This window comes from Equus caballus, chromosome 7 (assembly GCF_041296265.1).
Source record: "Equus caballus isolate H_3958 breed thoroughbred chromosome 7, TB-T2T, whole genome shotgun sequence".
Classification (NCBI taxonomy): domain Eukaryota; kingdom Metazoa; phylum Chordata; class Mammalia; order Perissodactyla; family Equidae; genus Equus; species Equus caballus.
Window position 1 is genome coordinate 50,741,937 of NC_091690.1, and position 121,541 is coordinate 50,863,477.

The window sequence follows — 121,541 nt, forward strand, 5'->3', positions numbered from 1 at the left end:
AGGACACACCATCCTAAGAATGTGCATTCACCTGGGAAGATGCATGAGCCTGGCTCCAATCTCACACTGTCAGAAACATGGTGCCGAGGAAACTACATTTCATCACTGCCCTCCCCACCATACTTTCATCGCAGTGTGGGAATTGCACAGCTCCAGTAGTGGCCCCATCTGAGCAGAAACTCAGCATGTGCTTCCCGCACTCATGAATTGATAAACTGCTCTGCTTCTCACAGGTAACATTAAGGACAGCCTGGCTCTGTCTTGAGGTCACCTCGTGGTGCTCTCAAAGGTCCTTTACTCACTGTGCTCAGGACAAGACATGTGATATCTGAAGGTTGGGTTTGGTAATTGCACATTCTTCCTGTTAGTCTCCATCGTGGCAAACATGAGGGCAAAATGTACTTAGAGTGTTGCTGCATCCACCTACACTGAGGCAAGCCCATGAGTACTCAAGGATACCCCACAAGGTGGTCTTCTCAGCAAACAAAGAGCTCCAGTGAAGCAGCACAGGGAGTTCTTTGTAGGTATGGAGAAATATTTTCCCCATAACCTTGAAAAATGGGCCCAGTGGAATGAGCTCCCCAAGATTCCAGAAGCTGCTCTGTTGGAGGATGTCACTGAGAGGATGTGACCTCTGGTTGACACTCCAGATGGACTCAGTAAATCGGACGCTTCTTACTCACTCCCCTGTCCTTGGAATACACACTCCTCCCAATGTTCCTGAGACATTTCAATGACGCAGCCTGGAGAGAAGAATGTGCTGTTGAGACCATCTGGACAGTAGACGTTACTGAGCCCCGTCAAAGCCTCTATAGAAACTTTTATGATTCCGGTGGGCAGGTGCAGACATCTACTCATTTTGCCTCGCCTAACACAACCTAATATATATGTTCCCTTGCTTATTCAAACGGCCATCTACCAATGTGGAGTGAGCTGCTTCTCTCTTTGCTCTCTCTTTGCCCCCCATGCATGGGAGCCAGTTTCAGATGTCACCTGGAGAACTCCCGAGGTGGCCATCCAACACGATCTTGGTCCTGAATGACTTGAGAGCACAACTGATTCTCCTTATGCTGGGAATGATGAAGTACCTTTAAATGGCACGACTTCAAGATAGATGTTGGCACTTTGAAAACTATTTTTCTTCATGGTCTGGCTGAAATATTGGCATGGTATTAGAGGTAGCAGTGGGAAGAAGGATTAACCAAATTGTTCTATCTGGTGAGGAAGGCATGAATTACCAAAAACTAATTGTCACAGCATTTATTTAGTGAAGATTTCAAAGTATGGGAAAGTAAGTATCCATAGAAGAAATCAAAATAGTCATCACAGGACTCTGCTCAATGCATCAGTTCTCCGTCATCTCACAGGCCAGTTGCAACCTCACATGTAAAGGAACCATTGAGTCACCTGCAGTGTAAAATGTTAATTCCATGGAGAGAAGCTCTGCTTTCTAAGTCATTATCAAGTTGATGACTACAATGACAGTGAGAATACTAACAGGAATGCTGACACTAATAATAAGGCATGTTGGGGAGGCTTACTGAGTGTGAGGCACGGCACTCAGCACCTTAGGGGGACTGGCTCATTGCTTTTCATCTGCACAGACTTCCAACCGGGAAGCACTAGCATGATCCTATTTGATAAGAGAGGAAACTGAGACTTGGGGGAGCTCAGCGACATATCTGACTTTACACAGGCAGTCAGGAGGGGGCTCGATTCATCACCAGGCTGCCTGACTCAGACCAAGCTTTGCCACGGAGCACAGTTCACCTCTTCTTATGAAATTAGGATAAATGGTTCATTGACTAGGACTCATTCCTCTGTGTGAATCACAAATAACTCTGTTCTTCCCCAGAGGCCTTATTCAAATCTCTCCTATGTTGGCTGTGGGTTTGTCATATATGGCCTTTATTATGTTGAGGTACTTTCGTTCTATACCCATTTTATTGAGGGTTTTTATCACAAATGGGTGTTGGATCTTGTCGAATGCTTTCTCTGCCTCTATTGAGATGATCATGTGGTTTGTGTTTTTCATTTTGTTGATGTAGTGTATCACGTTGATTGACTTGCGGATGCTGAACCATCCCTGTGTCCCTGGTATAAATCCCACTTGATCATGGTGTATAATCTTTTTGGTGTATTGCTGTATTCGGTTTGCCAGAATTTTATTGAGGATTTTTGCATCTATGTTCATCAGTGATATCGGCCTGTAGTTCTCCTTCTTTGTGTTGTCCTTGTCAGGTTTGGGGATCAGAGTGATGCTGGCTTCATAGAATGTGTTAGGGAGTACTCCATCTTCCTCAATTTTCTGGAATAGTTTGAGAAGGATAGGTATTAAGTCTTCTTTGAATGTTTGGTAGAATTCTCCAGAGAAGCCGTCTGGTCCTGGACTCTTATTTTTGGGGAGGTTTTTGATTACCGTTTCTATTTCCTTACTTGTGATTGGCCTATTCAGATTCTCCATTTCTTCCTGATTCAGTTTGGGGAGGTTGTAGGAGTCTAGGGAGTTGTCCATTTCTTCTAGGTTGTTCAATTTGTTGGCATATAGTTTTTCATAGTATTCTCTTATGATCCCTTGTATTTCATTGGTATCTGTTGTGATTTCTCCTCTCTCATTCCTAATTTTATTTATTTGCGATTTCTCTCTTCTTTTCTTGGTAAGTCTGGCTAAAGGTTTGTCGATTTTGTTAATTTTTTTGAAGAACCAACTCTTTGTTTCATTGATCCTTTCTACTGTCTTTTTTGTTTCAATATTGTTTATTTCTGCTCTTATTTTTATTATTTCCTTCCTTCTACTGACTCTGGGCTTTGTTTGTTCTTCTTTTTCTAGTTCTGTTAGGTGTCGTTTGAGGTTGCTTATGTGAGCTTTTTCTTGTTTAGTGAGGTGAGCCTGTATTGTGATGAATTTCCCTCTTAGGACTGCTTTTGCTGCATCCCAAATGATTTGGTATGTCATGTTCTCATTTTCATTTGTCTCCAGATAATATTTGATTTCTTCTTTAATTTCTTCAATAATCCATCGTTTGTTCAGAAGCGTGTTGTTTTTGCTCCTTTCTCTGCTTTTTTTCTTGTAGTTGATTTCTAGTTTCATAGCATTATGATCAGAAAAGATGCTTGATATTATTTCAACTCTCTTGTATTTATTGATGCTTGCTTTGTTTCCCAAAATATGGTCAATCCTTGAGAATGTTCCATGTGCAGTTGAGAAGAATGTGTAACCTGCTGTTTTTGGATGAAGTGTTCTATATATATATCTATTAAGTCCATCTGGTCTAATTTTTCATTTAATTCTATTATTTCCTTGTTGATTTTCTGTCTGGATGTTCTGTCCATTGGTGTTAATGGTGTGTTGAGGTCCCCTACTATTATTGTATTGCTGTTGATGTCTTCTTTTAGTTCTGTTAAGAGTTGCTTTACAAATTTTGGTGCTCCTGTGTTGGGTGCGTATATACTTATAAGTGTTATGTGTTCTTGGTGGAGAGTCCCTTTTATCATTATATACTGTCCCTCTTTGTCTTTCTTTATCTGTTTTGCTTTGAAGTCTATCTTGTCTGATATTAGTATAGTGACACCTGCTTTCTTTTGTTCATTGTTAGCTTGGAGTATTGTTCTCCATCCCTTCACTCTGAGTCTGTGTTTGTCTTTGGGGCTGAGGTGTGTTTCCTGGAGGCAGCATATTGTTGGGTCTTGTTCTTTGATGCATCCTGCCACTCTGTGTCTTTTGATTGGGGAGTTCAATCCATTTACATTTAGAGTGATTCTTGAGATGTGGGGGCCTACCACTGCCATTTTATGTCTGGTTTTCCGGTTTTCTTCAATTTCCTTTGTATCTCGTCCCATGGTTTAATCTGTTCTGATGAAGACCTGCTACTCTCTGTTGTTGTCCTTCTACTTATCTCCTCTGCTCTTGGTTTTGTAGCCCCTTTCCTTTTTTTTGATTTTTCAGGAATGAGGGTTTTCCTGAGGATTTCCTGAAGGGGAGGTTTTGTGGTGCTGACCTCCCTTAATTTTTGTTTATCTGGGAAGGGTTTTATTTCTCCATCGTATTTGAAGGATATTTTCGCTGGGTAGAGAATTCTTGGCTGTAGGTTTTTGTCCTTCAGATTTTTGAATATATCTTCCACTCTCTTCTAGCCTGTAAAGTTTCTGCTTAGAAATCTGCTGATAGCCTGATGGGGGTTCCTTTGTAGGTTAGTTTCTTCTGCCTGTCTGTCCTTAGTATTTTCTCCTTGTGGTTGACTTCTGCTAGCTTCACTACTATATGCTGTGGGGTTGGTCTTCCTGCATTCATAAAGTTTGGAGATCTATTGGCTTCTGTCACCTGAAGATCCATCTCTCTCACCAGATTTGGAAAGTTCTCAGCCATTATTTCTTTGAACAGGCTTTCTGCCCCTTTCTCCTTCTCTTCTCCCTCTGGTATACCTATAATCCTTACGTTGCATCTCCTAATTGTGTCTGATAATTCTCGGAGAGTTTCTTCATTTTTTTTAGTCATACTTCTCTCTCCTCCTCTGCCTGCAGCATTTCTATATTCCCATCTTCCAAATTGCTAATTCTTTCCTCCATATTATCGGCCCTACTGTTCAGTGCATCTAGATTTTTCTTAATCTCCTCTATTGTGTTCTTCATTTCCAGTATTTCTGTTTGGTTCTTCTTTATAGTATCAAACTCTTTTGTGACATAGCTCCTGAACTCGTTGAGTTGTCTATCTGAATTCTCTCTTAACTCATTGAGTATTTTAATGATGGCTGTTTTGAAGTCATCATCATTTAGGTTATATATTTCATTTTCTTTGGGATTGTTTTCTGTGTATTTGCTATTTTCCTTCTGTTCTGGAGATTTAATGTATTTTTTCATATTGCTTGATGTTGTAGAGTTGTGCCTCCACATAGAGATAGAGTTTAGTTGCTCCTTCCACTTGTTTCTGCTGGTGTGGTGGGGGAGCAGCTGTTTATACTGCACCAACCAGGAACCCTATCCACAGTTGCTAACTGGGCCTGGGCCTCTTCTCGTAGTCACAGTGGTCCTGTGGATTGCCTCTTCTACCGTGGGGACCGTCACGGGGGGGCTTCAGGCTGCTGGTGCCTACTGTTGCAGCCCACCTAGACGTGCTCCCTCCTTGGGGTCTGCAACGGTGTTATGGGCTTTTCCAGCAGCCAGGGGTAGGATCACTTATATTTGCCGCTCCGTCACTGTCAGCACCCACAAAATCTCACTTGTCCACTATGGGTTGCAGCAGAGCTATTGGCATCTTCTACAGTCTGTGGTTAGCTCACCAAGCTATGCTACTTTTGTCCCGGGGTCTTCCAGCCTTGTGGCTGCCGGATGGGTGCTCTCTACTAGTGCTGTGCAGAGGCTTTCGCTGAGGCTGCTGTGAGCCTGTAGGGTTTCCCCCTAGGCTACGGAGCTGGGTCGCTGGAACTCCACGCAGCCTCAGTCCTGTTCCCCAGGAACTCGGGGAGCCTTTTGCCCTGTCTGGGGGATAGCTGGAGATCCTGATTTCAGTGGTAGCTGGTCAGCTGCTGCCCTGCCTGATATTCTCCTCTCCAGGACCCTCCCGGTGTTGTGGATGCTGGGAAGAGCCCCCCCGCTAATGGCAGACGGAGAGTTTTGTCTGCTGCCCGGGTGGAACTCTGGAGCTTCCCCGCCGGCCGCAGAGCTGGCCTCTGGAGCTCCACCCAGCCCCAGTCCTCTCTGAGCTCTCCAGCAATCCCTTGCCCCACCGTGCAGGCAGTGGCCGCCGGGGGGCCGCTGCGCCCTCTGTGATTCTCTCTGGGACCTTCGGGGCGCCATGGACACCAGGCGGGATCTCCCCACCAATGGCAGGGCGAGACTCTCCCCGCAGGCTCAGGTGTGTAACTCTGGAGTTTCCCTCTGCGTTTAGGACTAATTGCGGGGGGTTTAGGTAGGGCTCTGGTCACCTGTTTCCACCGTCGCTCCTCTGGTGTGCGCTCGCTCCTGCCCTAGGTGTGTGTTGATCTTCTGGGGGTGTCCATTGGAAGAAAGCCGCTTGCAGGTACTAGGCTGTTCGGTCTGGATCAAAGAGTTTTCACCTATCTCCACCTCCTCCCAGAGGGAAGTCCGTCCGCCTTCCGATGTATAGTCACGTGGGTCGCTCAGACATCCTGAGATGCTATCTGGATATACTTTGTTAAGCGATGAGTGTCCAAATAATTGTAGACTCGAAGGGGGAGAGACAAAGAGGACTACTCATGGTGCCAGCTTGGATCTTCTCTCAAATCTCTACTATGGAACCGATTTCCCTTGCCCTTGCTTGAAATCTGAAGAGGGTGCCACAATATTTCTAGTCACCTTTTGGTGCTAAAATCCCATGGTCACCCCCAGGCATAATGACAACCAGGCCAGCCTAGTACTCATAGAAGATGTTTGGGAGCAGAGCATGGAGAGGAACCGCTGTGTGAGAGGCAGCCCATCGAAAGGAGGAGCCAATCCAAACAAGAACCAAACACGTTTCTTCCCACTCCTAGTGCTTATGATCGCTTTCCTCTGTAACTTCACATCAGAAAACACAGTGATCCATCTCATGAATAAGACGGAAGAAGCAAATACTGTTATTAGAGATGAGAGCACTGTTTATTTGACAAGCTAAAGACAAAATAAGTGGAAAATTACTACAGCTGATGAAGGAGTCAATTTGCTGAACATTGTGTAAATACATTCATAATATATAACAACACAGAGTATTGAATTAACATCACATGTCCTACAACATATATATGAATTGTGGAGGTTTAGGGCCAACGCCATGTGTGAGAGCGATGTGCACACAAGCCTATGTCCTGGTGAGGTGACAGACGCATCCCCTCCATGGAAACATAATCAACTGTGGTGCATGGAGGACTCCTCAAGTCAAAGATGTAGCTCCCTCTACACACATCAACATTTTAAAAGACAGTTCCATTCAAATTTGCATCAGGATCTGTTTTTCTGTCTCAAAATACAGTAATCCTAAAGTATATCTCTGAAAATAAGTCCAAAGGGTATTCAGGAAAATACTGCGAATAACGACTGATGAAGAACAAGTTTCACCAGATGCACCAATTCCAAAAACTAATGAGTTGTCATAATTTAATGGTCTGTTGCCACCATAAGAACTGACCAGTTGGTTGTCAGAGGGCTGATTTTGGCTCTCAGGGAACATTTGGGAACATCTGGAGGCATTTCGGGCTGTCATGACTGTGGCAGGTGGGGAGCGCTGCTACAGACATCTAGGGACTCTATGATTCACCGAACAGTCGCCTCGACAGAGTACTATCTTGTCAACATCGAAGTAGTGTCAACGTTGAGAAACTGTGGACTGGACAGATAAGCCCCTGATGCTCTACCAACAGACACAAGGATGGAACAAAAGAGACCGTGAATCCTGGCAGTCTAGAACTCTCCTGTCTCCTTCACTCAGAACAATTCTATATGGGGTAAAGAGTTAAACAGTAAAAATATAAAATGAAAACACTGAAAGTAAACATGAGAAAGTATTTCTGTATACTTAAGCAGTGGAAGTCATGACATTCCAAGAAAAATGTAGGTGAAATTTGAATAGATTTGGAAGTCTAAAATATGTGAATACATCATTGCTAATAATAAAAGATATAGAGGGGGGCCGGCCCTGTGGCTGAGTGGTTAAGTTCACGAACTCTGCTTCGGTGGCCCAGGGTTTCACTAGTTCAAATCCTGCATGCAGACATGGCAGCACTCATGTAGCCATGCTGAGGCAGCATCCCACATGCCACAACTAGAAGGACCCACAACTAAAAATATGCAACCATGTACTGGGGGGCTTTGGGAGAAAAAGGAAAAATAAAATCTTTAAAAAAAAACCTCATAAATGTTATATGCTAGGAAATTTAAATTTTAAAATACAATCTAAGATCCCTGACCACAATGGAATGAAAATAGGAATCAATATCTTTGGAAAATTTGGGGAAACATGCAAACAGGAGGGAATTAAAGTTAAGACACTCCTAAATAAGCAATGGGTCAAAGAACTCAGTAAGGAAATTAGAAAATATTTTCAACAAATGAAAAAGGACACAATCTAACAAATTTTATGGGCTACATTAAAAATACTACATAGATAAAAATGATACCCACAAAAGCCTAAACTAACAAAGAAAGATGCCAAATCAATGACCAAACCTTTTACCTAACTCAAATTCAAAAGGATCTTACTTCAAAAGGATGAGAAACCAAACCAAATGTACTGAGAAAAGGAAAGAAAAATTCGAGAAGAAATTAAGGAAATAGGAAATAGACAACCCGTAAAGAAAATCAATGAAAACCCAATATAACTGACAATAGAAAACCAGCAGATAATAGCTGGATTGACCTAGAGAAATGAGAGCAGACTCAGATCCCTAGAAGCAGAATGTAAGAGGGGATATCACTACTGAGATTACAGAAATCAAAAGGATTAGAAAGGAATTAACAATTGCATGCAAATTAGATTACATAGATGTAATGCACAAATTCCTACAAATACACAAATTGGCAAAAGTGACTAAAAAGAAAATCTGATTAGAATTATGACAAGTGGTTGAATTAGTAAGCAAAAAACTACCCATAAAGAAAAGCCCAGGTCCAGAGGATGTCACAGCAGAATCCTCCAAAACATCCAATCAAGGCTTAACAGGGACTCTTCACAAAGTCTCCCCCAAAACAGAATCAACACAACACTTGCAACTCATTTTGGGGCCAGTGTTATTGTGATACCAAAATCAGACAAAAGTATCCCACAAAACTACAGACCTATTTCCTTTGTGAATATGGATCAAGAAAAACCTCAAGTAATCCTAGTACCTAATCCAGCAACAACTTAAAAGATTTATACACCATGAACAATTGGGATTCATTCCAGGGATGCAGGGTCTGGTTAACCTCTCAAAATCCATTAAGGTAACACGTCACATTAATAGAGTGAAAAGCAAAAATGGCCTGATAATCTCAATAGACTCAGAGGAAATACTTGACAATATTAAACATCCTTTCACAAGAGAAACACTCAGGAAACCAGAATTTGAACGAAATTTCCTGAGCCTGATGATGAGCAAGTATGGGACACCCACAGGTAATATTTTATATATATATATATATATATATATATATATATATATATATATATATATATATATTTTTTTTTTTTTGGAGGAAGATTAGCACTAAGCTAACTAGCGCCAATCCTCTTCTTTTTGCTGAGGAAGGCTGGCCCTGAGCTAACATCCGTGCCCATCTTCCTCTACTTTATACGTGGGACACCTGCCACAGCATGGCTTGCCAGGCAGAGCCGTGTCCGCACCCAGGATGCGAACTGGTGAACCCCAGGCTGCCAAGTAGGAGAACATGCGCACTTAACCTCTGTGTCACTGGCCGGCCCCAATAATATTATATTTAAAGGGGAAAAGCTGATTATTTTCTCCCCAAAATGAGGAACAAACCAAGAATGTCTGCTCTTCCACTTCTAGTTGACAATGTACTGGCAATTTTAGCCAGAACAGTTTTGCAAGAAAAGGAAATAAAAACCATCCAGACTCAGTAGGAAGATGTCAAACTATCTTCACTTGCATGTCACTTACCTTGTAAATAGAAAACTCTAAGGAACCCACTAAAAAATCTATTAGAACTGATAATGGAGTACAGCAAATTTGTATGAAACGAGATTAGTATATAAAAATAAATTGTATTTTATACACTGCAATGAACAACCTGATAATGAAATTAACAAAAGAAATCTACTTATAGTAGCATCAAAAAGAATAAAATAGGAATACATTTAATAAATTAAGTGGTAAACTAATTCTCTAAAAACTGTAAAACATCAATAGAAAATAATAAAGCTCTACAAGTGTGAAATAACACATGTTGGTGAGGCTGTGAAGGGAACCCTGTGTACTGTCCGTGGGAATGTAAGTGGTGCAGCCACTATGGAAAACAGGATGGAGGTTCCTCAAAAAACTAAAATAGACTCACCATATGATTCATATGATCCTCCACAGCACGGCTACTGACAGACGAGGGGTGACCTTCCACACCCAGGAACCGAACCCCGGTCGCCAAAGCAGACTGTGCCAAACTGCAAGCACTAGGCCATCAGGGCTGGCCCACCACAGTCAATTTTTGAACATTTTTCTCACCTCAAAAAGAAACTCTTCTGCCCTTTAGCTGTCATTCCTAATCTTCTCCTCTTCCTTCCACAATTCCCAGCCCTAGACAACCACTCATCTACTTTCTGTCTCTACAGATGTCCCTATCTCGGTCTTTCCTAGGAATGGAATAATTCAATGTGTGTACTGACATTGACTTTGGCACTGGCTTCAGTAATTTAGCATAACGTTTTCAAGGTACATCCATGTTGGACCACGTATCACTACGTCATTCATTATCATGGCCAAATAATATTCCAGTGGATGGATAAAACTTGTTCATCCACGCATCCATTCATGGATATTTGGACTGTTTCCACCTTTTGGCTACTAGAAATAACATCACTACAAAATTCATGTACAAGTTTGTTTGTTTGTTTTTAATTTTTTTTTAAACATTTTATTTTTCCTTTTTCTCCCCAAAGCCCCCCAGTACATAGTTGTGTATCTTTTAGATGTGGGTCCTTCCAGTTGTGGCATGTTGGATGACGCCTCAGCATGGCTTGATGACCAGTGCCATGTCCGCACCCAGGATTCGAACTGGCAAAACTCTGGGCCGCCGAAGCAGAGCGCACTAACTTAACCACTCGGCCACAGGGCTGGCCACCATGTACATGTTTTGTTCCAACATGTGTTTTCATTTTTCTCGGGCGCATACTTAGGAAAGGAATTGATGCATCGTATGGTGATTCTAAGGTTCAATTTTTGAGGAACTCTCAGACTGTTTTCCAGAGTGGCTGCACCATTTCATATTTGTACCACCCATGTATGAGGGTTGAAATTTCTCTGTTTATATTTGACGAGATCTGATATGATCTCATTTTTTGATTCTAGCCATCCTAGTGATTGTGAAGCGTTATCTCATTGAGGTCTTGATTTGCATTTCCTTGATGACTAATGATGTCCAGTAGTTTTTCAAATGCTCTTGGCCATTTGTCTATCTCTCTTGGAAAAATATGTATGCACAACTTTGTCATTTTTAAATTGAGTTATTTGACTTTTTATTATTAGGTCATAACAGATGCCTATATATTTTTAATACAAGTATGCAAATGTCACAAGGTATGGATACTAGCTGGGGAATTCAAACCCTCTAAAATGGTATCAATGGCATGAATGGTTACAAGTCACCAACACAGGGGCCGGCCCGGGGACACAGTGGTTAAGTGCACATGTTCGGCTTCAGTGTCCCGGAGTTTGCCGGTTCGGATCCCGGGTGCAGACATGGCACCGCTTGGCAAGCCATGCTGTGGTAGGCGTCCCACATATAAAGTAGAGGAAGAGGGGCATGGATGTTAGCTCAGGGCCTGCCTTCCTCAGCCAAAACAGGAGGATTGGCAACAGTTAGCTCAGTGTTAATCTTCCTCAAAAAAGGAAAAACAGGGCCTGGCCCCGTGGCCAAGTGGTTAAGTTCGCGTGCTCCGCTGCAGGCGGCCCAGTGTTTCGTTGGTTCGAATCCTGGGCGTGGACATGGCACTGCTCATCACACAACGCTGAGGCATCGTCCCACATACTACAACTAGAAGGACCCACAACGAAGAATATATAACTATGTACCGGAGGGCTTTGGGGAGAAAAAGGAAAAAATAAAATCTTATTAAAAAAAATAAATTAAAAAAACCCAAAAAAGTCACCACCGCTGTCCAAATGTTCAGCAGTATCCTGAGCTTTGGGCAACGGCCATTACATACTCAACGTCCAGATTTTTGCTGTGAACAGGGTTGTCAGACTCTGAAATTCCCAGGCAGTAACTCAAAATAGTTGTTTTTCTCTTCAAAGTTGACCCCATGACGCCTAGGCATTAGTCTTTAGGGAAAATCATGGGCACTACCTGGACAGTGGGGCTATTAAAAGCCACTGGCAGAATTTGATCCATTCAACTGTTGAAGGACACTTGGGTCACTTCCACTTTTTGGCTATTGTAGATAATGCTTATGTGAACATGAGTGGACATATATGTGTTTGAGTCTCTACTTTCAAGTCTTTTGGGTACTTACCCAGAAATAGAACTGGTTGATCAGATGGTAACTCAATTTGTACTTTTTAGAGGAACTGCCATGTTGTTTTTCATGACGCAAATATGATTTTATATTCCCAGCAACAGTGCGCAAAGGCTTCCAAAGAGTGTTTTCACCGTTTTTTTTTTTTTTTGCTGAGGAAGACTGGCTCTGAGCTAACATCCATGCCCATCTGCCTCTACTTTATATGGGGGATGCCTGCCACAGCATGCCTTGTCAAGCGGTGCCATGTCCGCACCTGGGATCTGAACCCGGGCCGCCGAGAAGTGGAACGTGTGCCCTTAACCGCTGCACGACTGGGCTGGCCCCTAATTCCCTGTTTTTGTTTTTTTTCAGAAATATAGTCAGCCTGCGCTCTAGCATGTATCTTCAGTAAATTTACAAATCTTCTCCTAATTGCCTTTCACCACTTTCTTTTTTTCAAGACTTTACTTTTTTCCTTTTTCTCCCCAAAGCCCCCCAGTACATAGTTGTATATTCTTCGTTGTGGGTCCTTCTAGTTGTGGCATGTGGGACGCTGCCTCAGCATGGTTTGATGAGCAGTGCCATGTCCGCGCCCAGGATTCAAACCAACGAAACCCTGGGCCGCCTGCAGCGGAGCGTGCGAACTTAACCACTCGGCCACGAGGACAGCCCCCCCACTAGAGTTTTTAACTCTCAAGATAATCCATACTACATCTCTAGCAATCCATCTACTACAATTTTTGTGTTCCTGGAAAGTTGCCATCTCCAGTCCTTTCTCCTCCAGGTAAACAGTAATTCTCCATATTCAGTTCTCTCTCATTTTTGGTGCAGTGTTGGCCATATAACCTCAAATCCCTGATAGGTTTAAAGAGGGGTTCCTTTTCAGAGTGATTAGTATTTTTCTTGTTGTGAAGATGAGATAATCACTCAGCACTCAGCTCCCAGGAGTGGCTTCTCTGTGTGCAGCACTGGATGAGAATTTCAGTGCGAGAATGCCTGGGGCAATTCATGTCCATAGGGAGAGGTTTAGAGAGTCTGGATGCAGAATGGGAGGCTGCTAAAGCCTTTATGGGAATGGGGCATGAAGCCAGATGCTAATGCCGGGACAGTTATTTCAAAAGTTTCTAGAGCCCTTAGTTTCCCTATTAAATTCACTCCATTTCTAAGTGTTGTATGAATAAGGAAGGAAGCAGTTCTGATAAATATGGCATGTCCGTGGTCACTGTGGCTGACAGAATGTGCCCATGACGTGGATCTACCACTGCTCCTGCCACCCTCTCAGCTCACAGCCCCCCTGTTGCCTCAAAGAAAACGTACAGTGGGACATGTGTGGATTCCTAAAGATGTTTCCAAGTCAGCAAAGTAGGCTTGAGTCGGGAAATGAAGAGCTGGAAATGGTGTACGGATGGCAGTGAGATCTGATGCTGACGCACATGAATGAGGATGTCCCCAAGCAGATTCTGCTTGGGATGCACATTATGTTTTAGACCACAGTACTTCCAAAGACCTGTCCACGAACCTGAATTCAACTCAAAGACAGAGTCTGGGAGCCCTTTCACTTCACTCACAGTTATGAGTATGAGCTGAGGGCACGTGCAACCCTAGGGGGTGTTTTTTTTAATTGAGACAGGGTTGCAAGAAAGGCCCTTTTGAGGACTGAGTCCTTCTCCTCAGTCCTGCAATCTTCCTAAGAAGGATCCAACAGTGGTGGAAAGATTTGAACACATAAAAACGCGAGTTCAGGAGACCTTGACATTATTCTAGCATATGAAAGCAATTACACTATTCACTTTCTAATAATTACATATATAACACATACATAAAATACTTAAGTGCTCTGATGAGTTTTCAGAAATGTTAGGAATACTGCCATCAAAAGATGAAAAAATCCCATCACCTCAAAAGAACAATCCTGTGGTGTCCATTTGAATGAAACCCCCCAATTCCTAAGTTCACGCTTAAAAAACAAAAAACGAAAACATTCTGTTCCCTTTGCTGTTTTAAACCTTGAAGCTGTTGTTGCTGTTCCCCAATTTTCCACACCATGAGCTGGACGTCTAAGCATATAGAAAGGAAACCTGTCATCAGCTGCCTGGGCTCGGGGGCTTTCTGGATCATTGAAATTTAAGACTTCCAGCCACTCCTGTGATGAAAAGTTGCTGAAAATTTCCCATTTCTCCTCTTACACTCAATTAGGATGTTACTAAAAATTACACCCTCTCTCCCCAGCTCACTCAATTATCCCTGGGATGGCTGCCTCTAAACAGCCAGAGCTCTTTGTGCTGTTTCCACAGGGAGATCACAGTGGACTCACAGAGATGTCACTCTACTCATAGAACTCACTCAGGATGAGCCAGAACAGTGCAGATGAAGGCTACTGTATCTCTAAGTGGGAGGAACTCCATGGTTTGCTGGGGTGTATGTTGCACACTTCAGTCTGTAGAGCAGCAAAATGAAAATGCCAAAGAATATAACATTTTAAATATTTAATGGTAATGTAAAAATCCTGTCAAAGGACATCAAAAACAAAGGACAATACAAATATCTGTGGCTTAGATCAGTAGGAAGTCTCAAGTCCCAGATAACAATAATAGCATCCTCGCTCACTCCTACCCTCATAGAAAAGCTATAAACACAACTCAGCCTCCCTATTAGCTCAATGCTATTCTTTACTTTTCTTCAAAGGCCTTCCTTCTATTCTATAAAACAAAGCTTCACTGTGTCCATCACTTCTGCTTTTCCACAAACATGGGGGCACCAGGACTGCCAGGACTTGTCTGTTTCATGCTCTGTATCCAGATCCTACTGTGTCTCAGCTCTGCTACAGTGTGTTCACTGACTCCACACTGCATGGCTTGTGAGGGACGGTACCAGCAAGAGCACAGTCTCAGAGAAGGAAAGTCTTCAGAGTGGCACAGTGGTCCTATTTCCCCGGCTGGGTTTGCACTGTCTCACAATTTACCTAAACTCAAAGGCCTCAGCTGAGTCTAAAAGAGATACTGAAAATATTACGTAGGATACTAAGAAGAGAATTTATGTATTTAAATGAGGTACTTAATGGTAAACATTGTCCAATTCACCATAGGAAATACATCGGTGTTTTGACTGTAAGTAGGAAAGGCAAAGCTGTTCCAGAGGACCAGGAGCTGGCTGCATCCCCTGCAAGGCCAGTCTTACCCTGCTGAAGAGAAAAGGGTCCGACAGCTTGGTTATTAAAAGTACACAGTTTCCAAGAGAAAACTAAGAGTATTTTGTTACCATAGAGGTAAAAATGATAAAGGATAAAAGTCAAAATCACAAATGAGTCTATTCCTTCTTCTCACTAAAATGACTGATTGCAACTTCTTAAAAATTAACTTTTCTTCACTACATTGTTTTTGCCTTGGAGAAAACAATGATTCGGTTCCCCCCCAAAAAAAGGTTGACAAAAGTTAGAATTAAGTTGACCTCCTCAAATCACTGAAGACAGAAAGTAACCTGCCTCCTTGAATAGCAGTCAAATCCACTAACACAGGCCAGAATCTTGTAAGAAGTCCTTTGAGCACTGTTACCGCTACACCTCAAGGTCCTTTAGGTCTGTGGTCATTCTTACTAGAATTCCTGACACCCCTCTCTGACTGCAGGCGCAATCCTGCAGGTCACTGGAAGAGGGCACTGAAAAAAATCCCTGCTTGTTAACTTTTGGCTTAAAAATGAATGAGGAATTATTTTCATGACAATAATTGTAACTGTCAAAGAATAAGAAATAGCTTGCCTGGGGAAGAAATCCCTGAATTGGTCTGCACACGATAAAATTGACTTAAAATGTATAATGATTAAATGAAGAACATTGTAAAGTATATCTGAAAATCCATGATCAAAAATGGATATTAATACTCTGTAAAAATGAAATCCACACTAATATTTATTAACGTAGGATGGACTGGATCAGTTGATAAAATACATCAATGAAACAACTACAGAAGTGCTCATTTCCCAAACAGATGGACAGTCTTATTGACGTACACTCAAAGGTTGCTGAGAACATATCGACAGAATGCATTCAAGCTACAAGTAACAGGAAACACACAGAGTCTTCCCAACGTGAGAAAGGTGATTGTTCTCACACGGAAGAAATGGGTGAAGGCAGCCGCTGCACAGGAAGCAGAGAAACAAACTCACAGGTTGTTCTTTTTATGTCCCATTGGAGATGCCATGTGAAGCAGGAAAATGTGCTCACTAGCACTATGAACAGCAAAGGTGTTTCCTATACACATCAGACCGTATTCAGATATCATCTAGGGAAAAGGGGAATCAGAGAACACTCCCACCCACAAAGGTCTGAATTACCTTCCTGGTGGACAGAAGAGGCCTTACAGAAAGACCCTAACTCCAATGGATCTTTGATGTGAAACTGGTGGAAAATGCACCTCTAACAAAATGGAAATCAACTATTGCTGGTTTTCAAGATACTCTTGACAAGAAGGGCAAAGAATCCAGAAAAAGGGATGGAAGGTGATGTCCCTGAAGCTCCTATGTAACTGTCTCCCTCCCTGTGTGGTGGCTCGAAAATCTGCCTAAGGCCTTGTGTGCTTCTGCCTTCCAGATCTCACGCAAGTGAGGCCATTGGGGAATTCCAACAAGGAACCAGCAATGGGATGGACTGTTAAAGATCTAGCTCTTCAGATTACCCTCACTGACATAATGCAGTACAGGGGTGATGTGTCCAGCTCTAGATTTTGTTGCCCTGACACAGGCCTCTACTTAATTCAAAGTCTATTCACCAAATACCAGTCAGAAGCAAGGACGAACCACAAAGGCCCAAATAGGAAACTAAGAATTCACAGGAAGTACACTCTTGGATAAACTTGCCAAACGTAAATTTTTTTCCAAGTGTTTAACAGTACAGAAAATAAAAACAGGCTCCTCCACCCACCACCCCCAAAAAGGAGCTTTCTCTAAATCATGTACAATATGTACAACGGATGAGGCATAGCCAGGAACTGTAATACAAGGCCAGTAAGAAAATCACAACAAATACAAACTGTCACTTTTCAATGGCCCCTTAACACAGAACAATTAAAACATGATAAAAACACTAAAGATAAAAATTAACTGATTTAAGGGAAAAGCACTACCTATGAATCTTATTTACTATTTATGAAGGATGACTAGCAGACTCATCTCACCTCAATATTCATTTCTGAAGTAATTAACACAAATCCACAGTCCAGTGTTACACTTTAAGAATGAGGCTTGATAAATACAATCTATTTACTACTTTTATTACAACTCTTTCATGTTGAAAGTTTTCTAGAAGCTCATATACAAATTAATTTCCATGAAGCTTCCTCACATGACTTACATTTACATTTCTCTTTGGTGGGAGTTTCACATAGAAGGATATGGGGCAATTGATGCCTTTCTCATGCTGTTTACATTCAAGACGTTTTATCAAGTGAGTCCTTTCATGCCTTCAGGAAGAACTGGGATGACAAAAGTCTTTCCCAAATGTTTATTTCTACATGGTTTTTCCTCTAGTTTGCATTTGTGCGTATCCTCAAAAGTCTGCATGAGAAGTAAAGCCTTTCTCGTTTTCCTGGCATTCATAGGTTTTCTCTCCTCTGTGACTTCTTTTATGTTTTCCAAGAGAACTGGAAGAAGTAAATGCTTTACTGCATTTTTTACATTCATAGGGTTTCTCTCCATTATGAATTCTTCCATGTATTTGAAGATAACTGGAAGAAGTGAATGCTTTACCACATTTTTTACATTCGTAGGGTTTCGCTCCAGTGTGACTTCTTTCATGTGTTGAAAGAGAACTGGTATACATGAATGCTTTACCACATATTTTACATTCATAGGGTTTCTCTCCAGTATGAGTTCTTTCATGTCTTTGAAGATAAGTGGAAGAAGCGAATGCTTTACTGCATTTTTTACATTCATAGGGTTTCTCTCCAGTATGAAATCTTCCATGTATTTGAAGAGATCTGGAAGAAGCGAATGCTTTACCACACTTACATTCGTAGGGTTTCGCTCCTGTGTGACTTCTTTCATGTGTTGTAAGAGAAGTGATATAACTGAACGCTTTACTACATATTTTACATTCATAGGGTTTCTCTCCAGTGTGACTCCTTTCATGTTTTCGAAGATAACTGGAAGAAATGAATGCTTTACTGCATGTTTTACATTCATAGGGTTTCTCTCCAGTATGAGTTCTTTCATGACGTTGAAGATCACGGGAAGAAGTGAATGCTTTACTGCATTTCTTACATTCATAGGGTTTCTCTCCAGTATGAGTTCTTTCATGTATTCGAAGAGAACCGGAATAAGTGAATGCTTTACTGCATCTTTTACATTCATAGGGTTTCTCTCCAGTGTGTGTTCTTTCATGTATTCGAAGGAAAGTGAGATAAATGAAGGTTTTCCCACATTCTTTACATTTATATGGCTTCTCTCCATATTTTTGATAGTTATATATTTTATGTCCAGTGTGACATCTAATGTGCATCTTAAACGATGAATGATCCGTGAAGACTCTTCCACATGCACTGCATTCCCATGGTTTAGCTCCAAAAGTTTTCTTGTTCACACTGAGATTTGGAATAAGGCTGAAGTTTTCTCCACACTGACCACCCTCTTCATTTTCACACAGTCTCCCTACCATACGCTTCCTGTAACAATGAGAAGAACGTTGTTAATGATTTCCCTATTAATGATTTTATATTTCTTATGTTTATTATGATTTACAGGAAATATTTATGTTTTCTGCCTTGTATGAATTCTCTGAAATTAAATATACTGAATTTTTTGCAAGAGGACTTCCGCCTTTCTAATACCCAAACAGTGATATTCACAGATAGGGTTCACTAATACTATTTCTAAGTGAAATATTTTGCCAAAAGTGAATCTCTACATCACATTTCAGAAAGTATATTTGGTGAAAATTTTGTAAGAATAGCGAAATTTGAACCAAGCACTATTTGTTTCTTCTTTCTTAAAACAATTTCTTAACATACAAGGATTCACGTGAGACACAACTTTGTATTGTGTGACTCACCTTACTTTTCTCCCCTGGTCTTTGTACTGATCTTCAATATCATGATCTCCCCATGTTATTCCTGAAATGCAGACCCAGAAAGTTTATTCAAAATATTAGAAATTATCAAAAAATTCTTAGATTCTAAGTATATGATAATCTACGGCCATTTCTACTTTATTTACTAACAACCTCCCCTTTCCACATTCTACATCTTAGAACACGGACGATGGGCAAGAACCACTTGTTCTCTCATTGATGACGTGAAGGAATGTCCTCATTCTTACCTACTGAGGCCAGGTGTCTGAAGGTTTCCCACATCACATCTCTGTAGAGCTTCTTCTGTGAGGGATCCAGTAAAGCCCACTCCTCTGGGGTGAAGTTCACAGCCACGTCCTCAATGGCCACTGAGTCCTAGAACAGAACGAATGTGTGTAGGGCAGGATGCATGAGACAGACAGCACTAGGGATATATACTCCAATTCTAGGAAGGTTACACGTTATTCTATTATCTCCAAACATTTATTCTATGTAGTGATCATCACAAACTCCCTTTTTTCTGTACACAGTGCACATCAATTTAACAATATCATGAACACATGGAAATATTTACACAGTTTTACTGTGATGACATTACATCTTATTTCTCTCTAAGAACAAGTTCCAGAACGGGTTGGGAAATGACAGAAATGCTAGACAAATGAAACAAATATCATTTGTGGACCAAAGATTCCTCGTAAGAAAAATTCTTTCATCTTCTTCCATATTATCCACTGGTTACAGCACTCCATGAGGCAGGGGATGAAATCTACGGGATGTTTCAGTGAATAAAAACATAGTGAACAACTGGAAGCTTTTTGGTCTGGTCCCATCACCAATCTGAGATTCCAGTAGGACTGTGAGAATCAAACTTTGACCAAGCCTAGCTGCCCACAATGTCCTACACTACTCCAGGCCATTATAAGTAACCAGATCTAGCTGGCTGAATGTAAATATTCCTGTGGTGAAACACTGGTTGTAACTTGTGAAATATTTATCATAGACTCAGTTCTACCTTTCTCACTCTGTATGATTTGATGGGGCTGGAATTACTATGAAGTGAGAGCGCAGGTACAAGGAAGAAGCCATGAAAACTCAGACCAGAAGATCCCTATACTCATGGGCTTCAAAGCTACCTCTCACCAATTGTAGAACACACTCTGAGATAATAATGTGCCATAAGAGATCTTTCTGGACAAACGCTGACGGTGTACCCTGAGCTTTGCTCACCTTGAGGGGTAGGTTAAGAGCTGCCGATTGGGGCTGGACCCGTGGCCGAGAGGTTAAATTTGCGCACTCCATGTTGGCGGCGCAGAGTTTGGCTGGTTCGGATCCTGGGTGCGGACATGGCACCGCTCGTTAGGCCATGTTGAGGCGGCGTCCCAAATAGCACAACCAGATGCACTCACCACTACAGTGTACAACTATGTACTGGGAGGATTGGGGGAGAAAAAGCAGGGAAAAAAAAAAACAACCCACAAGATTGGCAACAGCTGTTAGCTCAGGTGCCAATCTTTAAAAAAGAAAGAAAAAGGGCTGAAGATCGGAAGGGAGCTCCTTGAAGTCCACCATGGTTTCCTGTTAAATTTGCCCATGATTATAAAATACATGAAGGATTTAACAGTGGTTTCTTCCAAAAGAACATAAAATTTCCTTTCTCCAACTTCAAGAGGAAGTGTTTCCTGACCACCCACTCTGGATGATGCCCTGCTGACTTCTGATCCTGCGCCTAAAGAGCTTAGAAGCTGTCATTCTTGATCTCACAAGAAGAAAATGAACAACCCTTCTTAGATCCAGGAGAGCCTTGAGGTCATCGGACAAACCAGAGTCTCCAAACTTGGGAAAGACAAAAAAAAAAGATGGCATTTTGGAATCTGCCCCACATGTTCTGTTCTTAATAAGGCGTGTACTAAAAAAAAAAAAATCTATTTCCCCAGAGGCTAATGCAGGAGCAAAAGTAACAAAAAAGACAGAACCCAATTTCCACGAAGCCTAGGACAACCCTGTTTAAAAGAAGGTTTAAAATCCACATAATGGGAATATGTGAAGGAAAAGACAGGCAGAGAGAAACAGAAGAAAACGTGAAGCAATAATCACCAAAATACCCTAAAGTCAATGACAGCCAGCACACTGTCCATCCAGGAAGCTAATGGAACACTACGATAAAGGACAAGTGCACAACCAAGGGAATCACACTGAAACTAGAGAAACATCACAGACAGACAATGTACTGAAAATTGCCAGAGAAGAAACACACCTTCGCCAGAAAGAAACAAAGATTTGAATTAAATTGGACTTCTTCTCAAAAACCATGCAACAAGAACAGAGGAGAATGAAAGATTTAAAGTGCTGAAAATAAAACCCACTTTCCTAGAATTCGCTCAAGCAAAATTATCCTTCAGTATAAGGAAGAAATAAGGACTTTCTGAGACAAAATTTGACGAAATTTGTCCCGAGTACACATACGTTGAATGAAATTGCTCGAAAGTTTATCAGAAAGAATGTAAATGATAAAGGTGGGGGATTAGAAGAAGAAAAAAGGAGGGGAAACATCTTTTATGTTTCTTATAATTAAGACAACAGATGACACTTTGTTTAAACTACTGTTAGCAACAACGTATTTGGTAAAGAGAAGGTTTTGGATAAGTGAAATACATGACAGCAGTGACAAGACACAGGGAAAGGAAATTGGGGACAGTGCGTTAAGAGGTACTTGCACACAGTGAAGTGGCACAGTGTCATTTGGCAGAGGGAGGGGTTAGTTGTAAAAGTATGCTGAAAACTCGGGCAACCACTAAAATGTGTTTTTTAAAAAATGTGTAACGGATATGCTAAGAGAGGAGAAAAGAAGAATTACAGTAAATGCTCAATTTTAGCCAGAGAAGGTGGCAAAAAGAGAAAAACAAACAAGGATAAAAATGGAGAAAGTAAAAGTTTTTGTAAATATTAATTTAACTGAATCAATAACCACTTTAATCATCAATGGTCTCATTACAACTGAAAGACAGTAACAGATTTCAAAAACACCATTATAGGGGCTGGCCTGGTGGTGCAGCGGATCAGTTTGCATGTTCCGCTTCTCGGCAGCCTGGGTTTCATGGGTACGGATCCCGGGTGCGGACACGGGGCCCCTTGGCACGCCATGCTGTGGTAGGCGTCCCACATATGAAGCAGAGGACGCTGGGCACGGATGTTAGCTCAGGGCCAGGGTTCCTCAGCAAAAGAGGAGGGTTGGCAGATGTTAGCTCAAAGCTAATCTTCCTCAAAAAAAAAAAAAAATTATACGTTGTATACAAGAAACCCACACACTAAGTATAAAGTCACAGACAGATGAAGGGTAAAGGGACAGAGAAAAACAGACCATGCCAACACGAATACAAAGGAAGCTGCAAAAGGAATAGACATTACAGACAATGCAGATTTCAAACCAACGAAAATGCAGAGATAGAGGGGCAGTAGGTACGGATAAAGGGGTCTATTCTCTGAGAAGGCACAGCAACGCTGCATGTGTACCTGCCTAACAACAGAGGGGCAACACACCTCAGGGAGGAACTCATCGAATGCAGGAGAAAGAGACAGATCCAGTAGGACAGCTGTAGAAGTCAACACCCCCTCATGAGGAATTAGAAATTTCAGTAGGCAGGAAGTGAGGAAGGACAGACGTGCAATGAACAGCACTGCGAAACAGCTGGGTTTCATTGTAATCTGCGGAATACTTCACAGAACAGCAGAATATACATTCTTCTCAGGTTCACATGGAACATTCACCAAAACAAACCACACCCTGGGACATAAAGCACACCTTAACAAACTTGAAAGAACAGAAATCATACAAAATAGGCTCTCACACCACATAGGCAGAAGGCAATACCAGCAATAGTTGGAAAACCCCCTCATACGCGGTGATCCAAAAATACACTTCTGAATACCACAGACTATCAAACTAGAAGTCTCAAGAAAAATGAAAACTTATTTTGAACTAAAAAAATGAAAACACAACATAGCAAATGTTCTTGGATGTAGCAAAAGCAGTATCCGGGGGAAATTCATGCCATCAAACAAATACACTGGAAAAATCAAAGATCTCTAATCAGTAATGCAAGCATGCACCTTAGCAAAGAATAAAAAGAAGAGCAAGTTAAACCCACAGCAAGCACAATAGAAGAAATAATAAAACAAGAAAGGAAACGAATGTCATAGTGGGAAATCAAGGAGAAAATGAAAAGAAAAAAGCTGCTTGTTTCTCAAGACCAATAAAATTGATAAATATCTAGTCAAGATAACAGAAGAGGCAAGACAGAAATTGCTAATATCAGAAAGGAAAGGAGGGGAAACTAATATAAAATAAGATTTGATAAAATGCAACATCCATTTATGATAAACTAGTAAGAGAGGGCAACTTCCACCCATGTATGAGGGTTCCACGTTCTCCATGCAGCCTCCATAAGATTTGATATTCTCTCTTATTTGTATTCTAACCATCCCAGTGGTTGGGAAGTGGTATCTCATTGGGACTTTGATTTGCGTTTCCTTGATGACTAATGATGTCCAGCATTTTTTTTACACTCTTAGCCATTTGTCTACCTTTTTCAGAAAAATTCGAGTGCGGATCCTTTGCCACCTTTAAATTGAGTTATTTGACTCCTTATTGTTATGTTATTATAGGTCTTTATATACATGGGCCTTCTCAGATATATTCCCTGTTCTGAAGTCTGCTTTGTGTGAAATGAACAGATACTTCAAATTCAGTCCAGTCTTTCAAAAATCTCTGTCGGACCAGGGTCTTGAGTTGATGACTGCTTTGGCTCTTTAGAATGTGTATTTTTCTTTCCTTTCCACATGCCATCTAACTCTTGATTGAAACCCAGACATGATGTACGAAGAAACAGGATTTCAGGTAAACAGGCCTTTAGTGTGAGGTTTCATGATTTCTTGAATAGGAGTCAGACTACGTTTCGTGTTTGCTGTAGCTGGAGGGGTCAGGGGCTTCATGGTCTGCAGTGTCCTTGCACTTATCTCCCTGGTCTGTTGGGTTTCCCTAGAAACTCAATCTAAGTAGAGTCTGTGTCTTGCAGCTGTTTTCCTCCAGTGTTTGTATCCTGGGCCCTGCCGATATGGTGTCAGGGGTTTGAAAGGGAAACATCCTCTCATGTTATGATGAAACCTGCAATGTTGGATGGTAGAGAATCTGGACTGTGAACTTCAGAACAGATTCTTAGCACTCATATTTCCTCCACTTCTGTCAGAGAGGAACCTGAATTGACTGCAGGTGTCTATGTGTACTTTGCCCAATCAGAGAAGGCCTAGGGGAAAAGAGAGGCCGAGGCTTTAGTTTTCCAAAGTCAAACGTCAAATATGTGGATGCTGGCCACTGTTACAAGAACAAACATGGGTGAGAAAAATAGGCCTTCACACTGGCTTGTTTTTACATAAACAAACACTATCAAGATGGTGAAGAAGTGATCAAAACTGGTCATGGGAGGGAGGCTGGAGCCAGAGCAGAGGAGTCGGGCAGGACTGCAGGCAGGGAGTCAGCTTTAGTCACTTTCCTCTCAGGAAGTCTTTTTTTCATGAGGAAGATTGTCCCTGAGCTAACATCCCTGCCCATCTTTCTTGTATTCTGTATGTGGGATGCCACCACAGCATGGCTTGATGTGTGGTGTGGACGTCCACACCCGGGATCTGAACCTGTGAACCCTGGGCTGCTGAAGCAGAGTCTGTGAACTCAACCACCACAACACCAGGCCAGACCCCGTCTTAGGAAAGTTTTAACCTTCCCATTCATTATTTATTGAAAATAAGGAGAAAAATATTTATACTCCTTATTTTGCTATTGTTCATTCTTTTAAATAAACTTTTGATATTTAAAATTAATTTGATTTTAACTTGTCTACATAGAAACCACTCCAAGATTTAATCCTTTAAACACTAATAACCCTCATACACTGCTGGTGGGGGTGCAGGCTGTGCAGCCACTGTGGAAAGCAGTATGGATTTCCTGTATGGACGTACCAGGTGAGCCAGCTGGTCCACTGCTGGGTGTTTATCCCAGGAACTTGAAAAGACAAATGCATCAAGATACCTGCACCCCTGTGTTCACTACTGCGTTATTCACGGTGGCCGGGACTTGGAGGTGACCTAGATGCCCATCGAGGGACGAACGGATAAGGAAGATGTGCTGTGTGTACGCAGTGGGGTGCTGCTCTGCCATGCGAAATGAAGGGACAACATGGATGGACCTTCAGGGTGGGCATCAGAGGGGCAGGGTCAAGTGCCATATGATCTCACTCATAAGTAGAAGATGAAAACAACAAACACACACACGGCAACAGAGATTGGATTGGTGGTTGCGGGGTGGGGGGGTGAAGGGAGTGACTGGGCACACGTGTGGTGATGGATTATAATTAGTTTTTGTGGGATGAATGTGATGTAATCTACACAGAATGCAAAATATATTACGATGTGCACAGAAAAAAATGGACTGAAACATATATGGAAAAATAAATTTAAAGAAATTTTTAAAACACTAATAAAATCGTAAACATTAAAAAAAATTAGAAAACCTTTTTTTTTGAAAGAGTGCCACCTAAGCTAACAACTGTTGCCAACCTTGTATTTTTTCTGCTTTTTCTCCCCAAGTTCCACCAGTACATAGTCGTATATTTTAGTTGTGGGTCCATCTAGTTGTGGCAGGTGGGACGTGGCCTCAGCATGGCCTGATGAGCAGTGCCATGCCTTCGCCCAGGATTCGAACCTGGAAAACCCTGGGCCACCGAAGTGGAGCACACGAACTCAACCACTCGGACAGGGGGCCGGCCCCACAAAACCCTTTCTAAGTAAAAGGACAAGGGCATTATCGTTTGTCCCTCCACTATATGTCACACTGGGGATATTCTCAGGAACGAGTAGCATATTATAACACATTAGGGTTTACAATTAAGCCTTGTGATAAACTAGGAATTCCACTTACATAAGCTTTGACCTGTCTCCTCCTCTCAATGGAAACAGAAATTCAAGGGCTTTTCCTTCACCTCCATTAAAGTAGGAATTCATCTGCCTGGGTTTACAGAGCTCACGGACCTCCCCGCCTTCCAAGGACACTGGGCCTGGGCCCTACATGAAGGAATGTGTCTGGGCTCGGGGCCAAAGGTGGCCACTTCGGCCCTGACTCTAAGGCACAAGTTACAAAGAATATGTCCTGCGCCATGTTCCTTGTCTGGACTGGCCACCCTGACGGGCACCTGATGGGACTTTAGAAACATCCCATCCATGGGAACAAGAAGAAATGACTCAAAGTATCCAAATGTGTGAAACCGGAGTCGGAACCCAGAGAAACCCTAGGATAAAGGGAGTCCCAGGCACAGAACGATTAGGAGTGTCACTGAGGAAAGGACGCTTTGCCTCAGACGCGGACAATCGGCATCCCGCCCGCCGTACAAACTGTCGGGACTTCCTGGCTGACCGAGGTGTGGATGATGTGAGTACCGCTTTGTTGTTCCCTTGAATCCCCGTTCCTCGTCCTGTTTCCCTTTATCAATAACCTCTGATTGCTTAAACAACCAAGCAGCCTTAGCGGTGCCTGTCATTCCTTGCCCTTTGTGGCTGTGGACAACGCTGAGGAATAGTATACTTTTTTTGTTTTGAGGAAGATAAGCCCTGAGCTAACATCTGCTGCCAATCCTCCTCTTTTTGCTGAGGAAGACTGGCCCTGAGCTAACATCCATGCCCATCTTCCTCTGCTTTATACATGGAACACCTACCACAACATGGCGAGCCAAGCGGTGCCATGTCCACACCCGGGAGCCAAACCTGGGAGCCCTGGGCTGCCGAAGCAGAACATGCGTACTTAAATGCTGTGCGACCGGGTCAGCCATGGAACAGCATAGAGGTTTTTTTTTTTTCCTTTTGAGTTCATAACAGTCTACAACAAGGTGAGATTTCAATTGTACATGATTTCTTGACTGTCACCACATAAGTGCTCCCCTTCACCCTCAGTGTCCCCCCACCTCCCTTCCCCTGGTAACCACTGAACTGTTTTCTTTGTCCCAGTACTTGTTTATATTCCACATGTGAGTGAAATCATCTGGTGGTTGTCTTTCTCAGGCTGGCTTGTTTCACTTAGCACGACTCCCTCCAGGTCCTTCCATGTTCCGGTTGTATACACTTTTAAGTGTCTTCGAGGGACACGGACACACAAAAACTGACCTAAAAGTGGAACAAGCACCTGAAAACTTAAGTAAACCCATCTCGCATCTTGAGGTTCTCCAGCCTCAATGGAACAAAAATTCTATTTGCTTCTATAATTTTCTCACCTGACTCACATCATCTCTATCAAGTGACATTTTAAAACCCCAGGTGTGAACGGAAACTAGAATCAAAGGGCTGCAATCTTCACCTTATACAGGAATCCAAGGACAGAAACAAGAGTAAATGAATCAGCTCACAGGAACTGCCTGTTTGCCAACAGTTCAGAAGGAAAACACACTCAGAAAGTGACTACATCCCAAATTGAGGGTGGAAACACTCGCAGTTGAGATCTAAGCCCTACAGTGCTTTGTACCTGGTGAAGGAGGGTGGGGTCCCCTGAGCAGCCACAGGAGTGAACTCTGGAGCCCCACACACCCTCCCTGTTCTGTGAGCATGGAGGCACTGCCTCCCCCAGGCTCCCACTCTCACAAGTGAGGAAACTCTCAACCGGATTCAGTTCAAGCTTCTGACCCACATGAACTCCAAATTCATGAACCCTTTGTCCACAGGACGGAACACCCGATCTTCACAGACTTCCTCACTGTGCACAGATTACACTCTCAGTGCACCTACAGTGTGGGTGCAAAACTCAAACGATGTCTAAAATGTCCAGGCCTAAGAACCACAACCACAGCCTCAGAAAGGGCATCACTCCCCACCCCATGGGCACGTGCACCCCCAGCTTTCCAGGGCTCTGCAGCTCCTCTCAGGATAAAGGCTCCTTCCATGGGGGTGTGAGCCGTAGGACACAGGCAGGGGGAGGACCCCCAGGAAGAACAACTGGGCCTTCAAGGCCTTCCCCCTGCAGGCCCTGGGGGCCTCAGCTTGGCCCTATCACTGCAGGCCTCAGCATCCCCAGATGCTTTGGAACATCAGGTTTTTTTAAATGAAACAAACCCAGTGTTTGAAGAATCCAGCAAAATCACTTAAGCCCAGCCTTTCCATGGAAAATAGGGCAGAAAATTATAAGGCACTTGGACTACTTCAAGGAAAAACCAAAAATATCTATTCCTTTCAGAAAAAAAAGATGCTAGTGAACTATTTCCATGGCAAGAAATCACACTTGACCACTTGTGGTCTGCAAGTCTGAGCCCTGACATTTCATTCGAAAACACCCAAAAGGAAGGAACAGCCCTCAGAAACTGACTACACATGTTCAGTGGAAGAAAAAGCGAAAGAGATATTCATAACAAAGGGAATCTAACAGGAATATATGATTTCTTTCTGAAATTCACCTCTCTGTTGCCCGTCTGTAACTATCTCATGCTGTCTTCCAAGCTCTATTGATTAAATATATTTACCATTAGTGAACAATGGAGAACTAAATAAGGAATCAATCTTTGCAAGGTCACAAACCAAGGCAGCAGCAATGCCAAAAGGACACAACACCCAGGAAAGCTTCTTAAGTGGAAGCTCCAACTAAACGACTTCCCAAAGGACATCTGTGCCGAGAAACATCCTGGGGGGAGAGGCACAAGGACTGCATACAACGTAGTTCATATGGGTACCTTCTGCCACTGCTGTATTCTAATGTAAGACATCCAAAGAAACTTTTAAAAAGTTTCTTTTCAAAATAATCTTTATAAAAGAACCACCTATGGCTCAAGGGAAAAATGATCCACGGTTAAAATAGGGAGTCTGTTTGAAATACCCCATGGTGTATGAATAGTTGCTAATCAGGCCGTTAACCAGAGACAAGAAGTGGGGTTTGGGAACCTGGGGAGGGGACCAGGAAAGTCAGGGACTTCCTGCCAGTGCTGCGCAGAGCCAGCCTGGGGAACAGGATAGGGGATTTGAGAGGCTGCTCCCCAAACATTTGCAAACGCAGGAGAAAATGGATGCCCCGGGGGAGAAAGGAGGCCCTGCACAGCCCACAGACCGCGGCTCCTCCCACACACGACTCCTGAAGACTGAGTCACAACTGTCCCTAATGGCCCTCCCTGGGGTCACCGCACAATCTGGGGAGACGGAGGCTGCGGGTACAGAAGTGTGCAGAGACAGGCTCTGGGTCTCAAGTCACCACATGCAGTGACAGACCGGATGCCCAGGATCCTGGCTGCCGGCTCAGCCCCGATGTGGCGGGGGGACTGAGGTCGGAGCAGTGTCACCTACAGACTCAGGGCCCCAGACTCCAGAAGTGTCCACAGGGAGGCTGGGTCCTGCTGTGGCCAATGCCAACCAGTCCCTCCTCCCCGTTTCCTCACCCCAGGGCAGCAGACAGGTCATTTCTGAGTCTCCTCCGTCTCCCTGAGTCCTTCTCATGGCTCCCATGGCCAGTGCAGCTCACAGCAGGACAGACAGGGTGGCAGAGGCACCAGGGACCATTCAGGTCATGTGACAATCTACCCCAAGCAGGACAGGAACAAGAAAGGAGCTCCATGTCAGTGCACTGCATCACCCCAACCACCTGCCCCAGGGGCTCCCCTGATTGGACAGTCAGGAAGGCCCCACCCTCTCATGGATGAGTGACAGTGCGGGGGAAGCCACGGGGCTCCAAGGAACCCTCCTAGGCTGCTGGCTGGAACCTGACTCACTGGCACATTTGCATTTACACACAACTTTCTCCTGCCCTGGGGCTGCCTCTACTCTCTTCACTCAGCTCTTTATGAACACATGGGCACAGGTGTGCACAGAGAATTCCTGACTGAGTTTCCAAAGGGAGCAATAAGTCTAAACCATGGGGTGGCCCAGGCAAGGCCACACTGAAACAAGACGGTCTTATGGGCTTTAGGGGTCAAGGGCTTGGGGAAGGCTTCAAGGCCAATCATGGAATTATGACCCTTGTATAGAATCGGAAACATTTAAATAGGGCCTCACTATTTGTCATAAAGAGCCAGGTTCCATTTTAATCGTTGAATCTTCCTAGTGAGGACCCCTCCACCGACGCCTTCCCCATCCCCACTCATGTGGTGCTTAAGATAAGGAATCCCAGAGCACTTGGCTCTGGTGCGAAGTTGGAATCCCACAGCCCTACCCTGGGTACAGGGGCTCTTCAGTCTTGTAACTATGGGCCACCAAGACCAGCATGAAATGACCCATCTCTTATCAACGCAGTGATCAAGAGCTGGTTTTCAGAAAACTACAAAGCATGACGCCAGAGCACGTGCAGAAGAAATCTTGACCTGAAATGACACCAGAACCCACCATCGTCCTCCCCATGGAACTAAAGGAGGGGGACACGACCAGGACTTGAAAGTCACACTCTCATCAGAGGTGAGGGGTCCACCGTGTAGGACGACCTGCTGTTGAAACCCATCCACACCTTGCCCTAACTGCTTAAAACCTCGTCATGTTTCAAACCTACCATAAATGCTAAATGCCTCCAATTCACACCTGCCCCGGCAGCATTTCCACAGGCCAGCTTGTTCCCTCAACCTCTGAAATTTTCCCCAAATCCTGAATCGGCAATGCAGATCTGACAGCATGTGCCTCCTATCTCCTCACAGACTGACGGAGGATAACCTGTTTTCTTTTCCCAAAGGCTGATGCGGGAATAACTGGCTTTTTATGTGCATCGGTTGGGAGAACCACATCTTTGTCTGGTAACAGTCTAACCACAGGGTGTGACACACGTTCATTAAAGTCTCAGGTGTACATTTTACACTAGGAGGAAATTTATTTTGGATCAGGGTTACCCAAGTCCCTAGAGACCTCCCAGATATTAACCACTATGCCTAAGGCAATTGATTCCCATTTTCACTGTCATAAGGAAAACAACATATCCTCATGTAAATGTGCGATGCATCTAGAAACTCTTCCACTGCCCCCAGCTTTACTGAGATATAACTCACTAATAAAATTCTCTATATTTAAAGATAAAACCATGATGATTTGATATACACATATAATTTGTATACCTGAAATTTGCTAAGTCAGTGGCTTAAGTGTTCTCACCACACACAGACACACACACACGTAGGTACCTAGAGTTGGCAATGATGGATCCTACGGTAATTTTAGGTTGTATATTTGAGGAATCCCAGACCTTTTCCCACATTAATTACACCTTTTTGTATTCTCACCACCCATGTATGACAGTTCAAATTTCTAAATATATCCCCAGGAAAACTTGTTATTATCTTCCTTCTTGATTCTGGCTATCCTAGTGGTTGTGAAGCATTATCTAACTGGGTTCTCATTTGCATTTCCTTGATGACTAAGAATGTCCAGCATATTTTCATATGCTCTTGACCACGCGTCCACCTTCTTTGCAAAAGAACATACTGAGATCCTTTGACACATTTAAATAGAGTTATTTGACTTTTTAAAATTAAGTTTGAAGAGGTATTTAAATATTTTCTGTACCAGTTCCTTTTGAGATACATGGTTTGCAACATTTTCTTCCATTCTGTGGGTTTTGTTTTCACTCTGTTGCCTTAAAACTTTTACTTTAAATTGTGGTGATATACAGATATCATGAAACATACATTTCCACCATTTTGGAGGTGTATAGATCAGTTGTAGCACATGTCAGAATCTGCTGGATGGCAGTGCATAACTGGGCAATGCCTCTTACATTATCTAACTGCGCCCCTAACTTTCACAAGGAAGATGTCCCACTGGTTGACGCCCCTGAATTTACATCACTGAGTCAGCAAGGACCTACCAGGAGGCACTGAGGACTTCCGAGTCGCTTCCTTTCACAGGGCCATCCCTCCCTGGTTAGGAGAAAAGGTAAATGAGAATATGATCAGAAAACCTCTCCTCAGCTCTTGAAGACATTGCAAAACCCATTGCTAAGACAAGAGCTGCCCAAAAAAGATCCTTAGACTCTCTGGCCACAGTTGTCCTTGGCACCAGAGCAGGGAGGTGTCTGTGCTGTGGCCACCACCACCAGCTGCTTCTGAATGAACACTCCTGGGGAAGGTGAAACTCAATGATATGGGATCACTGAGCAAGCAAATAGCTTTATTAGAAGGTGACTCCTTCCATGGGGTCTTTCTTTGACTTACTGTTGTGAATGGTTGGGTCTTGGGGACCATGGCCCCAAAGTGCACCCCAGATGTTCAGAGCTCCCCTGCCTACTGGAATCAGCATGGACTCCCCGGTGCACTGTGTTATCTCTGACGCGTCAAGTGCGTGTTTCCAGCTGCTAACCACCGAACAGTGCTCTCCCTGCACTGGAACCTCAGAAAAGAACAGAGATGACTGCCCTACAGGTTGTCAACCTGCAGCCTTTCACAGGGTAAAGGCTGTAAACCTGCGGGGCACAGGGGTTAAGCAAAAACACTATGACCTCTGGCTATGACCCAAGGGAAGAGCAAAACCTGAGAGAATGTCACAGCACTAGCTGAGAGGGACACGAGTGCCTTAAATTTGGTCACATCTCTCAGTTAAGCTGTGAGTCTGATCAACGAGGGGAAATTGTAAAAAGGAAAACCACGAGCCCACGAAGGAGTCATCTTGCTACTCCCACATCACCCAACCAGGGCCAACCCTAACCCAACCAAAGCTTCAGCCTTTCCCAGGGATCTAGTAAGACCCTTCTATCCCCAAAAGGAGGTAACCTGGCCTAAAATATTCCTATTTTATGTTTACAACTTCGTTTTCCTGCCTTTACAAGGTTTCCCTGTTCTCTACCATTTCGAGCTCCTCTCTCTTGCTAAATGGGATGCTGCTCACCCGACGAAATGCGCAATAAAGCCAATGAGACCTTTACAATGTATTCTGTCAATTTCTGTTATTCAAGACTATTACAAATATGGGGCCAGCCCAGCGGTGCAGAGGTTAAGTTCACACGTTCCGCTTCTCGGCGGCCCGGCATTCACCGGTTTGGATCCCAGGTGTCGACATGGCACCGCTTGGCACGCTATACTGTGGTGGGCATCCTGTGTATAAAGTGGAGGAAGATGGGCATGGAAGTTAGCTCAGGTCCAGGCTTCCTCAGCAAAAGAGACGAGGACCGGCAGTAATTAGCTCAGGGCTAATCATCCTCAAAAAAGAAAAACTGAGAAAAAAAGAAACTATGAGAACCTCCCTCAGTAAACTCCCTCAACCTGAAATACAGCATCAATGAAGAACCCACAGCTGACATCATTCTTGATGGTGACAGACTGCGGGCTTTCTCTCTCAGATCAGAGAGAAGACAGATGTCTGCTCTCACCAGCTCTACCCACCATGGTGAGAAAGGTGCTACACATTTCAAAGACATACGCCTGCAGACAGACAGACAATGTCAACAAAGGCTTCCTCACTGGACACACACGTGCACACACCCACACAAGACACACAAAGTCACCAACCCTCAGAGATAATGGCCCAGAGACCCACAGCTCAGGCCCTGAAGAGGGAGTCAGGGCCCACGATGGGTGCAGTGATCACCGTGTTCCAGCCCCTCACGCTGCTGTGATCATTTCCAGAAACATGCCCTTCACCATGTGTCCCTTCCTCACTTTGCTTTCCCAGTGGAAGCTCAGTGCAGACAACAAAGGTCTGTGCATCGTCGCCCAGCTGCCATGCCCTTCACTTCAGTCTCTGTGATCTGGGATCCATCAGTACCTGACGTCTCACCTGTGTGCAGACCTCTTGTGGGTCAATCCCATGAGCCATCCACACCAAGGCCTTTATGACTGCCCCATCCTGGAACATTCCATGATGGAGAAGTGGACACCTCTGGACCTCAGAACCAAGCTCACCCAACCACAGAGACATTACCTGAGGGACCCAGAAAAGTACTGGAAGTTGTTGCAAGAGCATGCGGGTATGTGGCTAGGCTCTTTTCTGCCTCTTCCCTTCAAGAAACTGGGGGAGTGGCCTCTGACAAAGGGCGGATGTCCCCTGCACCTATGCATTCGGAAAAGCAGAAATCCCCACAATTTCCCACCTCTTCTGTTGGCATGTGGCAGTTGCATTCTGGCACCCACATGAAGAGAGGGGACCCATGACTGTGGAAGGTCTGGCTGAGATCGCCATTTCCCACAGTCCTCAGGGCTCCAACTCTGCAGGGTGGGTCCTGATGCAGAAAAAGTAAGCACCGGCCTTGGTGGGTGGGCTCCAAACTCACTCTGGAGGCGGGTTTCGGGTGAGCCGATGGGGTCAGCACATGAGCCACTGAAACTGCAGGGTGGAATGTGCCAGAGGTCTCAGGAGAGTGATTTAGGTACAGCCCGGCAAATGAGGAAGTCCCAGAGCTAGGACAAGGCAAGACAAATCTTTGACAATATTGGTGTCATCAAGACTATTGTGAAACTGTGCTTGTTGGTGCAGAGGTGATGTGTATGTGACAGCGGGGAGTGTTCCAGGGGGCTGTGCCTCATGACATGGGCTCTGGGTTCTGCCATTGCCTCACCTCTCAGTCAACGTAGAATTACAAATGTGAAAATAAATATGGGAAATCTCATTTGCAATGGAGTCAGGAAGGGGCCAGCCTGGTGGTGTAGCGGTTAAGTTCACACACTCCACTTTGGAGGCCCGGGGTTCACCGGTTCAGATCCTGGCTGCAGACCTATGCACCGCTTGGCAAGCCATGCTGTGACAGGCATCCCACATATAAAGTAGAGGAAGATGGGCATGGATGTGAGCTCAGGGACAGCCCTCCTCAGCAAAAAGAGGAAGACTGGAGTGGATGTCAGCTCAGGGCTAATTTGCCTCAAAAAAAATAAATTAAATAAATAAATGGAGTCAGGAGACCTGAAGGGTTAACACCCACCCATTAGTACTCGCCATACATTGCAGACCCCAAAGAAGTGTCCCCCCCATTCCCCAACAGGAAACCCCTTACTTTACAGACCTCAGAAAGAGGGAGGAAGAATTTCTCCCTGCCCAGCAACAGCCCAGCCAATGAGAAGCCACCACACTCAGCCACTGTCAGTACCCTGATCTCTCCTCCTCCTTCAAGGGACTTCTGTTGGGAACAGCCCCTCCCAGCTCCCTCCTGTCCTCTATGAAAGCAAGCTCCTTTGTTCTCTTCTCCCTACCTGCCTATGGCTCACCATAATTTGCAGGTCCTGAATTCTATTTCGTCTGCTAGTACCAAGTAAACACATTTCCCTGGTAAAATAACTGACTTCTTCAATTTTAATGTGACCACAACAGAAAATTTCCACAATGGGACACTTGTTGCATTTAAACACGTTTCCCAGCAAGGAGGCACCAACTGGGCTTCAAATGGGAAACTTAAGAGCTGGAAATGGCCTCAAGACCTGCTCTGGGAAGACAGGATGTCGATGCCCAAGGGTTAGAGGAGCATGCGCTCAGGTAGATCTCATGTGGAGATGTGTCAGGCGCAGCTTTACGTTTCAGGCCACCGCATTCCCAGGGTATGACCCAGGAAACCTGGTGTCAACTCAAAGATGGAGGCCGCGAGAGCTATCACTTTCTCACCAGGTATGTGAATGACACGAGGGCAGGTGTAGCCCTAGAGGGAGTTTTCTAATTCAGACTGGGTACCAGGAACAGTCTATAGTGCCCTATGTCCTTCTTTCCCAGTCCTTCCACGTCTTCCAGAGAAGGAACCCAAGGAGGTGTAAGGAAGTGTTGCACACATAGCAAACTTCAGGAGAGTTTCACATTCTCCTAGCATCTGAACACATTTTTGGTGTTTTCAGTATATTCACATACAAAGAGCAGTGGTGAGTTTTCCTGAATGTACAGTTACACCACCATCAGGACGGTGAACACTCCTTCACGGCAGAGGAACACGCTCATGCTGCCCATTATACTGGACCCTCCCATCCTTCAAAATTGACCTGTTTCAGGTTCCTATGCATTTCCCTTGTCCAGAATGGCACACAAGTGGAACACCATTTTGCCTTGTGAGTCCTGTTTGGAAACTGATGCCATATTTGTAAAATTGCATTAACTATACAAAATTTGTGGTGTTCTGTGAGTTTGAAACTTTGACATTGCCCAGGAGAAGGGCACCCATTATGCCTTGGAACGAAGAGATTCTACTGTTATGAGGTATGTGAATTTGAGTGAGACCACGTGCCTAAGTTCCTTCATTGGCATCATGGGAGGAAAGATGGGGACAGGGAATCAAATGACATACTAATAATTATGAAATAACATAATCTCTACACTGCTAAGTAAACACAAATTAGTAGAAACAAAAGGGAACAAGTTTGCATTTCCATTGTTGTTTGATGGAACAAAAGCTGCCACATTTTACCCCAGCTTCCATATCATCTCCTGGAAATGTAAACATGGCTGAGAGGAGTGGAGGCGGAGGGGGCGGCAAAGATTCCATATCCTCTCTGGACACTCCACCTCCCCAGCACCTGATGTGGTCACCAGCCAGAAACTCTCTGAATTCTGTCTGTAAGGGTTCCGATGGAGGCTGCATTACATGGGCACTATTTATTAAATCACCGGCCGTTGGTGATTAACTCAGTCTCCAGCCCCTCTCCTCTCCACAGATGCTGGGAGCTGGGACTGAAAGTTCCAAGAATCTAATCAAGGTTTGATGTTTCTGGTGTCCAACCCCCAATCTGAAGCCACCTGGGAGCTGGCCAAGAATTGTCTCATTAAAACAATAGACACTCTATCACCCTTCTCACTCAAGAAATCCAAGGGCATCAAGAGGTTTTTACTAGGAACTGAGGACAAACAACAAATATCTCCCTTACAATACCACAGAAGGTCAAGTCCAAGGACACAGGCTCACTAGAGAATGAGCAAATCATCAAACTAGGAATGCTTCCCCTCTGCCCACACCGACCTCTACATCTACTGGACTCTCGTTTAATCATAGTGGACCACACTCAAAGAACTAGATGCTGTCTGGTAACATTAAGAAGACAAGGATGTCCCCTCCCAACACTCCGAGTCAACCTGTACTGGAATTCTGAGTTAAGGCAATTAGACACGAAAAGGAAATAAAAGGGACAAAGATCAGGAAGCAGGAAATAAAGCTGTGCTTGTGGCACAAGATTGTCCCCAGCAAGCAGGAGCCCACAGCGCATGCCGCCCCCAGGCAGCAGAGCAGGGTAGCAAGTCAGAGCCAAAGAAGACAGACCCAGGGTTGGGGTCATGTCTGGACATGAGGCTGAGGGTGCCAACTATAATGGTCACCTGCAGAGGGGTGGTTCCCTTGTTGAGACTGATGCCAGTGTGGCACACACGCACCCGTGCGCGCACACATGCACACACAATACACACACACACACACACACATACACACAGGGTACGCAAAGGCTTAGGACTCACATAACAGAGGTCTGAGGGGAGGGCAGGGCCAGCCTCTCAAGCAGCTCTGACAGGGCTCAGAAAGCAAGGAATGGAGCCTGGCCTGGGGGTTCACTGGGCCTGGGGGTGGGGCCAGGTAAGAGTTCCGCACACAGGCAGGGGCTGGGGTGGTCGGAATCTCCTGCCTGCTCTAGAGGAGAGAGCACCCAGGCTTCCTCCTCAGCTTGTCCAGGTGGGGGCCCAAGGGGAAGAGGGTGGGTGGGGCTTAAGCTGTGAGCAGTCACCCAAAAATGTAGAGTCTGACTGCTCACTACAAGGACAAATTGGGCAAGGAAAATATGCATTCTTGACTGATTTATATAAAGAAACACTAACAGGGGCTCAAAAATGATCAAAACTGTATATTTCGGGTGACTGGAGTAACAGTGCTGGAGGGGACCAGGATAGGGAGTATCTTTGCTATCTTACAGATTTATTTCAAATAAACAAAGAAACTTATATTCTTTAAGTTTAACTCTTGTACACAGGACACCATTCTAAGATTTAATGCCTTTAAAGACTAACTTTTAGAACAGTGTAAACCATAGAAAAGGAAATTCTCAAAACTCTTCCTAACTAAAAGGACATGCAGCATCCTAGTTTGTCCTTCCGCTATAGCTCACACTGGAGCATTTTCAAGAATAATGGCCTAGGGGCTGGCCCTGTGGCCGAGTGGTTAAGTTTTTGTGCTACGCTGCAGGCAGCCCAGTGTTTCGTTGGTTCGAATCCTGGGCATGGACATGGCACTGCTCATCAAACCACGCTGAGGCAGCGTCTCACATGCCACAACTAGAAGGACCCAGAATGAAGAATATACAACTATGTACCGGGGGGCTTTGGGGCGAAAAAGGAAAAAACTAAAATCTTGAAAAAAAGAAGAATGGCCTATAAGGCAATCATGGTTTGAGTTTAAAGACTTAACTGTATTTGATTTTCAAAGATTTACAAAACCTTTCAGAAGTTTTCTTCCTATCTATTAAAACATAATTTCCATTTCTTTAGCCTTTTAAATTTCTATGTTCACTACAGACAGGCACACAGAAAAAACTGCGCTACAGCAGGTAATTTCAAAAGTTCTGCTTATCTGTGGCCCGGGGGTTCACCGGTTCAGATCCTGGGAGCGGACATGACACCGCTTGGCATGCCATGCTGGGGTACGCGTCCCACATATAAAGTAGAGGAAGATGGGCACAGATGTTAGCTCAGGGCCAGGCTTCCTCAGCACAAAGAGGAGGATTGGCAGTAGTTAGCATAGGGCTAATCTTCCTCAAAAAAAAAAAAGAAAAAAGAAAAAAGAAAAAACTGCGCGAAACACGAAAAAACATCTTGCTTTCCTCACATCCCATCTCAAATCAACTTATACTTTCAGCGCGCGAGTGCTAAGAGAAACTAGAGCCAAAGGGCTGCACTAGTCCATCAATAAAGGAATCCAAAGGAAAGAAACACAAACACTGGAATCAGCTCAGATGAGCAGCCTGCTTCCCACAGGACAGAAGGAAAGGCACAGTCAGAAGGTTCCGTGTTCCTGACTCTCCTGGTGGAGACAGAACCCTGGAGGGGGTCAGTCCCTGGAGAAGGAGGGGAGGGCACCTGAGCAGCCACAAGAAGGAGCTCCGGGAGCCCCACACACCCTCCTCTCCCCAGGGAACAGTGCACATGCTCCCTCTCTCAGGCTCCATTCTCACAGTGAGGAAACTCAGCTGGATCCAGTTTAAGGTTCTGACCCAAATGGACCCCAAGATTAATGGGCCCTAATCCAGAACACAGAGCTCCTGACTCTCACAGACTTTCTCAGTGTAAACAAATTACTCTCTGAGTGCACCTGCACTGTGGATGCAAAACTCCAATTACGTCTAGAAACAGGCCCAAGGGAACCACAGTGACAACCTCAGAAAGGGCATCACTCCCCACCCCATGAGCACGTGCACCCCCAGCTGTCCAGGGCTCTGCAGCTCCTCTCAGGATAAAGGCTCCTTCCATCTGGGCACCAGCAGTAGGACAGCTGCAGGGGGAAGCTCCCCAGGAAGGACAACTGGGCCTTCAAGGCCTTCCCTCTGCAGGTCCAAGGGGGCCTCAGCTTAGATCCACTGCCCTCAGGCCTCTGTCTCCACTGGAGTCTTTTTTGACCATCACTGATATTTTAAATACACAAACACAGTGTTTGAACCATCCAGTGAACACACTCAAACCAGTCTCTATGTGGAAATGAGGGAAGAAAATAGTATAGCAATTTGCTAAATCAACAAGAAACCCCACAAGAATGTACTACATTCTGGAAAAACAATGTCATCATGTTATTTCCAAGACAAGAAATATTTATAAACTATGAATCCTACCTGAACACTTCAGGTCTGCAAGTCTAAGCTGTGGAAATCCATTTGAACTCAGCCAAAATAAAAGAACAGACCCCAGGGGCCGGCCCCGTGGCTGAGTGGTTAAGTTCGCCTGCTCCACTGCAGGCGGCCCAGTGTTTCGTTGGTTCGAATCCTGGGCGCGGACATGGCACTGTTCATCAAACCACGCTGAGGCGGCATCCCACATGCCACAAGTAGAAGGACCCACAACGAAGGATATACAACTATGTACCGGGGGGCTTTGGGGAGAAAAAGGAAAAAAATAAAATCTTTAAACAAAAATAAATACCACCCACGATGGGAGAAAAAAAGTGAAACAAGAATTGAGTACAGGACGTGTAAAACTGGAATATTTTACTTTTCCTGAAATTCACCTCTTTCGTGCCTCTTTGGAAATCTTTCACATTGTGTTTCGTGTTGATTAAATAAATTTTAATTCACTGAAAAACAGACTAAAATAAAGTGAATATATCTTTGCAAAGGTGACTGACGCAGGTGGGGACAGTGCTGACAGGACAGATCATCCCGAGTATTTTCTGAAGAGGAACCTGCCCCCAGAGGACTTCCCACAGGATGTCTGCGCCCAGGAAGATACTGGGGAGACGCAGGAGGATTTCATGCAACGTAGTTCCAGGTGCTTAGAGGCTGCTTTTCACTCATGGAAAATATCCACACATACAAAACAAATCTTTTTAACACAGGAATCCACGGACTGTGAGAAAACGATAAGCAATTAAAATAGTCGATCTGTTTCAAATCCAACAAGAAGGACAAATACTTGATGATAATGCTGTGAATCGGAGGCAGGAAGTGGGCATTTGGGAATTCGGCGAGACCCTGGAAATTCAGGCATTTGTTCCCAGCCCCGGGAAGACCTGGAAGCGCGGGACAGGGTCAGGGATTTGAGACTCTGCTCCTCAAATGTACAGAAAATTGAGAAGAAAACGGGTGCCCCCTTGGCAGAAAAGAGGCCCTCGGAACCCCACAGACCGCAGCCCCTCTGGGCGCCGACCCCGGAGACCGAGGCCCGACTGTCCTGCGGACCCTCCCGCGGGCCCCGCACCGTTTGGGACACGCGGGGCTGCGGGCGCACAGCGGCCCAGAGACGCTCCGGCCCAAGTCGCCGCGCGCAGGGACCACAGGACGCCCGGGGCCCGGCTGCCGGCCCCGCCCCCACGCTGCGGCCGGAGGGGCCTGAGGGCCGAGTGGCGCCACCGCGGACTCGGCGCCGCAGACCCCGGAGGGGACCGCGGGAGGCCGGGCCCTCCCAGCCGCTTCCCACCAGCCCCTCCTCCCGTGTCCTCACCCCGGGCAGCACACTCACCATTTCTGTGGCTCCTGGGTCCCCCGAGTCCTTCCTAGGGCACTGCGGTCGCTACAGGTCACAACACGACAGAAGACGCGGCAGAGCCAAACGGAGGCTTTAAGGGCGGGGAGACGCGGTCCCCAGCGCGGCCGGAGCTGCTGCTACTTCCGGGGGTTGTGGCGCTTCGCCCCACCCACCTGCCCTGACGCCGCCTCTGATTGGACAGTTCAAACGACTCGTCCTCTTGTGTCTGAGTGACAGCCGCTGAGTTTAGGTGTCCGAGCCGAATGCCAGACAGAATTCGTCCTCTGCAGGGATATTTGCATTGAAAGGTAGTCCTGGGAGGGGACTTCTGGGACTGTGAGCCTTGTTTACAAACACACACAACTGAAGCTACCCCAACCATATGCAATGATTAGTCTCTCTCCATTTAGATGTTTGTTTACAGCCAGAGTCTGACACAGTTTTGCCAAATAGGTACACAGACAGATACGGTGACCAGGGCACTAGGCCAAGAAAGGGGTACAGAGGATCTGTTAAAAACTAACATTGTCTTGTTGAGTGTCTGCAGATGGAAAGTTACAGGAAGAGCCTAACCACAGAAGCTTCCCACAAGCAAGACAGCTGGAGCCAGATCTAGCTGCCTCAAACCTTTCTTACGTGAACTAAAGTGAAGCGTACCCATTAAAATCTCATTATTATTTTAAATTGTCCTCTTCTGGGAGGGAACAAGCAGCCATTTCTAGATGATGTGATGTATGTAGTAGCATGTGTACATCTACCCATGAGCCTTAAAGAAACATGACTGTTAGGAGATAAACCGTAATCTCTCATCTTTTCCTTAACTGAATACTCATGACCTGTACTATGATCTAACAACTAAAGGATGCCCCCTCCCCCCCTCCCTGCCCCCAAACCCTTATTTGGGGAGACACTGCTTTGGGAGATATGCCTAGCCTTCTCCATTTCTTCTGGAGGTGTCAAACCTTTCTTCACCTACTTCTGCCTTGGTTGTGCTTTGTGGCTCCACAATCACCAAGAAGTAAACTCTCTGAGTTCAGTTATAACACCAGGGATGCAGTAGGTGGGCATCCTTCCAACACTTCAGTCAGATTCAGAATAAGAGCATTGGGAGCAAAGACAAGCCATCATTTCAGAAGAAAGTGACTTCTGAGTATTCAGAATGGCTAACTTTGGAAAATGTTTCTGACACGAAAAAATTTGTATCCCCTGGAAAAATATAAGCAGGGACTCTTTTTTCACTGGTGGTGAAATCACTCTCTGTGGTGATGACCCAAACCTTACTTGTGGTTACACTATTTAATCTGTGTATAATGAGACTTAGAAAACTCTTTCATTTAAATAACCATCACACTCATGGGAGAGTCTAAGATACTACTGAGTCAAGTTCATTCTCACAATGTTGGAATCACTCCATGACAAGCATCCTCTCCACGTAGTCTGCACAGATACAGCTTCTGACAACTTCCTCTCCCACTTCCCTAAGGAAATGCTCACGTTTGCTATCATTTCAGTCAAAATGCCCCACCCAAGTCCACCTGAACTTCAGGATAATTCCACCATGCCCAGGGACAGAACCATCCCTGGAGGCCATCTGACACATGGAAACTGAGGGGCAGAGCCAAAGAACCGGAAGTAATCTCAATGAAGACAGAAAAGGAAAGCCCAGTGCTCATCATACAAGGGGGAACACAGCTGGGCAGTAGCATCATCCATCAGTCACCATCCAATGTAAAAAGAAAAGTTCTGTGGGTATTCAGCATCAAGCATTGAGAGATGCAGAAGATATTTCCATTTCATTATCTGTTTTTCATCTCCCCTTTAAGAACTATCTGGAAAATAATTACTCTGATTTCCTGAGTCAGGAATGCCTGTGGTTTTTGTTTTGTTTTGTTTTTTTATCTCCTAACTCCTCATGACTACTGCAAATAAAGGACACACCATCCTAAGAATGTGCATTCGCCTGGGAAGATGCATGAGTCTGGCTCTGCTCTCACACACTGTCAGAAACACGGTGCTGAGGACACTACATTCCATCACTGACCTCCCCCACCCTACTTTCATTGCACCTGTGGGAATTGGACAGTTCCAGTAGTGGCCCCATCTGGGAAGAAACTGGGGGTGTATTTCCTGCACTGATGAATTGATGAATTGTTCTTTGAGGCATCTTGCAGGTAATGTGAGGGACAGTCTCACTCATTCTTGAGGTCACGTCATGGTGCTCTCAAAGGTCCTTTAATCACTGTGGTCAACATCATAGATGTATCTTAAGGTCGTGTTTAGTAAGAGCACATGCTTCCTGTTTATCTCCATCATGGCAAACACGAGGGCCAGAATACACTTAGAGTGTTGGTGCATCCACCTGCACTGAGGGACACCCATGAGAACTCAACAATATTCTATAAGGTGGTCTTCTAAGCCAAACAAATGCTCCGCTTAAGAAGTGCAGGGAGTTACTTGTAGGAATGGAGAGACATACTTTTCCCATGACTTTGAAAAATGGCCCTAATGCAATGAGTTGCCCAAGATTCAAGAAGCAGCTCTGCTGGAGGAGGTCACTGAGAGGATGTGACCACTGGTTCACCTTCCAGCTAGACAGGCAATTGGTGCCTCCTTACCAGCTCTCCTGTCCTTGGAATAAACATTCTGCCCACTGTTCCCAAACTAAGAGCCATTTCAAGGATGCAGCCCAGAGAGAATAATGTGTTGTTGAGACCATCTGGGCTGTACCCAATAATGAACCCCATTAAAGCATCTATATAAACTTTTAAGATTCTTATTGATGTGTTTGGAGATCTACTCATCTTGCACCACCTAAGACAAGCCTCATATATAAACTCCTTTCCTTATTAAAACTGCCAGCTCCCAATCTGGAGTGATCTGCTTCTTTCTTTAGTCTGTTCTTGCCCTCCCTGTATGGGAGCCAGTTTCAGATGACACCCGGAGAACTCTCAAGGTTGTGAACCAACATGTTCTTAGTTCTGAGTGAAAATGAGAGAGCAACTGATCCTTCTTGTGCTGGCAAGAATGAAGTAACTTTAAATGGTACAACCTCAAGAAATATGTTTAAACTTTAAAATTCATTTTTCTTCATGATCTGGCTGAAATATTGGCATGATATTTATCCATTTATTTATTGGTGGACACTTAGGTTGTTTCCGTAACTTCTTTATCCATTTATTTATTGGTGGACACATAGGTTGTTTCCATATCTTGGGTATTGTAAATAATGGTCTAGTGAACATGGGGTACATATATCTTTTTGAGTTAGCATTTCTGCTTTCTTAGAATAAACCACCAGAAGTGGAATTGCTGAAGCATATGGTAGGTCTATTTTAATTTTTTTATGAGCCTACATACTGTTTCCCATAGTGGCTGCACCAATTTATATTCCCACCAACAGTACACAAAGGTTCTCTTTTCTTCACATCCTCGCCAACATTTGTTACTTCACATTTGTAGATCTTTATTAATATTTCATCTTCGATAAAGGAATTATGGCATAAATGTACAATGGAAATTATTCAGCCATAAAAAAGCATGAAATCTTGCCATTTGTGACAACATGGATGGATTTCACTGGCATTGCACTTAGTGAAATCTATCAGATAGTGAAGGACAATAATTGTATGATCTCTCTTATATGCGGAATCTAAAACAAACAAACAAAAGCACCAAGCTCATTGGTACAGATAAGAGAGTGGTGGTTGCCATGGGCATGGGGTATGCGGTGGCAGAAATTGGTGAAGGGGGTCAAAGGGTAAAATGAAAAAAAAGGGAGCTGTATCAAAAAATGCATACTTGTGATAATCACACAGTGACAGAAAAGTGATTGTACACTTTTACCTATTTTAAATTTACAATCTATGCACCACTGCTATTGGATGGGCATTAGTGAATGTACACACATGGAAAGGATAGCAGTTACAGAGCTTCAAGAATTCTGAGGGTAGGTGGAGAAACATCCTCTTCTAGGCACATTTTCTCTGAAACTAATTTCTAGTAATAATAACAATTAAACTTTTCTTATTGTCAAAAATGTGATTTGCATTTTTGGAAATTAAAAGGAATCAAGTGAGGTTGGGAGGCGATTGGATAATCAGACATTGCAAATCTTCAATCAAATCAGCAAAGACCTTGGAGTAATGCTGTCTTTTTCCTTGTTCTTTATTAGTCCCTAAGAAATAGAGGCAAGAAAAAAAGGGAACCCTAAAAATCAATCAATGAATCAATGAATAAAAGGGAAAATAGCCCATGTTCATGGAGCCTTAGAGTTGACACTGTTGAGATGACAATACTTCCTAGAATGACCTAGATTTTCAACACAATCTCTATTGGGATCTCAGCTGACTTCTTTATAGAAACTGGCAAGCATTTGATAAATTCTATGGAATTGCATGCAAACCAGACTCACTAAACCAATCTTGAAAAAGTAAGACAAAGTAATAAGATTAAAATTTCCTGAGTTAAAAATCTGACTACTCAGTATGGTAATCCAGGTAATGTGATAATGACACAAAGACAGACACAGATCAACGGGTTTCATTGAGATTCCAGATACAAACCGATTTGTCTATGGTCACCTGATATTTGCAAAAGGTCCCAAGAATGAGGAAAAATATTCTTTTCAAAAATTGGTGCTGGACAACTGGATAGGAACATGCAAAAGAATGAAGTTGTACCCTTAAATTATACTACCCACAATAATTTACCAAAATGGATCAAACACCTAAACTAGACGTAAACCAATAATACTCAGAAAAAACTGAGAGGAAAATTTGGATGTGGCAAAGATTATAAAACCAAAGTAAAAACATATAGGTAATTGGAACTTCATCAAAATTAATCACTTTTGTGCTTCAACGGACACCACCAAGAAAATGAAGACACCCATGGGAACCCCTGTGCACCGCTGGTGGGAATGCAAATCATGACACCACTGTGAAAAACAGTATGGCACATTTTTCAAATATTACAGCAAGTGTTACCATATGATCCAGCAATTTCATTTCTGAGTATACACCTAGAAGAATTCAAAACATGGACTCAAAGAGATATATGCACACCTGTGTTCATAGGAGCATTATTCACAGTAGCAAAAAAGTGGAAGTAACCAAAGTGTCCACCAATGGATGAATGGATCAACAAAATGTGATACACACATAGAACAGAATATTGTTCAGCTTTAAAAAGACATGAAGTTCTGACACACGCTACAACATGTGTGAACTTTGTGGACATTATGCTAAGTGGAACAAGGCAGTCAAAAAAGGACAAAAACTGTATGAGTCCACTGATGTGAGGTACCTAGAGGGGTCAAATTCATAGAGATATCAGGAAACTGGTTGTCAGGACCTAGGGGGCAAAGGGCAAGTGGGCATTGTTGTTTAATACACAGAGAGTTGCAGTTTTGCAGGATGACAAGAGTTCTGGAGGTTGGTTTCACAATGTCAATGTACTTCACACTGCTAAACTGTACACTTATGTATGGATAAGATGTACTTTTATGGAATAAATATAGAAGGTGATCAAAAGGTACACACTTTGTGTCATCAAATAAATAAGTCATGGGGATGCAAGGTACAGCATGGTGACTATAGTTAATACTATTGGATTGTATATTTAAAATTTGCTGAGAGAGTAGATTTCAAAAGTTCTCAACACAAGAAAATGTCTATAACTGTGTGTGGCGATGGCTGTTGACTAGACTTACTGTGGTACACCTAAATGAATATCATGCTGTTTGTCAATTATATCTCAATTTAAAAAAATGAATTATTGATACATGCTGATGTGGGGTCGGTGAGCTGAGGAGTCAAAAGAAAGATTTCTTAGACTCTTAAGATCTGGCAGTAGTGCTCTTTTATTTAGAGAATAGTGTAGCATGGGGACAGGACCCATGGGCAGTCAGAGCTTCTGCTGCCGCTGCTTCTGCTGCCCCCCGCTGGCATGGGGACAGGGCCCATGGGCAGGCAGGGCTGCTGCTGCTGCCCCCGCTGGCATGGGGACAGGACCCATGGGCAGGCAGAGCTGGTGCGTGGGGACAGGACCCACAGGCAGTCAGAGCTCCTGCTGCTGCCGCATGGGGACAGGACCCATGGGCAGTCAGAGTTTCTGCTGCTGCTGCCCCCGCTGGCATGGGGACAGGACCCATGGGCAGTCAGAGCTCCTGCTGCTGCTGCTGCTGCAAAGTTGGGTGGAGAGTAAGGCTAAATTTAAGGCATAGGTATGTGAGTTATCTCTTTACAAGACAAAGAATATGTAAAAAAGTTAAAATGGTATCAGTGCCCGTATGGTCTGGCCATTTGGCGGTCCCACAACTTTTAGATAAGAATTAAACCGGATTGAGTAAATGGCAGAAGTCACTCACCACTTGAATTTTATCCTCGGCTAAAGACAAAGGAGGATTTGTTCGGGGCGGGGGGGGGGGGGGGGGGGGGGGGGGGGGGGGGGGGGGGGGGGGGGGGGGGGGGCGGGTCAGTTACATGAGGTTGCCAGACAGTAACCAACTTAAGTTCTTGCCTCTGGCATTGATTAAGAGCTTCTAGACATAAGACGATCCCCCCTTCTTCCTGGCACAGAGAGGGAGGCATCTTCACAGACAGAGGTTTCCCTTAGAAATGTAAATGTTTCCCAACAAAGGGGCAAACAAATTCCACTCCTTGGAGCCTGAATCTCATCTGTAGTTTTAAAACTAACCAGCCTAAAAATCCTCATCACATGCTACAACATGGAATGCCCTGAAAAAATTATACCAAGTGAATTAAGTCAAACACAACGACCACATATTATAGAATTTCATTCATATGAAAGTCGACAAATATGGACATTAATAGACACAGACAATAGATTGGTGCTTGTCTAGGGCTGGCGCTTGGAGCAAGCTAAGTGGGAAGATAGGGCAGTGATAGGTTAAGGATATAGGAGTTTCTTTTCAGGTGATGGAAATATTCTGAAATTGACTGCGGTGATGATTGCACGGTATGTGTGAATCAACTGAAGATCAGTGCGTTGTAGACATTAAAGCCCTCTATTGTATAGTATGCGTATTGTTTCTTGGGGGCGGGGTGAGGGGGAACCACATCTGTTCAAATAAATGGATAAATGGATTAGGGATGTGTAATGCAAATAAGTTAGGCATCCAATCTAAGCATACGAATACTTTCCAGGTACATCCCACATTTACATAACCTTTTCTTGTTTTCTTGTTATATCAGTCCAAATAGGAACTGAATTTCCTTAGGGATATTAAAGACTTACATTTCAAAGTTCTCTCAGGATACATTCAAAAACTGATCTAAAACAAATTTCCCTCCAGCGTAAAACGTACACCTGAGAACTGAATGAACACATCTCATACCTTGTAGTTAGCCTGAGAAGACACCTTGTGCCCAGCTATGGCTCCGGGCTCCAACTTCCCACCAGGGCTAAGGGCTTGGGAGGCCATAGGATTTTGTAAAGTACAATTTGAGGGGAGGTGGGGAAGCGCTGGGTGAAAGATCAAAGTTAAGAATGGAGCCAGACTATTACATATGGGGAGGTGATTTTAAGTGTGTTTGCCAAGAAGGGTCACAGCTTCCGGAGCAGCCTCGCAGCATTGCACCTCAGCAAAAAAGTCCCGGCATAGGACCACTTTCAGCTCTGGGTTGACTCAGATGCGTAAGCTCTATCCCGCTATCATTCAGGACCTTTCGAGCCGTCCAATCAGGATTCGCTGCGGGGAAGGTGGGCGGGCCGACGCTGGGCAACCACAACCGACTTCCTGTCGTGCCACAGTACTTCCGGTCAGGGATCTCCTGCTCTTAAACGTTCCGCGACGCTCTGCTGCCGACTCTGTCCCGCTGTGTCCTGTACCGAGTCATAGGAGGGACGCCGGGGCTCCAGGAACCTGGGCAATGGTGAGAGTTCTGGCCGGGGGTTCGGAGACACGGTTTGGGGTGGAGGGGTTGGTGGGAAGCGGCGGGGCGGGCCCGGCCTCCCGCGGTCCCCTCCGGGCTTTGCGGCCCCGAGTCCGCGGTCGCGCGGCTCGGCCCTCAGGCCCCTCCGGCAGCAGCGTGGGGGCGGGGCCGGCAGCCGGGCCCCGGGCGTCCTGTGGTCCCTGCGCGCGGCGACTTGGGCCGGAGCGTCTCTGGGCCGCTGTGCGCCCGCAGCCCCGCGTGTCCCAGACGGTGCGGGGCCCGCGGGAGGGTTCTCAGGACAGTCGGGCCTCGGGCTCCGGGGTCCGTGCGCGGAGGGGCTGCGGTCTGTGAGGTTCCCAGGGCCTCCTTTCTTCTCGGAGGGGACTCATTTTCTACTGAGTTTCCTAAACGTTTGGGGAGCAGGGTCTCAAATCCACGCCCCTGTCCCCCCAGCTCTTCCCAGGACCGATAATAAATCCCTAAATTTCCAGATCCCTCCCCGCATTCCCAACCACCAACTTCCCGTCTCCGATTCACAGCATCAAAATCAATCACAAAAAGACCCGATATGTTAATTGCTTATTGTTTGTCCACAGTCAATGGCTGGCCCTTTTAAAAGGGTTGATTTCTTGTTGGTGGCGTTTTTTCCTCCAAAGATTGGCACCTGAGCTAACAACTGTTGCCAGTCTCTTTCTTTTTGCTTTTTCTCCCCAAATCACCCCAGTATATAGCTGTACACTTTTTAGTTGTGCGTCCATGTAGTTGTGGCATGTGGGATGCCGCCTCAACAAGGCCTGATGAGTGGTGCTATGTCCGCGCCCAGGATCCGAACTGGTGAAACCCTGGGCCGCCGCAGCGAAGCGCCCGAACTTAACCACTCAGCCACGAGGCCGGCACCTGTTTGTGGATATTTTACGAGAGAAAAAAGTAGTGAAAACCTACCTGGAAAAATACTTTGTATGAAATCTTTAGGCCTTCTCCTCCCAGGGTGTGTCCTGGGCGCAGACATGCAGTTGTCAGTCCTTGGGTTGGAGGTTCCTCTTGGCAAACTTTTCCGGGCGATCTGTCCTGTCAGCACTGACTCTCCCTGGGTTTGTCTCCTTGAAAAGATGTATTCACTTTATTTTACTTTCAGTTTTTCAGTGAATAAAAATTTATTTAATCAATACAGCTTGAAACATAATATAAAATGTTTCCTTAAAGGGAAGAAAGAGGTGATTTTCAGAGAAAATGAAACATTCCAGTAGTTCATTGTATGATTTAAAAATTGTTTTTCTTTTTTCCTCCCTGATCATGTTAGTAACATTCTAAGGTCTGCTGTTTTATTTTGCGTGAGTTCAAATGGATTTCTGAGCCTTAGACTGGCAGACGTTAAGTGCTCAAGAATGATTATAAAACAATTTCCTGTCATGGAAATAATGAATTAACATCTTTTTCCTGGAATGCAGTATATCACTCTGGGGTTTCTTGTTGAGTCAGCAAAATGTCATACAGTTTTCTTCCCTCATTTCCACATAAAGCCTGATTTGAGTGTTTTAGCCTGATGGTTCAAGGACTGGGTTGGTGTATTTAAAGTATCAATCGTGGTCCAGAAAATTTCCAGTGGAGGCACAGGCCTGAGGTCGGTGTCTCTGAGCTAAGGCCCCCTTGAACCTGCAGAGGGAAGGCCTTGCAGGCCCAGTTGTCCTTCCTGGGGGGGCCTCCCCCTGCAGGTGTCCTACTGCTCACACCCCCATGGAAGGAGCCTTTCTCCTGAGAGGAGCTGCAGAGCCCTGGAAAGCTGGGGGTGCATGTGCTCATGGGGTGGGGAGTGTGACGCCCTTTCTGAGGTTGTGGTTGTGGTTCCTTAGGCCTGGACATTTTAAACGTTATGTTTGAGTTTTGCACCCACACTGTAGGTGCACTGAGAGTGTAATCTGTGCACAGTGAGAAAGTCTGTGAAGATCAGGTGTTTGTAGCTGCCCCTGATGCAGGAAGGGTTAATAATCACTGGAAAAAGGTTACCAACAAACTGACCCAGAGGTGAGAAGGCCAGTTAGCCAATGAGGAGTAAGACCTCCAGGGGCAGGCAACCTAAGACAGGCATTGGTCGCCTGGGGGCACAGATGGAGACACGATATCAAGAGCAGGAGGGCCCGTTGCCTAGGAGGCCTTGCATGCTCCCAGATAAAATATACGAGCACAGTAATAACATGATAATATCAAAACAGAGGCCAAGGGAGCGCTCCTTGAGAAATCACTAAGAATTCTTGGTATTTCACTAATTACTTCATCCAGAACACCTGTATATATTTAACAGATGTAAGTTATGTATATATTGAAATGCTGGTTATAATAAACTCAGAGTGGCCATCAGCCCTCTCTGCATCTATCCTGATGTGTACATTGGATTGCAACACTGACAGTGTTCCATCCCAAGGACAAAGGGATTATGAATTTGGAGTTCATGTGGGTCAGAAGCTTAAACTGAACCTGGCTGAGAGGTTCCTCACTTGTGAGAATGGGAGCCTGAGGGAGGCAGTGCTTTCATGCTCACAGGACAGGGAGCATGTGTGGGGCTCCCAGAGTCCATCTCTGTGGCTGCTCTGGGGTCCCCTGCCTCCTTCACCAGGGACAAAGCACTCCAGGGGTGACATCTCAACTGGGAGTGTTTCGACCCTAAATTTGGAATGTAGTCACTTTGCGAGTGTGTTTTCCTTCTGAACTGTAGGCAAACAGGAAGTTCCTGTGGACTGAGAATGTTTAAGGGCCATTCTCTTAGCTAATTTCAATTATACAGTACAGAATAAGTATATCAAATCTTCCCGTTGTAATCTTTAAATGCAGACACTCTTATTAGTCAATTACAGCTCTTTAAAGATGGGGAGAAGGGGCCAGCCCGGTGGCGCAGCGGTTAAGTTCGCACGTTCCGCTTCTCGGCGTCCCGGGGTTCGCTGGTTCGGATCCCGGGTGCGGACATGGCACTGCTTGGCAGCCATGCTGTGGTAGGCGTCTCACGTATAAACTAGAGGAAGATGGGCACGGATGTTAGCTCAGAGCCAGCCTTCCTCAGCAAAAAGAGGAGGACTGGCAGTAGTTGGCTCAGGGCTAATCTTCCTCCAAAAAAAAAATAAAAATAAATAAATAAAGATGGGGAGAAGAGTTTCCCGGTACATCTCATATTTACATAACAATATAGCAGTGAAAATGGGAATCACTTGCCTTTGGAATATTATATTGTTTACATTTCAAAGTTCTCTAGGGACACAGGAAAAAACTGATCCAACGGAAACTTCCTTCCAGTGTAAAACGCACACTTGAGAATTTGGTGAACACGTCTCATTGCCTTTGGTTGGTGCGAAGAGTCCCTGCACCCCGCTAGGGCTGTGGGGTTCCAACTTGCCAGCAGAGCCCAAGGCCCCAGGATTCTTAAGAACCAAATGAGTCGGGGTGGGGCGGGGATGGGTGGAAGGCTGATGGCTGGCAAGGCGGAAAGATCAGAATGGGGCCAGACACTTGATCTTACCTGGTGAGGTCACGTTTAAGTGTCTGCGTTTCTAAACGAGGGTCACAGTTACATGAGTGGCGTCGCTGCCTTACGCCAAGCCCTTGACCCCTAGAGGACATAAGAACCCCTTTTCCAGTCTGTCGTGGGCCACCCTCTTGTCTGTACTTGCTCCTTCTTCAAACTGAATCAGGGATTCCTTGCGCACACCTGCAACAAGCGTCTTGCAGAAGCTGCGGGAAGAGCAAAGTCCGCCCCAGTCGGGGGGGGGGGGGGGTGGGGGAGTTTTGTTTAAATGGAAGTGACCAAGAGACAACAGGTGGCGGCCCACCAGGGGAAGGTGGTTTCCTTGAAGCTAGGTTCCTCCCTCTTTGATGTCACTCATCGGGGAGTGGGCGTGTCCTTGGGAACTGTCCAATCAGGGGCGGGGCTGGGCGTGTGGGTGTGGCCACGCATCCCACCAGCGTGGACGTCCCTGTTTGTTCTGGCCTCCCTCGGGTCGCGCGTGGACTGCCTCACCGGTCTCTGGTGGCTCTGCCTCAGCTTCTGTCAGGCTGTGACCTGCACTGGCTGCGGGGGTCGTAGGAAGGACTCGGGGGACCCGGGAGCCTTAGAAATGGTGAGAGTTCAGCCCAGGGATCAGGACGTGGGAGGAGGGGCTGGTGGGAAGCAGCGGGGCGGGCCCGGCCTCCCGCGGTGGCCTCCTGCGGTCCCCTCCGCGGTCTGCTGCCCCGAGTCCGCGGTGGCGCCGCTCGGCCCTCAGGCCCCTCTGTCCACAGCGTGGTGGCGGGGCCGGCAGCCGGGCCCCGGGCGTCCTGTGGTCCCTGCGCGCGGCGACTTGGGCCGGAGCGTCTCTGGGCCGCTGTGCGCCCGCAGCCCCGCGTGTCCCAGACGGTGCGGGGCCCGCGGGAGGGTCCTCAGGACAGTCGGGCCTCGGGCTCCGGGGTCCGTGCGCGGAGGGGCTGCGGTCTGTGGGGTCCCCAGGGCCTCCTTTCTCCTCAGGGGACACCCGTTTTCCCTGAATTTTCCGTTTACTTGGCGAGCAGGGTCTCAAACCCACAACCCTGTTCCCCCCGCCCGGCTCTCCCAGGAGTGGCAATAAATGAGTAAATTTCCCGTCTCTCCCCGCGTTCCCAAAGCCGTTTCCCCTCTCTAGTTCTAGGGATCATTATCAAGTATTTTTCTTTGTGGTGCACTTCAGCCAGACGCAGTATTTCAGTTTGTCCTTTTCCCTCAGAGCGATGGATAGCTCTTTTATTTTTTTTTTCTTTTTAGAGATTTGCACCTGAGGTAACAACTGTTGGCAATCTTCTCTCTTTTCTTTTTTCTGCTGCTTTTTGTCCCCAACCCCCCCCCCCAGTACACCCCAGTACACCCCAGTACATAGTTGTATACTTTTTAGTTGTGGGTCCTTCTAGTTGTGGCATGTGGGACGCCGCCTCAGCGTGTTCTGCTGAGCGGTGCCATGTCCGCGCCCAGGATCCGAACTGGTGAAACCCTGGGCCGCAGAAGCGCAGCGCTGGAACTTAACCACTCGGCCACGGGGCGGCCCCTGCATTTCCTCTTTTTAGGAAGATAACTTGACTGTCTGTGTGGGTCCATATGGAAAGCAGAGGACTGCCGTATTCTTTCTCCTGTCTAGTTTCAGGAGTCATTTCTGCTTTTGTGAGTTGTATTAGACATTTCACAGAGAAAATCATGCCGTGTGAAACAAATGTTGTAAATGTAGCTTCAGGATTCATAAAGACGTTCTTTCCTTAGAAGTAGAAGTTCCCCTCCGTTACTAGTTTATTATAAATTGATTTTGGATTTTTTTTTTTTAAAGATTTTATTTTTTCCTTTTTCTCCCCAAAGCCCCCCAGTACATAGTTGTATATTTCTTGTTGTGGGTTCTTCTAGTTGTGGTATGTGGGACGCTGCCTCAGCGTGGTCTGACGAGCAGTGCCATGTCCGCGCCCAGGATTCCAACCAACGAAACACTGGGACGCTTGCAGCGGAGCGCGCGAACTTAACCACTCGGCCACGGGGCCAGCCCCTAGATTTTTTTTTTTTAAGGCTTGGCACCTGCGCTAACAACTGTTGCCAATCTTTTTTTTTTGTTTTTTTTCCTGCTTTTATCTCCCCAACCTTCCCCCCACACACAGTTGTATATATATATTTTTTAATTTATCTTTTTTATTAATGTTATGATAGATTACAACCTTGTGAGATTTCAGTTGTACATTATTGTTAGTCATGTTGTGGGTACACCTCTTCCCCCTTTGTGCCCTCCCCCCACCCCCACCTTTTCCCTGGTAACCACCGATGAGATCTCCTTGTCAATATGTTAACTTCCACCTGTGAGTGGAGTCATATAGAGTTCGTCTTTCTCTGTCTGGCTTATTTCGCTTAACATAATACCCTCGAGGTCCATCCACGTTGCTGCGAATGGGCCAATTTTGTCTTTTTTTATGGCTGAGTAGTATTCCATTGTGTATATATACCCTATCTTCTTTATCCAATCATCAGTTTCTGGGCATGTAGGTTGGTTCCATGTCTTGGCTGTTGTAAATAATGCTTCGATGAACATAGGGGTGCAAGGGACTCTTGGGATTTCTGATTTCAGGTTCTTAGGATAGATACCCAGTAATGGGATGGCTGGGTCATAGGGTATTTCTATTTTTAACTTTTTGAGAAATCTCCATACTGTTTTCCATAGTGGCTGCACCAGTTTGCATTCCCACCAACAGTGTATGAGGGTTCCTTTTTCTCCACAACCTCTCCAACATTTGTCGGTCTTGGTTTTGGATGTTTTTGCCAATCTAATGGGTGTAAGGTGATATCTTAGTGTAGTTTTGATTTGCATTTCCCTGATGATTAGCGATGATGAACATCTTTTCATGTGTCTATTGGCCATATTTATATCTTCTTTTGAGAAATGTCTGTTTATGTCCTCTGCCCAGTTTTTGATCGGGTTGTTTGTTTTTTTGTTCTTAAGCCGTGTGAGTTCTTTGTATATTATGGAGATTAACCCTTTGTCGGATAAGTGGCTTGTAAATATTTTTTCCCAATTAGTGAGCTGTTTTTTGTTTCAATCCTGTTTTCCCTTGCCTTGAAGAAGCTCTTTAGTCTGATGAAGTCCCATTTGTTTATTCTTTCTATTGTTTCCCTCAACTGAGGAGTTATAGTGTCCAAAAAGATTCTTTTGAAACTGATGTCAAAGAGTGTACTGCCTATATTCTCTTCTAGAAGACTTATTGTTTCCGGCCTAATCTTTAGGTCTTTGATCCCTTTTGAGTTTCTTTTGGTGTATGGTGAAAAAGAATGGTCAATTTTCAATCTTTTGCATGTGGCTGTCCAGTTTTCCCAGCACCATTTGTTGAAGAGACTTTCTCTTCTCCATTGTAGGCCCTCTGCTCCTTTGTCAAAGATTAGCTGTCCATAGATGTGTGGTTTTATCTCTGGGCTTTCAATTCTGTTCCATTGATCTGTGGACCTGTTTTTGTACCAGTACCATGCTGTTTTGATCACTGTAGCTTTGTAGTATGTTTTGAAATCGGGGATTGTGATTTTGCCGGCTTTGTTTTCCTTGCTCAGGATTGCTTTAGCAATTCGCGGTCTTTTGTTGCCCCATATGAATTTTAGGATTCTTTGTTCAGTTTCTGTGAAGAATGTTCTTGGGATTCTGATTGGGATAGCATTGAATCTGTAGATTGCTTTAGGTAGTATGGACATTTTAACTATGTTTATTCTTCCAATCCATGTGCATGGAATGTCTTTCCATCTCTTTATGTCATCGTCAGTTTCTTTCAAGAAAGTCTTGTAGTTTTCATTGTATAGATCCTTCACTTCCTTGGTTATGTTTATCCCAAGGTATTTTATTCTTTTCTTTGCGATTGCGAATGGGATTGAGTTCTTGAGTTCTTTTTCTCTTAGTTCATTGTTAGTGTATAGAAATGCTACTGATGTATATATGTTGATTTTATACCCTGCTACTTTGCTGTAGTTGTTGATTATTTCTAATAGTTTTTCTATGGATTCTTTGGGGTTTTCTATATATAAGATCATGTCGTCTGTAAACAGAGAGAGTTTTACTTCTTCATTACCTATTTGGATTCTTTTTATTTCTTTTTCCTGCCGAATTGCTCTGGCCAACACCTCCAGTACTATGTTGAATAAGAGTGGTGAAAGTGGGCACCCTTGTCTTGTTCCTGTTCTGAGAGGGATGGATTTCAGTTTTTGTCCATTGAGTATGATGTTGGCTGTGGGTTTGTGATATACAGCCTTTATTATGTTGAGGTACTTTCCTTCTATACCCATTTTATTGAGGGTTTTTATCATAAATGGGTGTTGGATCTTGTCGAATGCTTTCTCTGCATCTATTGAGATGATGATGTGGTTTTTGTTTTTCATTTTGTTGATGTAGTGTATCACGTTGATTGACTTGCGGATGTTGAACCATCCCTGTGTCCCTGGTATAAATCCCACTTGATCATGGTGTATAATCTTTTTGATGTATTGCTGTATTCGGTTTGCCAGAATCTTGTTGAGGATTTTTGCATCTATGTTCATCAGTGATATCGGCCTGTAGTTCTCCTTCTTTGTGTTGTCCTTGTCAGGTTTGGGGATCAGAGTGATGTTGGCTTCATAGAATGTGTTAGGGAGTACTCCATCTTCCTCAATTTTCTGGAATAGTTTGAAAAGGATAGGTATTAAGTCTTCTTTGAATGTTTGGTAGAATTCACCAGAGAAGCCGTCTGGTCCTGGACTCTTATTTTTGGGGAGGTTTTTGAATACTGTTTCTATTTCCTTACTTGTGATTGGCCTATTCAGATTCTCCATTTCTTCCTGATTCAGTTTGGGGAGGTTGTAGGAGTCTAGGAAGTTGTCCATTTCTTCCAGGTTGTTCAATTTGTTGGCATATAGTTTTTCATAGTATTCTCTTATGATCCCTTGTATTTCATTGGTATCTGTTGTGATTTCTTCTCTCTCATTCCTAATTTTATTTATTTGAGATTTCTCTCTTCTTGGTGAGTCTGGCTAAATGTCGATTTTGTTAATTTTTTTGAAGAACCAACTCTTTGTTTCATTGATCCTTTTCAATATCATTTATTTCTGCTCTTATTTTCATTATTTCCCTCCTTCTAATGTCTCTGGGCTTTGTTTGTTCTTTTTCTAGTTCTGTTAGGTGTTGTTTGAGGTTGCTTATGTGAGCTGTTTCTTGTTTAGTGAGGTGAGCCTGTATTGCGATGAATTTCCTTCTTAGGACTGCTTTTGCTGCATCCCAAATGATTTGGTATGTCGTGTTCTCATTTTCATTTGTCTCCAGATAATATTTGATTTCTTCTTTAATTTCTTCAATAATCCATCATTTGTTCAGAAGCGTGTTGTTTAGTCTCCACATTTTTGCACCTTTCTCTGCTTTTTTCTTGTAGTTGATTTCTAGTTTCCTAGCATTATGATCAGAAAAGATGCTTGATATTATTTCAACTCTCTTGTATTTATTGATGTTTGCTTTGTTTCCCAAAATATGGTCAATCCTTGAGAATGTTCCATGTGCACTTGAGAAGAATGTGTAACCTGCTGTTTTTGGATGAAGTGTTCTATATATATCTATTAAGTCCATCTGGTCTAATTTTTCATTTAATTAGGCTGTTTTATCTGTGGACAGTTCTTTACTCATTTTGATAGCTGCTGATACAATTGGTGATAAGGAATACATGCAATTTATTTGCGGAGCTCTTTGGGGCCTGCAGGACAATGGAGAAGAAACCTTACAGTGGTCAAATATGTATTTCTCTGTGTAGCTATGAATCAAGACACAGAGCACGAGCTTAAAAGAAAGCTTATCAGAGGGGAAGATCCAAGATGGCGCTGTGAGTAGTCCTCTTTGTCTCTCCCCTCTTCGAGTCTACAATTATTTGGACACTCATCACTTAACAAAGTATATCCAGATAGCATCTCAGGACGTCTGAGAGACCCACGCGACTATACATCGGATGGCGGACGGACTTCCCTCTGGGAGGAGGTGGAGATAGGTGAAAGCTCTCCGACCTCGACCGAACAGCCTAGTACCTGTAAGCGGCTTTCTTCCAACGGATGCCTCCGGAAGATCAACGCACACCTAGGGCAGGAGTGAGCACACGCCAGAGGAGCGACGGTGGAAACAGGTTACCAGAATCCTACCTAAACCCCCCACAATTACTCCTAAATGCAGAAGGAAACTCTAGAGTTACACACTTGAGCCCGTGGGGAGAGTCTCGCCCCGCCATTGGCGGGGAGATCCGGCCTGGTGTCCACGGCGCCCGGAGGGTCCCAGAGAGAATCACAGACGGCGTGGCGGCCCCCCGGCTGCCACTGCCTGCACGGCCGGGCAAGGGATTGCAGGAGATCTCGGAGAGGACTGGGGCTGGGTGAAGCTCAGAGGCCGGCTCCGCACCCCAGAGGGGAAGCTCCAGAGTTCCGCCTGGGCAGCAGACAAAACTTTCTGTCTGCCATTAGCAGAGGGGCTACGCCCAGCATTCACAACTCCAGGAAAGTCCCAGAGAGAATTCCAGAGCGGGAGGCAACTCGCAGCTGCAGTTCCCCACCCCGTGGGGCAGGGGATTGCCGGAGATCTCGGAGAGGACTGGGGCTGGGTGGAGATCCACAGTTGTACATTTTAGTTGCCCGTCCTTCTAGTTGTGGGATGTGGGACCCTGCCTCAACATGACCTGACGAGCGGTGCCATGTCTGCACCCAGGATCTGAACCCTGGGCTGCCGCAGCAGAGCACGCAAACTTAACCACTCAGTCACGGAGCCGGCCCCTGGATTTTTATTTACTTTCTTTTTTCTTTTTAAAGATTTAATTTTTTTCCTTTTTTTTTTTCTCAAAGCCCCCTGGTACATAGTTGTATATTCTTCATTGTGGGTCCTTCTAGTTGTGCCATGTGGGATGCCGCCTCAGCATGGTTTGATGAGCAGTGCCATGTCCGCGCCCAGGATTCAAACCAATGAAACACTGGGCCGCCTGCAGCAGAGCACGCGAACTTAACCACTCGGCCACTGGGCCAGCCCCATACTATTTTTTTTTTTGAGGAAGATTAGCCCTGAGCCAGCTACTACCAATCCTCCTCTTTTCCCTGAGGAAGCCTGGCCCTGAGCTAACATGCGTGCCCATCTTCCTCAACTTTATACTCGGCGCGCCTACCACAGCATGGCTTGCTGAGTGGTGCCATGTACGCACCAGGGATCCGAACCAGCAAACCCTGGGCCACAGAGAAGCCGAACGTGCGAACTCCACCACTGCACCACCGGCCAGGCACCCTGGATTTTGGATATTATCAAATCCTTTTTTATTTTCATTTCCCTATCTTTTCTGATACTAATTTCTGTCTTCTATTTGACTAGATTTCTTTTTAAGTGAATCATTATTTTATTTTATTTTATTTTATTTGAGGACTATCAGCCCTGAGCCACCATCTGCTGCCAGTCCTCCTCTTTTTGCTGAGGAATCCTGCCCCTGAGCTAACATCCGTGCCCATCTTCCTCTACTTTATATGTGGGTTGCCTACCACAGCGTGTCTTGCCAAGCGGTGCCATGTCCGCACTTGGTTTCCGAACCAGCAAACCTCAGGCCGCTGAAGCAGAACCTGTGAACTTAACTGCTGTGTCACTGGGCTGGCCCTTGACTAAATATTTATTGATTTTATTAGTCTTGTCAAAGAACTAGCTTTTTTTGTTTTAATTTTCTCCATTGATTTCCACAAAGACATCGATTTGGTTCATAATTTTTATGATTTCTTTTATTCTGCTCGCTGTGAGTTTAATGTATTCTTTTTAGTGTTTCCTAAGGTAGATGGTTACGTTATTCATTACAGATCTTTGGTTTTTCCATTATATTAGTTCACGGGCCTAAACTTCCCTCTGGGCCCTGCTTTTGGGGCACCAAGAACTTTTGGAATGTTGTGTTTTTATTTCAGAATTTTATTTCTCTTGACTTCTTTGATGCTGTGTATTATTTGGATGTGTGTTAGGGAGTCTCCATGTATTTGGGGGTTTTCCAACTACCTTGGTGGTGTTGACTTCTAAATGAATGTCTGTGTGGTGTGAGAGCATTTTTTAAAGTGATTTCTTTCAAATTTGTTAAGGTGTGCTTTATGTCCTAGAACATGGTTTTTCTTGATGGATGCTGTTTGTGAACTTAAGTAGGATGTATATTCTGTGGGTGTTTTATGAAGTATTCCATGGATCAGAATGAAATCCAGTTGTTGCACAGTGCTGTTCAGTTCCCCTCTCTCCTTCCTCGTTTCCTGCCTCCTGGAATTTGTAAGTAGCGATAAGGAGGTGTTAAATTCTAGGGCTGTAGTACTGGGTTCGTCTGTTTCTCCTTGCATTCTCTCAGTTCTTGCCTCATCTGTTTTTCACCTGTGTTGTTACACAGGTGCACATTAAGGGTTGCTGTGCCTTCTTCCAGGATACACCTCTTTATAAGGATCTAATGCCCCTCTCAGTCACTGAATTTTCCTTGGTTTGAAATCTGCCTTGTCTGTCATTCATCTACGTATGGCAGATTTCTTTTGACTAGTGTTGACGTGGTATATTTTCTTCATCCCTTTACCCTTCATCTATCTGTGTCATAATAGTTAAAGTGAGCTGCTTTTTTTTTTTTTTTTTTTAAAGATTGGCACCTGAGCTAACAACTGTGGCCCATCTTTTTTTTCCTGCTTTATCTACCCAAATCCTCCCTGGTACATAGTTGTATATCTTAGTTGCAGGTCCTTCTAGTTGTGGCATATGGGACGCCGCCTCAACGTGGCCTGATGAGCGGTAGCACGTCTGCGCCCGGGATCCGAGCCCTGGGCTGCCGCAGCGGAGTGCGCGAACTTAACCACTGGGCCACGGGTCCAGCCCCCTAAAGTGACCTTCTTGTAGACAAAGTATTATTGTTTTTGAAATCTGATGTTAATGTGTTTTTCAGTGTTTTGAGATCATTCACGAGTAAATAGTTTATTGATACTGTTCGATCTATCTTTTCCAAATTTTTTAGTGTTTGCCGTTTTTACACTTGTTTTCTTGTTGTCTCCCACCATTTTTGTGCCTTCTCTGGCTGAAATCCAGCATTTAGTCTGATTCTCTTTTTTTCTCCTGTCAGCATATCAGTTACACATTTCTTCTAAAACATTCTTTAGTGGTTGCCATTGAGTTTTCAGCATACGTTTACAACTAATCCATGTCCTCTGACAAATAACACTGTACCACTTCACTGTGTGCAATACCTCTTCACTCACTATTCCCAATGTCCCCCTTCCTGTCTCTTGTCACACTGCTGTCATTTATTTCACTTCTCCGTAAGTTTCTCATTAACAAATATATCGTTCTTAATATTATTTTAAACGTGTCGTCTGTTATGTTTACTGTAAGAAATACAAAAGATATTTTACCTTCATTTTTCTTCGTCTAATCCTGTACCTTTATCATTTACATTGCGATAAGTTTTTGAAAATTTCATTCACAGGTGTACTCATGACAAAGTTCCTCAATTTTTGTCTAAAAGTCCTTGGATCTACTTTATTTTGAAGATTAACTTTTCTTGACAGAGAATTCTAGGAGAGTGGTTTTAATATTTTCAAAACTTTAAATATTTCACTCTCTTCTTGCTTGCATGGTTTTTGAAAAAGAATTCAATTTAATTAAGATGTGTGTTTCTTTATACTTAAAGTGTGTTCTTTCTCTTGCATTTCTCAACCTATTCTCTATGATGTTTCTCTAGTTTGAATGTGATATCCTTGAGTGTGCACTTTTGTAGCTTATCATCTTTAGTGTGCTCTGAGCTTCCTGGATGGACAGTGTGCTGGCTATCATTAATGTTAGCATATTTTGGTGATTATTTACTTTGTTTCTTCTGTTCCTTTCTGACTTTTTCCCTTCATGTATTCCCTTTGTGTGTATTTTAAACCTTCTATTAAGTAGGAATATCCTAGGCTTTATGGATAGTGTGCTTTGTCTTTTTGTACATTTTTCTTTGACTCTGGTGAAATAGATTTTTTGTGTAGTACAGGCCTTCTTAAGAACAGCGTATCTGGTTCTTATTTCAAATTGCTGTGTTTCACCATGCTGTGGCAGCCCTACGTGTGCGAATGCTCCTCAGTGTGTGGCTATGGCTCAGCCCCCACAAAGGGGCCCACCCACCAAACACAGCAGAAGTGCAAAGGTGCCCCACCCACTCAGAGGATGCCCTGCCCATAGAGTACAGCGGCTCACTGGACCTACTGAGTAGTGGCTCAGACGCCATGTAGGTGCCCTTCCCACCTAGTGCAGCAGTTGAGCCAGTCCCCTACTGAGTGCAGCGACCCCACCAAAGAGAGAGCAACTTGCAAACCAAGCACAGACATCCTGCCCCGCCTATGATGTGTTAGTTACCCACCTAATGTAGAGGCCTCGCCCATGTGACCACTATGTGCGGAGTGTGTGGCCAGCCTGTACAAATGCAGTGCAGCCCCAGGTGCACAACCTCCCACATATAGGGTGGGATCACAAAACACTGGTCTTGCTCCCCCCAGCAGTGGCACATGGAATCTGTGACCTGATCCTACCACAAATGTGTCAGGAAAGCATAAATTCATCAGAATCAATGAAGAACTACAGTCACACTTCAGAGCAGAAAAAGAAATGACAGGTCTCCAGAAACCAGTCCTGAAGTCAAAGAAGTTAACAGTCTAAATGACAGAGAATTCAAAATAGTTGTCATAAAGAAACTCAGTGGCTTAGAACAAAATTCAGAGTTCAGTGAGATTGAGAGTATAATTAACGAGCAGAAGGAATACTTTACCAAAGAGATTGAAGCTCTTAAGAAAAACCAAACAGATTATGGATATGAACACAGTGAGATAAAAAATAATCTAGAGGCTATAAAAAATAGAGCTGTTATCATGGAGGACAGAATTAGTGAAATAGAGGACAGAAATACGGAAATGCCTCAGAGGAGGAGAGTGAACTAAGATTTTTAAAAAATGAATTTTTTTGTGAAATAATCTGATTCAATTAAGAAAAGCAATATAAGGATTATAGGTATTCAAGAGGGAGAAGGGTGGGAGAAAGGAGCAGAGAGCTTGTTCAAAGAATTAATATTAGAAAACTTCCCAAAATTGGGGCAGAACTCCTTACAAGTACACCAAGCCAATACAACTCTTAATTACATCAGTGCAAAAACACCTTCTCCAAGGCATATGATATTATGAACAGGAATTCAGTGACAAAGAAAATATATTAAAAGCAGCAATGGAGAAGAAAATAACCTTCAAAGGAAACCCTATCGGGATATCCATGTATTTCTTAGCAGAAACGTTATAGGCTAGGAGAGAATGGACTACTGTATTCCAAGTCCTGGAAGACAGAAACTTTGTGACAAAAATATTCTATACAGTGAAAATATCCTTCAGATATGTTGGAGAAATAAACCTTTTGAAGATAAAAGCTGAGGGAGATTATCACCACTAGACCTCTTTTACAGGAAATGATGAAGGAAGCCCTCCTGCCTGTAATAAAAAGGCAAATGTTTCCAAAGCTTTCAGTAAGGAGATAAATAGACACAATCAGAAAATTGCAGCTCTTTATCAGAACTGGTTAGCAAACAATGATAACATAAAAGATAAAGGGAAGGAAAACATCAAAAATAATTCTAAACACTTCAATTTTGGCACAAAATCCCAACACAAAAAAGAATAATTTGTGACAGTAAGTCAGAAGGGGAAGAGGAAAGGGATGGAATCTGTTTAGGCTAATGGAGAGAAGAGGTTATCAAAAAATGGACTGTCTCAGGGCTGGCTCTGTGTCTGAGTGGTTAAGTTCACGCACTCTGCTTTGGCAGCCCAGAGTTTCGCCAGTTTGCATCTTGGGCACGAACATGGCACCACTCATCAATCATCAAGATAGCAAGTCAACAAGGAAAAAGTAGCCTTAAATAAAACACTAGACCAGATGAACTTAATATATACATATAGAACATTCTATCCAAAACCAATAGAATATACATTCTTTTGAAGCACACGTGGAAGACTTTCAGGGGTAGACCATTTTTGGGAAGCCTCAATAAATTTAGGAAGACTGAAATCATATCAAGCATCATTTCTGACCACAATGCTGTGAAACGAGAAAACTACAACAAAAAAGCTGTGAAAATCACAAATTTGTGGAGACTAAACAACATGTTATTGAACAACCATTAGATCCATGAAAAAATCAAAGTAGAGATTAAAAAATACCTGGAGAAAAATGAATATGCAAACACGACGTACCAACTCTTATGGGATGTAGGAAAAGTGGTACCTAGAGGGAAATTTATAGCATTACAGGCATATGTTAATGAACAAGGAAAATCTTTAACTGTCTTGTTCTACACCTACAGAACTAGGAAAAGAATAAAGCCCAAAGTCAGCAGATGAGGGGAATAATAAAAATTAAAACAGAAATGAATGAAATAGAGACAAAGAAACAATAGAAAGGATCAATGAAAGTAAGAGTTGGTTCTTTCAGAAAATAAACAAAATTGGGAAACCCTTAGGCTCACTAAGGAAAGAAGAGAGAAGGTGCAAATAAATGAAGTTAAATCTGAAAGCGGAGAAATTGCAATGGATACCCCAGAAATACAAAACATTATAAAAGAATACAATGAAAAACTCTATGTCAACAAATTGGATAACCTAGAAGAAATGGCTAAATTCTTAAACTCCTACAAACTCCCAAAACCAAATAAATAAGAAATAGAGAATCTAAATATACCATTCACAAGTAAACAGACAGAAACAGCAACCAAAAACCTCCAAGAAAACAAAAGTCCTGGACCATGTGGCTTCTCTGGAGAATTCTTGCAAACATTCAAAGAAGAGTTAACATCTATTTTTCTGATAATATTCAAAAAATTGAAGAGAACAGAATCTTTCCTAAGTCATTCTATGTGGCCAACATTACCCTCATACTGAAACCAGACAAGGACAACGGAAAGAAGCAAAACTATAGGCCAACATCACTGACGAACATAGATGTAAGTATCTTCAACAAGTTACTGGCAAATCCAATACAGCAATACGTTAAAAGGAGCATACACCATGACCAACTGGAGTTTATATGAGGGATGCAGGGATGGTTCAACATCTGCAAATCAATGTGATAAACCACATTCACAATATGAGAAATATAACCCACATAATTACTTCAGTTAATGCAGCGAACGTATTTGACAATGTCCAACATCCATTTATGACAAAAACCCTCAATGAAATTTGCGTAGAAGGAAAGTACCTCAAACATAGTAAAGGTCATAGATGACAAACACACAGCCAACAGTACACTTAATAGTGAAAAACTTAAAACCATCCCTCTGAGAACAGGAAAAAGACAAGAGTGCCCACCCTCAACACTCCTATTCAACCTAATACTGGAGGTTTTGGCCAGAGAAATTAGGCAAGAAAACGAAATATAAGATACCCAAATTGGAAAGAAAGGAGTAAAACTCTCACTCTTGGCAGGTGACGTGATTCTATGTAAAGAAAACCAGCAGAAAACTGTTAGAAATAATGAACTACAACAAAGTTGCAGGGTAAGAACTCTATCTCCAAAAATCAGTTGCATTTCTGTATTCTAAGAAGGAATTGGCAGAATGGGAATTCAAGAATACAATGCCATTTGTAATCGCAGCAAAATGAAAAGTATCTAAGAAGAAATTTAACAAGGAGATGAAAGACCTATACACTGAAAAGTATGAGACATTATTGAAAGAAAGAAGATAAAGAAATGGAAAGCTGTTCCATGCTAATGTATTAGAAGAATAAACATAGTCAAAATGTCCATATTACCTAACACAATCTACAGATTGAATGCAATCTCAATCAGAATTCCACTGACATTCTTCACTTAAAAAGAATGAAGAACCCGGAAGTTTATCTAGAATAACAAAAAACCCTTAGTAGTGAAAGCAGTCCTGAGAAAAAGAAACAAAGCTGGAGGCATCACAATCCCTGAATTCAAAATATACTACAAAGCCATAGTGATCAAAACAGCATGGTACTGCCTCAAAAACAGACATGAGGATGAATGGAACAGAATTGAAATCTCAGAAATAAATCCACATGTCTGTGGACAGCTAATTTTCAACAAAGGTGCCGAAAACATACAATGGAGAAAGGAAAACCTCTCAATAAATGGTGTTGGGGAAACTGGGCAGCAACATGCAAAAAAAGAAAGTAGACCATTATCTTTTTTTTTTCTTTTTCTTCCAATAGCCCCCTGGTACATAATTGTATGTTTTCAGTGGTGGGAACTTCTAGTTGTGGCATGTGGGTTGCCACCTCAGCATGGCTTGATAAGCGGTACCATGTCCGCACCCAGGATCGGAACTGGCGAAGTTCTGGGCTGCCAAAGCAGAGCACGTGAACTTAACCACTTGGCCATGGGGCCGGCCCCAAGCCATTATCTTACACCATACACAAAATTATCTCAAAATGGATTAAAGACTTGAACGTAAGACCTGAAACCATAAAACTCCTATAAGAAAATATAGGCAGTATAGTCTTTGACATTGGTCTTAACAGTACTTTTTAGAACACCATGTCTACTCGGGCAAGGAAAACATAAGAAAAAAATAAACAAATGGGGCTACATCAAACTAAAAAGTTTCTGCATGGTAAAGGAATGAACAAAACAAAAAGACAACTCACCAAGCGGTAGAAAATATCTGCCAGTCACCTACCACCTAGGGGCTAGTTTTCATAATATATAAAGAACTCATCTAACTCAACAACAACAAAAAAACAAGTTATTTAAAAAATGGGCATGTGATCTGGATAGATATTTTTTCAAAGAAGACATACAGATGGCCAGCGGGCACATGAAGAGGTGTTCAACATCACTAATCATTAGGGAAAGGCAAATAAAAACTACAGTGAACTACCACCTTAGACCTGTCAGAATGGCTATAATCCCCAAGACGAAAAATAACAAATGTTGGAGAGGATGTGGAGAAAAGGAGCCCTCACAAACTCCTGGAGAGAATGGAAACTGGTGCAGCCACTATGGAAAACAGTATGGAGATTTCTCAAAAATTTAAAATAGAAATACCATATGACACAGCTCTCTCACATCTGGGTATTTATCCTAAGAACTTGGAATGAACAAGTTACAGAGGCTTACTCAGCCCTATGTTCATCATTCACAATAGCCAAGATGTGGCAGCAACGTAAGTGCCCATCAACTGATCAGTGGATAAAGAGATGTGTGTATGTTTGTGTGTATGTATGTATATACGTACACACACAATAGAGTAGTACTCAGCCATAAAAAAGACAAAATTTTCCCACTTACAATATGGATGGACCTTGGGGGTATTATGTTAAATGAAATAAGCCAGAGAAAGAAATACCATATGATTTCACTCACGTGGAAGGTAAACAACTACATGGATAAAGAGAACAGATTAGTGGTTACCCGAGGGGAAAGGGATGTGGGGGTATGCAAAAGGGGTAAAGGGGCACAGATGTATGCTGATGGATAAAAACTAGTCTGTTGGTGGTGAGCATGATGTAGTCTATACAGAAATTACTATGTAATAATGTGCACCTGAAATCACACAATGTTATAAACCAGTATGACTTGAATGAAATAAAAGTAAAAGATAAAAAGGGCTGTGTTTCTCCCTCTTTCTCATTTTTGGAGACAGTCATTCACCCTGTGACCTCCTGGTTCTTGTGGATCTAAGAAGAGTTGTTCATTCCAATATTATTCAGTTTTTTTGTGAGATCAAGAATGACATCATCTAAGTTCCTTAAGTGTCAGATCATAATTTCACAAGGCATTATCCAGAGTGGGCTGGTGAGGAAACACTTCCTCTTGAAGTTGGAGAATGAAGATTTTATGTTCTTTTGTAGGAAAGCACTGTCGAATCCTTTACACGGTCTGTAACCATGGCCAAATTGACCATCAAACCTTTGTGGACTTCAGTGAACTCCCATGCAGTCTGCAGCTCTTAACCTGTTCCCCAAGGGCAGCAAGGCCCTGTGCACTGTTAGCAGTTGACTGAAAAGAGCTCTTATGGCATATTGTTATTTCATTATGTGTTCTCTAATTGGTGGGAGGTAATTTGAGTCACATGATTATAGGGATTTTATGGTCTAAGTTGTCATGATTTCTTCCTCATGTCTGAACTCTAAATTCCAAATAACTTTCTAGCCTCACTAAATCATACAGGGAGAGAAAGGAAGAACTGAGTCTGTGATAAACATTGCACAAGTTAAAAGCTATGCTTTTCCACAAGAATATTTACATTCAGCCAGCTGCTTGTAATTTCTTGTAATGGCCTGGAGGACTTTGGGCTTTTTTATAAGTTTGGTTTCTACGGGCTTCCCAGACTTTCTGTTTGGTGATGGCACTAGACAAAAAAGCCTCCAGTTCTTCACTCTGTTTTTATCCATTGAGACCTCATGCAGACTTGACCTTCTACCTCATGGAGTGCTATAACTGGTGGGTAACAAGGAATAAGATGAAAGAATTTTTCTCACAAGGATTCATCAGTCTTAAATTATATTTGTTTTATTTGTATGACATTTCTTTCATTTTCCAACATGCTCTGGACTCTGCCATTACAGAGGAATACAATGTTATGTGACCACAGTAAAAAGGTGTGAATAATTTCCATGTGTTCATGATGCTGTTGAAGTGATGAGGAAGTGTGTACAGAAAAACAGTGAGATTTTGATGATCACAACATAGAATAGATGTTTGGAGATGATAGAATCCTACATAACCTTCCTACAAATGCAGAAAGAATGTCTAGTGCTTTCAGGCTTATGCATCCTACTCTGTGCATGTTTGTGAGGCTTTAGGACTCAGTGGCCATTGAGGACGTGGCTGTGAACTTCACCTCGGAGGAGCGGGCCTTACTGAATCCTTCGCAGAGGAATCTGTGATGTCTGAAATCTTCAGGAACCTGGCCTCAGTTGGTAAGAATGAGGACATTTCTTCCCTTCATCAATTAGAGAACAAACGGTTCTTGCCCATCAGCATTGTTCTAAGATGTAGAATGTGGGAAGAGGGGAGGTGTTTGTAAATAAATTGGAAATGGTCATAGCTCTTCATGGGCTCAGAATCTAGAAGTTTTTCTATAATTTCTAGTACTTTGGATTCAACTTTCGGGGTCTGCGTTTCAGGAAAAATATGGAAAGATCATGCTGTTGATGATTGGTACAAATAACAGGAAAGAAAACTAAGGTAGGTCGCAGTCACAATAGAAAGCAGTGGCTCACATGAGAATCCTGGTATGTTATGAAATTTTGAAAAGAAGCAAACAAAACAACACTGGCTTCAAATTTAGGTAGTTTTAGAAAATTTTCACCAAATATTTGATGTAGAGATTGTGTTGGCAAAAGCATTCTCTTCGAAGAAGTATTAATAACCCCTCTAGGAATATCGCTGTTTGGATAATAGCAAGGGTAAAGTCCTTCTGCAGAGCATTCAGACAAGACAAAACCTAATGTTTTCCTGCAAATTGTAGTAAAATTAACAAATATAACATTGTTAATAAAGAAATCATGAGCAATGTGCTTCTCATTTTTTACAGAAGTTGTATGGTAGAGAGACTCAGTGAAAGTGAAGAAGGTAGTCCATGTGGAGAACACTTCAGTGTTAGTCCAAATCTAAATGTGAACAAGATGGGGCTGGCCCCGTGGCCAAGTGGTTAAGTTCCCGTGCTCCGCTGCAGGCTGCCCAGTGTTTTGTTGGTTCGAATCCTGGGCGTGGACATGGCACTGCTCATCAAACCACGCTGAGGCAGCGTCCCACATGCCACAACTAGAAGGACCCACAACGAAGAATATACAGCTGTGTACCAGGGGGCTTTGGGGGAGAAAAAGGAAAAAAATAAAATCTTTAAAAAAAAAAAAAAATAAATAAATAAATATGAACAAGAAAACTACAGATGCAAAACCATGTGAGTGCAGTGCACGTGGAAAAGTCTTAGTGCATCTTCATTCATCCTTTAATAGACACAGTAGGTGTCATACTGAACACAAACCATGTAACTATCAAAAACATGGGCAGAAGCCATATAAATGTAAGGAATGTGGGAAAGCCTTCCACTTCCCCAGTTGTCGCCAAAACCATGAAAGAATTCACACTGGAGAGAAACCCTTTGAATGTAAAATATGTGGTAAGACCTTCAGGTTTTCCAGTAATGTTCAAGCACATGAAAGAACTCATGCTGAAGGGGAATCCTATGAATGTAGAAAATGCAGTAAAGCATTCACTTCTTCCAGTTGTCTTTGAGTGCATGAAAGAATTCATACTGGAGAGAAACCTTATGAATGTAAGGAATGTGGGAAAGCCTTTATAAATTCCTCAGGCTTTCGATCACATGTGTTCTATCACATTGGAGATGAACCTTCTAAGTGTAAGGAATGTGGGAAAGTATTCGTTTCGCCCAGTGCACTTCGAATCCATCAGAGAAGTCATATTGGAGAGAAACCATATGAATGTAAAGAATGCAATAAAACTTTCAGGTTTGCCAGTTCTCTTCAAAACATCAAAGAACTCACACTGGAGAAAAACTGTATGAATGTAAAATACGTGGTAAAGCTTTCAGGTTTTCCTGTAATGTTCATGTCCATGAAAGAGCTCATACTGGAGAGAAACCCTGTGAATGTAAAAGAACGCTGTAAAGCTTCCACTACTCTCAGATGACTTGGAAGACAGAATTCACATGGGAGAGAAGCTCTGTGAATGTCAGGAAAATGGGAAAGCCTTCGTTCCTCATGAAAACTTTTGAGGGGCTGGCCTGGTGGCACAGCGCTTAAGTTCGCACATTCTGCTTCTCAGCGGCCTGGGTTTCGCCGATTTGGATCCTAGGTGCGGACGTGGCACTGCTTGGCAAAAGCCATTCTGTGGTAGGGGTCCCATGTATAAAGTAGAGGAAGATGGGCATGGATGTTAGCTCAGGGCCAGTCTTCCTCAGCAAAAAGAGGAGGATTGGCAGCAGTTACCTCAGGGCTAATCTTCCTTTAAAAAAAAAAAAAAAACTTTTGAGGATATGGGAGAATGTACACTAAAGGATAATCTGTATAAATGTAAAGAATGTGGGAAACCCCTTTGTCATCCCGGTTCTTTTTGAAGGCATGAAAGGACACACTTGATAAAACTTCTCGAATGTAAACAGCGTGGGAAAGACCTCCATTGGCCCACATCCTTCTAGATGAAACTCCCACCATACAGAAATAGGAATGTAAGTAATATCAGAAAGCTTGACGGAAATTAATTTGTGTATAATGTTGTAGAAAACTTTCATGATGAAAGACTTGTTATAAAAGTTGTAAATATATTATGTTTACCAGGTCTCTTTCTTAAAGTGCAGCATTGGATTGTAAATTTCTATTAATTACTTTCAGAAATGAATATTAATGTAGGGTAATTCTGTTAAGTCATTCTTCATCAATGTTGCATAAAAATTAATAGGTAATGCTTTTTCCTTGAATCAGGTAATAATATTTCCTCATGTTTTTATGTTTAATTTTCCTGTGTTAAGATGCCATTGAAAAATGACACTTTGTATTTCTCATAATTTTCTTATCAGGTCCTAAGCCATTGTATATATTGTTCCTTTGAGAAACAACCTCTTTTAGGGTGGTTGGCCTAGGTGCCAGTTTCCATTTTCAATACTGTTGAACAGTTGGAATAAATTTTTATGTGTGGCAAGTTTATCAAAAGTATACTTTTCTACAAATTCTTATTTTCACCTTTGGGCGTTGGTTCTTTGTCCTTCCTTCTGACTCGTATTTGTGCATAGACTTTGAGTTATGGAGAGGCCTGTGATAGTGCGACAATATTTAGAGCTGGACATGTCTCGCTGTGTTGTGTCACGTCAATCTGGGTAGTGTTAAGAACTAGATCTTTAAGCATCTGTTGCCTGGGCTGGCCCTGTGGCTAAATGGTTAAATTCGCTTGCTCCACTTCAGCGGCCTGGGGTTTCGCTGGTTTGGATCCTGGACGCAGACATGGCATCGCTTGCCAGGCCATGCTCAGGCAGCATCCCACATAGCACAAACAGAGGCACTAGAATATACAGCTGTGTACTGTGCGGCATTGGGGAGAAGAAAATAAAAAGAAAAAAGATTGGCAACAGTTGTTAGCTCAGGTGCCAATCTTTAAAAACAACTAAAAAAATACAGGGAAGGACAAGAGGGAGGGAACAAAAGAAAAAAGTACTGAAGTAAAGGTGCACTTTGAACCAATTGGAAATCCAAAATAGCCTAAAAAAATTTATGTAATAACACAGACAGAGGTACACTGCTTGGCTTCTGGGCCTCTGCAACGTAGGTTCTGAATTAATTTTGCTGTCTGGTGTTAATGCACCACTTCAGAAACCTTAAAGCGCTTAGTCAATCCTAGGTGTCAAAATACAGTTATGCCTGGAATCCTTTTAAATTTACAAAAAGTGCCTCTGATGATCTCAGGGGTGTTAGTGAATATAATATAGAGGACAGATAGGACTAATGTTTCTCCTTGACCATCAGAACTATGGTTTTGCTTCAATTTTCCATGTCATAGCACTCATTGTCCGTAAGTATCCTCTAGTGAGCTGGGAACCTCTGATCCAATGAGCAAGAAGTAAAATTAAATGAAGACTTTGCCACTTACAAGTTGGCTTGACCAATTGGAACCCCAGGGACCTTACCTCCCAATCAAGTAGTTAATATGGTCCAATGTAAATTACACAGGGCCTCAAGGACTAAAAACAGTTTGGAAAACCTAGTTAGTGAAGGGTTGCTTATTCCCAGTGTTCCTTTTAACAGCCCAATTTGTCTTATTAAACATGGAAAGAATGATTGACACCTTAGAGTGGTTCACCTCAACCTTGCAGCTGTGTTTGCACCACACAGACCTCTATACCCAGTCCACATATTATGGAAATTACTGACTACAGTCAATCAGCAATTGGTTAGTATCCTGCTCTCACAGATTTGCCAAAGTCTGCTCTGGCTAGTGCCTCTGTCCACAGCCTCTCAGCTGTACTTGGCCTTCCCCTCTGAAGGGACATGATGCCCCATTTCCTGGGTTATCCTCATGGATCTTCCACAGTTGTGCCCTCCCACAGTCATTGCAGGCGGGGTCTGAACTGCATCCTGGTTTCTCCAAGAACACAGGAACGATGTTACATTACTGGCATCTCCTCTGAGGACATTCAGGACATACAAATATTGAAAAAAGGAGCTGAAAAAGGTGGGTGGAACATTGCCACTGTTATGATGTGAGGCCCTTAGAACTTTGTGAAAATTCTGGAAGTAATTTGATAGTCTGAGACTTGCACCTTCTCTGACACCATGAAGAAATAGCTATTGTTTTCCTCAGATCCCACGATGTCTACTAGGTTCTCTTGATGTTTGGGAGGCAATATATTTCTTGTTTACAAGTTTTACTTGAGCCTGTTTGTGCTGTTGTTTGCAAATTTGCACCTTGGTTGGGCACCTCTACCACGAATGCCTGAAGATTCTCTTCAGATTGTCACATAGCAAACAGTCCTGTTAGTGCCCTCACAGTCTCTTTCACTCTAGAGGCCTCAGTGACATTCCTTCATGCCGCCTGGGGTACCCATGTGGCTTTAAGTTGTCTGTAGGTTTCTGATGCTAGAACCTCCCCTAAGTGCCAGCCTATATGTCATTAGAGCTACAGTTAATCTCTTCCTGCAAGACTATCCTGACAGTAGATGGCCCTGAGCATGGGACCATCTATCCAGCAGTCCATTTTGCCTTGGGACCCTGGAAACAGCACTCCCAGAGCTCAGCGTGGCTACTGAGACCCCCTGGAGGCATGATGGAGCCACACCTGGGCCCTCTGGGATAGCCTACCTCCAGGAGGGGGTGGTCCTCCCTATTCTCAGTCCCTTGACAGGTGCTGTGATGTTGAAAAAAAGTCACCTCTCTCAGACTCCCAGGCTCGCTAGGGAGCTCCTTCGGATTCCCTGAGTGACAAGCAATGAGAGTTCACAGACTTGAGGAATAGCAGCACCAGATTTGTCCATGATGGCACTCAGGCAGAGTTGCTACTCTTCATGTCTTAATTGGGACATCTCTGATGAAGGACTGGACCCAAAGGTCATCACACTGACCATACATCAAGCAGTCATCTTAGCACCGACCAACAGTGGTCTCCAGCTAGAGACATTACAGACCATGGGTGATTCCCTGAGATTTGCCCCTTTGTGGTAAAAGAACTCCAGGAATTTGTTGCCTCACAGTTACCTGCAATAGATATCACAGTGACACTTGTCTCTACACATATGTAGGCCGCAACGCCTTACCAGGACACCCTGTCCACATGCAGTTCCAGACACTACTGATAGTAACAAAGGCGCTCATTTGACTTCTCAGAATATACAGTGGTGGGCTCTTAACAAGGCATTCAATGGAAGTTCCTCCTCTTCCAATTCTCAGGATGAAGGCCTCAGCTCCATAGTGGCTTATTGAAATAAGTTCAAATTAATGGAGCGAAAGATGGTCTGTTTCTGTCATCAGTCATCCGGGGGGAATATTAATGTGGCAGTCTTTATCTCCTTTTTCTAGTTGACCTTTTTTTAGGATTAGTTTTAAGTTTACAGAAAACTTGATCAGAAAGTGCAGAGATTTTCCACATAACCCCCTGTCTTCCACACAGTTTGCCCCGTATTTTAAATCTGGTATTACTGTAGTACTTCTGTAACATTTGAGGAGCCAATTTGATACATGAAAGTTCATAGTTTACGTTAGTGTTGACTATTGTTCAATCTCTGGGTTTTGGCTAATGTAAAAATGGCATGTCTCCATCATTTCTGTATCCTGTGGAACACTTGCACTGTTCTAGAAGTCTGTGCTCTGCCTATTCATTCACTCCTCCATCCTTCCCTCCAAATCCCTGGCAACTAATGATCTTTCTGTGTGTTCTATTTGATCTTTTCCAGAATGTCACATGCTTGGAATCACACAGTGTGCAGCCTTGTCATATTGGCTTTTTTCACCTATCAATATGACTTGAAAGTTTCTCCATGTGGTTTTGGCTTGGTAACCTCGTTTTTCTTCATCACTGAAGAATATTTTATCCTCTGGATGTTCCCATGATTGTTTATCCATTCACCTATTGAAATTATCTTGGTTACATCTAGGTCTTGACAATTATGCATAAAGTTCCTATACACATTCACATGCAGAGATTTTTGTGAACATCAGTTTTCAATTTATTCAGGTAATTTCAAGGAACATGATTGCTGTATCATATGGTGAGAGTAGGCTTAGTTTTAAGCAACTGCCTCCCTTCTAAATTAGGCATACCATTCTCCATTCCCGCTAACAGTGAGTGAGGGTTCCTATTTCCCTCCATCTTCATCTTCATTTGGTGTTCTCAATATATTTAATTTTAGTCATTGTAATAAGTGTCTGGAGATACCTCATTTTCTTTTATTTGTAATATCCTAGTGATGTATGATTTTGTGCTTTTTTTGAAGAAGAAGAAGATTAGCCCTGAGCTAACATCTGCTGCCAATCTCGCTCTTTGTGCTGAGGAAGACTGGCCCTGAGCTAACATCCGTGCCCATTTTCCTGTATTTTATATGTGGGATGCCTGCCACAGCATGGCTTGGTAATTGGCACATAGGTCCCTGCCCAGGATCTGAACTGGTGATCCCTGGGCCACCGAAGTGGAGCACAGAAACTTAACTGCTATGCCACCGGGCCAGCTCCTTGAGCATGTTTTCAAGTGCTTATTTACCATCTGTATATCATTGTTGAAGTGTATGGTCAGATCTTTGGCCCACTTTTAACTGGGTTGTTTGTCTTCCTTTTGTTGAGTTTTAGGAGTTCACTGGAAGTTTGAGTACCAGTCCTTTATCAGAACAACGATTTCCAAAGATTATCTGCCAGTCTGTGACTTGTGTTTTCATTCTCTTAACACTGTGTTACGCTGATCAGATGATTTTCATTCTAGTGAAGTGAAGCATATGTTTTTCTATCTTGGATCTTGCTTTTGGTGTTATATCTAAAATTAATCACCAAACCCAAGTTCAGGTATATTTTCTCCTATGTTATCTTTTAGGAGTGTCATGGTTTTACATTTTATGTTAAGATCTGTGATTCATTTTCATTTACTTTTTGTGCAAAGTATAAAATCTCGGTCTACATTTCTTTTTTTGCCATGTGGATGGCCAGTTATTCTGGCATTATTTGTTGAAAAGTTTATGTTTTCCCAGTGAATTGCTTTTGGTCCTTAGTCAAAGATGAGTTCAACTCATTTTTGCTTGTGTGGATCTACAGGAAATGATAGACATTTGTATATTAACATTTTATCTTTCTACCTTCCTCTACTCTCTTCTCAATTCAAGGGATTTTCTTTGTTATTAGGGATTCTTTGAGATTTTCTCCATAGACAGTCTTGTGCCACAAGCACAGTTTTATTTCCTGCTTCCCAAGTTATGGACTTTTTATTTCCTTTTTGTGTCTAATTGCATTAGCTAAGAATTCCAGTACAGGGTTGACCAGGAGTGGTGAGAGGGGCATCCTTGCCTTCCTCCTGATGTTACTGGAGAGCATCTCGTTTTTTCAGTGCAGTCCACTGATATTAAACAAGAGCCCAGCTGATGCAGAGGTAGGTGTGGGCAGAGGGGAAGCATTCTCCAGTCCAGCGATTGGGTCTCAATCTTTTAGTGAGCCTGTGTCTCTGGGCCTGACCTTCTGTGATATGATAGAAAGATATTTGATCTTTTTCCTCAGTTTCTAGCAAAATCCTCTTGAACCCCTTGGAATTTCTTGCATGATAAGGGTGATAGAGTGTCTTTTGTTTTAATGAGGCAACTCTTGGCCAACTCCTAGATGGCTTCAGGATGGGGATGGGACACCAGAAACACCAAGCCTTGATTAGAGGCTTGAAACATTCAGCCCCAGCTCCCAGCCCCTGTAGAGAGGAGAGGGGCTGGAGACTGAGTTAATCACCAATGGCCAGTGATTTAATAAATTGTGCCCATGTAATGAAACCTCCATCGGAACCCTTACAGGCAGAATTCAGAGAATTTCTGAGTTGGTGAACACATGCAGGTGCTGGGAGGGTGGAGTGTCCAGAGAGAATGTGGAGTCTCTGCAGCCCCCTCCCCCCCACTCCCCTCAGTCTTACCACCACCCTACTTTGCCCTTTGCATCTCTTCCTTTTGTCTTTTCCTAAGTTGTATGCTTTATAGTAAACTAATAACAGTAATTAAGCAGTTTGTGCAGATCTGCCAGTCATTTCAGTAAATTACCAAATGTAATGAGGTGTTGAGAGAATCTATGAATCTATAGATGGCTGAGTAGAAATGTTGGCAGCCTGGGCACCCCATTTGTGGTTGGCATCTAAAGAAGGGGCAGTTTGTGGGACTGAGTTCTTAACCTGTGGATTCTGACATGAGCTCTGGATAGTTCGTATTCGAAGTGAATCAAACTGTTGGACACCTCTCTGCTAATAGTTGGAAAAGTTGCATTGGAACAGGCGCCAAATATTTGGTGTCACAACGGGGAAAAACCATCATCGTCTTAATTGCCCCACCTTTGAGATCAGAAAAGCTAGAAGGGACTCAAATTGGCTGTTTTCCTCCCCCCAGGACAATTCAGATCTTTGAAAAGCCCAGTCATTAATTTTCTTGTTAAATGGATTGTTTTTAGGGCATGCCTTGTTAAGAATAGAATATTTTGTCTGTTTTTTAAATGGCTATTTTTTTGTCTCTCTCTCTCTAATTGTGGAGACGGTGGTTTTCCCTGCGACCTCAATTCCCTGGATGTAAGAGTTCTTGATTTCAGGTTTCTTGGTTTTTTTCTTCTGAGGCCTGGAATCTGGCTTTAAGATCCTTACATGACAGACCAGATGCAAATAAAGTAAGTTAAGCACAGGAACAGGATCTTACCCAAATTCACAGAGCTCATAACAGAGGAATGTATTAGTTTTAAAGGCATAATGGGCAATGTCAAAAATTTTAAACACAAGAAAACTGCAAGGTTTTTATAGTTACGCACTTTTACAAATGTGACATCACAGTTTCTAAACACGACCCATAAGACAAGATGGTGTTCCACTTATGTGGCATTCTGGAAAAGGCAATGGTATAGGAACCTAAAACAGATCAGTTCTTTAGGGTGGAAGGGTTCAGTAGAAATGGCCACCATGAGAGTGTTCCTCTGGAGTGATAGAGTGTTCTTCATCCTGATGGTGGTGGAACTATACACTTGTGAAAACTCACAACTGCTCTTAAAATGTATGTGAATATACTAGAAACAACTTACAGAAAACAACAAAAATGTTTTCATATGCTAGGAGAATGTGAAACTCTCCTGAATTTTGATTGCTAGGTGTGTGACACTTCCTTCCACAATCTTGGGTTCCTTCTTATGAAAAAGTTGTAGGACACGGGGAGAAGGACATCGGCCATTATAGACTTTTCCTGGTCCTCAGTCTGAAGTTAGAAAACTACCTCTAGGGCTACACCTGCCCTCATGTCATTTATATAAGTGGAGGGAAAGCGATAGGACTCCCAGCCTCCATCTTTGAGTTGATGCCTGTTTTCCTGGGTCATATCCTGGGAGTGCAGTCATCTGAAACATAAAGGTGCACCTCACACATCTCCATGTGGGATCTGCGTGGGCGCATCCTAATCTAACCCTTGGGCATCGACATCATGTCTTCCCAGAGCAGGCCTTGAGGCCGTTTCCTGCTCTTGTTTCCCATCTCAAGCCTTCCCTGTGCCTCCCTGCTGGAAAACATGTTTAAATGCAACACTTGTCCCATTCTGGAAATTTTCTCTGTTGTGTCAATCTGAAAATTAAAAGAGCCAGTTTTTTTAACCAGTGAAATGAGTTTATTTGGGAATAGCAGAGGAAGTACAATTCAGGTCATGCAAACTATGGAGAACCACAGGCAGGTAGGGAGAACAGAACAGACGGCCTTGCTTTTATACAGGATAGGAGGAACCTGGGAGGGGCTGTTTGGAACAGAAGTCCATTGAAGAAGAATGAGAGATCAGGGTGGTGACAGTGGCTGAGTGTGGTGGTTTCTCATTTGTTGAGCTTTTGCTGGGCAAAGAGAAATTCTTCCTTCCTCCTGCTGGGGTCTGTAAAGTGAGCTTTTTCCTAATGGGTAGTGGGAGGTACACTTCTTCCTGTTTGGGGTCTGCAAAGTATGTCAAGTAGGTGTGCATGAGAGCTCCCCCTTCAGGGCTCCATTTTACATGAGGTTTCCTCTTACTTGTTTTCACATTTGCAGCCCCAGGTGACTGTGAGGTGAGGCGGTGGCAGAACCTAGAACCCATGTCATGAGGCACAGGCACCTGGAACACAATAGTCCCCACTGTCGCATAAACATCACCTCTGCACCAACAAGCACAGTTTCACAATAGTATCAATATGACCAATAATGTCACAAAGAGATGCCCCCTTGTCTGAGTTCTGGGAGTCCCTCAGGTGCCCGGCTGTACCTAAATCACTCTCCTGAGATCTCTGGCACATTCCACCCAGTGGTTTCAGTGGCTCATGCACTGACCACCCCAGCTCCTTCACCTCAGAACCCGCCTCCAGAGTGAGTTTGGAGCCCACCCACCAAGGCCTGTGCTTGCTTTTTCTGGATCAGGACTCACTCTGCAGGGTTCCAGCCTTGGGGCCTATGGGAAATGGCGATCTCAGCCAGACCCTCCACAGTCATGGGGCCCGCTCCCTTCACATGGCTCCCAGAATGCAGAGGGCACTTTGCCAAAGGAAGTCCTGGGAAATGGTGGGAATTTCCACCTCTCCTGAAGTGCACAGGTGTAGGAGGTTGTAACCCCTCCTTCAAGCCCACTGTTTCTTGAAGGGAAGAGGCAGAAATGGGTCAAGTCAAATCCCTACCTGCTCTTGCAGCAACTTCCAGTACTTTCCTAGGTCCCCAAAGTGATGTCTCTGTGGCTGGGAGACCTGGGGTCTGAGGTCCTGAGGTCTCCTCTCCCGACCAGTGAACCTTCCAGGGTGGGGCAGTGATCAAGGCCTTGGTGAGGATGGCCCATGGGGCTGACCTGCATGAGGACTGCACACAGCGAGACCTCAGGTGTGATGGATCCCGGATCACAGAGACCACAGCAGAGGACAGGGTGAGGATGCACAGACCTTTGTTGTCCGAACTGAGCTTCAATGGGAAAGCAAAGTGAGGAAGGGGCATGTGGTGAGGGGCGTGATTCTGGAAGGGATCACAGCAGCGTGAGGGGCTGGGACACGGTGATCACTGCAGCCATCATGGGCCCTGACTCTCCCTCTTCAGGGCCTGGGCTGTGGGTCTCTGGGCCATCATCTCTGAGGGTTGGTGACGTTGTGTGTCTTGTGTGGGTGTGTGCACATGTGTGTCCAGTGAGGAAACCTTTGTTGACATTGTCTGTCTGTCTGCAGGCGTATGTCTTTGAAATGTGTAGCACCTTTCTCACCATGGTGGGTAGAGCTGGTGAGAGCAGACATCTGTCTTCTCTCTGATCTGAGAGAGAAAGCCCGCAGTCTGTCACCATCAAGAATGATGTCAGCTGTGGGTTCTTCATTGATGCTGTATTTCAGGTTGAGGGAGTTTACTGAGGGAGGTTCTCGTTTCTTTTTTTCTTTTTTCTTTTTTTTTTTGAGGAAGATTAGCCCTGAGCTAACTACTGCCGGTCCTCGTCTCTTTTGCTGAGGAAGCCTGGCCCTGAGCTCACATCCATGCCCATCTTCCTCTACTTTATACGTGGGACCCCCACCACAGTATGGCATGCCAAGCGGTGCCATGTCTACACCGGGATCCGAACCGCCGAACCCCGGGCCGCTGAGAAGCGGAACGTGCCAACTTAACCGCTGGGCGGGCCCCATATTTGTAATACTCTTGAATAACAGAAATTGACAGTGAATTTTAAAGGTCTCGTTGGCTTTATTGAGCATTTTGTCAGGTGAGCAGCATCCCATCCAGCAAGAGAGAGGAGCTCGAAATGGTCCAGAAAAGGGAAACCTTGCAAAGGCAGGAAAAAGAAGTCGTAAACATAAAATAGGAATATTTTAGGCCAGGTTACCTGCTTTTGGGGATAGAAGGGTCTTACTAGATCCCTGGGAAAGACTGAAGCTTCGGGTAGGTTAGGGATTTGGCCCTAGTTGGGTGATGTGGGAGTAGCAAGATGACTCCATCGTGGGCTCCTGGTTTTCCTTTTTACAGTTTCCCCTCCTTGATCAGACTTGCAGCTTAACTGAGAGATGTGATCAAATTTAAGGTACGCGTGTCCCTCTCAGCTACTGCTGAGACATTCTCTCAGGTTTTGCTCTTCCCCTGGGTCATAGCCAGAGGTTATGTGTTTTTGCTTAACCCCTGTGACCCGCATGTTTACAGCCTTTACCCTCTGAAAGGCTGCAGGTTCACAATCTGTAGGGTGGTCATCTCTGTTCTTTTCTGAGGTTCCAGTGCAGGGAGAACACTGTTCGGTGGTTAGCAGCTGCAAACATGCACTTGACGCGTCTGAGAGAACACAGTGCGCCGGGGAGTTTATGCTGATTCCAGTAGGCAGGGGAGCTCTGAACATCGGCGGTGCACTTTGGAACCATGGTCCCCAAGTCCCAAACAAATCACAATCAGTAAGTCAAAAGAAAGACCCCATGGAAGGAGTCACCTTCTAATAAAGCTATTTGCTTGCTCAGTGATCCTGTGTCATTGAGTTTCACCTTCCCCAGAAGTGTTCATTCAGGAGCAGCAGGTGGGGGCGGCCACAGCACAGACGCCTCCCTGCTCAGCTAAGAGAGAATCAAGGGCTGTCCTGGTGCCAAGGCCAACTGTGGCCAGAGAGTCTAAGGATCTTTGTTGGGCAGCTCTTGTCTTAGCAATGGATTTTGCAATGTCTTCAAGAGCTGAGGAGAGGTTTTCTGATCATGTTCTCATTTACCTTTCCTCCTAACCAGGGAGGTATGGCCCTGTGAAAGGAAGCGACTCGGATGTCCTGAGTGCCTCCTGATAGGTCCTTGCCGACTCAGTGACGTAAATTCAGGGGCGTCAACCAGTGGGACGTCTTGCTTGTGAAAGTTAGGGGCACAGTTAGATAATGTAAGAGGCATTGCCCAGTTATGCACTGCCATCCAGCAGATTCTGACACGTGCTACAACTGATCTATACACTTCCAAAATGGTGGAAATGTACATTTCATGATATCTGTGTATTACCACAATTTAAAGTAAAAGTTTTAAGGCAACAGAGTGAAAACAAAACCCACAGAATGGAAGAAAATGTTGCAAACCATGTATCTTATAAGGAACTGGTACAGAAAACATCTAAATACCTCCTCAAACTTAGTTTTAAAAAGTCAAATAACTCTATTTAAATGTGTCAAAGGATCTCAGTATGTTCTTTTCTAAAGAAGATGGACCCGTGGTCAAGAGCATATGAAAATATGCCGGACATTGTTAGTCATCAAGGAAATGCAAATGAAAACCCCAGTTAGATAAGGCTTCACAACCACTAGGATAGCCAGAATCAAGAAGGAAGATAATAACAAGGTTTTTTTGGATATACTAAGAAACTTGAACTCTCATACATGGGTGGTGAGAATACAAAATGGTGTAGTTAATGTGGGAAGAGGTCTGGGATTGTTGAAATATACAACCTAAAATTACTATATGATCCATCATTGCTAACTCTAGGTACCTACCTGTGTGTGTGTGTGTTTGTGTGGTGAGAACACTTAAGCCACTGACTTATTAGCAAATTTCAGGTCTACAAATTGTATGTGTATATCAAATCATCATGGTTTTATCTTTAAATATAGAGAATGTTATTAGTCAATTATATCTCAGTAAAGCTGGGGACAGTGGAAGAGTTTCTAGAGGCATCCCACATTTGAGGATTTATTGTTTTCCTTATGACAGTGAAAATAGGAATCAATCCCCTAGGCACAGTGGTTAACGTTTGCGAGGTCTCTAGGGACTTGGGTTAAAACTGATCTAACATAAATTTCCTCCCGGTGTAAAATGTACATCTGAGACTTTAATGAACACGTGTCACACCCTGTGGTTCCACTGTTACCAGACAAAGATGTGGTTCTCCTAACCGATGCACATAAAAAGCCAGTTATTCCCGCATCAGCATTTGGGGAAAGAAAACAGGTTATCCTCCGTCAGTCTGTGAGGAGACAGGAGGCACATGCTATCAGATCTGCATTGCCAATTCAGGATTTGGGGAAAGTTTCAGACGTTGGGGGAACAGGCTGGCCTGTGGAAATGCTGCCGGGGCAGGTGTGCATTGGAGGCATTTAGCGTTTATGGTGGGTTTGAAACATATGACGACGTTCTAAGCAGTTAGGGCAAGGTGTGGATGGGTTTCAACAGCAGGTCTTCCTGCACGATGGACCCCTCACCTCGGATGAGAGTGTGACTTTTAAGTCCTGGTCGTGTCCCCCTCCTTTAGTTCCATGGGGAGGATGATGGTGGGTTCTGGTGTCATTTCAGGTCAAGATTTCTTCTGTACGTGGGCTGACGTCATGCTTTGTAGTTTTCTGAAAACCAGCTCTTGATCACTGTGTTGATAAGACATGGGTCATTTCACACTGGTCCTGGTGGGCCATAGTTAGAAGACTGAAGAGTCCCTGTACCCAGAGTAGGGCTGTGGGATTCCAACTTGGCACCAGAGCCAAGCGCTCTGGGATTTTTTATCTTAAGCACCAAATGACTGGGGATGGGGAAGGCGTGGGTGGAGGGCTCCCCAGTAGCAAGATTCAAAGATTAAACTGGAGCCTGGCTCTTTGTGACAAATGGTGAGGTCCTATTTAAATGTCTCCAATTCTATACAAGGGTCATAAGTCCATGGTTGGCCTTGAAGCCTTACCCCAAGCCCTTGACCCCTAAACCACGTAAGACCATCTTATTTCAGTGTGGCCTGGCCTGGGCCACCCCATGGTTTAGACTTATTGCTCCCTTTGGAAACTCAGTCAGGAATTCTCTGTGCACACCTGTGCCCATGTGTTCATAAAGAGCTGGGTGAAGAGAGTAGAGGCAGCCCCAGGGCAGGAGAAAGTTGTGTGTAAATGCAAATGTGCCAGTGAGTCAGGTTTCAGCCAGCAGCCTAGGAGGGTTCCTTGGAGCCATGCAGCCTCCCCCACACTCACTCATCCATGAGAGGCTGGGGCCTTCCTGACTGTCCAGTCAGGGGAGCCCCTGGGGCATGTGGTTGGGGTGATGCAGTGCTGGGACTTGGAGGTCCTTTCCTGTTCGTGTCATGCTTGGGGTCCATAGTCACTTGCCCTTACTGGTCCCTGGTGACTCTGCCACCCTGTCTGTCTTGCTGTGACCTGCACTGGCCATGTGAGCCCTGAGAAGGACTCAGGGAGACCGAGGAGACCCAGAGATGGGGAGTGTACTGCCCTGGGGTGAGGAGACGGGGAGGAGGGATTGGTTGGCACTGGCCACAGCAGGACCCAGCCTCCCTGTGGACACTTCTGGAGTCTGGGGCCCCGAGTCTGCAGGTGACACTGATCCAACCTCAGTCCCCCTTGCTACGTGGGTGCTGAGCCGGCAGCCAGGTTCCTGGGCATCCTGTCTGTCACTGCATGTGGTGACTTCAGCCCCAGAGCTGCTCTCTGCACACTTCTGCACCCACAGCCTCCATCTCCCCAGATTGTGTGGTGACCCCAGGGAGGGCCATTAGGGACAGTTGTGACTCAGTCTCCAGGAGTCATGTGTGGGAGGAGCCGCGGTCTGTGGGCTGTGCAGGGCCTCCTTTCTCCCCCAGGGCATCCGTTTTCTCCTGAGTTTCCAAATGTTTGGGGAGCAGCCTCTCAAATCCCCTATCCTGTACCCCAGCCTGTCTCTGCGCAGAACTGGCAGGAAGTCCCTGACTTTTCCGGTCCCTCCCCACATTCCCAAACCCCACTTCTTGTCTCTGGTTAATGGCCTGATTAGGGACTATTCATCAGGTCTGGGGTATTTCAAACAGACCGGGAAATTTTACTGTGCATCATTTTTTCTTTGAGCCCTAGGTGGTTATTTTTAAAAGATTATGTTTCTTTGGATGTCTTACATTAGAATACGGCAGAAAATACCCGTATTAACTACGCTGTATGCAATCATTCTGCCTTTCCCCCCAGGATGTTTCTGGGCACAGATGTCCTTTGGGAAGTCGTTTAGTTGGAGCTTCCACTTAAGAAACTTTCCTGGGTGTTGTGTCCTTTTGGCATTGCTGCTGCCTTTGTGAACTTGCAAAGATTGATTCCTTATTTAGTTCTCCTTTGTTCACTAATGGTAAATATATTTAATCAATAGAGCTTGAAAGACAGTAGGAGATAGTTACAAACGGCAACAGAGGTGAATTTCAGAAAGAAATCAAATATTCCTGTTAGATTCCATCTGTTATGAATATCTATTTCACTTTTTCTTCCCCTGAACGTGTGTAGTCAGTTTCTGAGGGCTGAGCCTTTCTTTTTGGTGTTTTCAAATGAAATGTCAGGGCTCAGACTTGCAGACCACAAGTGGTCAAGTGTGATTTCTTGCCATGGAAATAGTTCACTAGCATGTTTTTTTTCTGAAAGGAATAAATATTTTTGGTTTTTCCTTGAAGTAGTCCAAGTGCCTTATAATTTTCTGCCCTATTTTCCATGGAAAGGCTGGGCTTAAGTGATTTTGCTGGATTCTTCAAACACTGGGTTTGTTTCATTTAAAAAAACTTGATGTTCCAAAGCCTCTGGGGATGCTGAGGCCTGCAGTGACAGGGACAAGCTGAGGCCCCCAGGGCCCACAGAGGGAAGGCCTTGAAGGCCCAGTTGTCCTTCCTGGGGAGCCTCACCCTGCAGGTGTCCTACTGCTCACACCCCCATGGAAGGAGCCTTTATCCTGAGAGGAGCTGCAGAGCCCTGGAAAGCTGGGGGTGCACGTGCTCATGGGGTGGGGAGTGATGCCCTTTCTGAGGCTGTGGTTGTGGTTCCTTAGGCCTGGACATTTTAGACATTGTTTGAGTTTTGCACCCACACTGTAGGTGCACTGAGAGTATAATCTGTGCACAGTGAGGAAGTCTGTGAAGGTCAGGTGTTCCATCCTGTGGACAAAGGGTTCATGAATTTGGAGTTCATGTGGGTCAGAAGCTTAAACTGCATGCGGCTGAGAGTTTCCTCACTTGTGAGGATGGGAGCCTGGGGGAGCCAGTGCCTCCATGCTCACAGGAGAGGGAGGGTGTGTGGGGCTCCACAGTCCATTCCTGTGGCTTCTCAGGGGACCCCACCCTCCTTCACCAGCCACAAAGCACTGTAGGGCTTACATCTCAACTGGGAGTGTGTCTGCCCTAATTTGCGATGTAGTCACTTTCTGAGTGTGTTTTCCTTCTGAACTGTAGGCAAACAGGCAGTTCCTGTGAGCTGATTCATATACTCTTGTTTCTGTCCTTGGATTCCTGTATAAGGTGAAGATTGCAGCCCTTTGATTCTAGTTTCCATTCACACCTGGGGTTTTAAAATGTCAGTTGATAGAGATGATGTGAGTCAGGTGAGAAAATTATAGAAGCAAATAGAATTTTTGTTCCATTGAGGCTCGAGCACCTCAAGATGTGAGATGGGTTTACTTAAGTTTTCAGGTGCTTCTTCCAATTTTAGGTCAGTTTTTGTGTGCCCATGTCCTTAGAAGACACTTAAAAGTGTCTACGGCAGGAACATGGAAGGAGCTAGAGGGAGTCATGCTAAGTGAAATGAGGCAGTCTGAGAAAGACAAACACCAGATGATTTTACTATCGTGGAATATAAACAAGTACTGGGACAAAGAAAACAGGTCAGTGGTTAACAGGGGAAGGGGAGTGGGGCGGGGCACTGGGAGTGAAGGGGAGCACTTATGTGGTGACAGTCAAGAAATAATGAACAACCGAAATCTCACATTCATGTAAACTATTATGAACTCAAAAAAAAAAAAGTCAATAGTATTCCAGGCCTGGCCCAGTGGCGCAGCAGTTCGGATCCCGGGTGTGGACATGGCACTGCTTGGCACACCATGCTGTGGTAGGTGTACCACATATAAAGTCGAGGAAGATGGGCATAGATGTTAGCTCAGGGCCAGTCTTACTGAGGAAAAACGAGGAGGATTGGCTCACATGTTAGCTCAGGGCTAATCTTCCTTAAAAAAAAAAGTCTATACTATTCCTCAGCGTTGCTGGCAGCCTCACAGGGCAAGGAATGACAGGTACCACCCAGGGTACTTGGTTGTTTAAGTAATCAGAGGGTATTGATAAAGGGAAACAGGACGAGGAGCGGGGATACAGGGAAACAACAAACCGGTACTCACACCATCCACACCACAGTCAGCCGGGAAGTCCCGACAGTTTGCACGGCAGGTGGGATGCCGATTGTCCGAGTCTGAGGCAAAGCGTCCTTTCCTCAGTGACACTCCCAATCGTTATGTGCCTGGGACTCCCTTTATCCTAGGGTTTCTCTGGGTTCCGACTCTGGTTTCAGACATTTGGATACTTTAAGTCATTTCTTCTTGTTCCCACGGATGGGGTGCTTCTATCTTTTTTGTTCCCACGGATGGGATGTTTCTAAAGTCCCATCAGGTGCCCGTCGGGGTGGCCAGTCCAGACAAGGAACATGGCGCAGGACATATTCTTTGTAACTTGTGCCTTAGAGTCAGGGCTGAAGTGGCCACCTTTGGCCCCGAGCCCAGCCACATTCATTCGTGTAGGGCCCAGGCCCAGTGTCCTTAGAAGGCGGGGAGGTCTGTGAACTCTGTACACCCAGGCAGATGAATTCCTACTTTACTGGATGTGAAGGGAAAGTCCTTGAATTTCTGTTTTCATTGAGAGGAGGAAACAGGTCAAAGCTTATGTAGATATTTGGAATTCCTAGTTTATCACAGGGCTTAATTGTACACCCCAATGTGTTATAATATGCTACTTGTTCCTGAAAATATCCCCAGTGTGACATATAGTGGAGGGACAAACGATAATGCCCTTGTCCTTTTAGTTAGAAAGGGTTTGGTGGGGCTGGCCCAGTGGCCGAGTGGTTGAGTTTGCTTGCTGTGCTTCGGCGGCCCAGGGTTTCGCAGGCTCAGATCCTGGTTGAGGCCATGGCACTGCTCATTGTGCCATGCTGAGGCGGCGTCCCACATGCCACAACTAGATGGACCCACAACTGAAATATACAACTATCTCCTGGGGAACCGTGGGGAGAAAAAGGAGAAAAAAGGATTGGCAACAGTTGTTAGCCTGGGTGGCAATCTTTAAAATAAAACATGGGCGTTTTGTAAGTTTTTTTAATGTTTACAGTTTTATTAGTGTTTTTAAAATTATTTTAAGTTTATTTTTCCATATATATTTATTTTTTTCTGTGCACATCGTAATATATTTTGCATTCTGTGTGGATGACATCATGTTGGCCATCCGAAGACCAATTATAGTCTATCACCACAGGTGTTCCCAGTCACTCCCGTCACCCCCCGACCCGGCAACCACCAACGTAATCTCTGTTGCCGTGTGTTTGTTGTTTTCGTCTTCTACTTATGAGTGAGATCATATGGCACTTGACCCTGCCCCACTGACTGCCACCCTGAAGGTCCATCCCTGTTGTCCCTTCATTTCTCCTGGCAGAGCAGCACTCCACTGCGTACACACAGCACATCTTCCCTATCTGTGTGTCCCTCGATGGGCATCTAGGTCCGCTCCAAGTCCCGGCCACCGTGAATAATGCAGCAGTGAACACAGGGGTGCAGGTATCTTGATGCATTTGTCTTTTCAAGTTCCCAGGATAAACACCCAGCAGTGGACCAGCTGGCTCACCTGGTAAGTCCATACAGGAAATCCATACTGCTTTCCACAGTGGCTGCACAGCCCGCACCCCCAGCAGCAGTGTACGAGGGTTGTTAGTGTTTAAAGGATTAAGTCTTGGAGTGGTTTCTCTCTAGACAAGTTAAAATCAAATTAACTTTAAATATGAAAAGTCAATTAAACATGATGGTCAATAGGAAATTAAGGAGTATAAACACTTTTCTCATTTTCAATAAATAATGAATGAGAAGGTTAAAACTTTCCTGAGACTGGGGCTGGCCTGGTGGTGTGGTGGTTGGGTTCACAGACTGCTTCAGCAGCCCGGGGTTCCCAGGTTCAGATCCCGGATGTGAACGTCCACACCACTCATCAAGCGATAGCTAAAGGGCAAAGGAGTTTCTTTCTGAAGGGATGAAAATGTTGAAAAACTGTTGTGATTATCGCACGTATCTGTACACTTTAAGAGGGTGCACTGTGCAGTCTATGCATTACATCTCGAGAAAGCTGTTGAAGTAAATAAATCAGTAAAGTTCCAAAATCCAGGCATATAAGAATTTCCAACTTCACACATCCATTACCTCAGTTAGCTTTTGTGTGTGTGTGGTGAGAATGTTTAAGAGCCATTCTCTCAGCTAATTTCCATTATACAATACAGAAAAAGTCTATCAAATCATCTTGTTGTAATCTTTAACTACCGACACTTTTATTAGTCAATTATACCTCGTTAAAGCTGAGGGGGTGGGGAGAAGAGTTTCCGGTGGCATCCCACATTTGCATAACAATATAGAATTGAAAATGGGAATCAGTTGCTTGAGGGATATTACTCGGTTTACATTTGAAAGTTCTCGAGGGACACAGGAAAAAATTGATCCAAGAGAAACTTCCTTCCAGTGGAAAACGTACAGTTGGAAATTTGGTGACCACATCTCGTTGCTTGCGGTTGGTGAGAAGAGTCCCTGCCCCCCGCTAGGGCTGTGGGGTTCCAACTTCCCAACGGAGCCCAGGGCCCCGGGATTCTATATCCTAAGAAGCAAATGAGTGGGGGTGGGGCGGGGATGGTGGGAATGCTGATCGCTGGAAGGCGGAAAGATCAAAATGGGGCCAGACACTTGATCCCAGCTGGGGAGGTCACGTTTAAGTGTCTTGCTTTTGTAAACAAGGGTCACAGTTCCACGAGTGGCCTCGCAGCCTTACGCCAAGCCCTTGACCCCTAGAGGACCGAAGAGCCTCTTTTCCAGTGTGTCCTGGTGTTGGCCACCCTCTAGTTGTACTTGCTCCTTCTTGAAACTGAATCAGGGATTCCCTGTGCACACCTGCAACAAGTCGTCTTACAGAAGCTGCGGGGAGAGCACAGTCAGCCCCAGGCCTGGAAAGAGTCCTGTTTCAATGCAAATGAGCGAGAAAGGACAGATTCTGGCCCAGCTGGGGAAGGTGTGTCCCTTGAGCCCAGCCTCCTCGGGAGGGGCGTGTCCTCGGGAACTGTTCAATCAGGGGCAGCGCTGGGGCTGTGGGTGGGGCTACGCGGCGCAGCTGCGTGGACGTCTGGTTGGTTCCGGGCTCAGAATCGCGTGTTGCCTGTTTCGCTGCTCTCGGGTGGCTCTGCCGCAGCTTCTCTCAGGCTTTTACCTGCGCCTGTCCTGTGGGTCCTAGGAAGGACTCGGGGGACCCAGGAGCCCTAGAAATGGTGAGTGTGCGGCCCCGGGGTGAGGACCGGGAGGAGGGGCTGGTGGGAAGCGGCGGGGCGGGCCCGGCCTCCCGCGGTCCCCTCCGGGGTCTGCGGCCCCGAGTCCGCGTTGGCGCCGCTCGGCCCTCAGGCCCCTCGGGCCGCAGCGTGGGGGCGGGGCCGGGAGCCAGGCCCCGGGCGTCCTGTGGTCCCTGCGCGCGGCGACTTGGGCCGGAGCGTCTCTGGGCCGCTGTGCGGCCGCAGCCCCGCGTGTCCCAGACGGTGCGGGGCCCGCGGGAGGGTCCGCAGGACAGTCGGGCCTCGGTCTCCGGGTCCGTGCGGGGAGGGGCTGCGGTCTGTGGTCCCCAGGGCCTCCTTTCTCCTCAGAGGGGCCCCGTTGTCTCCTGAGTTTTCCAAATGTTTGGGGAGCAGCGTCTCAATCCACAGTCCTTTCCCCACAGGCTGCTCTGCCTGGGGCTGACAGTAAATCCGTAAATTTTCAGATGCCTACCCGGCCTCCCAAAGCCACTTCCCCTCTTTCATTCACAGGATCCTCATGAACACTTTGTCCTCCATGGCGCATTTCAAACAGACTCAATACTTTAAATTCTTATCATTATGCCCTAGAGCCCTGGATGGCTCTACTTTCAAGATTATATTTGTCTGTGGATATTTTACATGAGAGGAAAGCAGAGAATAAGCACTGGGAACTACACTGTAGGAAATCCTGGTGCCTCTCCCCGGATCATCTGGGCCCAGACATCCCATGGCAAGTCCTTTGGGTGGGGGTTCCCCTTGGAGAAATGTCATGGGTGATCTGTGCCATTGGCATTGCCACACACCCCCAGGTTTGTGAACGAGAAAAAATTATTCCCTTATTTCTTTTTTTTAGAAAGTGGTTCAGTTTTATTGGTTTTTTTTTTTTTTTTTTAAGATTTTATTTTTTTCCTTTCTCTCCCCAAAGCCCCCCGGTACACAGCTGTATATTCTTCGTTGTGGGTCCTTCTAGTTGTGGCATGTGGGACGCTGCTTCAGCATGGCTTGATGAGCAGTGCCATGTCCGCACCCAGGATTCGAACCAACGAAACACTGGGCCGCCTGCAGCGGAGCACTCGAACTTAACTGCTGGGCCACGGGGCCAGCCCCAATTATTCACTTATTTAAGTGTCCGTTTTGGAAGAAGGGTAAATATATTTAATCTGTAGAGATTGGAAGACACTATAAAGTAGTTCCAGACAGGCAACAAGGAGCTGAATTTCAGAAAAAAATGTAATACTCCTTTGTTGCGTTCCATTTGTTAAGAATACCTGGTTCACTGTCTCTTCCCTTGAGTGTCTGTCGTTAGTTTCTGAGGTGTGTTCCTTACTTTTGGATGCTTCCAAAGGAGATTCCCTGGCTGAGACCTGCAAACCACAAGTGTTCAAGTGTGATTTCTTGTCATGGAAATAATGTCACCACAGGACCAAAAACAGAATTGTCATCCCGATTCATGCGTCTTTGGCATAAGGGCTATTCTGAGCTGATGATTATTAAAGAGCAGCAGACACAGGGAAAGCTCTGAAAACCTAGTAGAAGTTACCCTTTTGTAAGGGAAATTTACATTCTAAGAGAAACGTCCCTTTGTAAGCGTGCCTCCCTCTGTGTGCCAGGAAGGGCAGGATGACTCTAGATCTCTAGAAACTCTTACCAGTGGAGAAGGCAATGAGTTAAATCTGCATGACAACTTGCCCCTTGTTCACCGTGCTTTTCCTGCTAACCTCCCACCAGTAACCCCATCTTAACAGCAGGATGTTAAAGGTCTTTGTCACAGGCTGCCGCCAGCCAGGAGCCTGTGCAGAAGAGAAAGTTTTGATCTGCCAGTCTGACCTCACCCTGCTTTGCATCCCAGCCGGCCCTCCCTGCTCCCTTAAGCCTCAGCCCTCGCTTTGGATGAGGGAGACAGAGTTGACAGCCTGTCCTCCTGTCTCCTGGCCAGTCGATGGCACAGTTAACTGTTTCTTCTTTCAAAGCCTGGTGTGCCATGGTCTCAGCTTCTCTGTGCATCAGGTGGCGAGCCCTCGGTCAGTAACAGTAGCAACTCACATTTTTTCTTAAAGGAATAGACATTTGTGCTTTTCTAGTTGAAGTGGTAGAAATGCCATATAATTTTTTCCCTTATTTTCTGTGGAAGGACTGGGTTTAAGTGATTTTGCTGGATTGTTCCAGCACTGGGTTTGTGTGATTTAAAATAATGATGATGTTCCGTTCCAGAGCATCTCCAGTGGGGAGCAGAGGCCCCCAGTCCAAGACACAAGCTAAGGCCCCCTTGGGCCTGCAGAGGGAAGGCCTTGAAGGCCCAGTTGTCCTTACTGGGGGGCCTCCCCTGAAGGTGTCCTACTGCTCACACCCCCGTGGTAGGAGCCTTTATCCTGAGAGGAGCTGCAGAGCCCTGGAAAGCTGGGGGTGCACATGCTCATGGGGTGTGGAGTGATGCCCTTTCTGAGGTTGTGGTTGTGTCTGGACATTTTAGACATTGTTTGTTTTTTGTACCCACACTGTAGGTGCACTGAGAGTGTAATCTGTGCATTGTGAGAAAGTCTGTGAAGATCAGGTGTTCCATCCTGTGGACAAAGGGTTCATGAATTTGGAGTTCATGTGGGTCAGAAGCTTAAACTGAATACAGATGAGGTTTCCTCACTTGTGAGAGTGCGAGCCTGAGGGAGGCAGTGCCTCCATGCTTACAGGAGAGGCAGAGTGTGTGGGGCTCCCAGAGTCCATTCCTTTGGCTGCTCAGGGGTCCCCACCCCCCTTCTCCAGGGACTGACCCTCTCCAGGGGATCTGTCTCCACTGGGAGAGTGTACACCTCACGTCTGGGAATATGGTCCCTTTCTGAGTGTGGGTTTCCTTCTGAACTGCAGGCCAGCAGGCTGCTTCCATGAGCTGAGTGGAATATTCCTGTTTCTGTCCTCGGGTTCCTTTATCAGTTGAAGATTGCAGTCCTCTGATTCTAGTTCCCATTTCCACTTGGGGTTTGAAAATGTAATTTCAGAGATATGATGTGACTGAGGCAAAAATTTGTGGAAACAAACAATGTTTTCCCATTTAGACAAGAGAACCTCAAGATGTGCGATGGGTGTATGTCAGTTCTCAGGTACATTTTCCATGTTTAGGTCAGTCTTATTCCTGGGTAAATCTAGTGGAGGCACAAAAGAAAATGCCCCTTGTCTTTTTTGTTGGAAAGAGCTTGGTAAATTTTTTATGTTTTACAGTTTTATGTCCATTAGTGTTTAAAGGATTAAATCTTGGAATGGTTTCCTATGTCGAAATGTTAAAGCTAAAAGTTATTTAAAAATTGTGATCAAACATAGGAAAATATGGCATATATAAATCTCTCCTTATTTTATGTTTTTGAGGAAGATGCACCCTGAGCTAGGATCTATGCCCATATTCCTCTATTTTATATGTGGGACGCCTGCCTCAGCCTGGCTTTGTAAGAGGTGCGTAGGTCAATGACCAGGATCCAAACTGGTGAAGCCCAGGCCTCTGAAGCAGAGCATGTGCCCTTAACCACTGTATCACTGGGCCAGCCCGTGTCTCCCCTTATTTGAAATAAGTAGTGCGTGGGAAGGTTTAAAAAATTCGTAAGAGAGGAAACTGACTGAAGGAGACTCCCTGCCTGTGATCCTGCCCCACTCCTCTGCTCTGACTCCAGCCTCCCTACATGACCAGTTTTGCTCACTGCTTCACCATCCTGCTAGTGTTTCTTTATATAAAAACAAGCCAGTGCGAATGCCTATTTTTTTCCCCCAAGTTTGTTCTTGTAATGAATGGGAGGGTTTGGTACTGATGATGTTTGATGACTGAACACTTAAGCCTCACCCTCTCTTTCCCCTGGGCCTCCTTCCCTGGACAGGCTGATGAGAAAGCCTGGAGGCTCCTGCACTGTGGGCTGCTGCTTGCTGGGCAGCTCCTCCTGGGCGCTGTGCTGCCCTGTGCTGCACTGTTGACCCCACCAAGCCTGGGTTCTAACTGTGGAGGACTCTGAGTTGGCAGTTTTGGAAATTCCTGTCCTCTGAGAGCAGGAGTCTGGGAATCAGGCCCTCCTTAATGTGATCTTCTGTCACTGTCTTGGGTGGCATGTGTTTGTGTGTTGAAAGTGAAGGGGAGACTGAGGCTGGAGTCGCCTTGACATTAGGGGGAGTCTGCGGTTATGAGGCAGATTGTACCCTGTCATTTAGCTGAGCCCATCAGATGGTCACTCCTTCAAGAGCAATTATTTCAGAGAGAAAGAAGGGACAGGAAAGTGCAGCATGTAGGAAGCAAGATTCCAGAGGGCTCCCCAGGGCCCCTAAGTCACTCTTCTGCTGCAACAGAGGGTCTATTGCAACAAAGACCCTGACCCTCTGGGTTATAGTGACAACACCACAGTCTGACTTTGTCAGAGCAAAGGGATTGTTTCAACCCAACTTAAGCCCAGGCACTTGAACTCTATAAAGCAACCAGTTGTCTTGCCCCTTTGTGGGAAAAGAACTCTGGAAATCTCTTGACTCAGAGATCCTCAAAATAGAAGTCAGAGTCACACTTGTATGTACACTAATAGGTCTACAATAGCAGGACACTCGTCATCCACCTTGGGGTTCTGCCACTCCTGATAGTGACCATGGCACTTTTCAGAGGATCCAGTGCTGTGCTCCCCAACAAGGCATTCGATGGAAGTTTCCCCTCCCCTGTGGATCTCAGGCTCCTAGAGCACAGACTGGCTTCCTGAGATCAGTTGAAGTCATGGCACAACTAGAAGGACCTGTGACTAGAATATACAACCATGTATTGGGGGCTTTTGGGAGAAGAAGAAGAAGAAAAACAGATTGGCAACAGATGTTAGCTCAGGGCCCATCTTGCAAAAAGAATATCTTGAAGTCAGTTGAATGAGAGCTGTCTTGTTTCAGTAAAAAAGGGCTGAATTGTAATGCATCTGTCGTCTTCATTTTTTCAAAAGACAACGGTTTTAAGTTTACATAAAAATTGATTAGGATTTTCAGTTCCCACATAACCCTTCTCTCTGCATCCACACAGTTTGCACTCTTTCACATTTGCTATCACTGTGGCACACTTTTTACAATTTCCAAGCCCATATGGACGCATTACAGTGCACGGTGCACATTAGCGTTGACCCTGTGTGTTACACACTGTGTGGCTTTTGAGAAATGTGTAATGACGTGTCCCCATCATTTCTGTATCATGGAGTGTAGTTTCGCTTCCCTGAAACTCATCTGTGCTTCACCTGTTGACTTATCCCTCCCTGCAACCTCCAAACCCTTCGCAAGTAAAGATGTTTCTAGTGTGTCTTAGTTTTCTCGTTTCCAGAATGTCATCTGCTTGGAATCATACACCACAGACCCTTTGTCACATTGGCTTCTTCACTTAGGAATAAGTTTTAAGGTCCCTCCATGTGTTTTCATGGCTGGATACCTCACTTCTTTTTATCATTGGACGGTGTTTCATTGTTTGGATGCACCACTGATTGACTGTTCGATACTTGAAGGACATCTTGTTGAAAATTCTAACTCTTCCCAATTATGAATAAAGTGCTTCTAAACATTCTTATGTAGGTTTTGTGCGAACATAAGGTTTCAGCTCATTTGGGAAAATACCACCGACCGTGATTGCTGGCTCTTACTCTATGTAGTGACAGTGTATTTTATTCTGAAAGAAGATTCCTGTCTTCAGTGTGGGTGTTCCCATTCCCGTTTCCCCCTGGGATGAACGAGGATTCCCTGTGGCTTTCCATCTTCACCGATATTTGCTGTTCTGAATATTTTGACTTTTACCAATTTAATAAGTGTTTAGTGATCCCCATTGTTTTCTTTGCAATTTCCTAATGACATTTGATGAGGATTATGTTTCATTTTGCTTATTTCCCATCTAGATCTCTTCTTCAGTGAGCTGTCTGCAGATCTTTTGCCCATTTTTAATTGCATTTTTTTACTCTATCAAAGTTTAAGAATTCTTTGCATGTTTCACATACCCGTCATTTATCCAACGGTGTTTTACAGACATTTTCTCTTACTCTGAATTGTGTTGATCTTCCCTTTACCCCATCTTTCTCAGAGGAGGAGTCTTTCCTTTTAATTAAGTGAAATTTCTGGTGTTGTCTTTTGTGGACCTTGCCTTTGGTTTTCTATGTGAAAATTCATCAACATACACAAGGTCATCCAGATTTTCTTCTGTGTTCTCTTGTAGGAGTTTATTCCTTTGGCATTTTACATTCAGATGTGTGATGTGTTTTGACTTAATTTTCCTGAAAAGTGTCAGGCCTATGACTACATTTGTTTTGTGTGTGTGTATTTGCACGTGGGTATCCATTATTTCTACCACTGTTTTTTAAAATACCTTCTTTGTCATTTGAATCTCCTTTCCTTCTTTGTCAAAAATCAGTTGACTCTATTCATGTGAGTCTAGAAGGAAAGCAGTCGACTCACATATCCTGCAAGCTTGCTGTACTCTCTCATTAATCCCAGGAGTCATTTCTGTCATTGTGAATTCTTCCAGTTGTTGCGTAGAGACAATCATATCATTTGGAACAAACACCATGAATTCAGCTACAGGATTTGTGAAGATGTTCTTTCTCAAGAAGTGGAAGTTCCCCTCTATTACTAGTTTATCATAAATGGATGTTGCATTTTCTCAATTCTTAGTTTATATTCGTTTTGGACAAGCAGCTTTTTTCTTTTCATTTTGTCCATTGATTTCCCACAGTGACATTCATTTCCTTTCTGATTTTTATTATTTTTGCTTTGGATTTAATTTGTTCTTTTTATTCTTTGCTAAGGTACATGCTTGCATTAGTGACTAGAGAGCTTTGATTTTTCCAGTGTATTTCTTTGATGGCATGAATTTCCCCCTATATACTCCTTTCGCTACATCCAGGAACCTTTGCTATGTTGTGTTTTCATTCTTTTAGTTCAAAATAATTTTTCATTTTTCTTGAGACTTGTAGTTTGATTCTCTGTAGTTTAGAAGTGTATTTTTGGATCTCCACATATGAGGGGGTTTTCCGACTATTGCTGGTATTGACTTCTAGAGGAATGCCTATGTGGTGTGAGAGAATATTTTGCATGATTTCTGTTCTTTCAGATTTGTTAAGGTGTGCTTTATGTCCCAGAATGTGGTTTGTTTTGGTGAATGTTCCATGTGAACCTGAGAAGAATGTATATTCTGCTGTTCTGTGAGTATTCCACAGATTACAGTGAAACCCAGCAGTTTCGCAGTGCTGTTCATTGCACCTCTGTCCTTCCTCACTTCCTGCCTACTGAAATGTCTAATTCCCGATGAGGGGGTGTTGACTTCTACAGCTGTGGTACTGGATCTGTATATCTCTCCTGCATTTTATCAGTTCCTCCCTGAGGTGTGTTGCCCCTCTGTTGTTAGGCAGGTACACATGCAGCGTTGCTGTGCCTTCTCAGAGAATAGGCCCCTTTATCCGTACCTGCTGCCCTTCTATCTCTGCATCTTCCTCAGTTTGAAATCTGCATTGTCTATGATGCCTATTCCTCTGGCAGCTTCCTTTGGATTCGTGCTGGCATGGTCTGTTTTTCCCCATCCCTTTACCCTTCATCTGTCTCTGACTTTATAGTTAGAGTGGGTTTCTTGTAGACAACATATAATGGTCTGGTTTTTTGTTAAAGATTGGCGCCTCAGGTAACATCTGTTGCCAGTCATTTTCTTTTTTCCCTTTCTAGATTGCCACCTGAGCTAACAACTCTTGCCAGACTTTTTCTGCTTTTTCTCCCCAAATCCCCACAGTATATAGTTATATCTTCTAGTTGGGGCATGTGAGATGCTGCCTCAACATGGCCTGATGAGTGGTGCCATGTCCGCGCCCAGGATCCGAGCCCTGGACCACTGAAGCAGAGTGCACGAACTTAACCACTTAGCCTCAGGGCTGCCCCTATAATGGTATTTTTTGAAATCTATTACTGTGTCTTTCAGGTGTAATGAGACCGTTGATGATTCAAGTTTTTATTGATTCAGTTGGATTAATATTTACGCAAATTTTTACTTTCTCCATTTTTACCTTTGTTTTTGTCTTTTTGCCACCTTCTCTGGCTAAAATTGAGCATTTACTGTAATTCTTTTTTCCCCCTCTCTTAGCATATCTGTTACACACATTTTAGTGGTTCCCCTTAAATTTTCAGCATACATTTACAACTAAGCCACCCCTCTGCCAAGTGACACTGTGCCACTTCACTGTGTGCAAGTACCTCTTACACACTGTCCCCAATTTTCCTTTTCCTGTGTCTTCTCACATTGCTGTCATTTATTTCTCTTGCCGGAAGCTTCTCATTACCAAATACATTCTTCCTCACATTAGTTTAAACAAAGTGTCATCTGTTGTATTAATTATAGGAAACATAAAAGATACTTCCCCTCATTTTTTCTTCTTCTAATGCCCTACCTTTATCATTTACATTCTTTCCTGTAAACTTTTGAACAGTTTCCTTCAAAGTATGTGTACTCGGGACGAATTTCCTCCAATTTTGTCTTAGAAAGTCCTTGTACTGAAGGATAATTTTGCTTGACTGAATTCTGGGAAAGTGGGTTTTATTTTCAACACTTTAAATCTTTAAGTCTCCTCTGTTGTTGTTGCATGGTTTTTGAGAAGAAGTCCGATTTAACTCAAATCTTTGTTTCTTTCTGTCGAAGGTGTGTTTCTTCTCTGGGATTTTTCAGTACATTCTCTGTCTGTGATGTGTCTCTAGTTTCACGGTGATACCCTTGGGTGTGCACTTTGTACTTTATTGTAGTTTTCCCTGAGCTTTCTGGACGGACAGTGTTCTGGCTGTCATTAATTTTACGGTATTTTGGTCATTACTATTTCACGTTTTCCTCTGTCTCGCTCTGCTTTTCTTTTCCTTCAGGTTTTCCCATTATGTGGATTTTAAACCTTCTCTTGTAGAGGCTGTCCTAGGCTTCATGGAAATTGGGTTCTCTGTTTCTTGTGATTTTTGCCCTTGCATTAGACTCTGGGGAAATAGATTTCTTTTTTTTAGTACAGGCCTTATTAAGAATAGAACATGTGGGGCAGATTCCAAAATGCCATCTTTCTTTTTGTCTTTCCCAAGTTTGGAGACTCTGGTTTGTCCTGGGACCTCAAGGCTCTCCTGGATCTAAGAAGGGTTGTACATCTCAAGTTTGTTCATTTTCTTCTTGTGAGATCAAGAATGACAGCTTCTAAGCTCCTTAGGCGCAGGATCAGAAGGCGGCAGGGCATCATCCAGAGTGGGTGGTCAGGAAACAGTTCCTCTTGAAGTTGGAGAAAGGAAATTTTATGTTCTTTTGGAGCAAACCAATGTCAAATTTATAATCATGGGCACATTTAACATCAAAGCATTGTGGACTTCAAGGAGCTCCCTTGCAATCTGCAGCTCTCTATTTTTTGTGTTCTTTAAAGGTTTCCACCTGAGCTAACAACCGTTGCCGATCTTCTTCTTTTTTTTTTTCCCTGCTTTTTTACCCCAACCCCCCAGTACATAGTTATATATTGTACTTGTGAGTGCCTCTGGTTGTGCTATGTGGGCCGCTGCCTCAGCATCACTTAATGAGCAGTGCCATGTCCAAAGTGGAGTGCACGAACTTAACAACTCAGCCACGGGGCCAGCCCCAATCTGCAGCTCTTAACCTACCCTTCAAGGGGAGCAAAGCTCAGGGTACTCCGTTGACATTTGACTAGAAAGAGCTCTTATGGCACATTATTATGTCAGAGTGTGTTCTAAAAATGCTGACAAGTAGCTTTGAGGCCAGTGAGTGTAGGGATCTTGTGGTCTAAGTTTTCATGGCGTCTTCCTTGTGGTTGAGCTCTCAGTTCATCATAATTTCAGCCCCATCAAATCATACAGAGTGAGAAAGGTAGAACCGAGTCTATGATAGATACTACGCAAGTTAAAGCAACGTTTTACCACAAGAGGATTTCTATTCAGCCAGCTGCATTTGCTTACCTGTAATGGCCTGGAGTACTTTAGGACAGTGTGGGCAGCTGGGCTTGGTCAAAGTGTCATTTCACAGGCCTCCTGGACTCTTAGTTTGGTGACGGGACCAGACCAAAAAGCTTCCAGTTATTCACTGTGTTTCTATGCCCTGACACATCCCTTAGATTTCACCCTCTGCCTCATGGAGTGCTGTAACCGGTGGGTAGTATGGAAGAAGATGAAACAAGTTTTCTTACGAAGAATCGTTGGTCCACAAATGATATTTGCTTCATTTGTATAGCATTTCTGTCATTTCCCAACCTTTTCTGGAACTTGTTATTAGAGAGAAATCGGATGTAATGTCATCACAGTAAAACTGTGTAAATATTTCCACGTGTTCATAATATTGTTAAATTGATGAGATTGTGTACAGAAGACAGCGAGTTTGTGATGATCACAACATAGAATAAATGTTTGGAGATTATAGAATCCCATGTAACCTTCCTAGAATTGGAGTACAGATCCCCAGTGCTGTCAGGCTCACGTATTGTAATCTACACACATTTGTGGTCTTTTAGGACTCAGTGACCATTGAGGACGTGGCTGTGAACTTCACCCCAGAGGAGTGGGCTTTACTGGATCCTTCACAGAAGAGACTCCACAGAGATGTGATGTGGGAAACCTCCAGGCACCTGGCCTCAGTAGGTAAGAATGAGGACATTCTGTCACTGCATTAATGAGAGAGCAAGTGCTGCTTGACCATCAAGAGTGTTCCAAGGGGCTGGCCTGGTGGCATGGCGGTTACATTCACACATTCCACTCCGGCGGCCCAGGGTTCACTGGTTCAGATCCCGGGTGTGGACATGGCACCGCTTGTCAAGCCATGCTTTGGCAGGCGTCCTACGTATAAAGTAGAGGAAGATGGGCACAGGTGTTAGCTGAGGGCCAGTCTTCCTCAGCAAACAGAGGAGGATTGGCAGCAGAAGTTAGCTCAGGGCTAATCTTCCTCAAAAAGAAAAGAAACAACAGGGTTCTAAAGTGTAGAATGTGGAATGGTGAGGTTGTTAGTAAAGTAGAAATGGTCATCGATTATCACATACTTAAAATCTAAATATTCTTCTATAGTTTCTAATAATTGGAATAAACGTTCTTTGTCTGCATTTCAGGAATAACATGGGAAGGTCATGATATTGAAGATCAGTACAAAGACCTGGGGAGAAAACTCCGGTGAGTGACACAGTAGAAAGCTCTGTCTCATGTAAGAATCCTTGCATGTCAAGACAGTTGTTTTAAAAAGAGCAAACAAAAGAAATAGCCCTTGCTTCACATTTAGGTATTCTTCAAAGATTTCCGTCAAGTACGCTTTCTGAAATGTGATGTAGTGATTCACGTTTTGCAATATATTTTACTTATTAATAGTAGTAATGAATCGGAGCTATGAATATTGCTGTTTGGATAATAGCGGAAAATTCAGTATATTTATTTCAGAGAATTCACAGAAGGAAGAAAACAAACATTTCCTATAAATCATAATAAACATAAGAAATATAAAATCATTGATAGAGAAATCACTAACAGTGTGCTTCTCATTTGTACAGAAAGCATATGGTAGGGAGACTCTGTGACAGTGAAGAGGATAGTCAGTGTGGAGAAAACGTCAGCCTTCTTCCAAATCTCAGTCTGAACAAGAAAACTACAGGAGCTAAACCATGGGGATGCAGTGCATGTGGAAGAGCTTTCACACGTCATTCATTGCTGAAAATGCACATTAGATGTCACACTGAACATAAAACATATGAGTATCAAAAACATGGAGAGAAGCCATATAAATGTAAGGAATGTGGGAAAGCCTTCACTTATCTCACTTTACTTCAAACACATGAAAGAACTCACACTGGAGAGAAACCCTATGAAAGTGAACAATGCAGTAAAGTATTCACTTCTTCTGGTTCTCTTCAAAGACATCAAAGAATTCATATTGGAGAGAAACCCTATGAATGTAAACAATGCAGTAAAGCATTCACTTTTTCCAGATATCTTCAAAAACATGAAAGAACTCACACTGGAGAGAAACCCTATGAATGTGAAAAATGCAGTAAAGCATTCACTTCTTCCAGTTCTCTTCGAATCCATGAAAGAATTCACACTGGAGAGAAGCCCTTTCTATGTAAAAAATGCAGTAAAGCATTCACTTCTTTCGGTACTCTTTCAAGACATGAAAGAACTCATACAGGAGAGAAGCCCTACGAATGTAAACACTGCGGTAAAGCATTCGCTTCCTCCAGTTATCTTCGAATCCATGAAAGAATTCACACTGGCGAGAAGCCCTTTAAATGTAAAATATGTGGTAAAGCCTTCATTTCTGCCTTTTCTCTCTCAACACATGGAAGAACTCACACTGGAGGGAAACCCTACAAATGTGGAAAATGTGGTAAAGCATTCACTTCTTCCCATTATCTTCAAATACATGAGAGAACTCACACTGGAGAGAAACCCCATGAATGTAAAAAATGCAGTAAAGCATTTACTTTTTCCAGATATCTTCAAATACATGAAAGAAGTCATACAGGAGAGAAACCCTACAAATGTAAACAATGCAGTAAAGCATTCACTTCCTCCAGTTATCTTCGAATCCATGAAAGAATTCACACTGGCGAGAAGCCCTTCAAATGTAAAATATGTGGTAAAGCCTTCATTTCTGCCTTTTCTCTCTCAACACATGGAAGAACTCACACTGGAGAGAAACCCTACAAATGTGGAAAATGTGGTAAAGCATTCACTTCTTCCCGTTACCTTCAAATACATGAGAGAACTCACACTGGAGAGAAACCCTATGAATGTAAAAAATGCAGTAAAGCATTCACTTCTTCCAGTTGTCTCTCAGTACATGCAAGAAGTCACACTGGAGAGAAACCCTACAAATGTGAAAAATGTGGTAAAGAATTTGCTTCCTCCAGTTACCTTCAAATACATGGAAGAATTCATACTGGAGAGAGACCCTATGAATGTAAGAAATGCAGTAAAGCATTCATTACCTCCAGTTCTCTTCAAATACATGGAAGAATTCATACTGGAGAGAAACCCTATGAATGTAAGAAATGCAGTAAAGCATTCACTTCTTCCAGGTCTCTTCAGATACATGGAAGAATTCATACTGGTGAGAAACCCTATGAATGTAAGAAATGCAGTAAAGCATTCACTACCTCCGGTTATCTTCAAATACATGGAAGAATTCATACTGGAGAGAAACCCTATGAATGTAAAACATGCAGTAAGGCGTTCGCTTGTTCCAGGTCTCTTCAACTACATGGAAGAATTCATACTGGAGAGAAACCGTATGAATGTAAGAAATGCAGTAAAGCATTCACTACCTCCAGTTATCTTCAAATACATGGAAGAATTCATACTGGAGAGAAACCCTATGAATGTAAAAAATGCAGTAAGGCATTCACTTATTCCAGTAATCTTAAAAAACACGAAAGAACTCACTGGAGAGAAACCCTTTGAATGTAAAAAAATGCAGTAAAGCTTTCACTTTTTCTTGTCTTCTTTCAAAACATGGAAGAACTCATACAGGAGAGAAACCCTACGAATGTAAAAAATGTGGTAAAGCATTCACTTCTTCCTGTTTTCTTCGAGTCCATGAAAGAACCCACACTGGAGAGAAACCTTATGAATGTAAAAAATGCAGTAAAGTATTCAGTGTTTCCTGTTCTCCTCGAGAGCATTTAAGAACTCACTGGAGAGAAACACTATGAATGTAGCAAATTCAATAAAGTCTTCACTGCTTCCAGTTCTCTTCGAGTCCATGTAAGAAGTCACAGTGGGGAGAAAGCCTCATAAATGTCCAGAAAGTGAGACAGCCTTTATTGCTCATGCAACCTTTTGAGGATATGTACAAATGCACACTACAGGAGAAACCAGGTAGATAGAAACAATTTGGGAAAGACTTTTGTTATCTCAGTTCTTCTTGAAGGCATGAAAGGACTCACTTGATAAAAACCTCTTGCATGTAAACAGCATGAGAAAGGCTTCAGTTGACCTACATCCTTCCCTGTGAAACTCCCACCAAAAAGAAATGTAAATGTAAGTCATATGAGAAAGCTTCATGGAAATTAATTTGTATAATGAGGCTGTGGAAAACTTTCGACATGAAGAGTTGTTATAAAAGTAGTAAACGTATTTATCAAGCCTGTTTCTTAAAGTGCAACATTGGACTGTGGATTTGTATTAATTACTTCAGAAATGAATATTGAGGTGAGATGATTCTGCTAGTGAACATAAATGGTAAATAAGATTCATAGGTAGTGCTTTTCCCTTAAATCAGTTAATAATTTTGTAGTTTTAATTTTTTAATAATGTTTTAATTATTCTGTGTTACAGGGGCATTGAAAAATAACAGTTTGTATGTTGTGATTTTCTTACTGGCCTTGTGTTTACAGCTCCTGGATATGCCTAATTGTATATATTGTACATTTTATTTTAACTTTTTATTAAGATTATTACAACCTTGTTAAATTTCAGTTGTAACGTATTCTCAGTCATGTTGTAGGTGTACCACTTCACCCTTTGTGCCCTCCCCCCAAATCCCCTTTCCCCTGGTAAGCACCAATCAGTTCTCTTTGTCTGTATATTTAACTTCCACCTATGAGTGGAGTCATACAGAGATTGTCCTCTATCTGGCTTATTTCACTTAACATAATTCCCTCAAGGTCCATCCATTTTGTTGTGAATGGGATGATTTTATCCTTTTTTACAGCTGAGTAGTATCCCCTTGTATATATACACCACACATCTTCTTTATCCAATCATCTGTTGATGGGCACTTAGGTTGCTTCCATGTCTTGGCTATTGTGAATAATGCTGCAATGAACACTGGGGTGCATGGGACTTTTAGAATTGCTGACTTCAAGCTCTTTGGATAGATACCCAGTAGTGGGATGGCTGGGACATATGGTATTTCTATTTTTAATTTTTTGAGAAATCTCCATACTGTTGTCCATAGTGGCTGCACCAGTTTGCATTCTCACCAGCAGTGTATGAGGGTTCCTTTTTCTCTACAGCCTCTCCAACATTTGTCACTTTTTGTTTATTTTTGCCATTGTCACAGGTGTAAGGTGATATCTTAGTGTAGGTTTGATTTGCATTTCCCTCATGATAGTGATGATGAGCATCTTTTCATGTGTCTATTGGCCATCCGTATATCTGCTTTGAAGAAATGTCTGTTCATGTCTCCAGCCCAGTTTTTGATCGGGTGGTTTGATTTTTTGTTGTTGCATTGTGTGAGTTCTTTATAGATTAGGGATATTAAGCCTTTGTCGGATGTATGACTTGCAAATACTTCTTCCCAGTTAGTGGGTTGTTTTTTTGTTTCAATCCTGTTTCCCTTTTCCTTGAAGAAGCTCTTTAGTTTGATGAAGTCCCATTTGTTCATTCTTTCTGCTGTTTCCCTTCTCTGAGAAGACATGGTGTCTGAAAAGATCCTTTTAATACTGATGTCAAAGAGTGTAGTGCCTACGTTTTCTTCTAGACGCCTTATGGTTTGAGGTGTTAGCTTTAGGTCTTTGATCCATTTTGATTTTATTTTTGTGAATGGTGACAACGAATGGTCAATTTTCATTCTTTTGTATGTGGCTGTCCAGTTTTCCCAGCACCATTTGTTGAAAAGGCTTTCTGTTCTCCATGGTAGGCCCTCAGCTCCTTTCTCAAAGATTAGCTGTCCATAGATGGGTGGTTTTTTTCTGGGCTTTCAATTCTGTTTCATTGATCTGTGCAAAATACAGAGCGACAGATGTGTGTGAATGGTTTCTGTTCTGATATGTAAAGATGTCTGAGTGACCACTCTCATCTTCAGAAGAAAAATACTAAACACTCTTAAAGGGAACACCTCTACTTAGATCCATGAGAGATTTGAGTTTACATGGCAACACTGCCCCCTACATGAGAGAAGGTGAATATAGATAATGCCCATGTACCAGGAGGCGGAGTGACTGGAGCAAGCAGCTTTCTAGGAACACATCAACATAACAAGAGATGAATTGCTAGACACACAGTATGGATTATCTTGAGAGTTAAAAACTCTAGGGAGGGGCCAGTCTTAGGGGTCCCCCCACATTCATGAATGCTTCCTTCAGCAGCCCAACGTGGTCTTCATAGTGAAGATCAGAAAAAATTGCCTCCTGCTTCATCCAGCAAATGAGGAAAAACCTTTTGATATACATGAAAAGCATATTGCTGTCTGTGAAGTAGACCATCCGTCAGATAAAACTAATGTACCCACGTCTTAACTCAGTGTGTAAAGTTCAAATAGACACCTGCAGTCACCTCAGCTCCTCTCTGTCAAAAGCAGAGGAAATATAAGTGCTCAGATCCTGTTGTAAAGTTCACGGTCCAAGGATCCTTTACCACCAAACATTGCAGTTTTCATCATCACGTGAGAGGACAATTTCCCTTTGAAATCCCTGACACCATATCGGTAGGGCCCCAGGATACAAACACTGGATGAAAACAGAGCTGCAAGACACAGATTCTACTTAAGAATGAGTTTCTAGGGAAACCCAACAGACTTACCCTGCAGAGTTCCAGTTCCATCACCTGTGGGCAATGGCGATCTCAGCCAGCCCCTCCGCAGTCAAGGGGCCCCCTCTCTTCACGTGGCTCCCAGAATGCAGAGGGCACTTTGCCAAAGGAAGTCCTGGGAAATGATGGGAATTTCCACCTTTCCTGAAGTGCTCAGGTGCAGGAGGTTGTAACCCCTCCTTTGTCAGAGGCCAGGCCCACTGTTTCTTGAAGGGAAGAGGCAGAAATGGGTCGAGCCACATCCCTACCTGCCCTTGCACCAACTTCCAGTGCTTTCCTGGGTCCCCATAGTGATGTCTCTGTGGCTGGGAGACCTGGGGTCTAATGTTGTAAGGTCTCCTTCCCCGACCAGTGAATATTCCAGGGAGGGCAGTGATCAAGGCCTTGGTGAGGATGGCCCATGGGGCTGACCTGCATGAGGTCTGCACGCAGGCGAGGCCTCAGGTGTGATGGATCCCAGACCACAGAGACCACAGCAGAGGACATGGCAGCTGGGGGAGGACGCACAGACCTTTGTTGTCCAAACTGAGCTTTAATGGGAAAGCAAAGTGAGGAAGGGGCACGTGGTGAGGGGCGCGTTTCTGGAAGGGATCACAGCAGCGTGAGGGGCTGGAACACGGTGATCACTGCAGCCATTGTGGGCCCTGACTCTCCATCTTCAGGCTCCTGAGCTGTGACTCTTACGGAGATGACCTTGCTGTACTGTGTAGGCACAGGAAGTGTGAAGGCCCTTCGGCATCAGGAGGGGCAGGCGGACCCTCCTGTGGAGATTGGTTTGTGAGTCAGGGGTCACCCCTCTGTCACACGGGATGGGCTGAGAACCGTTCACTCTGTTATGATTGAGTGCATGTGGGCTGAGGAGGTTTGTGTAAAGCCTGGGGCGTGTGTTTGTGGGTGTGTCTGTGAGGCTGTGATTCAGTAAGTGTGGTCTCCTCCTGTGTACCAGGCCTTCTGGTAGGTGCTGCAGTGAACCGAGGGAACAAATACCCCTGACCCCTTGGAGCTGACATTCTAGGAGACAAGAAACAAGCGATACAGTAAGACGTGAGCTGTGTCAGATGGGGCCTAGTCCTGAGGAGGGAGAGGAAGCCGCAGAGGAGTGTGAGGGCCTGGGCAGTGGGTCTCTGGGCCATTATCTCTGAGGATCTGTGACTTCAGGTGTCTGTGTGTGGGTGTTTTCACATGTGTCCAGTAAGGAAGCCTGTGTGATTTTGTCTGTCTGTCTGGGGGGCTGTGTGTGGATGTCCTTAAAATCTGGAATGTTTATTTTCCAGGTTTTTGCCTAACTGCCCTGGTAGCACCTTTTTCATCGTGTTGGGTGGAGCTGGTGAGAGCAGACATCTCTGTCTTCTCTCTGATCTGAGAGAGAAAGCCCGCAGTCCTTCACCATCAAGAGTGACATCAGCTGTGGGTTCGTCACTGATGCTTTATTTCAGGGTGAGGGAGTTGACTGAGGGAGTTTATCCTAGTTTCCTGAGTGTTTTCCTTGTGAAGGGGTGTTGACCGTGGTAATGCTTCTTTGTATCCATTGAGATGATCCTGTAGTTTTTTTTTTTTTTTTTAAAGATTGGCACTTGGGCTAACAACTGTTGCCAATCTTTTTTTTTTTTCCTGCTTTATCTCCCCAACCCTCCCCCCACCCCCACACACACAGAGTTGTATATCTTACTTGCAGGTCCTTCCAGTTGTGGGATGTGGGTCGCCTCCTCAACGTGGCCTGAGGAGCAGTGCCATGTCCGCGCCCAGGATCTGCACCCTGGGCCCCCACAGCGGAGTGCGCGAACTTAACCACTTGGCCACGGAGCCAGCCCCCGATCCTGTAGTTTTTGACATTGATTCTAATAATTGTTTCTTACGTTAGTTCATTTTCAGATAGAAAACCAATGTTTCTTTCTTGGGTTAAATCTCACGTGGTCTTGATGTTTAGGTTATTTTATATATTGCTGGACTCACTGTAGTATTTTTTGTAGGCTTTTTTCATCTATATTGAAAATACTTGTGTGTTTATGTAGTATATAGTATAAAATTGTCTAATGCTGCGTATAGTGTGTATCTGTGTATATATATAGACAGAATGTAGAATACAGTATATATATTTATATATGGTATATTTAATATATTACCTGTATATAGTGTATGTAGCATAGAGTTTAGTATTATACATAATGTTTTATTATATATGTAGAATATATAATTAGCATATGCATAATTAGTTTTGTAGGGTAGTGTATAGTTTAGTGTTATACTTTTACAAAATAGTATTACAGTCAGTCTGTAGCATTGTGGTTACGATTACCATGTCCATTTACAGAGTTACTCAGTTAAGCTGTTCAGTCTCCCATGGGAACATAGGGCCCCTTGTCTTAATATTCCAGAGCCTGCCTCTCCTACCCCATGTTTGTTTTCCCTGCTTCTGAGTTCAACTGAAGTGTCAGTATGTGTTTCAGAAATTGTAACTAATTTATCAGGCTGAGGGTTGAAGTGAGGCTCTGTGGTTTGATTTTTAGTTTGTGCAGAGACGTGTGAATTTATCATGTATTTGTGTGATTATGAGCGAGATTACCCCAGAGTGCTTTCTCACAAAGCGGTGACCTTGGATAATGAGCTGATGTTGATCTTGTTGCCAGGCAGCTAGACCATTGACACTGAGCCACAACTCTCTAAAACTGTGAAGATGAGGTGGACCTGGATTTGACTAATCCTCATGACCATTGAGACCCATCTTTCATCAGGGATGGCCTGGTTGGGGACAGTAGCAGCAAGTCACTAGTGTTCCCCATCATGTGTGCTAGTGGCATATCACTGCTGATATGAAAATAGGTGCAGGATTTATTTTTTACAGGAACAAGAAAGCAAATCACATTTTACAGTGTAAACCACATGACCTTTACATATCAAATGGAACAAAAGTGTGATTTAAATTGCTTCTTTTTACATAAATAGTGAAAATACTTGGAAGTATTAACAGTGCAATTTATGAGCAGTTTACATTATTTTATCTACATGAGCATGGGGATTCTACATGCCAGTTCCAGAAGACATGCTAGGGACAGCCTTCAGGCACACTTTTAAATCTCAGGCTGAGCTTTTGAAACTAGATATTTACAATAAACAGTTCATGGTAAACAAAAAATGTGTATGAACTATATTTTACTTTTAATAGTATTGAATACCAAAAATTCAACAGAATAAATTTTAAAGATCTAATTGGCCTCATTGAGCAATCCATCATCAGTTGGGCACCATCTTATCTAGCAAGTAGAGAGGAGCTCCCAAGGGCTACAGAAAATGAAAAGTTTTAAAGGCAGGGCAAGGAAGTGATAAACAGAAAAAAGGATTATTTTAGGCAACTTTACCTCTCCTGTGGACAAAAGGTTCTGTTTAGATGGATGACTTCCTCTTCCTTTGGGGGATGGAGAGGCCCATGTGGCACATTGCCTCATTGGTGCTGACCAGAGAATCCTAGACTGACGGTCAGACTGCATTCCTGGGGAAGGTTATGGCTGCGGTTAGGTTGGGTATTAAGCTCTGGTTTGGTGATGTCAGCGTAGCAGTAGTGACTCCATTTGGGCCTGTGGTTTTCTTCTTCAAAATTTCCCCCTTTTTGATCTGTCTCAGCTTAACTTAGAGATGAGATCAAATTTAAGGCATTAGCACTGCTCTCAGCTTCAGCTCTGGAATTCTCTCAATTTCTGTTGTTCCTTTGGATGGTATGCAGAGGTCATGACCTTTTTGCTTAACCCCTGTGACATTCATAGGTCAAGTCTTCAGGTTCACAATCATTATGTCAGTCATTCTCTTTAATCCTTTCCTGATGTTCCAGTCTTAGGGAGATCATTTGCTTGGTGGTTAGCCACTGCAAACATGCATTTAAAGGTTTTGAGATTATACGACACACCAGGGAGTTAATTATGATTATAATAAGCAGGATAATTCTCAATATGTGTAGTACAATTTGGAGCCATGGTCCCCAAGACCCAAACCAATCAAAATGATACAGGACAAAGAAGGTCTCCATTGAAGGAGTCAACTTTTTGAAAAAGCCAAGTGCCTTGCTGAGTTTCACCTTCCCCAGAAGTGTTCATTCAGGTGCAGCAGGTGGTGTTGGCCACAGCACAGACACCTCCTCAGTTAAAAGAGAATCAAGGGCTATTCTGTTACCAAGAACAACTTTGGCCACAGAATCTAAGGGTCTTTGTTGGGCAGCTCTTGTCTTAGCTATGGATTTTGCAACGTCTTCAAGAGCTAAGGAGGGGTTGTCTGATTATATCCTCATTTACCTTTACTCCTAACTAGGTTAGTGTGGCCCTGTCAAAGGGAGTGAATCCTGAGTCCTGAATGCCTCCTGGTAGGTCCTTTCGATCTCAGTGATGTAAATTCAGGAGAGTCAACCAGTGAGATGTCTGAGTTCACTTGTGAAAAGTTAGTGGAACAGTCAGATAACCTGAGAGGTCTTGCCCAGTTAGGTGCCAGCCATCCGGGCATTCAGAGCCTAAGGAGAAGGATAACCAGTACAGACAAAGATCAATCCTGTAAGGGCACAAACCACTCTCACTAAGGTGGCATTCTTAATAGATTCATTCACAGGGACTGTTGCACTTGCCCATTGAAGCCAGGGGTCAGTTAGATTTTCTCCTAGCCTGAAATAAAAGTCAGTCTAAATTCCAGAGGTTGCCCTCCTTAGCAATGGCCTGAGGAATATGGATGATGGCATTATCTTTCCAATCCAATGCCAGACTAAAGAAAGAAAAAAAGTGAGGATTTTACTAACATAGGAAGTTGATCTGGCATCTTAGAAGAAGCAATGTACATTGATATGAACTACTTGTCTCTCTCGCCAATCTGATGTGGAGGTGTCCAGCATCTGCACAGGACCAGATGTCGGGTGGGGCCTTCTTCAGCTGTGAGATCTGTATCCAAGGTACGAGTCCCTCATGTTGGCTGTCATGTAGGTAGTGAGGAGGACCTGGTGTAGCTTCTTTGAAGGAGATTTCAGAGCAGTCTTTATTCTCAGCAGTTCATTTTTATGATCTTAAAGTTGTCAGAAATTAGTACTCGTCAAAAGTCCTTTCCTTGCTGCAGCCACTATGGAAAACAGTATGGAGATTCCTCAAAAAATTAAAAATAGAACTACCATACGATCCAGCCATCCCACTACTGGGTATTTATCCAAAGAGCTTGAAGTCAGCAATCCCAAAAGTCCTATGCACCCCAGTGTTTATTGCAGCATTATTTACAATAGCCAAGACGTGGAAGCAACCTAAGTTCCCAGCAACAGACGAATGGATAAAGAAGATGTGGTACATATATACAATGGAATACTACTCAGCTGCAAAACAGAACAAAATCATTCCATTTGCAATAACATGGATGGACCTCGAGGGAATTATGTTAAGTGAAGTAAGCCAGCGAGAGAAGGATAATCTGTGTATGACTCCACTCATATGAGGAATTTAAAAATGTGGACTAAGAGAACAGTTTAGTGGATACCAGGGGAAACGTGGGGTGGGGGGTGGGCACAAAGGGTGAAGTGGTGCACCTACAACACGAATGACAAACATTAATGTACAACTAAAATTTCACAAGATTGTAACCTATCATTAACTCATTTAAAAAAAAAAAGTCCTTTCCTTGCGTCTCCTTGAAGGTGAGGCGCTGTTGCAGGAACTCTTTTGTGTAAGCATCAGAGTAAAACAAGGACTCTCTGTAAATGACAAGACTTAAAATGCCCGTGGTTAAAGATCTGACAAGAGTTCGCTATAATGGAATGAGAAGGAAAATTGGTTAGTTTTGGAACATTCAACATTCTAAGATAATAACTGGAATTTTGACTGATAATGTAATAGCAGGACATGTCAGATTTCCAGGAATTTAACACAATTTTTGGAACACTTAGAACGTATACCTGTACAGACACAACATAAAGAAGGGTTAGTATTCGTTCTTCTTTGCCAATGCTTCCCATGTAATTTGACATATCAAATAAGCCTATTTAGTTTAACATCTCCATTTTTAAGGAGAGAGAACTAATTCTTTGAGATGTTCCAGAGTCCCTCTGGAAAAATCCAAAGTTAGTTCAAAGTCAAAGAGACTTTATTCAGAATTGCATTTATGGAACGTTGTCAAAAATATCAAAAGGTTTTAGATACTTGCCTAAGTAGGATCACAGATCCCTATGAAACAATACTTAAATGTCCAAAGTTACAATAAAAAATTTCAAAGACAAATACAGAAGTTTACATTGTTGTGAGCAAAATTTAACTTGTGTGTGTGTATGTGTGATGAGGAGTATTTGCCCTGAGCCAATATCCATTGCCAATCTTCCTCTTTTTCCTTTTTTTCTCCCCAAAGCCCCAGTACATAGTTGTATAGCCTAGTTGTATAAGTCCTTCTAGTTCCTCTATGTGGGGTGCCACCATAGCATGGCTTGGTGAGCACTGTGTAGGTCCCAGCCCAGGATCCAAATGGTGAACCCTGGGCCGCCAAAGAAAAGGATGCGAACTTAACCAAGTGGCCGCAGGGCTGCCCCAATTTAGCTCTTTTAATACTGAGAGTACTGGATTTAACGAAGCAAAGACCTGATGAAACACACATGGAACATAGGTGATTGTTTTGACAAGACACAAGATCTTTATTTTTTTGGTTTTTTTTTTAAAGATTTTATTTTTTTCCATTTTTCTCCCCAAAGCCCCCCGGTACATAGTTGTATATTCTTCGTTGTGGGTCCTTCTAGTTGTGGCATGTGGGACGCTGCCTCAGCGTGGTTTGATGAGTAGTGCCATGTCCGCGCCCAGGATTTGAACCAACAAAACACTGGGCCGCCTGCAGCAGAGTGCGCGAACTTAACCACTGAGCCACGGGGCCAGACCCACAAGATCTTTGTTTTTCTTTTCTTTTTGCAGATTACTTAAAAAGGCAAAGCAACAAACGTTTTATAATCTCTTATCATCAAGGACAGACCAATACTTCAATAAAACTTTGTTCCTTAAACAGAAAACCAAATACTAATTTTGCAGCAGCTTTCTTTTGTATTAAAACTCATTTACTTAATTAATTTTATTCCAATCTTTTTTTTTAAAAGATTTTATTTTTCCTTTTTCTCCCCAAAGGCCCGGGTACATAGTTAAATATTTTTAGTTGTGGGTCCTTCTAGTTGGGGCATGTGCAATACCACCTCAGCATGGCTTGACAAGTGGTGCCATGTCTGTGCCCAGGATCTGAACCAGCAAAACCCTGGGCTACCCAAGCGGAGTGCACGAACTTAACCACTCGGCCACGGGGCTGGGGTCTAAATTTATTCCAATCTTAGCCAGCCATAACCACACATAGAATTCCTTTTCTTCATTTTTTAGTAGTTTTAATTACACATATTAGAATTTTTAACCATTAAAAATTTTTAACATCTAGTGAAATCTAAGAAGCAGGCAGTTATAAACTTTTTTAGAAACATGTGCTTTCTCATAGTAAATTTTTCATCATGGCACAAGACATATTTACTAACAGAAGAAGGAAGCAAAAAGTGGATAAACTTAATGTTCAGTAATGTTTGAGTATTTCCTGGTAGTCGGAAATGATCTTGCTATTCAATGAATTTCACTTACCTCTTCATATAACTTAACTCAGCAAAACATTAAAGTTACAGATTACCAAAAACATTTGGAGAGACTATTTAAACTGTTTACCTTTGAAGTTTCTTACTTTCATCTATTTAATTTGCTTATTCTAAACAACTATGTTTTGATGAACCACAAAAACTTCCTTAGACATTAGACAAAGTCAGCCATCACCCAAACTAATTTTTCTTGATGACAAATCTTGTAAGAGATCACATGAATTCACTTGATGAATAAACCCAGGTGGAATAAGAGTTGTATGTCTGTATTATATTCAATGTTGATAACTCTAAAATCGTCCATTTTAATTGAGTCAACAAACTTAAACTAGCCTTAGTATCAAATATTTTCCCAGATCATGTGAACCTGAAAAGCATTTGGGTTAGTTTCTACTATAGTTTTGAGAATTTTATGAATACTAAGCCCTTGTTTGTTTAAGCCAATTAAATAGAACACTTTTACAAATTAATTTTAGTAATACCACCCACAGGTGGAAAAACACCAGCTGTCTACAACACATACAGATAAATGCAAACAGAAGCCTTCTATTTTCATTTTAAAATTTTAGCCATGAGACAAGTATGATAATGTAAAACTCACTAGTTATTAAGTAGTTGGATCTGAGTTGTTTTTCTGGTAGGTGGAATAAGTTAAGGTTACCTGCTCAGATGAATAAAGACTTTCACTAATAATCTGTGGAGAAATGCCAGAAAGATTTTGATTTGTCCATGTTTCAAATGACCTTTCCCCTTTAATTTTTCTTCTCATAAGAATAATTTCCCTGAAGTTCACACTTTCACATTCACGTCTCAGAGGGACAGGGAAGGGATGCCGGTTTGTCCAAGAAGGCCTATAATGTGTGCGCCTTTGGGGATGAAGAGGGGAGGTTTGGGGCATGGTGAGAGGAATTTATATGCCTGCAGAGCTGCACTTCTAGTTCTGTAAGGATTTGTGGGATCAGGACAGTTGCTCTCAATTCCTCAAAGAACTGGGATGTAGCCTGGATGCTAAAGGACTGACACCCTTCCACCAAGGTTTCAGTATATAAAAGAATCATACACCAGGATCCAGTGCGATTTATTCTAGGGATGAAAGGTTGAGTTAATATCTCAAAATCCATTTATTTAATAAAGGATATCAACAGATTATAAACAAAAATGGCAGATCATTTAAATAGGCTTCAGGGGAAGTAATGGACAAAATCCAGTACCCTTTCATGATTAAAGCACTCGGATTACCAGGAATAGAAGGAAATTTCCTAATGTCATAATGAGTGTCTATGGAAAACACAGCTAATAGTATATTTAATTGGAAAAAACTGGATGCTTTCCCTTGAAAATAAGGAACCAAGGAAGGATGTCTGCTTTTCATGCTTCTATTTTATAATATACTGGTGATTTTAGCCAAAACCGTTACAGCGAGAAAGGGTAATAAAATGCATAAAGGTTGTTAGGAAGATGTTAAATTTATCTCTACTTTCAGCTGAGGTATCTTGTTTTTAGAATACTCTAAGGAATCCACTAAGTGAATTATTGGAACTGATAATTAAGATCAGCAAAATGGTAGGATACAAAGTCAAAATATAAAAATCAATTTTATTTCTATACACTTACAATGAACAATCTGATACTGAAATTAAGAAATGCAGTGACAGTAAAATCAAAAGGAATAAAATACGTAGGGATAAATTTAACAAAAGATGTACAAAATGAATACTCAGAAGCTGCAAAATATGGTCCAAAGAAATTAAAAATATAAAAATAAATGGGAAAACATCCCAATTTCATTAATCAGATGACTGTTGAAGTGGCACTATTCCCCAAACGATCTGAGATTCAGCACACGCCTGTCGTGATCCAAGCTTATGTCTTTATACAAATTGGGAAGCTCTTTCCTAAAATTATGGGGAATTGCAATGGAACAAGAATAGCCAAAGCAATCTTGAAAAAGAAAAGGAACATGTTAGGACTAAAATTTCCTGATTTCAGACTTTGTCATATGCAATGGTAATAAAGAGTGTGTGGTACTAACACAATGGTGGACACACAGATCTATGGAACAGATTGAGATTTGAGAACTTAACCCATAGTTTTGTGGTCCACTGATATTTGAAAAAAGTGCCAGTTATGAGGTGAGAATATTCTTTTCACGAATTTGTGCTGGGCAAAGTAGATAGCCATATGCAGAAGACACGTTTCATCGTTAGATGATATGACATACAATAATTTATGAGAAAGGATAAAGACCTAAACATAAGAGTAAACTATAACACACTTAGATAAAGCATAGGAAAACCTTCCTAACCTTGATTTCACAAAGAATTGTTACATAATGCACCAAGAACAAAAATGGAAAAAAATAGGTAATTTGGACTTCATCAAATGCATGACTTTTGTGCTTCAAAGGACACCATCAAGAGAGTGAACACAGCCTTTGGAGCCCTTGTGCACTATCACTGGGCGTATAAAATCTTGATGATATGAATACATGATGGGAATTTTTTAAAAAATCACAAACTGAGTTATCATCTGAACTAGCAATTCTACTTTTCAAAATTGAACTGAAGGCAGCGACTTAAACAGCCAGATCCATTCATGTGTTATATCAGCATTATTCACAATAGCCAGAAGGTGGAAGTCACCCAAGTGCCCATCAACAGATGAGTGGATTAAATAAAATTGGTAAATACTTACAATGTTGTCTTAGCTTGAAAAAGAAAGAAATTTTTGACAGGTGCTACAACTGAACTATACACTTACAACATGGTGGAAATGTAAATTTTATGGTACATTTCTACTACCACAATTAAAAGTAAAATTTTTTTAAGTTAACTTTTATTGAGTTGATAGGTTACAATCTTGTGAAGTTTCAGTTGTACATTATTGTCTGTCAGTCGTGTTGTAGGTGCACCCCTTCACCCTTTGTGGCTGCCTCCCACCCCACCTTTCCCCTGGTAGCCACTAATCAGTTCTCTTTGTCCACATGTTTAAATTCCTCATATAAGTGGAGTCATACAGAGATTGTCCTTCTCTCTCTGGCTTATTTCACTTAACATAATTCCCTCAAGATCCATCCATGTTGTTGCAAATGGGACGATTTTATCCTTTTTTACAGCTGAGTAGTATCCCCTTGTATATATACACCACACATCTTCTTTATCCAATCATCTGTTGATGGGCACTTAGGTTGCTTCCATGTCTTGGCTATTGTGAATAATGCTGCAATGAACACTGGGGTGCATGGGACTTTTAGAATTGCTGACTTCAAGCTCTTTGGATAGATACCCAGTAGTGGGATGGCTGGGACATATGGTAGTTCTATTTTTAATTTTTTGAGAAATCTCCATACTGTTGTCCATAGTGGCTTCACCAGTTTGCATTCCCACCAGCAGTGTATGAGGGTTCCTGTTTCTCCATAACCCCTCCAACATTTGTTACTATTTGTTTTAGTTATTTTTGTCATTCTAATGGGTGTAAGGTGATATCTTAGTGTAGTTTTCATTTGCATTTCCCTGATGATCAGCGATGATGAACATCTTTTCATGTTCCTATTGGCCATCAGTATATCTTCTTTGGAGAAATGTCTGTTTATGTCTCCTGCCCATTTTTTGATCAGGTTGTTTGATTTTTTGGTTGTTGTGTGAGTTCTTTATATATTATGGATATTAACCCTTTGTCAGATGTATGACTTGCAAATATTTTTTCCCAGTTAGTGGGTTGTTTTTTAGTTTCAATCCTGTTTTCCTTTGCCTTGAAGAAGCTCTTTAGTCTGATGAAGTCCCATTTGTTTATTCTAGTGGTGGCACGTGGGACACCACCTCAGCATGGCCTGATGAGCAGTGCCATATCTGCGCCCAGGATGCAAAATGGTGAAACCCTGGGCCACCAAAGTGGAGTGCAGAAACTCAACCACTTGGCCTCGGGGCCAGCTCCCAGAGTGTGTTATTTAATTTCCAGTTACTTCTGACTTTTCCCAGTAAGATTTGAGATAAATAGGCCTTTAGTGTGAGGTGTTACGATTTCTTGAATAGGTGTCAGTCTATGTTTAGTGTTTGCTGTGGCTGGAGGGGTCAGGGGCTTCGTGGTCTGCAGTGTCCTTGCACTTATCTCCCTGGTGTGTTGGGTTTCCATAGAAACTCCCTCTTAAGTAGAGTCTGTGTCTTGCAGCTGTTTTCCTCCAGTGTTTCTATCCTGGGCCCTGCCCATATGGTGTCAGGTATTTGAAAGGGAAACGTCCTCTCATGTGATGATGAAACCTGCAATGTTTGCTGGTAGAGAATCCCTGGACCGTGAACTTCAGAACAAGATCTGAGCACTCATATTTCCTCCACTTCTGTCAGAGAGGAACCTGAAGTGACTGCAGGTGTCTCTTTGCACTTTCCCAATCAGAGAAGACTTTGGCACATGAGTTTCCTTTGAGGGATGGTCTACATTACAGACAACCAAATGCTTGTTGTATACATCAGAATGTTTTCCCCCATGTCCTGCATGAAGCAGGAGGCATTTTCTGCTGATCTTCACTATGAGAACCAGGTTGGGCTGCTGAAGGAAACATTCGTGAATTTTGGGGGCCCATATGACTGCCCCAACCCAGTTTTTAACTCTGAAGATAATCCATACTCTCTCTCCAACATTCTATCTACTACAGTTCATGTGTTCCTAGAAATTTTCTGGCTCCCATCCTTTTTCCTCCCAGTACACAGTAATTCTCTACATTAGCCTCTCATTGGTATTGGTGTCACCCTGCCAATGCAGCCTGCCCACATGCAGCGAGCAGCCCTTTTAGGGAACAGAGCTCTCCCTGGCTGGTTAATAACTAGTCTGAACCCAAGTAGTTATCAGCTACCATGGCTGCCAGGGGGTTTCCCTTCAGGGAAAACATCTCAAACACTAGCTGTGTGCTTCATGAATTTTGAATGTTTTGGACATTTCTTGATTGGCATTAATGCTGTGTTTCTTGAATGACATCATGCGTGCCCAGGTCAGTACCAGTGACTCCCACAACAATAAACACAAGTGCAAATGGTAGGAAAACAGCATATTTGTGTTCGATGGGATCGAAGGGTTTGGAAGGCGTGTGACCAAAATGAAGCACTGACATGCAGGGCACACAGACTACAGGTGACATTAGGAAGAAGACCTGGGAGTGGGATCTAAGAGTGGTGGCCAGGGGGCACTATTACAGTAAACCAAAGACTGACCGTTCTGAAAGGACTAGTATAGAAAGGCTCTACTTAAAGGTGCCAATGAGCCTGATGATCAGGACAAAGTACTAGGCCCGAAAGACTGGGCATGAATCTAATTGACGACTCAAACAGCAGGCAGGCTTATTAAGAGGAAAGCAAGGCTTGTCTCAGTGAGCCATTAGCCAGCCTATGAGGGGGTAGCCCAGGGTTGTAAGAGAGGTACAAGGTCCACCAAAAACCGTTTTCAAGAGCCCAGTGTTTTGTATTTTGATAAATGACTTGATAGTATCAATAATTTCTAGAGTGTCTTGGTGAGCCCTTGCATTTTGGTTTCAAGAGGATGTTTGATAGCTTAAGAAATTTCTCTATAGAAGTTTATACCATGTTCTGAGCATAACAAGTGCCCCAGAAGAGGTGGTGAGGGGCACTAAGTATGCCTGATTCGCCATCAGCTGTAGGGACCGTTCCCCAGCCTGGAGGGCGTGTCCTTCAATTGTATTACTAGTTACTTGTTTTTTCACATTGGCTGCTTTGGTCTGTCACTAAGGTATCCACGGCAGAGGAGGGAAGTCTCTTCAATTTTGCCTAAACCTTTAGGTTAGAGACCTCCATATGGTTTCATATTATGTTGGATCAAACACCCAAGAATAACACTATCAGGTCTGAGGTGTTGGTATGTGTCTCGTAAATTTGGGTCCATTTATCACCCTGAGCGATGACATGAGCCTCTGCAGACTGAGGTTTGATATGTGCAGAAGAAAGAGTGACCTGATTTGTACTTGGTTATTGTGAGGAAAGATGTTCCCAGAGTCCTTTATGTCATAGGGGCGACCTTGGATAAGGACTTGTTACTGACGGGACGAGACAGCTAGATCACTGGTAATGGCCAAAGGATCTGTAAAAACGTGAACACGAGTTCAATTATTGGGCAGGGAATTCTCTATTGTTAGCATGATTGTCTGGAGTTTGGCTAATTGATCTGGTGCTTGGGTCCAATCTTTGATCTAAGATGGCCTGTTGGTAGGAAAAGAATGCGGCATCTCTGCACTGGACTCCATCAGGTGTGGTGGCAGCACACTGTCTACAAAGCAGATGAGACCCTAGTTACTCAGTGCTCCCAGGTGACTCTCTGAGGGGCCATTGTGCCTGAAAATGA

The 121,541-nt window shown here is 43.6% G+C and overlaps 2 protein-coding genes and 1 long non-coding RNA gene across 6 annotated transcripts; 2 read left to right on the forward strand and 1 right to left on the reverse strand.

Moving 5' to 3' along the window:
* Positions 1-14,610: 14,610 nt before the first annotated feature.
* Positions 14,611-41,477, reverse strand: LOC102149103 (zinc finger protein 709). Of its 3 annotated transcripts, XM_070274068.1 has the most exons (5): positions 41,286-41,462; positions 32,050-32,101; positions 19,445-19,571; positions 19,179-19,239; positions 14,611-18,792 (listed from the first exon to the last, which is right to left on the reverse strand). In XM_070274068.1, exons 3-5 carry the CDS (start codon positions 19,476-19,478, stop codon positions 17,679-17,681), a joined length of 1,209 nt encoding a protein of 402 aa, XP_070130169.1. In that variant the 5' UTR covers positions 19,479-19,571; positions 32,050-32,101; positions 41,286-41,462; the 3' UTR covers positions 14,611-17,678. The 3 variants fall into 3 exon arrangements, with proteins under 3 accessions (XP_070130169.1, XP_014597182.1, XP_070130170.1); XM_014741696.3 differs by lacking the exon at positions 32,050-32,101 and having other exon boundaries at positions 41,286-41,477; XM_070274069.1 differs by lacking the exons at positions 19,179-19,239; positions 32,050-32,101; positions 41,286-41,462.
* Positions 41,151-43,244, forward strand: LOC138925152 (uncharacterized). The gene is made up of 2 exons (XR_011440974.1): positions 41,151-41,599; positions 42,803-43,244. It is a non-coding gene; the product is annotated as an uncharacterized lncRNA (long non-coding RNA).
* Positions 43,245-49,061: 5,817 nt separating this feature from the next.
* On the forward strand, positions 49,062-105,531 carry LOC106783425 (zinc finger protein 709-like). Of its 2 annotated transcripts, XM_023646471.2 has the most exons (4): positions 49,062-49,186; positions 101,587-101,713; positions 102,175-102,235; positions 102,607-105,531. In XM_023646471.2, exons 1-4 carry the CDS (start codon positions 49,184-49,186, stop codon positions 104,513-104,515), a joined length of 2,100 nt encoding a protein of 699 aa, XP_023502239.2. In that variant the 5' UTR covers positions 49,062-49,183; the 3' UTR covers positions 104,516-105,531. The 2 variants fall into 2 exon arrangements, 1 of the variants encoding a protein (XP_023502239.2); XR_011440967.1 differs by lacking the exons at positions 101,587-101,713; positions 102,175-102,235; positions 102,607-105,531 and adding exons at positions 69,504-69,620; positions 70,238-72,374 and having other exon boundaries at positions 49,076-49,186.
* Positions 105,532-121,541: the final 16,010 nt, after the last annotated feature.

What these genes read in the sequence shown, in the direction of transcription:
- LOC102149103 (XM_014741696.3), bottom strand. An exon ending in CAGACACCTGGCCTCAGTAG is followed by an intron (nt 19,240 to 19,444) that starts GTAAGAATGAGG and finishes TCTGCATTTCAG; the next exon opens with GAATAACATGGGGAGATCAT. An exon ending in GACCAGGGGAGAAAAGTAAG is followed by an intron (nt 18,793 to 19,178) that starts GTGAGTCACACA and finishes TCATTGTTACAG; the next exon opens with GAAGCGTATGGTAGGGAGAC.
- LOC106783425 (XM_023646471.2), top strand. An exon ending in CAGGCACCTGGCCTCAGTAG is followed by an intron (nt 101,714 to 102,174) that starts GTAAGAATGAGG and finishes TCTGCATTTCAG; the next exon opens with GAATAACATGGGAAGGTCAT. An exon ending in GACCTGGGGAGAAAACTCCG is followed by an intron (nt 102,236 to 102,606) that starts GTGAGTGACACA and finishes TCATTTGTACAG; the next exon opens with AAAGCATATGGTAGGGAGAC.